Below are 144,179 nucleotides of genomic sequence, written 5' to 3' on the forward strand. Positions count from 1 at the left end.
AGGGTGAGGGGTGAGGGGGTGGGGTGAGGGTGAGAGGGTTGAGGGTGAGGGGTGAGGGTGAGGGGTTGAGGGTGAGGGTGAGGGTGAGGGTTGAGGGTGAGGGTGAGGTGGGTGAGTGAGGGTGAGTGAGGGTGAGGGGTTGAGGGTGAGTGAGGGGTTGAGGGTGAGTGAGGGTGAGGGGTTGAGGGTGAGTGTGAGGGTGAGGGGTGAGGGGTTGAGGGTGAGTGAGGGGGTGAGGGTGAGTGAGGGGTTGAGGGTGAGGGTGTGAGGGTGAGGGTGAGGGGGTGAGGGCGAGTGAGGGGTTGAGGGTGAGGGGTTGAGGGGGTGAGGGTGAGGGGGTGAGGGTGTGAGGGGGTGAGGGTGTGAGGGTGAGGGTGTGAGGGTGAGGGGTTGAGGGTGAGGGGTTGAGGGTGAGGGGTTGAGGGTGAGGGGTTGAGGGTGAGGGGTTGAGGGTGAGGGGTTGAGGGTGAGGGGTTGAGGGTGAGGGGGTGAGGGTGAGGGTGAGGGGTGAGGGTGAGGGTGTGAGGGTGAGGGTGTGAGGGTGAGGGGTTGAGGGTGAGGGGTTGAGGGTGAGGGGTTGAGGGTGAGGGGTTGAGGGTGAGGGGTTGAGGGTGAGGGGTTGAGGGTGAGGGGGTGAGGGTGTGAGGGTGAGGGGGTGAGGGTGAGGGGGTGAGGGCGAGTGAGGGGTTGAGGGTGAGGGGTTGAGGGTGAGGGGGTGAGGGGGTGAGGGTGTGAGGGTGAGGGTGTGAGGGTGAGGGTGTGAGGGTGAGGGGGTGAGGGTGAGGGGGTGAGGGTGAGGGGTTGAGGGTGAGGGGTTGAGGGTGAGGGGTTGAGGGTGAGGGGTTGAGGGTGAGGGGTTGAGGGTGAGGGGTTGAGGGTGAGGGGTTGAGGGTGAGGGGTTGAGGGTGAGGGGTTGAGGGTGAGGGGTTGAAGGTGAGGGGTTGAGGGTGAGGGGTTGAGGGTGAGGGGTTGAGGGTGAGGGGTTGAGGGTGAGGGGTTGAGGGTGAGGGGTTGAGGGTGCGGGGTTGAGGGTGCGGGGGTGAGGGGTTGAGGGTGACGGGTTGAGGGTGAGGGGTTGAGGGTGAGGGGGTGAGGGGTTGAGGGTGAGGGGTTGAGGGTGGGTGAGTGAGGGTGAGTGAGGGTGAGGGGTTGAGGGTGAGGGGTTGAGGGTGAGTGAGGGTGAGGGGTTGAGGGTGGGTGAGGGGTTGAGGGTGAGTGAGGGTGAGTGAGGGTGAGCGGTTGAGGGTGAGTGAGGGTGAGGGTGAGTGAGGGTGAGTGAGGGTGAGTGAGGATGAGTGAGGGTGAGTGAGGGTGAGGGGGTGAGGGGTGAGGGTGAGGGGTTGAGGGTGAGGGGTTGGGGGGTGAGGGGTTGGGGGTGAGGGTGAGTGAGGGTTGAGGGTGAGGGGGGTGAGGGTGAGGGGTTGAGGGTGAGTGAGGGTGAGGGTGAGTGAGGGTGAGGGGTTGAGGGTGAGGGGTTGAGGGTGAGGGGTTGAGGGTGAGGGGTTGAGGGTGAGGGGTTGAGGGTGAGTGAGGGTGAGGGTGAGTGAGGGGTTGAGGGTGAGTGAGGGTGAGGGAGGGTGAGTGAGGGTGAGGGTGAGTGAGGGTGAGGGTGGGTGAGTGAGGGGTTGAGGGGGGTGAGGGTGAGTGAGGGTGAGTGAGGGTGAGGGTGAGTGAGGGTGAGGGTGGGTGAGGGTGAGGGTGGGTGAGGGGTTGAGGGTGAGGGGTTGAGGGTGAGGGGTTGAGGGTGAGGGGTTGAGGGTGAGGGTGAGGGTGAGGGGTTGAGGGTGAGGGGTTGAGGGTGAGGGGTTGAGGGTGAGGGGTTGAGGGTGAGGGGGTGAGGGGTTGAGGGTGAGGGGGTGAGGGTGAGGGGGTGAGGGGTTGAGGGTGAGGGGTTGAGGGTGAGGGGTTGGGGTGAGGGGTTGGGGGTGAGGGTGAGTGAGGGGTTGAGGGTGAGGGGTTGAGGGTGAGGGGTTGAGGGTGAGGGGTTGAGGGTGAGGGGTTGAGGGTGAGGGGTTGAGGGTGAGTGAGGGTGAGTGAGGGTGAGGGGTTGATGGTGAGTGAGGGTGAGTGGGGGTTGAGGGTGAGTGAGGGTGAGGGTGAGTGAGGGTGAGTGAGGGTGAGGGGTTGAGTGAGGGTGAGGGTGAGGGTGGGTGAGGGGTTGAGGGTGAGTGAGGGTGAGGGGTTGAGGGTGAGGGTGAGTGAGGGTGAGTGAGTGTGAGGGTGAGGGGTTGAGGGTGGGTGAGGGTGAGGGGTTGAGGGTGGGTGAGGGTGAGTGAGGGTGAGGGTGAGGGGTTGATGGTGAGTGAGGGGTTGAGGGTGAGTGAGGGGTTGAGGGTGAGTGAGGGGTTGAGGGTGAGGGGTGAGGGTGGGTGAGGGTGAGGGGTTGAGGGTGGGTGAGGGTGAGGGGTTGAGGGTGGGTGAGGGTGAGGGGTTGAGGGTGGGTGAGGGGTTGAGGGTGAGGGGTTGAGGGTGAGTGAGGGTGAGGGGTGAGTGTGAGGGTGAGGGGTTGAGGGTGAGTGAGTGTGAGGGGGTGAGGGTGAGTGAGGGGTTGAGGGTGAGGGTGTGAGGGTGCGGGTGAGGGGGGTTGGGGTTGGGTGGGGTTGAGGGGTGAGGGGTGAGGGGGTGAGGGGTTGAGGGTGAGGGGTTGAGGGTGAGGGGTTGAGGGTGAGGGGTTGAGGGTGAGGGGTTGAGGGTGAGTGTGAGTGAGGGTGAGGGGTTGAGGGTGAGAGGTTGAGGGTGAGTGTGAGGGGTTGAGGGTGAGTGAGTGTGAGGGTGAGGGGGTGAGGGGTTGAGGGTGAGGGGTTGAGGGTGAGGGTGAGGGGTTGAGGGTGAGGGGTTGAGGGTGAGGGGTTGAGGGTGAGGGGTTGAGGGTGAGGGGTTGAGGGTGAGGGGTTGAGGGTGAGGGGTTGAGGGTGAGGGGTTGAGGGGGTGAGGGGTTGAGGGGTTGAGGGGTTGAGGGTGAGGGGTTGATGGTGAGGGGTTGAGGGTGAGTGAGGGTGAGGGTGAGTGAGGGTGAGGGGTTGAGGGTGAGAGGGTGAGGTTGAGGGGTTGAGGGTGAGTGAGGGTGAGTGAGGGTGAGGGTGAGTGAGGGTGAGGGGTTGAGGGTGAGAGGGTGAGGGGTTGAGGGTGAGTGAGGGTGAGTGAGGGTGAGGGTGAGTGAGTGTGAGGGTGAGGGGTTGAGGGTGGGTGAGGGTGAGGGGTTGAGGGTGAGTGTGAGGGTGAGGGGTTGAGGGTGGGTGAGGGGTTGAGGGTGAGGGGTTGAGGGTGGGTGAGGGTGAGGGGTTGAGTGTGGGTGAGGGTGGGTGAGGGTGAGGGGTTGAGGGTGGGTGAGGGTGAGGGGTTGAGGGTGAGTGAGGGTGAGGGGTTGAGGGTGAGTGAGGGTGAGGGGTTGAGGGTGAGTGAGGGTGAGGGGTTGAGGGTGAGTGAGTGTGAGTGTGAGGGTGTGAGGGTGAGGGGTTGAGGGTGAGGGTGAGTGAGGGGTTGAGGGTGAGGGGATGAGGGTGAGTGAGGGGTTGAGGGTGAGGGGGTGAGGGTGAGGGTGAGTGAGGGGTTGAAGGTGAGGGTGAGTGAGGGGTTGAGGGTGAGGGTGAGTGAGGGGATGAGGGGGTGAGGGGTTGAGGGTGTGAGGGTGAGTGAGGGGTTGAGGGTGAGGGGGTGAGGGTGAGGGGGTGAGGGTGAGTGAGGGGTTGAGGGTGAGGGAGTGAGGGGTTGAGGGTGAGGGGTTGAGGGTGAGGGTGAGGGGTTGAGGGTGAGGGGTTGAGGGTGAGGGGTTGAGGGGTTGAGGGTGAGGGGTTGAGGGTGAGGGGTTGGGGGTGAGGGGTTGGGGGTGAGGGGTTGGGGGTGAGGGGTTGGGGGTGAGGGGTTGGGGGTGAGGGTGAGTGAGGGGTTGAGGGTGAGGGGTTGAGGGTGAGGGGTTGAGGGGTTGAGGGTGAGTGAGGGTGAGTGAGGGTGAGTGAGGGTGAGGGGTTGAGGGTGAGTGAGGGTGAGTGAGGGTGAGGGTGAGTGAGGGTGAGGGTGAGTGAGGGTGAGTGAGGGTGAGGGTGAGTGAGGGTGAGGGAGGGGTTGAGAGTGGGTGAGGGTGAGGGGTTGAGGGTGAGGGGGTGAGGGGTTGAGGGTGAGGGGTTGAGGGTGAGGGGTTGAGGGTGAGGGGTTGAGGGTGAGGGGTTGAGGGTGAGGGGTTGAGGGTGAGGGGTTGAGGGTGAGGGGGTGAGGGGTTGAGAGTGCGGGGTTGAGGGTGAGGGGTTGAGTGTGAGGGGGTGAGGGGTTGAGGGTGAGGGGGTGAGGGGGTGAGGGGTTGAGGGTGCGGGGTTGAGGGTGAGGGGTGAGGGGTTGAGGGTGAGGGGGTGAGGGGGTGAGGGGGTGAGGGGTTGAGGGTGAGTGAGGGTGAGGGGTTGAGGGTGAGTGTGAGGGTGAGGGGTTGAGGGTGAGTGAGGGTGAGGGGGGCACAAGTCCTAACAAGGAAGCAAAGCAAACAGCCGGAGAAGAGAGAAAACGGCAGGAATCGAAGTAAAGAGGAGGATGCAAGGAGAGGTACAGAGGGAGTTAGCATAAAAGGAGACACGGCCCGCGGCCGTGAAACTGAAAGTACGGCCGCGGGCCGTGAATAATTAGGGGATGAGCGCACGCTGAGAAGCTGCCTTTGATGTGGTAATGCGAGGCAGGCAGGCAGGCGGCTGGTGGCATTGTGCACGCGCTTTTTAGGGCTTGCGCTTGCGCAATGACCTAAAAAGCACATGCACTTCAAGAAATCGCCAGTGGAATCGTGCTTGGGTAAACGCTGTTTAAGCCCCTATAGAGCTTCGCCAGCTATGCGCATGCGCACAGCAGGCGAGCCCTAAAAACGTTATGAAATTAGGGGAATCAACACGGCTGTCAGTTTAAATAGGGGAACTCAACAGATCTTAGAGGCTCACAGCCATGCCATTGTTTCAGGATATCTCCACATAATACATTTTCATTCATTTATTCTGAATTTAAATCATTTTCAGGTTCAGCAGTTATCTGGGAAAACTAGCAAGGATCCAACCCTCCAGATTATCCGTGGTTCCTTCCAGAGGGTGGAATCCTGCGGGGAAGGCAGAGAGGCCGGTGAATGCAGACCTTCCTGGTCACACAAACTGGGGTCCTGGATAATTCACATCGATCCTGCAAAGTACAATGATTGAAGGCTGCATGTCATGTATATTGCATATTCTGCCACTAGATTTTAACTCCTTGGCCAATCTACTGACTCCAAATGAGGGATACATATCCTTGCACCAGGATCTGCTGGCCAAGAAGGTGCACTCCAAGTTTCCACACCCCAAACTCAAGAGTGACTACTGCCTCCTCGAGTAAGGCAAAGGGAAGTTTAATGGGTAATGGCAACTTATTTTACGTTGAATAGCAAGTGAAGAAATTGATGGCTGGGTTACAGTTGCGCTGGGTACCAGTGATAATAATAAAAAAGAACAAGTAAGGAAGCTCAAAGGATAAGGTTTAGGCCACCAATCTAAACACAACAGGCATGAACCGGTCAATGCCCTAATACACAACACAACATTTATCCTGAGCTAACACAAAAAGTCCACTTTGCAACCAATGAACAAATCACAAATCGCTGTTTGTTTTCTTCTTTTCTTTCTTTTATTTCATGCGTTGATTGTTCATAAAACCTCCTAGCCGACACGTGTTTCGTCTGATATGGTGTTAATCCACAGACTTCTTCAAGGCTAGAACAATGTAATTTTATAGTTTTAAAACCTTTACATATGATTATTTATTTCCAAAACCCCCTAAGTTCCAAGAACTCAGATTCTAAAGAGTCCCATTTTTAGAGAGTTGCAGGTTATCAACATCAAGGAACTGGTGCAATATCACCAGAAGACAACACAAGGTGCTCTAAGAAGAATTTTAGTGAATAGTAACCGCCAACAAAACAGAGTGTGTATTAGCAGTAATAGAGAAGAATCCCACCACCATAAGCTTTATTCTGTGTGCAATTCACACCAACACACTATTGAAAATTCAGTATTTAAAAATCCAGTGAGAAATATGTAAATATAAACTGGTTGCTATGGCTAGAGAGAGATGGCCCCACATCAAAATATCGTGCTCAACCAGAAATGTGAACAAGTCATGGGTACCTTAATCAATTAAGTTCGACCTCTAGTCTCTTGCTCAACACCCCTGCCACACCGTCATTGGGGTTCAATTGTCCTCTTAGCTATCAATAAAAAACCGCAATTTAGAACTGGGGTGGGTAGAGGCGGTGCATATTTGGGGCCCAGGTGGTGCTAAATGGCACTCCCATATTAATTATTATGGAAGGTATATAGACGACCTCATACTTATATGGACTGGAAGTGAGGTTGAACTCTTGGACTTTTTTGCCTACATGAACGATAATGTGTACAACATGACCTTTACCATTGAATACTCCAAAGAGCGAATCAATTTTTTGGACCTAACCCTATATGTAAAAGATAACAAACTGTGTAGTAAGCTTTTTAGAAAATCTACATCTTGCAATGCGGTTCTACACAATGATAGTGCACACCCAAGATCTACAGTCACCTCAATCCCCTATGGAGAACTATATAGGGCCCGACGTTATTGCAGCGAGGATGGCGAATTTCTAGAGTGTGTAACAGATATTGAAGGGAGATTCCTTAGGAGAGGTTACGGACCAGATGTCCTACGTAGAGCAAAGAATAGAGTTCTTAAACTAAATAGACAAGATACCCTGAGTGCCAAATCCAACGATAGCAACAGAAACAAAGATAAGGTGAGATTGATTACCAACTATAATCCCTGGTCATCTAAGGTTTACCAAATACTGAATAAGTACTGGTTCCTACTGAGTTCTGATCAAACCTTAAAGGATTACATTAATTCACGACCCTCTATATCCTATCGTCGTGGTATGACGATCAAAAATATGATTAGTCCCAGTTACCCCAAATTAGCAGAGAAGACTCCAAATTGGTTACACCTACTTGCAAAAGGTTCGTTCCGATGCGGTGACTGCAGTATGTGTAGGATGTCACGGCATGGAACATTACAATTTACATACAACGGATCCAAAATCTATCACATAAAATCACATATTGATTGTAACACCACCTATGTGGTATATGCGATAACTTGTAAATGTGACCGAGTATATATTGGCAGCACCATAAGGAGACTTAAGGACCGCATGGCAGAACACTTTAGGGCATTAAAGAATAAGGATATGAGACATCCCCTGACAGCACATGCTATGGAGTGCGGATCACAGAGTGAACATCTAGCTATGTCGTTTCATGGAATTGAAACAATGCCCCAAGATGTGAGGGGAGGGGATAGGGAGCTCAGACTTAGACAACTCGAGGCCAGATGGATAATGCAGGTTCATGCGGTAGAGAGGGGTCTTAACTTTGATGACGAGCTTCAATTCTTCTTGGGGAACTAACTGATGACACACTCCGGATGGAGGACTCTGAATGCCAATGTATGTACATTATTTGAATAGGACCTATTTGGAATCAATGATCCAAAGAACAGCTATTGTGTCTATATATTATATCTTAGAATGTACATGATCCTTTGACAAGCATGTTACTAATCATGTTTTACAATTCTCATCATGTTGTGATCGGGTAAAACTGTTTTAAGTACACCTATGGAAAATGACACTGTCCTTATATTATGTTGCTAATTTTGGTAAATAATCCAGTGAAATTAATATATAAGGTTGATAACCAAGGCGTCTGAAATATGAATGCGATGTATATTCATGACAGTAATTCGACTTGGTAAAATGTGAGCTCCGAGACAATATTGATTACCATATGCTGGGATCGCATGGAATGCTCTGTTTTTAAATTGTTTAGGTTGATATCCACAGTTTAAACTTTTTTGCTAGGAATGCCATATGTATTTATAACCAATTCTGTGAAAACATGTATTGTCAGGATGTCGACAATGGGAATTAAGGAAGTGACACCTGGTGATGGGAACCTTCGGTGGGTGCCTGTTTTTCTACTTCCTTACACGATGCGCGCATACATATTTACAAACTTCCAGAATTATAGTCGATAAATACTATAATCAGGAGTAGATATGACTAGTAGATATGACTCGTGGCAGGGTTAAGATATTGGCTTGCACACTCAAAGATGGCGCGCACTTCTAGTTGGGAACTACACCGTTTGCGGCTAGCCCCTTTTCTATGTCGGATACCGGATGCGGGTATTTGAAGAAACTCCGACATGGCGCGGGTGCTGAACGCCAGGAACTGCTTCATAGGAGACGAGATATCGTCACAGGTGAGACTTCTCACACATACGGATCCCTCTCGTGGCGGTGTTAACTTGCCGAGTACGAGTTGCGCTTTATTAATGGGTAAGGGTCGTGTAGCGCGTAACCATGGTGATAAGAAACTGTCGTTAGCCTAGTGGGTTAACTCTTACATTTTAATATGCATCAAGTATGGGTCATATAAAGATTGATCCCAGTTCTTAAATGTGTATGTCTCCAATGATAACGGAGATAACTATTTCCTAACCAGCAGGATTCCATCTGCTTTAATCTAACTATAGGAGGAAAATACCCGAATTACACAGTATGGAGAGAGACTGATTTTAAACGCTATCTACGGGCCAAAATAACGTGAAAAATAGAGTGAGTACTCCATACAACCAGATTAAGGTTGGCTTTTATACGTGCATACAGATAGATGGTATCTAAGTTCTAAATTGCGGTTTTTTATTGATAGCTAAGAGGACAATTGAACCCCAATGACGGTGTGGCAGGGGTGTTGAGCAAGAGACTAGAGGTCGAACTTAATTGATTAAGGTACCCATGACTTGTTCACATTTCTGGTTGAGCACGATATTTTGATGTGGGGCTATCTCTCTCTAGCCATAGCAACCAGTTTATATTTACATATTTCTCACTGGATTTTTAAATACTGAATTTTCAATAGTGTGTTGGTGTGAATTGCACACAGAATAAAGCTTATGGTGGTGGGATTCTTCTCTATTACTACTAATACACACTCTGTTTTGTTGGCGGTTACTATTCACTAAAATTCTTCTTAGAGCACCTTGTGTTGTCTTCTGGTGATATTGCACCAGTTCCTTGATGTTGATAACCTGCAACTCTCTAAAAATGGGACTCTTTAGAATCTGAGTTCTTGGAACTTAGGGGGTTTTGGAAATAAATAATCATATGTAAAGGTTTTAAAACTATAAAATTACATTGTTCTAGCCTTGAAGAAGTCCGTGGATTAACACCATATCAGACGAAACACGTGTCGGCTAGGAGGTTTTATGAACAATCAACGCATGAAATAAAAGAAAGAAAAGAAGAAAACAAACAGCGATTTGTGATTTGTTCATTGGTTGCAAAGTGGACTTTTTGTGTTAGCTCAGAATAAATGTTGTATTTTACGTTGAAGGCCGCAGGCCTTTTTAACTACGGAGGGTAAAAGACAGATTGGCCTTCCCTGGGGAAAGCCTTTCAGTCCCACATTATTTCAATCCTTGCTGCTCTCTTGCCCAATAATTGTCTGCTGCATGGGTGTGACGTGTTGCACCAGAGGGGGGGGGGGGGGGGGGGGACTGCAGCTTCCTGACAGGCCCCATGATTTTTGTGTAGTGAACTAGATACTGACCACCATAGTCCGTATGTTATGTTAATTGTACTTGTAAAGCGTGCATCTCACCTGGGACGGTATCCTAGCGCTTATGAGAAGGGGGATTGCTTACCATTCGACTGCGTTCTAAGTGAAGAGCCAAGTTTTCAGTTCCTTCCTGAAGTCGAAGACTGAACTGACAGCCCTACCGTGAAGCGGGAGTCCGCTTCAGGCTTTTGGAGGTAGGTACGAGAAGGCGGAGCCACCAGCTCTGGCTCCTCGGATGCGCATGACACTGGTGAGTAGGTTTACACAGTAGCGGTGTGGAAGCAAAAAATGGAAAGATAAGCTCTGCCCCTGTACCAAAATGTAAGCCGAAGCAGGATCCAGTGGTGAGCCAGATTTGACCAAACTAAATAGTATGGATAGATCTTCTGTACTGATAGGGAGAAGGGTCGAAAGACCCTCGGGACTTACAGGTTGCCAAGGGGAAGTCGTATGTTCTTGAGTCCTGGTCCTATCAGAAAATGTTCGGTGAGTGATTTACCTATTTGAAAGATTTCTCTGGCTGAATTAGAAGCCTTACCCATCTTGGACACACAATAGAAGGCTTGGACATTTCTAATCTTGGAACAGTAGTTTTTTATTGTTTATACTCTCTCTTACTCATTGAGTCATTAGACTTTATATTTTACTTCTCTAAACATTCTTTTATTTTTAGCAACAGTAGGTGTGAATCAAACCATGCAGGCTTCCTGTCCTGTTGTGCACTTTTGTATATTTAAAATGGAATGGTCTGCCCCAAAGGGTTTTTATCCAATCAATACATTTTTGAATTGCAGAGGAGATGCTATCACCTAATTTGGTTCTGGAGTTTCTGAGGATAATTTTCCACTCCTCAGGATTTAATTGAGTCCAGCCATGATAGGTCCTTGTAGTCTGTATTGGCAAGTTACTCATTGTGTGACCTACAGGAATTGGTAACAGATAATGATCTGACTATATAACTGGCACGGGTTTTAGGACATGCAAATTCAGGGAATTACTAAAGGCTGGGTCAGAGAGATGTCCTTTCTCATGGGTGGGACCATCAACTCTTTGTGTCACCTGTAGAGATGCTAGGTCATGTAATAGGTTCCTAACTGCGTGGTTATTAAATCGTCAAAATGGACATTAAAACCTCCCAAAAGGGTAAAGTTAGCTTTATTCACTCCTAAACTGGAATCTGCATCAGGAAGTGCATGAAGAAATTGAGCTGGTAGACCTGGTGGACTGTAAATTAGGGCACCAGAGAAGGTAGGGGTAAGATTTATTGAAAAGGAAATACTTTGTCAGTCAGAGGAGCTTGAGTTCATTTAAATGAGACTCTGTAAATAATGGCAATTCCCTGCTCCCTTATCCATTTGATCATTCCTACAGACGAGATTACCTGAATTACAACTGGAGCTGTGATCCAGTGAGGAATACCACATCAGGTCCTTCTTCCCGGATAAGCGAAAGCAAATTAAGTTTATGCGGTGCCAGGGGTCTACAAATAATAAGAACCAAAGCCATTCTTCCAATTCTTTGGGCAAGATCTTGCACGAGGGGTGGGTACTGCTAGGAGCAAAACACCACGCTTCACACTGAGGTTTATTCGTACTGAGATCAACTGAATGTAAGCAAGGATCCTTTAAACTCACTTGCAGTGCTCACAATTCTTCAGCCGAGTAGGACATCCTGGTATGGTGAAAACAACCACGGTCCCTGGTCACTGGTCGCAGACAGGCGCAGCCTTTGGGGCACCCATTGCGTGCGCAAGTGCCACGACTTTCATTTATGGAGGACTGAGAAAGCAACTAGAGTGCCTACCAAAATAGCATCTCTAGTTTAACAAGGGAAGTGATAAAGTGCCGTGCAAATACAAGGAGCCCCTTTTACACAGTGTAGCCTCCCCCTTCATAAAATCACAACAGTAAAATGCCCCAGTAAAAACACCAAATTCAGCTACCATAGCGCAAATCACATGCTTATTTTACGTGCTTATATTTTTTTTCGCAATCCCTTGAAAACTACAATATGTTATTTCCAAGCCCTCTACGGCCCCTACCTCAATCCTCTCCATCTCTGCCCTTAGTCAAGTGGACAAAGGAAGGACATTTTCTATCATTCTGGAGTCCATTAGCATCCAGGGATAGAAACACCAGTAGCAACCATGAGTACCCATCATGGATATGGTCCAGTACCCACTACCTGCCAAACTCTGAGACTTCAGAAAATGCCTCGGCAGAGTAAGCAACTGAACTGCAATCTTAGGCCGAGGAGCCAAAGGAATTATCTACAGAATGGCAAAGCATGGTCACAACTGCGACAGAATCGAAGGCTCTAAACACCAGTCTCGGTGCACTAGAAAGCAGTGCCTTTTCAGCTAAAGATCAACAACACGTTACGTAAAGATGTGAACTTTAGGGAAAATAACACTGAAGAAGGAACTGACCCATTTTTATTCAAAATAGAATGTTTTAATTGAATGGAATGCGGTATAAACTTTAATCATGATTTTAAGATAGTACACATTAAAACAAAGTATAACACCATCATTTTTGTTTTTTATAAAAGATCCTTAAGAAAAAAAACATTTTATTAAAGAAATGTAATTTTAGTGTACATTAAAACATTTATATCAAAGAGAGCAGCAAAAGAAAGGGACAGGTTAGGATTATTCATATTTAAGCCCACATGGGACAATGAAACAGAAGAACACTTAGAGGAGGAATTTGCGAAAGGAAAGAATTGAAGTGGGGTTACTAAATAAGAGCATCTCTCAATCCCCTTGCACACTGGAAATGTATAGTATTAGGGGAAACTGTGTCAACATATACTTGAAAAACCCTTAAACTCTGGACTTGAAACACAATTAGTAGAATTACATTTAGTTTGAAATTTAAACTTTGGCCCATACCAAATTTCTTCATGAACTCGACTTTGATTTAGCACCTAAAATAGCCGATTGAAATTCGAAAAGTGACTGTGCCTACTTGAGGTCATGGCAAGGTTGAAAGTGCAGCTAAACCGAAACTGTTACAGAAAAGTATCATTAATATATTATAAAAGGATTTCAAACTAAATGTAAAATACACTGATGGCTAGAAACCTTCAGATAATACTTTCTCACTAAACGTTTCAAACTACAAGTATTTCCAGCTAAGTATTTTGAAGTTTTAACCTAGATTCAGAAGGTGCACAGCACTGAATCTAAGTCTGGTCCAACGTACAGGTAACAACCCAGGAATTTGAATCTTCAAACAACTGCAAAGAGTTACTTATTGTTCCACCATCTTCTGAAATCTTAAGTTTTGGAATCCGCCCCCACCCACTGTGCAGGGGCTGGTCATTATGTACTCCAGTGAGAAGTGGTACATAGTGTGTAAAGGTGCAGTGAGTGCAGTTTTTGAGACACAGGTGTTTCAAGTACAATTCACAGACTTTCATGAATTTACATACACACAGTTGACCAGGGTAAAGGCTGTGCAAGGTCATTATGAGAGTTCAGTATGTTGTGGGTGCCACAAAAGTACCAATGGCAGTAATATTGCTGCTGTGTTTGGCATGAACCGTTCATCTTAGTACACCTCCTCCCCCCTCGCACCTCCAATGGCAGCCATCTTTACTTCCTTTTCTTTTTTTCCTCCTGCGTGTATTTCGGGTTGTAAAGCATGGTGTTCAGCAGCAGCAGTGGAATCAGCAAGTATGGGGCGTAAAATGACACAAGAGTCAAGCGCTCATTTTGTGTCACAGGCTTCTGTGAGGACAGAGGTAAATCAGCGAACAAAACATGTGCAATGATGGGCAGGACAGTCGTCGCAACGTGGACGGAGTAAATAATGGCTGGGATGCGGATCCATTTGCACCCACCTATGAAGAATTGAGAGGAAAAAAAAGAAACACAATTACTCATCCTGAATTATGAAAATACTTGTTGTAGCTCTTCATACCAGCAGGGAGACGTCTGAACCACAGTGGTCATCTCCCCCCCCCCCCCCCACTTCAAGCAGAACCTTTTGGACAAGCGCGTGCATATGGACTAATACTTTGAACGGCGCCCTCGGCGCTACTACCAAGGTTGAACTAGTACCATAACTCTAATCAAATCATTCATCCAGAGGACCCAGGTTTAAATGTAAGCACAACCTACTATGGGGCTCAAATGATCCTTTAGTGACATGGTGCAGTTCTATAAACACAAGTTCATATCCATGGTTTGTGTTATTCTTTGTGTGATGGAAAAAAACATTTGCGTGCGTGGCAAGGGAAAATAGGGAACCACAGATATAAAAAACTTCAAATAATAGAAAGCCAATATCCACAGAAAATAATAGATGTGACAGAAATAGAAAAAAATGTGTTCTTTTGGACGTACCAATTTATATCTACTAGTTCAACTACTCAATGCAATATTCAGACTGAGCTAAAAAGAGCCACAGCATTTGCAGCACAGTTGGCTAATAAGAGAAATCATGGTCACCTGTCTTTGCATTCGTGTAGATGCTGATGCAATTTTACATTACCGGCTCCAGACTGAAACATACATGAGATTTGCGGCTTATCGGTAAATTCTATGCCATGGCAGAAGATGGTGGATAGGGTGGAGACATGGATGATACAGAAAAAGTGCAAAACACACCTTCCCTTAAAAAACATGATGGAAACACACATTACAGAACAAACGTTACAGTTAAATAACTTCCTTCCACAGCATAGGTTCTTGTCTATATTGATTTGTAGACTAGGAGACTAAAATCGGTATAATCTATACACAGATTTCAATGTATAGGTTGCAACTTAAACAGACTTTTATCTGCACTAGAAATAAGGCCTTGAGCATATACTTAGCAACTCTCAGCTCCAGGTTACCAGCGAGTAATATCTTTGATGCCATAGAGCCGTCGGCCTGTGTAGTTTCCACACAACCACAGGGGCTACTCTGGGAGGTTACAGTGAGGTTAAGTTCACAGGGCCCTGAGGTAGCATAAACACATCCAATATGGCTCAGCCGTGAAATAATTGAACTTTGCCAATGCTAGATGGCCACATTGACAGTTCAAACATCCATGGTAGCCATCTTTGAATGGGATTGGTAAAAGCAAAAACTAAAATGCATTCAAATGCCAGGGCCGACATCTTGGAATGATCAAAAACCCATTTAGAAAGATGCCAGCTGACAGGGCAGGGAATAGCAAAAAAGTAACAATAAATATATAAACCAGGGGTCTGGAGGCTAGAGGATGCTGGGTGGTGGGGTAATGAAGCGTGGGGAAAAGGGAGAGAAAATAGTCCATCCTTTCCACTGCAAGCAAGGTCTGTCTTCAGCAATGGAAGGATACAACATTTTCACACAAAAGACAAACTGAAATACTCCTGGGAGGGAGAAACACCAGAATAGTGAGCTATTGAAGCAGGGAAAGGGAAGTGCGACATACAACAAAGCTATTTAATCAGGAGCAAGGTGTTGACCCAGAGTCAACTCTAAGTACATGTGATGTACTTAAAATAGTAGGTCTACCTACAGATTTTTGATATGCAATACAGCATAGGGCTATAATCTGTCACACTTTGGTGCCGGTCTTGTCTTTCTCCATTTCTCTTGGTGTATTGAATTTGTCCTCTTCGCTTTAGACAGGAGCGGTTAAGTTACACATTGGACCAAGCCAATGAAAACCTGTTTGAAATAAATGTGAAACGCATAGGAAGACAGTGAATTTAGATCACTCAGATGTGAAAGACTTTGGGTGAAGAACAATTGATCACACCCTGCAGGTATTCTTTTGGTCCTATATTGCTCTTATTTTAATCACAGATTTGGTGTTTCTGTGGTCTACAGTGCGTGGATTCAAACAGAGGCTCCTACGTTACTCAGTAGTGTTTGTAAGAGTAGGATCTACCAACTATGATCTTACAAGTGCTGCAGAGCTTGGGATTGCGGACAATGACACCGTTCCTGGGGCTCAATAATGCAATATCAAGTGCTGCGTTGGGAGCGCCGTGAGTGCGAGTGTTCGTTTAAGTGGCAAGTGCTGCGTTGGGAGCGCCGTGAGTGCGAGTGTTCGTTTAAGCTGAGAGACTGTTGCTGTTTGCTGCCGAGGTCTGAGGGCACTTCTGGATCCCTATTTTCTACATACAACTTGCGGAACCCGCTTCGCGGGTCCCGCTGCGCTCCAGTGTGACCAGGGAGCAGGATTGTGAAGGCGTGGACCGGACCAGGGCTGCGAGCGCGCGGAGCAGGACTTCAAGGACCAGAAGCCTCTGCACACCGCGCCCGCCCAGCAACACCTGCCCGCTCTCCCTGTCCACCACGCCCCGCCTGCATTTCTACTTAAGGGCAGAGTAAAGAAGCCGCCGTGGGACGCTTTTCACCAGGGACTGTTGCTGTTTGCTGCCGAGGTCTGAGGGCACTTCTGGATCCCTATTTTCTACATACAACTTGCGGAACCCGCTTCGCGGGTCCCGCTGCGCTCCAGTGTGACCAGGGAGCAGGATTGTGAAGGCGTGGACCGGACCAGGGCTGCGAGCGCGCGGAGCAGGACTTCAAGGACCAGAAGCCTCTGCACACCGCGCCCGCCCACCAACACCTGGCCGCTCTCCCTGTCCACCACGCCCCGCCTGCATTTCTACTTAAGGGCAGAGTAAAGAAGTCGCCGTGGGACGCTTTTCACCAGGGACTGTTGCTGTTTGCTGCCGAGGTCTGAGGGCACTTCTGGATCCCTATTTTCTACATACAACTTGCGGAACCCGCTTCGCGGGTCCCGCTGCGCTCCAGTGTGACCAGGGAGCAGGATTGTGAAGGCGTGGACCGTACCAGGGCTGCGAGCGCGCGGAGCAGGACTTCAAGGACCAGAAGCCTCTGCACACCGCGCCCGTCCACCACGCCCCGCCTGCATTTCTACTTAAGGGCAGAGTAAAGAAGCCGCTGTGGGACGCTTTTCACCAGGGACTGTTGCTGTTTGCTGCCGAGGTCTTAGGGCACTTCTGGATCCCTATTTTCTACATACAACTTGCGGAACCCGCTTCGCGGGTCCCGCTGCGCTCCAGTGTGACCAGGGAGCAGGATTGTGAAGGCGTGGACCGGACCAGGGCTGCGAGCGCGCGGAGCAGGACTTCAAGGACCAGAAGCCTCTGCACACCGCGCCCGCCCAGCAACACCTGCCCGCTCTCCCTGTCCACCACGCCCCGCCTGCATTTCTACTTAAGGGCAGAGTAAAGAAGCCGCCGTGGGACGCTTTTCACCAGGGACTGTTGCTGTTTGCTGCCGAGGTCTGAGGGCACTTCTGGATCCCTATTTTCTACATACAACTTGCGGAACCCGCTTCGCGGGTCCCGCTGCGCTCCAGTGTGACCAGGGAGCAGGATTGTGAAGGCGTGGACCGGACCAGGGCTGCGAGCGCGCGGAGCAGGACTTCAAGGACCAGAAGCCTCTGCACACCGCGCCCGCCCACCAACACCTGGCCGCTCTCCCTGTCCACCACGCCCCGCCTGCATTTCTACTTAAGGGCAGAGTAAAGAAGTCGCCGTGGGACGCTTTTCACCAGGGACTGTTGCTGTTTGCTGCCGAGGTCTGAGGGCACTTCTGGATCCCTATTTTCTACATACAACTTGCGGAACCCGCTTCGCGGGTCCCGCTGCGCTCCAGTGTGACCAGGGAGCAGGATTGTGAAGGCGTGGACCGTACCAGGGCTGCGAGCGCGCGGAGCAGGACTTCAAGGACCAGAAGCCTCTGCACACCGCGCCCGTCCACCACGCCCCGCCTGCATTTCTACTTAAGGGCAGAGTAAAGAAGCCGCTGTGGGACGCTTTTCACCAGGGACTGTTGCTGTTTGCTGCCGAGGTCTTAGGGCACTTCTGGATCCCTATTTTCTACATACAACTTGCGGAACCCGCTTCGCGGGTCCCGCTGCGCTCCAGTGTGACCAGGGAGCAGGATTGTGAAGGCGTGGACCGGACCAGGGCTGCGAGCGCGCGGAGCAGGACTTCAAGGACCAGAAGCCTCTGCACACCGCGCCCGCCCAGCAACACCTGGCCGCTCTCCCTGTCCACCACGCCCCGCCTGCATTTCTACTTAAGGGCAGAGTAAAGAAGCCGCCGTGGGACGCTTTTCACCAGGGACTGTTGCTGTTTGCTGCCGAGGTCTGAGGGCACTTCTGGATCCCTATTTTCTACATACAACTTGCGGAACCTGCTTCGCGGGTCCCGCTGCGCTCCAGTGTGACCAGGGAGCAGGATTGTGAAGGCGTGGACCGGACCAGGGCTGCGAGCGTGCGGAGCAGGACTTCAAGGACCAGAAGCCTCTGCACACCGCGCCCGCCCACCAACACCTGGCCGCTCTCCCTGTCCACCACGCCCCGCCTGCATTTCTACTTAAGGGCAGAGTAAAGAAGCCGCCGTGGGACGCTTTTCACCAGGGACTGTTGCTGTTTGCTGCCGAGGTCTGAGGGCACTTCTGGATCCCTATTTTCTACATACAACTTGCGGAACCCGCTTCGCGGGTCCCGCTGCGCTTCAGTGTGACCAGGGAGCAGGATTGTGAAGGCGTGGACCGTACCAGGGCTGCGAGCGCGCGGAGCAGGACTTCAAGGACCAGAAGCCTCTGCACACCGCGCCCGCCCACCAACACCTGGCCGCTCTCCCTGTCCACCACGCCCCGCCTGCATTTCTACTTAAGGGCAGAGTAAAGAAGCCGCCGTGGGACGCTTTTCACCAGGGACTGTTGCTGTTTGCTGCCGAGGTCTGAGGGCACTTCTGGATCCCTATTTTCTACATACAACTTGCGGAACCCGCTTCGCGGGTCCCGCTGCGCTCCAGTGTGACCAGGGAGCAGGATTGTGAAGGCGTGGACCGGACCAGGGCTGCGAGCGCGCGGAGCAGGACTTCAAGGACCAGAAGCCTCTGCACACCGCGCCCGCCCACCAACACCTGGCCGCTCTCCCTGTCCACCACGCCCCGCCTGCATTTCTACTTAAGGGCAGAGTAAAGAAGCCGCCGTGGGACGCTTTTCACCAGGGACTGTTGCTGTTTGCTGCCGAGGTCTGAGGGCACTTCTGGATCCCTATTTTCTACATACAACTTGCGGAACCCGCTTCGCGGGTCCCGCTGCGCTCCAGTGTGACCAGGGAGCAGGATTGTGAAGGCGTGGACCGGACCAGGGCTGCGAGCGCGCGGAGCAGGACTTCAAGGACCAGAAGCCTCTGCACACCGCGCCCGCCCACCAACACCTGGCCGCTCTCCCTGTCCACCACGCCCCGCCTGCAAACCTACGGCCTATTTACATAAGGGAAGGCCAGTACCCGCTAGCGGGAGCGTGCGGGAGCGTCCCGGGAGAAGCCCGGGACAAGGTCGGGACCGTCTGTGGCCGTCCGGGGCCGCAGGAGGCCGGGCTGGGCCACCCTCCTAACGTTTTCTCCCTATTTGTAAGCTTATTATTTTTTCCCGTGTCTTGTATTTTTAAAAATGACTTTAAGGTCAGGCAAAGAAAGGCAAGTTCAGGTCTCCACCTCCAATGGTACTTTTACTGGGACTATTGATCAATTTTTTAAACGTTCTACTGCTATATTGGAGAAAGAGATCGCCTTAGCTGAAAAACGCCTCTCGCTTGACATTATCACAGGCAAGCGCTCTTCCCTTGGCAAAATTAATGAGGCTGTTTCCCCTGTCCCACTCTCCTTGTTGACCACAGATAGCCATGATGTTAATGCAGAGTCAGAGTTGGCATCAGTTCCCGAGATTTACACTGCGGAGCTAGTGGGGACAAACCAAGACAGTGCATATAATACTGTACACGATAACTTGCCAATTGGTGGGATTATTCATCTAGACCAGTCTAGTGAGAAATCTGGTCTTTCAGACTCGCCTAATCTTAATATTAGTACTGAACAAATGGATTCCCTTTCCCATTCACAATACACACCTACTCATAATCCTGGGAAACGCAAAAGGATAGCAACACCGGAAACAGAGGAACAAACCGAGGGTCTGGGAAACCCTTTTTTATCCCCCTCACAGCTATTTAACACTAATGCGGTTGTTCAATCAGAGGAACATAACGCCACACTTAGCACTTCAGAAGGAATATTTTTGGCTAAGATAGAGTTGCTAATCAAATCACTACTTTTACCGCTATTCGAAAGGACAAGATTATTAAACACTAAAATGGATTCCTTAGATAAGCTGGTGAAAGACAATATAGCGACTTCCAATAAAATCCTTGCCAGCTTAGCACCCAAAAGATTGACCCCCTCTATCCCAACCATCCCAAAGCCTACTACCATGGTAAACAAGGTAGGGGGTAATAACTCTAAAGCGGGACCCCCTATCTCAAAGATCCCGGAGCAAAATACTGTCTCTGCTCCCAAGAAAGCAACTATCACGGAGAGTTCCTCAAGGCCTAAACCTATAAAAAATCCCCAGACTCAGAAAAACCCCACTTCCATTAAGGGTCATGATCTTAGCTATCAGCCCAACACCAAACCTATCCCTAAGAAACAATGTGTGAACCTCCCCTCGGAGTCAGTGCCTTATACCATCATTTTAACTGGCGTGGCTCCCCTTAGCGATAGTAAGAGGGAATCACACAAGGATCTTTATAATAAGGTCATATTTTGGCTTAACAAACATCGCCCGCTCCCTCCCAATCTAAATCCTGAAATCCTTAATGTAAGGAGGGTGGACTGGGTAGGCTTTGGTAAGAAAGATCTTGAGGGGGATTGCGTGGTAATTAGCTTTAGAGAACCATGGGTGGCTGAACTTATTAGTAGGGAACCAAGATTCGGAAGAGTTGGGGACGTGCAAACGCTATCGTTGCATTATTTTTATCCAGCTTTATATGTCAATAGACCCCAAACCCCGCTTCATCATTCTAGAAGGGACAGGCCTAGAGGAAGATTTCATTTTGATACCCCGATCTACCCAATGTTTTTTCCCCACCTTGCGAACCGGTTTGCCCCGCTATCCGGTCTGGAAGGTGTGGATTGACTTGACAAAGAACCCTTAGCCACTGGGCTGTCTGGAGCTGTAGTGATCTACTCCCCAGACAAGCTTAGAGCCCCTAGGGAAGAGACTGTTTCATGGTCTAGTGAATCAACACACGGGGTGTTAGCAAGGGAAACACACTTAAATTGTACACCTAGACCTTTGATCCCTGAAGAGACTGTGAAATCAACTGTTAACATGGAAGAGAAATCAACTCACACCCTCACAGTATTGTCGTGGAATATAGCGGGTTTAAAGGGGAAAATGTCAGAGGATGATTGGGGTTCCTTTATGGATTTACATGATGTAATTATTTTACAGGAAAGCTGGTCAACTGACGCTATTTACCGGGTTGGCTATCTTAATTACTATAAACCTGCCTGTAAAGGTCCGAAAGGACGTCCTTCGGGAGGTCTGGTTATTTGGATAAGACAATCCTTAGCCTTTACAATAACAGACTTTCCCACCTTAAGCAATGACATTTTAGCCTTGAAACTATCTGGTAAAAACAATCAGGACTTTTTCCTGATTAATATTTACGCAAGAGGGCAACCAGGTGGGAAGCCCGCAAAAGCGGCAGATGAACTAGATTCCCTATTGAACAACATTAGCAGAGACAAATGTGTTATGGTGGCAGGAGATTTCAATTGTTCTTTTGAACCGTTTCCCAACCTTGAAAATGGGGGTTATGGGGATATTGATCAGATTTGGAATATTCCCCACTTATCTATCCCTCCAGTTAAAAAAGTCACTGAGGCTGTTATGCAGTGGTTAGGTCTTTGCCTTGAATGGGATTTGCGTGCAGCGAATGGTAGGACCAAATCAGATTCGATGGGAAAGGTCACATTTGACAATTCCCAGCACTCGAGCCGCATCGACTACTTTTTGATAAGATTAGAGTACTGGAATATATTGGAGGATATGGAAGTAGTCACGAGACCAGAAAGTGATCATAATCCTCTGGTAATAAAATTACTAATGCAAGAGGGTTTTCTTATGGATTCTGCAACCAATATCGTTACAGCAGATGCTGGTCTTACGAATGATTGCAGAAGGGTAAGATGGGCTAGGCTTTTAGACAACCCTACTATTATTAATAAGGTTGCTACCGAGGTCTCAGCTGTTACAAACTTGATAGCACCCATATTGGATGAAGGAATCTCACTTGATCAAATTGGGGCGATTCATGAGTCTCTTTTTAATAAAATCAAATCTTTTTTTATTGAACCTGTTAAAGGATGGAAAAATGGCCCAGCACAAACTAAGACCAAATGGTATGACAAAACTTGTCGCAGTGCCCATAGCTTCCTGTTAACTGCTATCAAATCCAAATCAACTGTGGAAATAAGGTTAGCAAGGGTTAATTACAGGAAAGTACTAACAGAGGCAAAAACTAAATGGGATGAACAGCGTTGGTTAGACTTATACCAGGCAAGTACCTCATCTAACCAACAAAAATTCTGGGAGGTTGTAAAATGGGGAGGAACAGGTGATCTGCATGTACCAGTTAATTATGTCCCAGTTGAGCAATGGGTCAAGCATTATGAGGCGCAGTTCAGTGACACGGAACGGATCTCCCTTATTATTAGGGAAGATGCCAGTGTACAGTCTGCTGTGCCCTCTCTTGATCACATTGTCTTTACTGAAACGGAAGCTATTTCTGCTCTTAAACAAGTGCAGAATGGTAAAGCCCCAGGCATGGACTGTATCCCTGCGGACCTCTTTAAGTATGACCAAGCGCATTGGGTCCCGTACATAACAATTTTAGCGAATGCGATAGCCAGAGGGACTAAGATCCCCAACTCGTGGAAAGGGGCTGAGATCTTGCCCGTGTATAAAAAAGGGGACAGAACTGATGCGGGAAACTACCGACCCATCAGTCTTATTGATGCCTTACAAAAGGTAATAGCTAGAATGTTGCTAGGGAAAATCCACTCATGGATGACAGAAGCTGATATTCTGTCTCCACTGCAGGCGGGTTTTAGGGCATATATAAGCACAGTTGATCAGACATTAAGATTCGTCATGATCTTTTGGAAAACTGTGTTCCTGAGAGGTGGCACGATATTCGCTGCATTTGTGGATCTCAAATCAGCGTTTGATTTGGTCCCTAGAGGGAAGATGTGGGCAGCCCTGAGGAGGATGGGTGTTCCAACTGCACTCCTAGATCTTACCATCAGGATGCATGAGGGGAATTTCGCTAGAGTTAGATGGGGTCGGCAGGGCCAGGTCACAGATTCCTTTCCCGTGACCCGTGGAGTGAGACAGGGCTGTGTCCTGGCCCCCACCCTATTCATACTCTTCATTAACCAAGTGGTTAAGTTCCTCTCAGATACCCCCACTGATGCTCCTTCACTGGGTGGGACTAAATTTCCCCTTTTAATATTCGCAGATGATACTCTTATACTGGCTAAAACACAGAAGGGCTTACAGGTAGCTATAAACAAATTCGTAGACTTCTGTAATGAGAATGATCTAGAAATTAACATCAATAAAACTAAGTTCATGGTCCTGACAAAAAGTAAACCACTGCGGGGCCATGTATCAATGAATGGGTCTAGTCTGGAGCAGGTTGAAGCAATGACATATCTTGGTGTCACAATAGATTATAGGTTAAGATGGAAAGAGCAAATCGCGGCGCTTAGTTTGAAATTCGCTCGCCTGTCCGGTTGTCTAGTGAAAGAGCAGCGGTGTTCTTTGACCAAAAGAGTATTGCCCGCTCTTAAAATTTATAGTGCTAAAATTAGCTCAGCCATATTATACGGGGCTGATATTTGGGGTTGTGTGGACTTGGCTGTCCTAGATCGGATTCAAAACAAATTCTTTCGAAATCTAGTCAGTCTCCCTCCCTCAGCACCAGTCCTACCACTCTTGATGGATATGGGCTTTTACTCCATCAAACATCAAGCCCTTTATAGGATGGTGGCGTTATGGAGACGCATATGGTCCACCCCGGAACTTTCCATGTTTGCGCAAGAACTACAGGATGTGAAAACGCAACAGGGGGCAGGTGACATACCATGGTTTAAGCAAATTAGGAACACTCTGATTGAAATGGGTCTTCCCTTACTTTGGTCGGAGCCGGGCTCTCATACCTTTCCCACAAAGAAAGATTTTAAACTTCTCTTTTGGTCTACGGTAAAAAAAGAACACGTCGCTCTTTCGGAGAAACCGAACTTGACAGGCCAGTTCTTGCTCCACAAAGCAGTCCCCCATACAGAGACCTATTGGGATGTTATCCTTAAAACATTAGATAGGAAACTATACCACCAGTTTCGCGTAGGTACACTGCCACTAAGGGTTTTCACTAGTGGCTGGCAGAAGTCGGAGTCATCCAACTGTCCCTTTTGTACCGATTGCAAAGAAACATTAGGTCATTTTCTATTTGTATGTACTGCTTATCGTGAACCACGATACAAATGGCTACAACCGATATGTACTAGACTAAACACCCGAGTGAGTAGTAATGCATTGCATATTTTGAGAACTAATACTGCTGAATGGTTAGCCATCGGAATGGCCAAATTCCTTGGGTGGGCCTGGTTAATAAGGGCTAAGTCAGTCCGTAGCTCCATGACTAGAAAAACCTAAATAGTATGTTAGACTAGAATAACCTAAATAGCTTGTTAGCCCATTATATTATGATCTGACGAGCATCGATGATCTGCTTTTTGCTTTTTCTTATATAAATATATATTCTAATGTTTTAAATTTTCCTTTGACGTCTTTATACGTATGTTCAATTTGAGATTTTTAACTATTTCTTGTTAGTCTTTGGTTCAGTCTGTTTATAAATATTTATGACTCTGTTTAACTAATTACATTTTATTTTATGTATTTTTGTTCACATGTTTGTCTTTTATGAAGAATAATTCGAAATAAAGACGTTAAAAAACTGAAACTGAAACTGCAATATCAATCTCTTACGTACTCAGTTTGGGCTTTGGAACAAGCGCTGCCCTGATGCACTGAAGCGCTGCCCTGGTGCACTGAAGATTCAAAATGGAAAGGCTGTGAACCATTTGTCAGTAGGCCTTTAGACCCCCTTCTACTGTGTCATTTCTCTGACAGTGTATTTGTTCGAATAGTGTGCTGGATTTGATTTGAGAGCTAGCAGGACCTGACATTCAACATTAAAAACCAGAAAAGAAAAGAAACACAACCATAAAGACAATGAGAACAGCCACGATTTTGAGTGCTTCCGAAAGAGAACAAGATTGGACTGACTTTAAAGACCCATGGGCAATCTGTTCCAAAGTTGGCAGGTGCAGCAGACAAAACTACGGCCGCCCCACAAAGCCTTCTTAATAGTTTCACGAATGACTGAACCTGAAGCAGCAGATCACAGCAGTCCTTTTGGAAAGTACCACCTGATTTAACTTTTAAGATACTCTGCTCCAGTTCCACGCAAAGCTTTACGTACCAAACATAATGCCCTAAAGGCAACTCTTATCCTGACTGGAAGCAATTGAAGCTGAGCCAAGGCACCAGAGATAGACTTGAACTTTGGTATTTTCTTTCGAAGGCGGCTAGTTGCATTCTGCAGCATCAGAAGCGGATTTAATGACACCTGTTTAATGTCCAAATAAAGGGCATTACAGTAATCAAGCCTAGATAAAACTAGAGCAAAGACCACTGACTTCTGCAATTCAAAAGGAATAAAGGGCAATACCGTCTTCAACATTCTCAACATGAAAAAGTATCACCGGGTCAGTTTACTGATCTGGACCGCAAACGAAAGATCGGCATCAAAAACTATCCAAGGTTCCTTACTTTAGAAGCTGGTAAAAGAGGAGTGCGGAGGGCCTGCGGTCACCAAGTATGATACCAGAAAGAGGTATCTTTCCCGAAAAGGAGAACCTCAGTTTTTTCTGAATTTAACTTTAGGCAATTGCCACTCATCCAACTGACGATAGCACCCACACCGATATCGACACAACAACTTGGGTGTCGTCTGCATAGGCTACTGTGGCAAATCCAAAAAAGGGAATCAACTTGGCTAGAGGAGCCACGTAGATATTAAAAAGCATAGGGCTAAGTGATGACCCCCGGGAGACCCCACACAGTAGAGAGAAGATTTTTTAATTAAACTCCCCAAGGGTCACTGACTGCTCCCTATTTGTTAAAAATTAAGAAATAAGATCACGACAGAGCCGGCGATACCAATTGTTGCCGGACACTGGAGAAGGACCACATGGCTTACTGTGTCAAAGGCTGTGGATAGACCCAAAAGGATCACCGCGTGCTTTCCACCCTTGCCCATGATAAGTCTGATCTCTTTAGAAACCACAACCAGAGCAGCCTCTGCACTGTGGCTTGACCTAAAGCCAAACATTAACTCGTTCAAAAATTCATTTTTCTCCAAATATTCTTAGAATATTTTGTAAAGACGTTTTTCAAAAACATTTACTGGATATGGTAACCATGACATAGGTCGGCAGTTTTTCTCTACCATAGGATCAAGAGAAGACTTTTTCAGCAGAGGAAGAAGGGAGGCTTTTTTTTCATTCCCTAGGAAAAACACCCGCCTTGGTGATAGAGTTAAAAGAGATAGTAAGAACTGGAGCTATCTTTTCAGCCATGTCATGCTTCCTGACCTGGTGTGACCAATTAACTCAACCACTTAGTCTGTTGTCAGAACGGGAAACTACTGAAGCTCAGCATTATTAGAGGTCCAAGAAAAAATCATTTATTTGATGCGGATCGGGTAAAATCAAATTCGCTGTAGACTTTCTCAACTTTGTTTTTGGAGAATTCCGCCAGCATGTCTCAGAAAATCTGGCTAGGGGGGGAAACCATTCAAGGGATTAGGGCTAACAAGTGCCTGAAAGGAAACAGCCTTTACAATGCTGGGTGAGCCACGCGTGCTGTTTCCCCGCAGGCTGTATCACACTTTCCTTAACCACGAATGTGCCTTAAGAACGTAGATGACTAAGGGTGGGGGGAAAAGGGACAATTTATAGGGCAGGGAGCAGGGTCGGGTTAGTTTAGGGATTCAGAGGATAGTTTTTAGGGCTCAGGGCAGGGGGGCTGGGGTCGGGTTAGATTTTGGGGCATGGACTTCATTTTTAGGGCTCAGGACAGGGGGAGAAAGGACAGTTTACAGGGCAGGTTCGGGTAGATTAGGGATTATGGGGACAGTTTTAGGCCTCAGGGTGGGTGAGGGGCTGGGTCGGGGTACTTCATGGCGGCAGGGAACAGTTTTTTAGGGTTTAGGGCGGGGGGCCTGGGGTCAGGCTAGTTTACAGGGCAGGGTCAGGGTAGTTTAGGGATGTAGGGGGTAGTTTTTGGGATGTGGGTTTTCTTTTTTGGGGGGTAGGGCTATGGGAAAAGGGACAGGTTACAGGGCAGGGGTATAATCTTTAGCTCGCATGCCCCCTTACCCATCATGTCTTTACCATGAATTCGCAAGGTAAAGGCATGAGTGGTAAGGTAAGCGTGCTTAAGACGCAGTCGTGGTAGAGACCGTGTGGTACAAGCATGCGTTGTTCAGGCATGTAAATGTAAATTGATACTTGTATAGTGCACTACTCACCCGCAAGGGTCTCAAGGCGCTTGTACGAATACCGCTGTGGAACCCATCCTGGCTTTCCCTGTGATGTGTCCACTCCTGGGCACCCCCAAGGTGGAGGCCAGGCATCCTTAGCGTTGTGGGGGCCGTTGTGGAGATTAAGCAAGCTATTGCCTAGAGTTGCAGAGTGGGACTCCATGATAGGAATAGGCACCGAGGCGAGAATGATCAGGTCCGTGGAATTTTTTAGCCCAAGACCCGCCGAGGCGGGGAATTGAACCCTGGACGAGTTTTAAAGAGCTCCTTCGAAGAGTTTGCGGACAAGTTAATTTTTTTTCCATTATAAAACTTGCCTTACTCATAGATAATAAGGTTTTTGTACTCCAGGATTGGTTCACTGTATATACCTTTTTCAATTTCACTATAATCCGTTATCCAGGCTCTCTCTTGCCTGCTGCATTTTTGTTTTATGGCCCTTAATTTAGGAGAAAGCCATGGAGCAGTTGGACTTTTTCTATATGTTTTTAGAACGTAATGGTACCAATTTAGAAACTGCCTAATTAATCCACTCAGTATAACTTGCTGCAGCTTCATTTGGGAAAGTATCAGTAGCCTGGCTTCAAGGCTTTCAGCTAAGTCTTTGTTATTAATCGGGCCCGGCTCTTTTTGTCTCTCCTTACAGAGTTTACTACTTTTTTCAAAGTCAATGAAGCAAAACTGAAGGGTGTTGCTTTAAGGCCAGAACAGATGATAGGTAGTAATGCTTCCATTTTAAGATTACAATATTGGAAAATATACCATCTAAAATATGGCCTTTTTTATGTATAGCCGTCTTGACTTACTGGTTCAAATTAGACCAGCTCAAATTCTCAATTAAATATGCGGAGATCTTCTGAATGAAAATTAAAATCCCCTAATAGTATAATTAGGGTATTGGATACTTATCTAGATAAAATTGCTTAACGCACATGAAAACTTAGCGTTGGGGCCAGGAGGCCTATATACCAAAAGGCCGTAAACATGCCCTTCTCTGTTAATTTGCATTTAAAAGAAAGGGCCTCACTATCCGCTAGGTTAGCAGGTTCACACAGTAATTCTATCAGATTGTGGTAAGCTATCGCTATTCTGCCTCTTGAGCCCGCCTGGTCAAATATTCCACTGCCTCTTGTGCCCGCCTGGTCCAATATTCCACTGCCTATTGTGCCTGCCTGGTCCAATATTCCACTGCCTCTTGAGCCTGCCTGGTCCAATATTCCACTGCCTCTTGAGCCCACCAGGTCCAATATTCCACTGCCTCTTGTGCACGCCTGGTCCAATATTCCACTGCCTATTGTGCCTGCCTGGTCCAATATTCCACTGCCTCGTGAGCCTGCCTGGTCCAATATTCCACTGCCTCTTGAGCCCACCAGGTCCAATATTCCACTGCCTCTTTTGACTGACTGGACCTTTATTCCACTGCCTCTTTTCTTTACTGGTCCAATATTCCACTTCCTGTTTGGCCTGCCTGGTCCAATATTCAACTGACTCTTTTGCCCGCCTGGTTCAATATTCCCCGACCTCTTTTGCCCGCCTGGTCCAATATTCCACTGTCTCTTGTGCCTGCCTGTTCCAATATTTTACTGCCTCTTGAGCCCGCCTGGTCCAATATTCCACTACCTCTTGAGTCCGCCTAGTCCAATATTCCACTGCCTCTTGAGCCCGCCAGAACCAATATGCCACTGCCTCTTGAGCCTGCCTGGTCCAATATTCCACTGCCTCTTTTGTCTGCCTGGTCCAATATTTCACTGCCTCCGGAGCCCGCCTGGTCAAATATTCCACTGCCTCTTGAGCCCGCCAGGTCCAATATTCCACTGCCTCTTGAGCCCACCAAGTCCAATATTCCAATACCACTTTTGCCCACCAAGTCCAATATTCCACTACCGCTTTTGCCCATCAAGTCTAATATTCCACTGCCGCTTTTGCCCACCAAGTCCAATATTTCACTGCCCCGCCAGGTCCAATATTCCACTGCCCACCTGAAGAATTTGCTTGTAGTAGTGCTTCCCTGGTCTTCTGTGAGGGCAAACGACGAGGGGTCCTGGCGCATGTGGGCACCGCGCGCCCGCATCAAGTGTTTGTGCAGCGTGTTTCTGAAAGTGCTCACACATGTAGGACCAACACCGCTATAAAGTGTTCAACGCACACTTTTTTAGTGACCGCTTTGAGGTGCTCCTCTTTAGGGTTTTCCATTGATAAAATACATATAGTGCATCGATTTAAAAAATAGCTCAAGTCTTTACTTTTACCCACCAAGTCCTTCCAAGAAAGAATTACTGAAAAAACGAAAAATAAATTCGAAGCACGTGCACAACAGACGATACAGATGCTGGAAAAAAATCTGAAATCTTAATAGGAAAGAAAGGACTGAAAGATCATTTGAAATCTTAGTAATGCCAGAGTAAATGCGAGGACGTCGCTATTGCAATTTGCAGAAGAGGCGATAAAAGCTTAAAGCACTACCCCTCCTTCCACTAACCCTGAAGCTGAAATTTTAACACCCTTAGGTTGTTGGTTGGCCACGCTCAAGGCTTAGCTACAAAAGGAAGAAGTGCTGGTGGGGTTAGAAGTAACAACACATTGCAAAATAATTGAGATATAATAAACTTTAAGTCCAGGCAAAAGCTTTTCGAGTTTGATAGGCTCATTATTTGTGTTAAGTACGGTAATCCTCCCCCATATGGGGTTAGATACTATATGAAACTTAATTACAGGGGTAATAAAACAAAGTGTACGGTGGTAGAATGATGCTCTGGAAACATTTATTAAACAGAAATTAACTTCTACACAAGAAATGTAGCAGCGGACCTTACGGTGCCGCACCTAAAACCCAGTTCCAATAAGTTTTTTGTAAGTTTGTGTGCAGCCACCCTCGACGTCAGCTGCTAATTGACGTCGCTGTGTTATCCAGATCACAGGTACTTTGTTAGGCTTGCATGAGGGCGCACAGGAAAGAATTCCAAGAAAAACTGTCAATATTGAATATATGAAAAGTTTCTTTATTTAGTAATGTTCATTCTTTTAAAAGCATTCACAATGCAAATTGCAAGAGAATCAGCCAACGCGTTTCACTCCCTACCAAGGAGTTTCTTCAGGGCAATTCCTACTTATCCTGTCGAGTGGGTACCACTATGTATAGATACTTGTTTTCACCTTAAATTATTCGTGGACCTCAGTGGAACATCTCAGTATAATTGTATCAGTTCCCCTTTTCCCCGTGGCGTGTCAAGCTCCGATAATTAGTATCTCGGTGAAGGAAGTCATATCTATTCCTTCTCACACAGTCACGTGTTAGTTCAAAAGTAGTGAACCTAATAGAGTTTCCTTGTCCGCATCAATGTAACGGCATGGATGGTCCCAAGGTCACCTTGGGACCATCCATGACGTTAGTGGTACACACTAGACAGGATAAGTAGGAATTCAAGGAGGCAAGGAACTTTTTCTACGCCTCTTGAGGATTTGATTAAACGTTACCGTTTTATAAAACTCGCCCTGAAGAAACTCCTTGGTAGGGAGTGAAACACGTTGGCTGATTCTCTTGCTATTTGCATTGTGAATGCTTTTAAAAGAATGAACATTACTAAATAAAGAAACTTTTCATATATTCAATATTGACAGTTTTTCTTGGACTTCTTTCCTGTGCGCCCCCATGCAAGCCTAACAAAGAAATTAACTTCTAATACATAATGGCTAGTTTGAAACGGGGGAGCGAATACCAGCTAAGTCAGGAAACTGAATACGAGGCAACGTTCGAATTGTACATAGGCGATTAAAATGCATTTAGGGAACAGAACCACAACCAAGTACTTTGACCACACAGAACGTTCCACGACATAAATGTTTAAACAAGCATTTACAATGCAATGGTTTCGCCTTAAATTATTCGTGGACCTCAGTGGAACATCTCAGTATAATTGTATCAGTTCCCCTTTTCCCCGTGGCGTGTCAAGCTCCGATAATTAGTATCTCGGTGAAGGAAGTCATATCTATTCCTTCTCACACAGTCACGTGTTAGTTCAAAAGTAGTGAACCTAATAGAGTTTCCTTGTCCGCATCAATGTAACGGCATGGATGGTCCCAAGGTCACCTTGGGACCATCCATGACGTTAGTGGTACACACTAGACAGGATAAGTAGGAATTCAAGGAGGCAAGGAACTTTTTCTACGCCTCTTGAGGATTTGATTAAACGTTACCGTTTTATAAAACTCGCCCTGAAGAAACTCCTTGGTAGGGAGTGAAACACGTTGGCTGATTCTCTTGCTATTTGCATTGTGAATGCTTTTAAAAGAATGAACATTACTAAATAAAGAAACTTTTCATATATTCAATATTGACAGTTTTTCTTGGACTTCTTTCCTGTGCGCCCCCATGCAAGCCTAACAAAGAAATTAACTTCTAATACATAATGGCTAGTTTGAAACGGGGGAGCGAATACCAGCTAAGTCAGGAAACTGAATACGAGGCAACGTTCGAATTGTACATAGGCGATTAAAATGCATTTAGAGAACAGAACCACAACCAAGTACTTTGACCACACAGAACGTTCCACGACATAAATGTTTAAACAAGCATTTACAATGCAATGGTTTCGCCTTTGGAAAAGTTAGAGCTATTGGCATTGTAAATGACAAAATTCGTATTTATGTGTTGGTTTTGAAAACAGATAAATAAATGGCATTGTCATTTACATTGCCATTAGCTTAATCTCTGCAGTCACTCTGCAGTCACTCTGCACTCCCTAGTCACTCTGCACTCCCTAGCAGTCACTCTGCAGTCACTCTGCACTCCCTAGCAGTCACTCTGCAGTCACTCTGCACTCCCTAGCAGTCACTCTGCAGTCACTCTGCACTCCCTAGCAGTCACTCTGCACTCCCTAGCAGTCACTCTGCAGTCACTCTGCAGTCCCTAGCAGTCCACAGTCACTCTGCACTCCCTAGCACTCTGCACTCTATAGCACTCCCTAGCACTCTGCAGTCACTCTGCACTCCCTAGCACTCTGCAGTCACTCTGCACTCCCTAGTCACTCTGCACTCCCTAGTCACTCTGCACTCCCTAGTCACTCTGCACTCCCTAGTCACTCTGCACTCCCTAGTCACTCTGCACTCCCTAGTCACTCTGCACTCCCTAGTCACTCTGCACTCCCTAGTCACTCTGCACTCCCTAGTCACTCTGCACTCCCTAGTCACTCTGCACTCCCTAGTCACTCTGCACTCCCTAGTCACTCTGCACGCCCTAGTCACTCCCTAGCTCTCCCTAGCACTCCCTAGCTCTCCCTAGCACTCCCTAGCTCTCCCTAGCACTCTGCAGTCACTCTGCACTCCCTAGCACTCTGCAGTCACTCTGCACTCCCTAGCACTCTGCAGTCACTCTGCACTCCCTAGCACTCCCTAGCACTCTGCAGTCACTCTGCACTCCCTAGCACTCCCTAGTCACTCTGCACTCCCTAGCACTCCCTAGCTCTCCCTAGCACTCCCTAGCTCTCCCTAGCACTCTGCAGTCACTCTGCACTCCCTGGCACTCCCTAGCACTCTGCAGTCACTCTGCACTCCCTAGCACTCCCTAGTCACTCTGCACTCCCTAGCACTCCCTAGTCACTCTGCACGCCCTAGCACTCCGCAGTCACTCTGCACTCCCTAGCACTCCCTAGTCACTCTGCACTCCCTAGCACTCCGCAGTCACTCTGCACTCCCTAGCACTCCCTAGTCACTCTGCACTCCCTAGCACTCCCTAGTCACTCTGCACTCCCTAGCACTCCCTAGTCACTCTGCACTCCCTAGCTCTCCCTAGCACTCTGCACTCCCTAGCACTCCCTAGCACTCTGCAGTCACTCTGCACTCCCTGGCACTCTGCACTCCCTAGCACTCCCTAGCACTCTGCAGTCACTCTGCACTCCCTGGCACTCCCTAGCACTCTGCAGTCACTCTGCACTCCGTAGCACTCCCTAGTCACTCTGCACTCCCTAGCACTCCCTAGCTCTCCCTAGCTCTCCCTAGCACTCCCTAGCTCTCCCTAGCACTCCCTAGCTCTCCCTAGCACTCCCTAGCACTCTGCAGTCACTCTGCACTCCCTAGCACTCTGCACTCCCTAGCACTCCCTAGCACTCTGCAGTCACTCTGCACTCCCTGGCACTCCCTAGCACTCTGCAGTCACTCTGCACTCCCTAGCACTCCCTAGTCACTCTGCACTCCCTAGCACTCCCTAGTCACTCTGCACGCCCTAGCACTCCGCAGTCACTCTGCACTCCCTAGCACTCCCTAGTCACTCTGCACTCCCTAGCACTCCGCAGTCACTCTGCACTCCCTAGCACTCCCTAGTCACTCTGCACTCCCTAGCACTCCCTAGTCACTCTGCACTCCCTAGCACTCCCTAGTCACTCTGCACTCCCTAGCTCTCCCTAGCACTCTGCACTCCCTAGCACTCCCTAGCACTCTGCAGTCACTCTGCACTCCCTAGCACTCTGCACTCCCTAGCACTCCCTAGCACTCTGCAGTCACTCTGCACTCCCTGGCACTCCCTAGCACTCTGCAGTCACTCTGCACTCCCTAGCACTCTGCAGTCACTCTGCACTCCCTAGCACTCTGCACTCCCTAGCACTCCCTAGCACTCTGCAGTCACTCTGCACTCCCTGGCACTCCCTAGCACTCTGCAGTCACTCTGCACTCCCTAGCACTCCCTAGTCACTCTGCACGCCCTAGCACTCCGCAGTCACTCTGCACTCCCTAGCACTCCCTAGTCACTCTGCACTCCCTAGCACTCCGCAGTCACTCTGCACTCCCTAGCACTCTCTAGTCACTCTGCACTCCCTAGCACTCCCTAGTCACTCTGCACTCCCTAGCACTCCCTAGTCACTCTGCACTCCCTAGCACTCCCTAGTCACTCTGCACTCCCTAGCACTCCCTAGCTCTCCCTAGTACTCTGCACTCCCTAGCACTCCCTAGCACTCTGCAGTCACTCTGCACTCCCTAGCACTCTGCACTCCCTAGCACTCCCTAGCACTCTGCAGTCACTCTGCACTCCCTGGCACTCCCTAGCACTCTGCAGTCACTCTGCACTCCCTAGCACTCCGCAGTCACTCCGCAGTCACTCTGCACTCCCTAGCACTCCGCAGTCACTCTGCACTCCCTAGCACTCCGCAGTCACTCTGCACTCCGCAGTCACTCTGCACTCCCTAGCACTCCCTAGCACTCTGCAGTCACTCTGCACTCCCTAGCACTCCCTAGTCACTCTGCACTCCCTAGCACTCCCTAGTCACTCTGCACTCCCTAGTCACTCTGCACTCCCTAGCACTCCCTAGTCACTCTGCACTCCCTAGTCACTCTGCACTCCCTAGCACTCCCTAGTCACTCTGCACTCCCTAGCACTCCCTAGCTCTCCCTAGCACTCTGCAGTCACTCTGCACTCCCTGGCACTCCCTAGCACTCTGCAGTCACTCTGCACTCCCTAGCACTCCCTAGTCACTCTGCACTCCCTAGCACTCCCTAGTCACTCTGCACTCCCTAGCACTCTCTAGTCACTCTGCACTCCCTAGCACTCCCTAGCTCTCCCTAGCACTCTGCACTCCCTAGCACTCCCTAGCACTCTGCAGTCACTCTGCACTCCCTAGCACTCTGCACTCCCTAGCACTCCCTAGCACTCTGCAGTCACTCTGCACTCCCTGGCACTCCCTAGCACTCTGCAGTCACTCTGCACTCCCTAGTCACTCTGCACTCCCTAGCACTCCCTAGTCACTCTGCACTCCCTAGCACTCCCTAGTCACTCTGCACTCCCTAGCACTCCCTAGTCACTCTGCACTCCCTAGCACTCCCTAGTCACTCTGCACTCCCTAGCACTCCCTAGCTCTCCCTAGCACTCTGCACTCCCTAGCACTCCCTAGCACTCTGCAGTCACTCTGCAGTCCCTAGCACTCTGCACTCCCTAGCACTCCCTAGCACTCTGCAGTCACTCTGCACTCCCTGGCACTCCCTAGCACTCTGCAGTCACTCTGCACTCCCTAGCACTCCCTAGTCACTCTGCACTCCCTAGCACTCCCTAGTCACTCTGCACTCCCTAGCACTCCCTAGTCACTCTGCACTCCCTAGCACTCCCTAGTCACTCTGCACTCCCTAGCACTCCCTAGCTCTCCCTAGCACTCTGCACTCCCTAGCACTCCCTAGCACTCTGCAGTCACTCTGCAGTCCCTAGCACTCTGCACTCCCTAGCACTCCCTAGCACTCTGCAGTCACTCTGCACTCCCTGGCACTCCCTAGCACTCTGCAGTCACTCTGCACTCCCTAGCACTCCGCAGTCACTCTGCACTCCCTAGCACTCCGCAGTCACTCTGCACTCCCTGGCACTCCCTAGCACTCCCTAGTCACTCTGCACTCCCTAGCACTCCCTAGTCACTCTGCACTCCCTAGTCACTCTGCACTCCCTAGCACTCCCTAGTCACTCTGCACTCCCTAGTCACTCTGCACTCCCTAGCACTCCCTAGTCACTCTGCATTCCCTAGCACTCCCTAGTCACTCTGCACTCCCTAGTCACTCTGCACTCCCTAGCACTCCCTAGTCACTCTGCACTCCCTAGCACTCCCTAGTCACTCTGCACTCCCTAGTCACTCTGCACTCCCTAGCACTCCCTAGTCACTCTGCATTCCCTAGCACTCCCTAGTCACTCTGCACTCCCTAGTCACTCTGCACTCCCTAGTCACTCCCTAGCACTCCCTAGCACTCCCTAGTCACTCTGCACTCCCTAGCACTCCCTAGTCACTCTGCACTCCCTAGTCACTCTGCACTCCCTAGCACTCCCTAGTCACTCTGCACTCCCTAGTCACTCTGCACTCCCTAGCACTCCCTAGTCACTCTGCATTCCCTAGCACTCCCTAGTCACTCTGCACTCCCTAGCACTCCCTAGTCACTCTGCACTCCCTAGTCACTCTGCACTCCCTAGCACTCCCTAGTCACTCTGCATTCCCTAGCACTCCCTAGTCACTCTGCACTCCCTAGTCACTCTGCACTCCCTAGCACTCCCTAGCACTCCCTAGCACTCCCTAGTCACTCTGCACTCCCTAGCACTCCCTAGTCACTCTGCACTCCCTAGTCACTCTGCACTCCCTAGTCACTCTGCACTCCCTAGCACTCCCTAGCACTCCCTAGTCACTCTGCACTCCCTAGCCACTCTGCACTCCCTAGTCACTCTGCACTCCCTAGCACTCCCTAGTCACTCTGCACTCCCTAGTCACTCTGCACTCCCTAGCACTCCCTAGTCACTCTGCATTCCCTAGCACTCCCTAGTCACTCTGCACTCCCTAGTCACTCTGCATTCCCTAGCACTCCCTAGTCACTCTGCACTCCCTAGCACTCCCTAGTCACTCTGCACTCCCTAGTCACTCTGCACTCCCTAGCACTCCCTAGTCACTCTGCACTCCCTAGTCACTCTGCACTCCCTAGCACTCCCTAGTCACTCTGCATTCCCTAGCACTCCCTAGTCACTCTGCACTCCCTAGCACTCCCTAGTCACTCTGCACTCCCTAGTCACTCTGCACTCCCTAGCACTCCCTAGTCACTCTGCATTCCCTAGCACTCCCTAGTCACTCTGCACTCCCTAGTCACTCTGCACTCCCTAGCACTCCCTAGTCACTCTGCACTCCCTAGCACTCCCTAGTCACTCTGCACTCCCTAGTCACTCTGCACTCCCTAGTCACTCTGCACTCCCTAGCACTCCCTAGTCACTCTGCACTCCCTAGCACTCCCTAGCACTCCCTAGTCACTCTGCACTCCCTAGCCACTCTGCACTCCCTAGTCACTCTGCACTCCCTAGCACTCCCTAGTCACTCTGCACTCCCTAGTCACTCTGCACTCCCTAGCACTCCCTAGTCACTCTGCACTCCCTAGTCACTCTGCACTCCCTAGCACTCCCTAGTCACTCTGCACTCCCTAGTCACTCTGCACTCCCTAGCACTCCCTAGTCACTCTGCATTCCCTAGCACTCCCTAGTCACTCTGCACTCCCTAGTCACTCTGCACTCCCTAGTCACTCTGCACTCCCTAGCACTCCCTAGTCACTCTGCATTCCCTAGCACTCCCTAGTCACTCTGCATTCCCTAGCACTCCCTAGTCACTCTGCACTCCCTAGTCACTCTGCACTCCCTAGCACTCCCTAGTCACTCTGCACTCCCTAGTCACTCTGCACTCCCTAGTCACTCTGCACTCCCTAGCACTCCCTAGTCACTCTGCACTCCCTAGTCACTCTGCACTCCCTAGTCACTCTGCACTCCCTGGTCACTCTGCACTCCCTGGTCACTCTGCACTCCCTGGTCACTACTCTGCACTCTCTACTCTGCACTCTCTACTCTGCACTCTCTACTCTGCACTCTCTACTCTGCACTCTCTACTCTGCACTCTCTACTCTGCACTCTCTACTCTGCACTCTCTACTCTGCACTCTCTACTCTGCACTCTCTACTCTGCACTCTCTACTCTGCACTCTCTACTCTGCACTCTCTACTCTGCACTCTCTACTCTGCACTCTCTACTCTGCACTCTCTACTCTGCACACTCACTAGTCTGCACACTCACTAGTCTGCACACTCACTAGTCTGCACACTCACTAGTCTGCACACTCACTAGTCTGCACACTCACTACTCTGCACACTCACTACTCTGCACTCACTACTCTGCACTCACTACTCTGCACTCACTACTCTGCACTCACTACTCTGCACTCACTACTCTGCACTCACTACTCTGCACTCACTACTCTGCACTCACTACTCTGCACTCACTACTCTGCACTCACTACTCTGCACTCACTACTCTGCACTCACTACTCTGCACTCACTACTCTGCACTCACTACTCTGCACAAAGATCTGTTACAATTAAAATAAAATAAAACGGTGTAAAAAATTATATGAAGTAATCTTCCTCGAGTTTTTCTAGCACCAATTCTCTCCCTTCCTTCCCCCTTCTAGCTCCCCACCTCACCTTCTGCCCACACTTTTTCAGATTATGCTGTGAATGGGTGCAAGTATTTTTTTTACTTAATGCAGTTTTATATAGCGTAAACTTTTCTAGCACCCGATTCTCTCCCTTCCTTCCCCCTTCTAGCTCCCCACCTCACCTTCTGCCCACACTTTTTCAGATTATGCTGTGAATGGGTGCAAGTATTTATTTTACTTAATGCAGTTTTATATAGCGTAAACTTTACCCAAAGTTGTCAGACCGCTTTACAATAGAACCAAGTAAATTACATAATTTCATTTTACAGTGTTTTAAGAAGACGCAAACACACTGCAGACTGGGTCTAATAACGTGGCTGCTGTGTGGCGTCTTAATTACAAGCTCCCTCGCGCCGCCCCAACGTCACTTTTGTCCATGTTTAAAAGTGACGCACTGGCGGTGGAAGGGGCTTGTAAGTAAGCCCCTCAGCGTTATTCTCCCCAAAGCAGGTGACAACTTCAGGCACCGACACAATGGATTACCGGACGGTACAACCACAGGTATGTATCATAGATTATATACTCGCAGAGGTATGTGACAGCATTACAATTACACAATAAGATATCGCCGCACAGGGCGAGCTGTGAGGGGATCTGGGTGGAGGGACAAAGGGAATGAGGTATGGCGGGCAAAAAGAGATGGGGTGAAGGAGGGACGAGGGGGTCGTAGGGAGGGGGGTGGGGCGCCAAGGACGGATGGTGGACGTGGTATACAAGGACGAGGGAGGGATAGAGTTATTGGGTGTAGGGATAGGGAGGGTTGTAGGAAGTGGGTACGAAGGGAAGGGGCGGAATTGAAGGGGGGAGACGAGGGAGGAGATGAAGAGAAGAAACGGCAGGAGAGCTGAAGGAAGGGGGCCGGACAAGCTTGCTGCAGAGGGAAGAATGGCGGAGTGAAACCGGGTAGTGGAGAGAAGGAGGGACGAAGTGAAGGAGATGTGAGAAGGATAGGATGAGAGGGTTGGAAGGGAGCCTGGCTGAGGCTCGGCAGGGGCTGGAGCTGAATAACAGACGGGATGCAGCGGGGGTCTGTGTGGAGTGATGGAGGGGTAGGTGAGGCGAAGGGTTGTGAACTGATGGTGGGAAGAAGGGGCACCAGAGGAGAAGACGGACTCAGGAGAGACAGGCAGGGAGGAGGAAATGAAGGGGAGGTGGACTGAGAGATTGGGGTAACTGGAAGGCGTCTTGGAATGAAGGTTTGGCAAGTATAGAGCCGAGACAAGAGTGAAGGGATGGGTGAAAGGGGCTTAGGGGGTCGTGGTAGATGACACTGGGGAGGGGTGGTGTTCGAGGTGATGTAGAAATGACCACACATCATTGATAGGCTGGTGCAGACGAAAGAGGCATATCTATGTGTGAGCAAAATGCAGACATAGAAAACCTGCCGGACATGTCATCATGGACATCCACAAAAGCGGTGAGCAGGGTTGTACTATGCACACGAGTACACATTGTGATTAGCGGGAGGGGGGGGCGGGAACGGGCGCACGGACAGGGGGAGGGGGGCGAAAACTGGATAAAAAAAAATATTTAAAAATGCCGCTTACCTGCAAGGAAAGAAATCGCGCAGCCCACCGCATCCTGGCAACTTCAATCTCGCAGCCCACTCCTGCAAAGGACACTTTGAAACTGACCAAAACAGGACGAGAAAAAAAAAAATCCGCCCACCGCCGCATGACGTGAGCAGAAAGCCTAAAATTCTCGGGAACGCCCCCGAATCTGCTACGCAATTGACGGACAGATCTCTGTTCCAATGGCTAGCCTCCATTTATGGAGCTAGCCAATGGAACAGAAGGCGGATTCCCAAGCCACATACTGTAGACATAAGATTTCGGCCAGTCGAAACCTAAAAAGGATTAGAAGTATATGCTCGGATGATCATAACTGGAACAAACCAGTCCAGAAAAGTCGATTTAAAGCACGCTACAAGGCCAACCAAGTACTTTGACCACACAGAACGTTCCACGACATAAATGTTTAAAAAAGGATTAGAAGTATATGCTCGGATGATCATAACTGGAACAAACCAGTCCAGAAAAGTCGATTTAAAGCACGCTACAAGGCCAGCGCTGAGAAGTATTTCTCCTCAGAGCAGCCATTATTTCCACTTCCTGTATTCGAAGGCAAGAGCCGTTAGGCACTGAGCGTAATATATGTGCGACACACTTCACAGCGTTGCTGCAGCTCACAGAGGATTTATGAGCCAACATTTTAGTAATGGTTTTAAAACGTGTTAATACGAATTCTGAGCAGGAATCTTACTAATTTATGTCCATGAACATTTCTTTTCTATACGGTCACTCCCTCAGTGTCTGCTCTAGGTGGCGCCCTTCCTCCACGGATCTCCCTTTACAGACTTGTTCCTTTTATGTTTATTTGAATGTCATGTTAGGGAGGCGTAACAGTAATACTACTAGTGTGAAGTGCATTTATTAACTTTGCCACTGCAAGCTGACTTGTTCGAGTTACCACGAAATATGAAATAATTACGAAACGGGAGTCCGTGTACAGAGAATGTCCCTGCAGTTTCCAATGGTCCTAAACTGATTTACACGTCTGTTTGTACAGTGACAGAGCTGTTCTTGCACGCCCTTCACTGCAACGCCGTCTAACGTTTTCGTGACACGCAGAGGGCACCTCTGTGCCCACCATGCGGGTTTCGGTGATGTAAAGAGTCATTTGGAGAGCATACCCGAAGTACATTCCTGTAGCCAATCTGATAGTGTATCCAGGGTGGGAAGAGTTTGCGAAAAGCACTCGACTCCTAAATTAGTGGTGGTAAACCCACCCAGTCACTACCTACAACACCCCTTCCACCCACCCCACCACTGCACTCCCCCCCCACCCCCCGACTGCTTACAACCTACCCTAATAGCGGGTCTGCTCGCAGCCACTGGGGTAAAATGTATTCTATTACCTGTGAGCCAAGGGGGCAACCAAACCCAACTTACAGGGAGGCTACTACTGCCAGTAATTGGGGCGGCAAGCGCATTTCAAGCAGTGGGGGATTAGTAACCCCGATAGCCAAGGTGAGAAAAAAGTGACAAAGTGCAATTTAAACATCCTGGGCAAACTCGACCAATCAGAAAGACCGGGCGTGTTTTTGTGGACTTGATATTGTCCGTGGGCTACTGACCGTGATCTCTGTTGAGTACATGGAGTGTACTGACAACTTAAAAGCAGGTTCGGATTTTAATCCAAAACACATTGGATGAGCTTGTGTAAAGTTACTTCAAGACAACATCCCTTTTTGTCGATTCGCCAGTTCCTTCTGTCGCAGGACAATTTACTTGTGAAAAACTTAAAAAGTAGCAGGAACCCTCCTGACCCGTTGTTGACTGAAGGTACGATTTTAATTTACCCCTAGACATTGCATAATATTCATGTTTGATGCTACCTTATGTGCAGGTCTCAAAATGTCAGGCTTAGTGGTTACCACACGACCAGCTGGAGGGGTGACTAGCAAGACAAAGGTTCAATCCCTGAAATACCTTTCCTGTCTGCGGACCTTTTAGGAATGTAGGGAGTGGCATAAGAGAGCAAGACCTCTCTTATGACGAGATCTGTACAGAATACATAAGGCTTTAAATTGGACCTGCTGATCAACTGGGAGCCGGTGGAGATCCCTCATGGTCTTTTTTGCAGATTGGTGGTGGGGAGATTCATCAAAAGTCTGGCCGCAGCATTCTGTGTAGTCTGAAGTCTCTTTGTGACATACCGTCAAGAACCCAGGTATAGAACATTACCATAGTCCAGGCGAGAGATGAGAGCTTGGACAATCAGTCTCCTCGTTATAAGAAGGAAGAAGATAGAAAACCTTTCTTAGCAGTCTCAGTTGACCAAAACAGTTGGCTGTAAGTTTTTTTTCTTTGTGCTCCATAGTGAGACTGGAGTCTCGCCACATTCCAGCGCTTGTATCACAGTTTTGGGACTGGGAAGTCTATCGAGGCCATTGGGCACAGAAGAGGGGATTATTTTATTGAAGTTGTTGCCCAATATCATGATCTCAATCTTGTCTTCCTTGAGCTACAATTTACAATAGGCCATCCACTTGGCCACTTCAGTAAGACAGGGGATTAGACTGAGATGATAACTGGGATGGGGATGTAAAGAACAGAAAATCAGGTAGCCGATGTTTGTATGTTGAATAATGGTATTTATTTCAAGTTTAAGTAATCAAATGGAGAACCCCACCAGGAGCAGTATGATCTCTGCTCAGCCCGTACTGTAACTGACATTCATCCAACATTCGAACATTCCACATTCTTTACCCACACGCACAGGCTGAGCAGTACTCTACAGGGGAGAAATAGAAATCACCAACTGGGTGTCATCAGCATAGGAGACCAATGACAACACGAATGAACAAACAATTTTGGTCAAAGAGTACATACAAAGGTTTAAAAGGGTGGGGTGGAGGGAGGATCCCTGGGGTACCCCAGAATACAACAGAAGACTATGTGAGTACTAGGACTGGAACTGCACCTGGAATGTTCTGTCCGTCAAAAAAGAGGAAAACCAGTTCAAAGCACAGCCAACAACGCCCACTTTGGATATCCTATACATAAGTGTTGAAAGATCTACCGCGTCTAAGGTCTAATAAAATGATGACTGCCGAACCTCCTTTATCCAACAGAGATCTAAGCACCTCTAGAACAGCGAGCACAGCAGTTTTGGTGCTATGCTGGGGTCTGAACTCCATTTGAGGTAATACTTGTAGTATGCGCCTTGTTAATGTATTATGCTACTATGTATTGTGTATGTGTATTTCCCTTTAAGCAAGATGTACTCTTTTGAATTGCTATGTTCTATGTTCCATTGTGTACTCGTTGTATTCATATTCACTGTTAGTGAGTTTCCTGCTGACATCTGATGTATATGGACGTGCTCATTTATTCGGAATAAATCTACAACTTAACCCAATTGAATTACTTATTTATTGAATTAATATACTACAAAAAACTGGCGACGATCGGGATTGTTAAAGAACCAGGAATTTTCTATTGCATTTTTTTTTCCCTCTTCTTCTTCGTTAATTTATTCTAATTTTAACTTTGGAATCGTGTATTTGTGCTTCAAGTCAACGTTGTCCACGGTTGTAAAGAAGATTTCAAGGAATTATACTGAAATTTCTATTTTTCAAGTTTATTGCTGCTCCAGAAAAAGTACAATTGCTGGGTACATTTCTTCTGTGTTGAAAATTATCTACAAACCGTGAGTAGATCGAGTGGTTTCTTTTTAACCTGCCTCTCACTCACTTTACGTTATTTTTCACTTTGTTATGTAAACGCTATAGTTGTGTTTACCTTTGAAATTTCTTCTCCGTTGCGCGCATCTTCGAACCTTCGCAACGCTTGGCAACGTGTGTTGTGCTCCGAGCGGGCGCTCACATTTCCACATTTGACGTTGCTTGGTAACCTGTGAAAAGAAGCTAGCGCAAGGATAGTCACGTTGGAGGTCATGTCGCGTAACCCGCGTTTTTACGTGCCTCCATCTTGGATTCTCTTGAAGAGTTGTATTAGCGGTTTTAAGCATTTGGGCACGTCGAGGTTTCGTTTTTCTTCAATTCTTCTACGGATTTATGCAGCGTTTTCTACAATTTCAGCCAGCATTGTCAGTTTATTCTGTTTTATTTCTTTTATTTGCAAATTTTGTTTTATTTTAAATATCTTCGAACAAACAACATGAGTAATGACAATACAAGTGGCAATTCTGCTTCTACTAGTGCTTCTTCGAACAGTTCAATGTCTTCTTCTTGCAATAATATTAATATTAGTACTCCTAAAGAATTCTTGACTTCCCCTGGTGAACCAATTATTAAGTGGTCTGAGTGGAAGGATTATTTTCTTAATTATATAGCCACGTTAGAGGATAATGTTGGAACTTTAACACCAGAACGTAAAAGGAGGATGCTTTTGCACAGTCTTGGACAAGAAGGATTAGGGGTTTATAACCAGATATAGAAACCGGAAAGATCAGGTGATATTGACATTTTTAAAACGGCTATTTCTGATTTGACTCAGCATTATTCACCTACTGTGTGTATTGGTGTCACCAGACGGGCGTTCTTCAAAAGAAAACAGTTGGAGAATGAGTCTGTAGAGAAGTATGTTTCCCAATTAAAATTGTTAGCTATGCATTGCAAATTTGGAGTTTTGCACGATGAACTCATTCGAGATCAAGTTGTTGTGTGTTCAAGAAATAAAAGTATCCAGGATAGGCTTTGGATCGAAGGAGAATTTAGTCTGAAGGATGTAATTACTTTATTGAAAAAAGCTGCACTTTCAGACAGAAGTTCAAAAGCTTTGTCAGAACAGTCGGAATCTTCTACTACTACTACTCCCACTGTTAACAAAGTTTCTGTCAACAAAAGCAGTAAAGAAGTGTCTAAAAAAAAGAACAGAAGTTTTCAAGCTAATAAGAACTTCCAAAAGAGATCTTTCAATCAGAAACCGTTCTATAAGCAAACTTATAGTAAGAATGAGTCTTCATCTTTTGCTTGTTATCGTTGTGGAGACAAGAATCACAACGCTGGGTTTGATAAGTGCCCAGCCAGATCTGTGAAATGTTCTAATTGTGAAGTTTTGGGACATTATGCTAAAGTGTGCAACAGAAGTTCATCACAACGACCTAAAGTGTCTTGTGTCAATGAAACTGAGTCTTCCGACTATGACTATGACTCTGACTTCAATAATTCTTCGTCAAGTATTGCAGGGAACTTTCAGTGCAATATTGTGTTGAATGTTGATGAGTGTTAAAAGTAAACCTTTATGCATTGTTAAATTTGTTGGAATTCCTTCGCAGGTCGCGGCGGATTCAGGTTCTCCGTTTACAATCATTAACAAGGATGTATGGGAAAAAGAATTAGCTAATGACTTAGGTCCTCACCTGGAACCTACTGATGTTTCACCTGAGAGTTTTACTGGTAACAAAATTGAAATGTTGGGATATCGCTCTTTAATGTTTGAATTTAAGAATCGTACTGCCTTTTGTAAATTGTATGTTGCTATTGATGGTCCTTCCGTTTTGGGTTGGAGGGATCAGAGATCGTTACATATTATTCTTGATCCCAACAGCCCTGAACGAGTCCTGGTTACTGGTGAGAGTGAAGACACAAAAAATCGGGTCCTAAAAGAGTTTCCTAACGTGTTTTCAGGTAAGATCAGTAAATTCAAAGGATTTTCACATCTCATTAGGTTAAAAAGTGATGCAATTCCAAAAATCCATAAAGTTCGCAATATTCCTATGATTGTTAAAGATGAAGTCAAAAGTGAGTTATTGAAATCACAAGAGAATGGTATTATTCAGCCTATCGAAGCAGCTGAGTGGATTTCTCCACTGGTCGTCGCGAGACGTGACAATGGGAACATTCGCTTATGTGTTGATCTTCGTAATTTGAAAAACAATATAATCGTTGATCAGTGTCCTTTGCCCAGGATCGACGAAATGTTGTCGTTAACTCGTGGAGCGAAGTATTTCTCCACGCTTGATTTATCCTCAGCGTACCACCAAATTTCTTTGCACCATTTTTGAAGAGACTTGACAGCATTTTGCACCCCTTTTGGTTGTTTCCGTTTTCACCGCATGCCTTTTGGGTTGGCTACCGCTGCTGCAGTGTTCCAAAGACTTATGACACAGTTTTTTGGGGATTTGCGTGGCGTCATCTTTTTTCAAGATGATATACTCATCATGGGGAAAAATGCTGCTCAACATGATTCTAGATTGAGGAAAGTTCTGCGTATTCTTGATGAAAGGTGTCTTACTGCTGAGGTATCGAAATGCAAATTTTCAGAGAACAAGGCATGAAATTGGGGAGCAGGGCATTAGACCGAAAACTAAGTTATTTGGGCTATTTTGGATGCACCTTCTCCTGGGTCCAAGGATGATTTAAGGTCATTCTCGGGTTTGGCTGAATTCTATTCTAAGTTTGTTGCTAACTTTTTTTTAAAAACATACCCTATGAGATGTTTACTGAAGAATAAGGTTCCTTTTGTATGGTTGCAAGAATGTCAACAGGCTTTTGATCTTATTAAAAAAGCTGTTTGTGGCGCTCCATATCTTCAAGGATTTGATCCAGCTGCTACCACATTTGTTACCACGGATGATAGCTGTAAAGGGTTAGGAGTGGTTTTGAGCCAAATTTCTGAATGCAATCAAGAAGTGGTTATTGCATTCGCTTCGAGATCTTTGACACCCACGGAAGAAAAGTATTCCGTAATTGAAAGGGAAACATTGGCTGTAGTGTGGGGACTGGAACATTTTAGGAAGTTTGTGTGGGGAAAATTCTTTTATGTAAGAACTGATCACGAACCACTTACAAAGTTACTGACCACTGATGGTCTTTTTAAAGCTACTGCTAGGATAGCGAGGTTATCTATGCGCTTACAAGATTTCTTGTTTGAGGTTAAGTATGTTCCAGGGGCTAAAAATGTTATTGCAGATTTTCTGAGTAGCTTTTCCTTACCAATTGTTGAGGCTGATAGAAACTCTTGGAACGATTTTTCTGTTGCAAATGTTATTGCCAATGACAACGTTTTTGACTCTATTTCGTTGGAGCAATGGCTTAAAGCTGATTATGATGACAACAATTTAGGTGTTGTCAAGTCTAAAGTTGTAACTGGATGGAATGATTTTTCTAAGAAGAACTTGGATGATATGTTGAGAGGTTTTTGGGAGGTCAGGGACGAACTCTCTGTGTCTAACCATTTTCTTATTAGAGGAGATAAAATAATTCCTCCAGAGTCTTTAAAGGATAGGATAATACAATTATCTCATGAAGGGCATCCAGGGATTTCTCGTACGAAGTCTAGAGTAAGGGATCAGTACTGGTGGCCTGGAATGGATAGTAAAATTGAGAAATTTGTCAGGGAATGTGTTAGTTGTGAGACCTCTGATAAATCTAAAAAGACTTTTAATCCACCATTGGGGGAAGTTACTTCTCCAAGTCTTCCTTGGGAGGATTTGGCAATGGACATTATGGGTGCTATCAACTGGTTTGATCAAACAGTAAAATATATCATTGTTTTGGTGGATTTTTTTCGAGGTGGTTTGAATTGAAGGTGGTTGACAAAGTTAATTCTGTTAGTGTAATTGAATTTTTAGAGAAAATTTTTGTACAAGAAGGTTGTCCTTCATCTATTCTTACGGATAATGGTGCACAGTTCAAATCTAAGGAAATGCACTTGTTCTTTGTCTCTAATGGAATCAAGCATAAGCTGTCTCCATTGTATCATCCTTCCTGCAAAGGTGTTGTGGAGAGACTTAACAGAGTTATTAAAATACTTTGCAGTTGTGCATTAAATCTAAACTTGGGTGGGATAGTGAATTGTTGAAAATGTTATGGGCTTATCGTGTGACGCCCCATCCATCTTTGGGTATGAGTCCATTTTCTCTTATGAGATGTAGGAAACCGTTGTCTAAAACTAATCCTAGTTGGATGAAGAAGAATGAAATGTGTTTTTATGATATAAATGAAGTCAAATCTAACCTTGTTTTGTCACAAACTAAGAATAAGGTTTACCATGATACCAAGCATGGATCTAAACCTGTTAAATTGCATGTTGGGCAATGGGTTTCTATTAAAAATCCTAGGAAGGTTTCTAAAGGTCAGAGTAAATTTGGTTGTCCAAGGAAAAATTGCAAAGGTTCATCAGAATTCAGTTACTTTGGATAATGGTGAGAAATGGCATCTTAGTCGTTTAGCCTTGTCACAGCCTTTGGTTGTTGGAAATCCTTGTGATTCTAGTCAAGTTTCTTTGGACAAATCTAGGGGACATTTTTGGTGTCTTGACAAAGGTGAGAGTGATAAAGAGGATCACTTTACTCTAGATTTACCATCTGGTTCTTTAGAAGGTAATGTAATTGTAGAGGATGGTTGTATCAACAATGACAAAGACGAAAATGTGGTTATTAATCAAAAATCCTCATTTGGCAGATCAGTGAGGAAACCTATGAAATTTAAGGAATTTATAGTTTATAAGTAATGTTTTTTTTTGTTTTTTTTTTAAAGGGGAGGATATGTAGTATGTGCCTTGTTAATGTATTACGCTACTATGTATTGTGTATGTGTATTTCCCTTTAAGCAAGATGTACTTTTTTTAATTGCTATGTTCTATGTTCCATTGTGTACTCGTTGTATTCATATTCACTGTTAGTGAGTTTCCTGCTGACATCTGATGTATATGGACGTGCTAATTTATTCGGAATAAATCTACAACTTAACCCAATTGAATTACTTATTTATTGAATTAATATACTACAATACTCAGATTTCAATGGAAGTCAGGGACACAATTGGTGCAGCTAGGTACTTCTGCAAGATTATTGGCACTAAAAGCAATAAATACTTGCTTAGTAGTATCGTGATTAGCCTTTCTTTTTTATTAAAAGAACCATCGTTAACGGAGGTGTTTGAAAACTTCTGAGATTTACAGATTTGCTTTTAGGTCGGGTCATCGCTCATTTTTCGCTAGACCATATGTGAGCAACAAAAAAAGAGTTTTAGAAACAAACCTGAGAGAGGAGCTTTGGCTCCACCCACGTTGGTTACATTAAGTACAGCATTTGATTGAGCAGACATTGTGTGCTGCCACCAAGAAACAGTGCTTATTGCACTTCTGGTGACTCCTGAGGGGCGTTATCCCACCTATCAAAAATGATGCACAATTTGCAAGGGGGAAAACCCCTCCACCGTGCATTATTGCATAGACTGACTATTGCGCCATGAGCCAACAGCAGCAAGATCGGCAGAAGCATCAGGACATGCTTACTGTGCAAATTACTTAGGGTGCAGATTATGTTTTGATTGTTAGGCTAATCCTATTGGCTAACAGAACTTCCCCATAAGGGTGTTTCGCTCATTCAAAATGACTACTGCATCCACCATGATGATAACGAGGCATTTGTGTCTATATTTTTAATCCCCGTTTACACTTGCGACAGGCGAAAATAGGCCCATTGTTATGGCTATCCATCCCCGCACTCCACCATATGCTCCAGTCACTGGAGACCCAACAGCCTCATGCCGATCCTTCCTCCCGCACAAACTCACTCCCTCAGTTTGCTCTATCTAATTGTAGTGGCCAATGAGGAGCCAGATTCCCTCTTCCGAACTAGACCGCAGAGCCATGGGAGCCAGATACATAAAGTTATTGGTAGAGACCAGATCACATGACATAATTTGAATATAAAGTGGAAAGACTTACAGATGAGAATAAGTGTGACGGGCTTTGTCGCTTTTGAAATGTAAGCAATTGTATCCATTTTAAGATTAGGCAATGCAACTATTTCTTTGCTCCTGACCTCTTGGCACACATAGTGCCCACTGTCCTCTCACACTACGCGTATGCACCGTGCCAGTTCAGCTCATCAGTGGCTAAAGATCTTTGAAAGTGGTGGGGTGTAACACTCCCCCTGAATATCGGCGTTCAAAGTTGGTAAACATTCTTTTAGGTGGTTTGAGGGAGGGTAGGAGCTCGCCCCTTAAGATTTTGTATGGAATCATGGGATTTGGTCACTGACTCCAAGATGACCATTCTTCATATAAACTTGAACAAGTGTCACTCATGGTTCGGTCTTCTTGTTGCCAAGGTTATTGCTCGACAGTGGAAGAACACAGGGGAAAGAAACGTGGTCAAATTTCTCAAGACCTAAAACAAAGCACGCTGCTGCATGTAGTGTTGCTCTCAGTGGTCCTAGGTGAACTTTGGGAATGCCTTAGAGAAGGCAAATCCATAATCCAGTCTGGAGAGAACAAGGGACTGCACCACTGTTTTGAGGGCTTGTCCTGGAATCAATAGTCTAATGCCCCAAAGCTGCCTAAGTTGGTATTGTGCACTATTTGCCAAGGCTGCCTTGTTGCTGTGAAGATGGAGATGATTATCAAGGGTGATACCAGGTGATCCTGCACTCTGGACAATAGCAGGGCAGCCAGCCAGCCAGCGTAAGAAATGTAGCCATCTATTTCTGTACTGGAGTTATTGCTTTCAGAGGTGAAATCAAAAGAAATTCAGTTTTAGTTGGGTTGAGTTTTAAATGGTGGACAGACATCCAGATTTGAGTCTTTAGGGGCTTGATTGAAAGGAGGACAACGTTTTCAAGGAATGAGATTTGCCTATATATTTGAGTTATATTGGCATAGAGGTGGAAGAGAATACCAGAGTTTCTGGGAATCACACATAGCGGTTAAAGAAGGTTGTGGAGAGGATCAAACCTTAAGGTCTTCACGACAGAATCTTTCAATGGACCTGGAGACACAGGTGAGTGTGCGAAGCAAATACAACTGAACAACAACCTTATTATGCTGTTCTGTACTTCAACAAGAACATGCCTCTAAGGCTAAACAGACCGGCAGATTTGATTACTGCATCTGAATAAACTACCTGAATAACTTGATGGTAAACAAGCAGCAGCCAACACAGATGCATATCCTGCTCCAGTCATAGCTGTAGGCAATGAGCGCAATTTGAAATGCTCAGCACAACATAGTCTATTAAAACCAGCCAGGTGGTCAGGGGGCGTGGCTAGCGGCAAACCATGGCGGCTGCTTAAAAGAGGAGCTCCGTGGTCGGAACGGCCCCTGAATAAATCCGTGTCATAATCCGAGCTACTCCACTCCTCAAAACTGGAGGGACTGATGCCCGGAACCAAGCGGAGCAGACTGCGGTGACTCCGATCCTTCTCCGAGGCCGGGAGGCAGAGTACGAGATCTGAGGTAGAGCGGCCGGTGCCGGAGCGATAAGCCGGGAGGTCGCATGCCAGCGCGACCCGACAGGAAGTGAAGTCGGCCCGGGTAAGAATTACCGGAAGTACCCGACCGCGACTTGCAGTGGCGCATAGAACCCCAGAACCCCACACCGAGGAGCACAGGGGACCAGATCACGCCTCTACGACTCTGCGTATGTTAATAGAAATTGGGCAGCAGGCTCCGTGGACGCGGGGGGGGCCTCCCTCACAGACACGCGTCCGCCATCTTGACATACACTCTCCGGCACCGGCCCCGAGAAGGGACAGAAAGGCATCGCAGCGCAGAACCAACGCACAGTCCAAGGCAGCAAAGAACTATCCCCCGGCCAGGAGCTGCTTGTGAGTGGGGGCCGCAAATACCAGTCAGGGCCCAGCACATCGGCCCCGAGAGTGAGACCCACTAGGTGAGCCCCGCAAGCACCCTAACCATCGCGCGACGGCCGGACGGGGGGCAGGGTGAAACGAGCCCCCCCCATCTCTTTGAAGCCCTGTAGACAGACGGGAACACTGAGCCTAACGTAGTCCCACAATAAACAGCAGGTAGCGACCTCGAGCTGAGGGCTTGAACAAGACAGTGTAAATGCCGACTGATCAGTGGGGACCACATGTTATGCCTGAGGCCAGCCGGTGACGCCTTGAGAACTCTGACATATTTGGTGGCCGGCAGGTCGCCAAGCAAGACGGCGACGTCGGACGACATCTTCCGAAGACTCTGCACCACCACAGCTGACCCCGACCACCCCGTGACCCCTGGACCGCGCCCCCCCCCCCCCCGCACTACGAACTGCTGTGGGCGCAATTGTGAGGTGGGGCCAGTCGAGTGTGGGGCACGGACACTGACCCTGAAGAAGGAAAGAACATCTACGTCACGCCAGCATGGATGTCGGGGAGTGAAGCGAGGTCAACTACGTCCATACCCCTGTCGATAGCCGGCCACGGGGGTGACAGGAAGAGCACGATAAAGCTGCGACCTGCTCACTGGCTCAGAGACGGACGGATGACAAAAGGGCGGAGAGACACCTAAAAGACCTGTAAGAGGACGACGGGGCTCACCCTCAGAGATACCCTTGAATATATTGCTGGGCACGACACGGCAACAATACTCAAGATGGCGGGTAGAAGCACCAAAGGGGGCAATACTCAATCTCGCCTTGACAAGTTCGCATATGATAAAGGAAACACCTCCCCGGGGGCAGGCAAAGGGACAGCCGAAAAACCTGCGGAGAACAATGGGGGGAAGAAGGCGACGCTTGACGATGTCATGAAAGCGCTGGCGCAGGTACAGACCACGGTTGGAACGATCTCTACCGAAATAACTCTGATCAGGGCTGACTTCCATAAGATGTCGGAGAGAGTCAACTCAATGGAGGTGGTCACAAAGTCATTAGTGGAAGACGTGTCAGAGCTGCAAACGGCCATGGTAAAGTTATCGACAGAGAACAAGATCCTGAGGGAAAGGCTGGACGACCAGGAAGGATGCCCGAGACGGAACAACGTCCGCATAATTGGAATTCCAGAATCGGAAGGCACTAGGGCGATGGACCTATATATCGAAGAACTCATTAAGCAAGAACTCAAACCTAAAGGACTGTCCTCATTTTTCTCAGTGGAGAGAGCACATCGTGTCCCGGGAGGCCGACCACAAACGGGCGCTGCCCCAAGGCCTATCATAGCTCGCCTCTTTAACTTCCGTGACAGGGATGCGATACTACAAGCAGCACGAGTCTCCCCTCCGGTCAAGATCTTGAACTCAACGGTGTCCTTCTTTCCGGACTACACGGCGCGCACGCAAGTCGCGCGCAGGAGGAGGACGTTTATAGACGTAAAAAAAGAACTCCGAAAAAGAGAGATTTCTTACTCGATGCTCTTCCCAGCCAAGTTACGTGTTGTAGCGGACAGCAAAACCTGGTTTTTTGACACCCCGGAGCTCGCCCAGGACTGGCTGGAGGGATGGAGACCGGCCAATAGACATCGTGGATCGAACGGGAATCGGAGACCACAGAATAATGGTCGGCAACAGAACTCGCAACAGTGAAGGAGCGGCAGTGAAGAAAGGGCACTAGATGGATCGAACGTAGGCGAACATATACTTGAAGACCAATGACCTCCCGGCGACTACAAAGATAAATGAAAAGTATGCCCGCATGAAAAGACTGCCGATGGACACTGGGCAAAAGCCCTCCAGAGAGGAGGAAAGGGGCCGAAGACTCCGGAGATTCTTCCACCCCGACGAGCAAGTAAATTGTATTGGGGATGGGTCAAGCACTCTGCTAAGTTGGGGGGTCGGGCGGTTGGGAGCCCGTACAGCAGGGGGGCAGGGAGGGGGGGAGTTGGGGACGGGATTGTTTATCTTTTTCTTACATTGTTGACTCAGATAGGGGGGAGGTGGGAAATAGACACACTACAACCAAGAGAGATTCACGCACGAAGCAATTATACTGGCTATCATGTTGCTCGGGACACACATGGCCCAACGGCGTCGACTCCTGGAGAGCATGAAGCCGGAGGGCTGGAGGGGCGGGAAGGAGTAGGCTTACAAGCAACACTGGTACAGGAAGGATTGGCAGGCACACATCACCTAACTCAGAGGGACCATGGCACAAGACTCACAGGTTAGTGATCGAAATGGTGACCATCACGTGGGACCGATAACGCCATTGACCCTGATGTCGTGGAATGTTAGAGGACTGGGGGATAAGATAAAAAGGGGATTGGTCCTGCAAAACATCCGAAGGAGTAACCCAGCCCTAGTCTTACTACAAGAGACACACTTGCAGGGTACAGCTACGCAGGCGCTGAACCGGAGAGGCTATCGGATGATAGTACACTCAGCCTTTACCTCCGGGTCGCGTGGGACTGGGGTCCTGATGCGGAGGTCATCACCCTTCATTGTCCAATCCACGAAGACGGACGACCAAGGCCGCTTTGCGGCAGTGTATGGAAATTGGGAAGGTAGGCCAGTTAATATAGTCTCGGTGTATCTCCCTCCGGCACTCCACGCACTTGCTTTTCCGGACCTAGGGAAATTCCTACTTGAACTGCCAGACGGGGACCTTATTATAGGGGGCGATTTCAATGCAGTGGCACACGACACACAAGATAGATTCCCGAATCGGGTGAAATCGGTGAGACCTTCTAAACTACATGCCTTTTTAGAAGCGCAGGGGCTGGTGGACATTTGGAGAACATTACACCCAGAGGAAAAGCAGTACATATACTACTCTACAGTACATAATAGCCTGTCACGAATTGATTACTTCCTCACGTTGGGAGGGGGCTCGCTCACCATTGACAACGTTCACATTCAACCTAGGGGCGTCTCGGACCACTCGCCACTTATAATGACACTGATCTGCCCAGAAAAAATTCGTAAGCGGATCTACCCGATTTACCCGGGATATTTGCAGGTACGGCCCATACGAAGGTGACTCAACAATACTTTGCAGAAAACACAAATTCAGTCGAATCACCTACGATAGTGTGGGAGGCCTATAAAACGGTATTGAGGGGTCAGGCCATAGCAACTATCACGGGACACAAGCGGGAACAGAAAAAAGAATTACTGGCCCTAGAGACACGATTACACAGTGCAAACCTAGCGCACATGAACAACCCGACGGTAGACACATTACACACGTTGCAACTAAGTCAACGGCTCCACGCTGACCATCTGCAGCGCAGAGTAGTGGGAAATATAGAAGAAACGGCGCACAGAGTCTACAATATAGGAGACAAGGCAAGCAAACTTCTGGCATGGTTAGACAAAAAGCAGGCAGAAGGCAGGCATATCATGCAGCTACGTAGCACTGATGGTGCACTACATACGCGACCGTCGGACATAGTTGAAATTCTAGCGGACTACTACCTGAAGGTATATACGCCTGAAACCAGGGTAACACCTGAGATGGCGGAGATGGCTCTTAGCAATGTACCAACGCAGTCCCTACACCAAGAAGCAGTAGAGGAGTTGGAGGCAGATTTAACGCAGGAGGAGGTACAGCTGGCAATTAGTGCGCTCCATACCGGGAAGGCGGCAGGCCCCAATGGTATCCCCATTGAATGGTACAAGGCCGTATCCGAGGTCATAAGTGAGCCTCTGATGGCTATGTACAATGACAGTTTAGAACAAAAAGTCCTACCCTACGACCAGAGAATGGCTACGATCGTGGCAATCCCGAAGCCGGGTAAGCCGCGGGACGAGTGCACATCTTACCGGCCAATATCTTTGATGAACGCAGACGCCAAAATACTAGCGAAGCTCTTATCAAACAGACTGATGCCCCACCTGGAACAACTGATTCACCCGGATCAGTCAGGGTTCATGCCGCATAGAAGTACGGCTCTAAACCTTAGGAGAGTGCACGGGGCACTGGCTAGGGCCCCCCTACTGACCGGGCCAGCAGCCATTCTGTCATTGGACGCCAGGATGGCGTTCGACATGGTGGAATGGCAATATCTCTTCGCGGTGTTGACACACATGGGGTTTGGCCCCAGATTTATCTCATGGATAAAACTTCTGTACTCGAGCCCAGTGGCACATGTAACAGAAAATGGACATATCTCACGCGAGATACCATTGGCTAGAGGAACAAGACAAGGATGTCCACTATCTCCTCTGTTATTTGCATTGGTCTTAGAACCACTGGCAGCCGTGATCAGGACCTCCCCGCTCCTGAAGGGAATATCATGGGGAGATAACTGGGAGGACAGAATCTCCCTCTATGCGGATGACATGTTAGTCTACCTGTCGGAACCAGAGAGGAGCATACCGGCACTGCTAGCACTCTGCGACACACATGGCCGAGCGTCTGGATATACAATTAACTGGACGAAATCTATCCTCTATGTACTAAAGGGCCCTTTCCCACCCATGTCCGCGAACTGCCCACTGGCGGTGGCGGACTCTTCCTTTAAATATCTTGGGATACATATTACAAAGGACGGAGGACTTTTCCACGACCTAAACTTACTACCGCCACTGACTCGACTGAAGGCGGACGTGCAACACTGGAAGGCACTTCCGCTAACTCTGCTTGGAAGGGCAGCGCTGTTCAAAATGAAGGCGCTACCGCGCTTTCTCTATGTCCTAGAAAATACCCCTATTCTGGTACCGCCTGAATACTTCAGAAAGGTAACGGCTGCGATATCAGGACTACTATGGGGCAATCGACCCGCCCGCATTGCGAATGTAAAGCTGGTCAGAGATTGGTACGACGGGGGGATAGCATTGCCGGATGTGCAACTATACTATTGGGCGACGCATCTAAAGGTCATAAATCAATGGATTCACGCCCCACAGGGAGACCCAGCATACCTGGCAGACAGAGCGCAGCTGGGCACCCACAGCTTATTGGCCCCACTTTACAACAAGGGCATCGCTGCAAAACTGATAGGACCCACGAACCATACGGTGGCACTGTGGCACAAAGCACAGACGAGACTCAAATGGGGAGGCACCATAACCAAAATGACTCCCTTATGGGATATCAAAGCACTGGGTCAGCTGCGACACAGTAAGGGTTTCACGCAGTGGGACACCATCGGGATCTCCACAGTAGGGGATCTGTGGACAAACGAGGGAGTTGCTCCGTTTGAACAACTCCAGCGGCAATATCAGTTAGGCCCAAATGAAACGTACCGATACATACAAATCAGGCATGCACTAATGACAGCCATCGAGATAGGTACAAAGGTGCCGGACTCGTCTCCGCTGGAGGACCGCCTATTGACTGAATATATGGAAGCCAGTGCAACTTCCCTGACTTATCGTAAAATAATGAATAATTTGCAGGACCCACTAGTAAAACTGAAAGCAAAATGGGAGGATGAGCTAGGTGAGATGGACAACGCAGAATGGAACGCAGCGATGGCTTCACCAAAAGAAGCGGGTATCTCATCGAGATATCGGCTGGTGCAGCTTAAAATATTACATAGAGTCTATTATACGAGAACTACTCTACACAAAATGCACAGAGCTGACCATCCCACCTGCCTTAGAGGTTGCGGAGAACCAGGCACACTCTTTCACACACTCTGGGAGTGCCCAATTAACACCATCTACTGGCGACAGGTTCTACGCACCATCTCACAAACACTGGAGGTATCCCTAACACCAAACCCTCGTGTATGTCTACTGAATGTATGGAAACAGAACGATTTGACTTGTCAGGGGCAGCAATGGGCCATCGTAGGGATAATGGTGGCCAAGCGGGATATAGCGCAAAAGTGGGGGGCAGTAGAGGCACCGACACTGGCACAATGGTGTAGAAATATGGACTTACTATTAGTGATTGAAAGAGCGGTCTATAAGATGAGAGCTAACCCCAGGAAATGGAACAAGCTGTGGATGCCGTGGAACACCTACAGAGGGGATATATGTGAGCCCTTATCAGAAGAAGATATAGACAGCTCTGAGGAGGAGGGGGATGTTGATTGAGACGCACTTAGATTGCTTTATCGCATACAAATAGAGTTGATATGGCGCTGGTGGGTTGGTTGCACGTCCCGTAAAAGGAATGTTAAGACCTGGGAATCTCGAGATGTGAATATTTACTACCTGCATCACGTACTGCACTGAGCAGTAATGAGTGTCAAAAAAGACAAACATCTGTACCAATATCTGAGTCACACGTTTAGTTGTAGTTATAAAATATAAAAATAAGACTGTTATAAATCTATTTGGAAAAATGTCCATATATTTTCTGCTAACTGGAACTGTGCAATGAAGACCGAGGAAGCTGCAGAACGAATAATGTTTGAGATGTATAACGAAGTGTCCCATTATAGCAGCCGGCCTCCGGGTTGTAGGTAAATGCTGTGTAACCGAAGCAGATTGAAATAAAAGTCTTTAACCAAAAAAAACAACAACAAAAAAAAACAGCCAGGTGACATGGCTGCCTTGCATATAGAATCTGTGAACAGATCCCCTCTAAACGATCATTTCTTTTCACTGAGATCCTAGGGTATGCAAACGGATAAAGAAGAGCTTGCTAAATGGAGGCCATATAATGGCCCAAAACAGCAAAGAAAAGTGGCTAGCCCACTGCTGGAACAGCTCAGAACATGTTATGTAATGTGTTTTCTACATTTATGCATGACAGAAGACAACGCAGGTGTCAGTGTACTCCCTCTAATCAACATAGGCTATAAAGTTGTATGTATATTTGTACAGCACACTAATACCAGGGTGGGTATCCTGTGCTGAGCAGATGTGTGTGTGGGTTGTTTAATTGAAACGCCAGCTCTCCTGCTTCTTGCAGAATTCAAGAGAAGAGGAGGCTCTGACATGGAGTGGGAGGCTATTCCACACTTTTACAGCGATGTAAAAGACCACCCATTCCGCTGATATGGTTCTGTGTATGCATAGGATGTGTGCAACTAGGAGTTTTGTAGATCAGAGGTGTCTGGGTGGTTTGTGGAAGGAGATACAACTGTTCAGGTAGGTGGGGCTTGAGATGTGTAGTGCCTTGAATATGTGTTTGAGGAGTTTGAACTGGACGCACCTGTTCAACAGGACCAGTGGATATGAGTGACACATTGGCCATCTGGCAGGGGGCACTAATTAGTTTCATGTCCATGTGTGGTTGGAAAGCTATTGTACAATCAGCATGAAAGCTGCTTTGGTTGTGTTGTGCACAATGGCTGACTGTCAACTGTTGTGAGTGATTTTCTAGGATGAGCGGCCAGCTTGCTCAACTTCTATATACCTATCTAGGGTTTGTCCTCCATTTTAGGCTATTAGCTGCCCTGTAGCTTTGATCCTGCTTAGATAACCACCCCTTCTTCTATCTGGGGATGGTGCAGGAAGTGAGCAGTGACTGCTGGTCCTGCTCACGTGAAGACCAATTACCCTCTCTATTATTAGGAATGCACATTGGCAGTGGGAGAGGCGGGTATCATCTTATGAGCCTTGTGAACTAGACCCATGTCCAGAAAAAAACGCATGCTCTAAAGGACACACTGAACCTGGGTCTACCCGGTTGTTGAGCTATAAAATATAACATGTTTAATAAAAATTTAAAAAAGACAATTGAAGGCTACAAGTATCCGTGGCCAACTGTTTCTCAGGTAAATACAGTTTAAGCAGCTGTCTTGTCCCCATCAGTTTCACGAGACAAGGGAGAAACCCAGGAAACCCATAACCTGTCTAACCATCTTTGCTGAAGCTTTTCCTACAAAATGCACAGGATAGTAAAGGTACTGATGATCAAGACCCGGTCTACATATCCCTCAGAGGCCACACTTATGGAAGTGTTTACATCTGCACGTAATGGGCTCAGTCTGTCCAACTGTGAAGTTGTCAACAATGCACTGTCAGCTTCCTACCTTTCTTGCAGTATGAATTGTGGCTGCCTTAGTAAACTCCAAAAACGAATAGAGGTCAATAATTTCAAGATTAAAGTCCGAGGGTGCAGCAGGACCAAACGGGCTGCCGAATGCGATCTTCAAGTACGACCCGGACCTGTGGGCAGAGACCCTAACGCCCCTGTTCAACCAAAATTTACAACCAAGCAGAATTACCAGCCTCCTGGAAAGGAAGCATTATACACCCAATTTTTAAGCATGGCGATCACAGCAACCCCTCAAATTTTAGACTGATATCACTAATAAACGTAGAGGCCAAACTCTACGGCTCCTGCATCCTATCCAATTTACAAGCCTGGATATCAGAAATAAAGATTATGCCAAAATTCCAAACAGGATTCAGGCAAGGAATGGGAACCAACCTAACTTGCCTGTCTATCCTAACGGACCAAGCAATAGCAAAAGGGCACCCGTTTGTATGCATGTTTCATAGACATCAAGTCTGCATTCGATTGGGTGAACAGAGAGCGCTTGTGGAGCAAATTAGAGAGCTGGGGGATGCCATACCAACTTTTACGAGCAGTCAAAGCCCTACACCACTGTACTTGGGTAAGAGTGAAGCTGGGAAATGGTGGCAGTACAACCAGCAGCATCCAAACGCACCAAGGCCTAAAGCAAGGCTGCGTATTAGCCCCCACCCTTTTTAACCTTTTTCTCTCCGACCTAACAAATGCGATCGAATCTGCAGATAGCCATCCACCATCATTGGCAAATAATCCAATAAATTACCTACAATATGCGGATGATATTGTATTATTGAGCAAGACTCCAATCGGCTTACAAAGACCCATTAATAAATTAACCTTGTATTTAGAACGGGAAAGCTTAGAACTCAACAAGGAGAAAACCAAAGTGGTCCGCCTAGTTGACCGGCAAAATCTAAAGTACAAATGGATGGCCCAAGGGGCACAAGTGAAAGAACAAGAGCACTATAAGTACTTGGGAATTACAATAACAAGAGGAGCAAACAACAAGGACCACAAAACAGCACTAAAAGCAAAAGCACAATCTTTCATCTTTGCGTATCGCTCCCTAAAAGAAAATATGGATTGCCCTAACCATAACCATCTTTTAAAAGCGATGGCAGTGCAGATTATGCCTACTTTATCTTACGGCCTAGTCACGTGGTGTGGCAAGGAGGTGGAACTTTTAAATGATTTACAGATCAAAATTTACAACGCGGTTTTCAATCTGCCAAAATCCGCCTCAGCCTCACAAGTTAGGCTAGAATTTGGTTTGCAAAACCAGAAGTTCCGGAGCATGAGCGGTTTCGTGAAATTCTGTTGCAAATTTAGATCGGCCGATCCAGATACATTGGACTGGCTAAACTGGGAGGAAATTTAAAAACGGGGGGAATCTGAATCTGTGAACAATTTGGGAAAGTATCTGATACTCTGCGTGGAAAAGTTAGAACTGGAAGCCGTCTGGAAATCTGGGACCGATAAGGCAAGTCTAAAAAAATTTGTTAACTCGGCAGCAAAATGGAAATCCTTTTTGGAAGACAAAGAGTTATTGTCAAAACGTCGGCATGCTTGGACCATCATGAACTCTTTTACAACCCCAAAAATAAACTCATATTTAACATCCCACTTCAGTGGTCATCTAAAAAAGGCTTTTATAGATTATCGGATGGGGATGCATGTTACAAAGGATTTACTACAGGCGTGGAAAGCAACACACCAGACGACCCAATGTCGCCTTTGCGGGTATAAAAACGAAACCCTTGTCCACCTTTTCTGTATATGTCCGGCCCTGACAAGCCAGAGACGACGGTTATTGAAATCCATCTTCAATGTGTTAAACATTCGATCTTGCAGACACGCAGTCACAAGCTGGCTCGGAGGTACCTCCATAATTCTAGCATGCCGTGGAGTTAAATTCTTGGCAGAAGCAAGAAAACTCTTAGAACTAACAGAACAGGAGGACTCCCAGTTGGCGGGCAAAAAGGGTAATTCCAACCCTCGGATTTCATGAACGCTCCCACAAACAAAACAGAGGCCGAGAGTCAATAATTTTAGCATTTTAATAATAAAATTGTACTGTTATTTATTATGTGAATTTTGTAACAATTTTAACAAATTATGCAAATAAAACCTTTTGACTTTGACTTAGTAAACTCCATGCCACTGAAATGTCTAACATCTCGTGCGATAGCTTTATTTACTTAAATGATGCTCCTTTATACTGAGCTACTGGGAAAAGTACAGTATGTCCACAGCCCACTCTAGATAATTTCCAGATGTTTCATCTCTCAGATGCTCACTGCCAGAGCACTGGGAACAAATCACCAAGGCAGATGTGACTACATCCAGGCTACTGATGCCTCGGACCTTAGAACCAGGCAGTAGACACTGCAATCATGAGGCACTGGAAGAGCAGAGAGATACTGTGGTTTCACACCAGGGATCTAGGGATGTCCCAGGAGCATGACAGGCCAGACACCGGTCTCCAAATCTTTTCCTCATCTGAGAACTGGAAGGAGTTTAGCACAGTGGAAATGAGTCCTTAGCATGCCTGACCTGCAAATGGCTGCCACAAAGCCCCTGGGTTCATACTGAATCCCAAAGGAAGGATGCTGTGTTATTTGTCCTACAGCTCCTAGATATCATGCTCCCAGGATAGTTCTCCTTGTGCAGTGAGATACTAAAAACGTAAGATCCAGTCTACTTGTTATGATGTATAGATTTAGTAGCGAGGCTTCACATGGGTTATTTCCATTACACCGTCCGAGTCCCTTGAGTTTGAAACTCTGGGACACAGTTCGGTTTATTCTCTTGTGAGCTATTTATGCAGTAAAACACAGGATGGGAAGTTTTCTGATGAGAGAAGAACCAATCACTTTTTAATGTGTTGAATATCGATGTGAACACAAACGTACTCCTTTTTATTTTCACCATATGGTGTGGTGACTGCCTCTCTCACTCACTTATAAAGATAAAAAACCTTTTTCTGTGCTATTAAGGAGTAAAGTGACCATGTCACTCTCTACAGCTATCATCCCTTGACCTGGGCTCTTTCCCCGAGTATCAATCTTGAGGATTCAACCTTTAGACCGCTGGGCCGGACAGGCCTTTTATTCCACTGGGCATTTCCCCGGCGGGCTGTAGCAATTGGAGCCGGTTTTGAAAGCCCAAGACAGCTGCTGGTGCTGGTCACTTGCCCCACGGTTTTACAAATGTAACTGCAGCAGGCAGGCAGGGGTAGGTTTCAAAACAGAGAGGGAGGAAAGAAGGAGAAGGTGAGAGCAGGATAGAGAAAGAGAGTGAGTGATCAGAGAGGCAGCAAGAACATAGGCATGGTAAGAGAAAGAGAAAGCGAGGAGAGGAAGGGAGCAGGGCTGCTTGCGGCACTTGGCCAGGGCTATTTTAATTTCCACAGTCCGGGCCTGATCTACTGCCCTGGGAGCTGTCTCAATCTATGCCTTGTCTTTCTCTCGTCTCTAAGAACTGCCTTCTCGGCCTGGCTGTACTGCTCTTTTCTGTGTCAGTCGGCTCCTTACGCTGTTGCCAACAGCTGCTCTGTTTCTAAATGCACTTTGATCTGTATTGCAGAGGCTGGTTCAGTAATTGATAGGAAGACGATTCAACCAAATCATGTCTTAGAACAACTCAATGCCGAAATCAGACACTGGATATTAAGTTTTGGAGACAGAGTCGAGAAGGCCTGGCTTCGCCAGCAAAAAGACGGTTTGTTCCTTGTGTTATAACGTACTTCCAAAGAAATTGTACATCTATCAGTCATCTAGGCAAGGATACGTTTTCCTTTAAGAAAGGTTGCAGAAAGATGTATCTGGTTCGGAATAACCTACAGAGTTCTACAGAGTGATCTGAGATACAAGGCTGAGTGATCTACCATGTTCCAGATACTTGGTCAGGAGTATTTTATTTTTTATATCACCCTACCTACAACAGTGTCAAGCTACTCCACGCTCTTTCAAGCATGAACTGGGAGGTGAAGCGTGGCTATGATGAAGATGGCCGCCCTCAGCTAAAGTTCTGAGCTAACTTGCCAAATGGATCAGATTCGGCCAAAAAAGAATCTACTGCCTGACTCTAGATACATGTTTAGTTTCCACTGTGGCAATGACTGTGGGGCCGGGAATTAACTGCCGCTGTCTCCACATCGAGAAAACAAGTAACAAAGTCTGGTTGCAGCCTATATCACAGAAGCATGAAATACGGATGAGTGAGCCACAAGAATACAATACTCCCTTACCTAGCACTCTGAGACACACATTGCCACCGGAAGGTGCAAGTGCTGCCAGTATCGATGGTGGGGATAGCGGCAAGCCACCTCCTGGCAACACATTCCCACCGCTTCCCGCTTGTCACCTCTCTGCCCAGGATGCAGGCCTTTGGACTGAAAGGGCACATCTCACTATATATCCTTCTCTTTGTATACCATTGGAACACACCTGCAACTCCTATTGTGATTAACAAAAAGCTTCTACAAAACGGCAGCCATCTTGTAGCGGGCTGCATCACCATTGGCATAATAGTACTTCCATAGTTTGAAGGCTTGCATTAAGATTGAACTTTATTGCCTTCCTATTAATTTACGCCTTCAAAATTGAGATCACGTATGCCCTGTGGGCAGGGGGGGGGAAAGAACGATGGACGGGCAACCCTAAAACTTTGTGACTGACAACTGCTGTTTTTAGAAAAAAGGAGGCCTCTCTCATATGGCCATATGTCAAAAGCAAAACCTGGTCACCAGATTCTATTCTTTAGACTTAAATTAAAACGAGGGTAACAGAAAATAACCCTGCCTTGACTTCAATCACTTTAGACATTCTGCTGACTGAATTAAAAGACATTACATCCACAATAGCAGCCACTGAAAAATCAATGGCAGACACCAATAAAGACATTACATTTACGCAGGCTGAACTGATCAGCATGAACCTTAAATTGAAACAAGCAAAGCCATGCATGAATGATTTAGAAAGCAGTTGACAAGAGTTGCCTGACTGCAGTATTGATATATGGTATCTGCAACATAGAGTGACTGAACCCAAGGATCGCAATACTTGGAATAACATAAGGGCCCTTGGCTTTACTGTAAAAGAAGGAGACAATACAATATAATCACTGGTATCCTTCCTCCCAACTTTACCAAGCACTGACTTTCAACCAACGTTGGAACTCAATCGTGCTCTTAGAAGGTCTTTCCTCCAGTCCAGTGCTCTGAGGCCTGTGATTAATGGTCTAGTAAGACACCGACATGTTTGCCAAATTTTACAACTCGCAAAAAGGGACAGTCCCTTTCAATACAAAAACTGTAAGATACAAATTGCAGATAATTTTTGCAAATAACCTAATCTGATCCATAAAACATGCCTTACCCATAGACCCATTGTTAGAACCGGGGTCTCTAGTTGGCAGGGGTATGCACCTTAGTCCAAGTAGAGTCCACTGCTTCTGACCTGGTAGCTTGGCGCAGAGCAGCAAAGGCGTAACTTCAGAGGCAATGTGTAAAGTATTTGTGCAACACGCAGCAGCAGTGACACAGTGAAAGCACTCACAAAAGGGACACCACACCAGTTTGTATATAAAAATATAAATATCTTTATCTAAGAATTATGGAAGATCAATCATCAGGTGAATACAGTTGCAGGCAAGATCAATAATTAGACAGATCTAGCTTCCAGTCTAAATCAATGGTATAAATGAATCCAGTTGCCAGGCAAGATCAGTAGTACAATGAGTCCGGTTTCCAGACAAGATCCACAATCAGGCAAATCCAGTGACATAAAAAGAGAATAAAGTTATCCTCATCTAGGAATTGCGCAGTGTTCAAAATTAATAAGATTCCACTTGTAGACCCCAGGTGTCAGTCAGGTATCTTGGGGGCGGCTGTCCCTCAGGTGTAAAACATTAGGGCAAGAACAAGTCCCCCAGCACTAATGAGAGCTTGTCCAGTGAAAACCAGCCACCCGGGCTGTCACTACCTAAATGCCCCACAAGTCTATGGCAGCCCGCTCCTTTACAGACACTGACCCGGCTTCTAGAAGTGCCCCTAAACCCAACAAGCACAATCCGGAGCCGGGCGAGTTCAGGTGAATCAGACCGCACCTCAGGTAAGTGAAGGCAGTCCCCGCGGTTCTCTATTTATTGGGGCAGTCCCCGTCCGTCCCAGGGTGCAGCAGCGGGGGCTCTGGCTTAACTGTGGAGATCTCTGGCCCCAGGCTTCACTCGCGGCCCACACCCCGGCGAACCTGCAGCCTGCCCCCTTTATCTGAGGCTTTACTGGGGAGGCGGTCGCGGGGCAGGAGTCTTTTTCGGGGCGATCCTCTGCCCAGCGTCTCCCCTTCGTGTTGGTGACACGTCGGGGGAGTCAGAACAACTTCCAGGGGTCCGGCGAGGCAGGCTCCTTCTCCCGGACCCTCCCTGGCCTCCGGCGCGATCTTCCAGTCCTGGCCACAGTGTGGAGAAAGCCCTCATAGGCAGGGCCAATCACAGCGCGGTACGCCGGTGACGCGGCGGAACTCCTGGGAAGCTTCAGCCAATCCCAGCGCGCGGCCCTGCCCTGACGTCAGCGGCGCAGGCAGCGGCTTCCAGAGGCTCCCGGGCTGCCAGCGGGGATCTTAAAAAGTGATTGTGGCGCCCTTTCGCTCGGGTCCCGGGGCAGTGAAGTTGGGTGGCGATTCTTAGGGCACTTTCCCCCACAGATCAGTGCTGCTGCTGGCCGGAGGCAGTTCAACTCGTGGGTCACTCGTGCCAGCAGTCGCGGGGGAGGGGGGGTCCTGAAGTCCACACAGCGCTTCCTTTGCCACAGCTCCTCAGTCACGGCACAACGCTTCCCAGCGCATTCCTGTCCCGGGCGGCGACGGTGATCTCACGCCCCTACAGCACGATCGGGTCCCAGAGCAGTGGCAGGGATGGCAGGAGTATAGCGCTTCAGTTCCACCAGGCAGATGAAGCACTTTTCCCCACTGACAGTGCGTAAAGTAAAGACCTCGCAGGGGCAACTTCATATAAGAACGTTGGGAGATTTATTACTTCTGCAGAGGTAGTCTTTAAAAGGGTTGTAGTTCCCAGGCAGTTCTTCTGAATGTTGTTCAGGGAGAAGTAGTTCCTTTGGGATGTTGAGGAGACACTCTGGTGGTGGTATTTCCAGTCTCCCTCGTAGGGCAGGATCAGCAGACAGTAGGGCAGCTCAGCAGGTTGTGGGGCAGCAGTTCCTTGGAGCAGTCAGCCTCCTTCCCTGTGGCAATCCTCTTGCGCAGCAGTCCTCACTCCAGCAGGGATTCTTCCAGGTCCAGCAGTGTAACAAGCATGTGAGGCCAGGACCCTCCCTTATATATTCTACAGTCCAGGGGCTAGAAAGTGGTGGAAGTCTCTGGAAGGGTCTGGGGGCAGGGGCTTCTGGAAGAGTCCAGGGAGTGCTGGTATGTTCCCTGCCTTCCCTGACCTAGCTGTCACAGTGACGAGAGACAGGCCGTTAAGGCTACAGTGGGCAGCCCATCACAGCTCATCCCAGGGAAGAAGGTGTGAATCACCACTCCAACCTCCCAACCCAGGCAGGCTATCAGTATGCAGAGGGGAGGGGGGAGTCTGCAGAGCCTAATCTAAGTGTAGGCAGGAAAAGGTCCACTTTATAAAAGTGGGATCCCTAGCGTAGTAATGCCCAAACCCTATATATCATTGGAAAGGGTTCTCCGCCCGAGTCCAACAAGACCAAACATGACAGACTTATTAGGTCCCTGTCAGAAGTTATCCCATAAGGGGAGGTTCCCAATGTTAGCCTATTGAGGATTAGCCTTACTGCGGTAGCAGTGGCTTGTGGCAGATATGCCAGCCACACAAGGTTTTAGGGGAGAGCACCCGCACCTCAGCACTGTTTAGCAGTGGTGAGGCGCCCAGAGTCCTAAGTCCAACAAAATGTAAGGTAAAAATGGGAGGCAAAAAGGGCAAAAATGTAGGGGAGACCACCCTAAGGCTGACAGGTCTAACACCCATCCTCAAAGAACAGTTCATCAAGTTAGGATTCCTTGAACCAGCTACAATAACTATCGCCATAGATGGAAGCACCTGAGAACGTGACGACCTGGGGGTGTTGGAGGGCTTCTTGTCTACTTTGGAGGTGTCATCAATGAATAAAAGACCTAAAAGACCTGAACCATCTACATCAGTAGCAAATGACCGGACTGTTAAAGTAGAATCTTTACTTCAAGAAAAGCATTGCTTAAATACTCAGACTTCCAATAGCCCCACCACATACACCCATGTGCACCGCATAACGGATGACCAAGAAATCTGACAAACAGCTCATTATGAATCTCGATCCCCCTTCAAAGAGCGCTAAATGCTTCTGCAACAAAGGTGGAGCACCTTATAATCTCAAAATGGATACAAGAGCGTTTGCCAATCACAACAACGACGCATCCTACATCACCTTCAAGTATACATTATCATGGACTCAACGGCTGAAGGTTCATCTTTCTGGTTTGAAGTTTTGGGCTCCAACTGGAGCAGATAAAGACCCATACTTCTATTAATTTCTATATTGATGCTCATTGAGAAGGTCTAGTTGCCACCTGCTACCAGGTCTACAATCACGACTCATTTGTGAACCTTCTCATTAAATCTGAATGGCATAACCAATTATGTCAAAAGGAAGAACGACCTTGTATCTTGGCTGCAAAAAAGCGCTACACACTGTACTATTGACCCCCCACCCCATCTGTAACAGGCTGCCAAACTTCAAAGAGACTCAGTGCGCAAAATGATTACGGCATCTGGATCCACCTACAGAAAAGAAGGGGAAGCCCTACCTATACATAAAATGTACCTGTGCAGGTTCTGAAGACCTAGTATGGCAAAACCAGCCACTTTTTATTTGTCAAAGTGTCCATACATAGCTCTCACTTTGTGATCAGATCAGTAGATGCCCCCCAGCGTCGGAAAATCCTGATTCTTCTCCACATTAAGCAGTTAGGGGTGTGGAAATTCTATAGCCCGTTCGGGGTCAAGGACAACACGTTTTCATGTGTATTTTGTCCTTGGTACAAGTATCCCCAAACCCCCTGTAGCACAGCATCCCCAACACCTCTGTAGCACCGCACAGCACAGCTTCCAAAGCATCCTTACTTCTCCAGCGGGGTAAAACATGTTCCAGTCCATGGTCCTCCCAGTGCCTTACTCTGGCATACAGGGTGACCGCAACTCGCAGTCCACAAGCTTAGCCCGATCAGTCCAGTGATACTCTCCAGGGCAGACCCTCCTGGCATACAGGATCACTGCTTCACTACCACACAGGACTATGGCCCCTTTCTGCAATGCAGACCTTCTCTGGCAGCTGCATCTGGTATACAGGATCGTCACTCTGCTACCTCACAGGGCTACACTCCCTTTCTCCATGGCATTCTTTCTCCGATGGCCCAATTTGGCACACGTGGTTGCTGCACCACTACCACGCACGGGCTCCGCCCTAATCATGAAGCACAACATACGGCTAAGTTCAAGATGGTCCTCTCCTGGTATACAAGAGGGTGATTGACTGTCTTGCACAGCCCAACTCTTTATAATTCTCTAACCAGCCCCATCTTCTTCCTAAGATGTGCCCAAGCCCCTTCCTCGTGACCCTTCACTGAATCAAAGAGCACCCTCTGAAGTGTACAAGGGAGGCCTGGTCCTCCCCTCCCAGTATGTGTCCCACCCAGCTTACAGGAATACACAAATCTGTTGGGGGTCTGTAGGAAGGTAGATCCCTGACTAGGGTTGCCCCCAACTTTTTGCCTGGTGTTTTGCTGGTTTTCTGACTTAGTTAACCTGGGACCCTGCTATTCAGGGCCCCAGGCCTACTGCTCTCTCTGTAAAATGGATTCCATGTACCTTAGGTACATATCTAATTGGATACTGAGTCACCTTATCAGTCCCTGTACAGTGTACCTTAGGTACCCAGGGCATAGGTATACCCAGGGCCTACCAGGGCTGCAGCATGTATTATGCCACCCCTGGCTGGCCATCCAAATCTGACACAACTGGCTGCACGACAGCTGGGGCAAGGTGGTGTAATCACCCTTTGCTTTAGATATAGTATACCTATATCTAACCCTAAAATGGGCACACAGATCTCCTATCAGTCACTCCTATGGCAGGCCTTGACAATCCTGAAGGCAGAGTGCTTGGAATCGTGTGAGATAGTGCTCTGGCATGAGCTGAGCCTGTCTGCGGCTTTCGGGATCTATCCCTTAGCCGTTTCCATGATAACGCATACCATATACTCTTAAGTGCATTATAATCCACGCGGTTATATGCCAACTCTGGTATCGCTTTATCAAAACATGTCGAGTAAGGTGTCATACGAATTGGAATACTAATAGTAACCAATTCTGGCGACGGGGTTAGCATTCCACCCTTCTAAAGGGACACGACATGTATGTAACCTATAACACCGGTTAAAGTCAGACAGAGCCTTAGCTCCACAAAATGGATGCTGCCACCGAGACACAAGTCTGCCCTCCTGCTGCTGGGAGTCCTCCCAGAGCAGGAGGCAAGGACAAAGGGTTTCCTGCCAGGGGCGGTGCCAGCACCGTCCCAGACAGGGTTTTGTGTATTCTAGGTAGGCAGGGCTTTAGAGGAAGGTGACTGCAAGTGGCACCCCGGTGCTCACTGTGCATAGGCCGGCTTGAACCAGTTCCAGGGGCACACCAGACCCTGAGCTGGGGAAAGCCCGCCAAAGGAGAGGGGTGTAACCACCCCCCTCCTAGTACCACCCATAGGGCAGGACTTAGTCGCGTGCCAGCCCCCTTTTTCAGGATAAAGGTAGGAGCAGGCCCCCTTCCAAATTAGATCATCTTTGAATCCTGAAACTACTTTCCACGAAAGGAACTCAAGACTTCTTCCCAAGATTCTCCCTTGTGACTAAGGAGAAGTCACCCTGCAGCAGCAGGCACCAACCAAGCATCGTGGTTTGTTGCCAGTCTCTCCTTCGGATCAAGACTGCTCCAGCACGACGAGAACCGGCTTCCCTGGCACCTCTGACCTCAACCTACATCATCAGCCCAGCTGTGATCCGTGGATGTGACGAGACCTCGAGGGACCGGCCATCTTCAGAACTGCACGACGCTTGTCCAGCACGACGCCTGAGTGACCCTCGACTGAGTGCCTTGGGGTAAGAGAAGCCCCGACCCTGAGCAGCTCCAGCACCGAAGTCCAGCCCCCCTGCATCCACGAGATCGGCGTGGGGCCCTTCTGCTTTTTGCTGCTCACCGCGTTGTCCAGGTCGCTTGCCCGTTGGCTAGTGGCCCCCTCACGACGCTCCACGACAACTAACACTGCTGGTCTGGTTGCTCCAGACTAGCCCTTGCTCCCCTCCAAAAGAGGAGCACCCTGGACCCTCCTGGTCCACTCAAGACGCCATTTTAGGTCCACCGCGTGGGCCTTGCATTTGCCAAGACTTGTTGCCCAATCCTGGGTCCAGCGACGTCGACAGCAAGAACCTTCGTGGGACAGCTCGCACCTCCATCCTGGTCGCCGACAACGCCTCCTGGTCCGAGAGACTGCAGCGCCCAGCAGCGCCCACTCACCTGACTGCGGTGACTTCGCCCGGTGCCATCCTGGTGCCCACTTAATTACTGACTAGTGATTCAGAACTTGGTCCCCTCTGCTTTCAGGTTTTCTTCTTCCCTGATCCAGGCTTGGATCTCTTCGAACTTTTCTTCACTGGCCGCCTGCCAGCAACTTCTACTTCAGGCTCCTGGTCCGTCAACGTGGGTTCCCGACGCAACTTGAACTCTATGCAGCCGCAGCCCCTGGGCTAGGTAAATCCAGCACTCCGGTGCCCCAGCATAGTCCAACACTCCAAGTGTTCGGATCCACTCCCGTTTTCGTCCCAGCTAGTCGGGTTCGCCCGAGAACAGTAACTTTGTGAATTCTAGCTTCCATAGACTTTTTCCCGCCTTACGCGTGAGAGTTCCCACTCTGCACGTGGCGTCCCTAGGCCTCCTGCTCCTAACCGGAGTGTTCAGTATTGTAGGCCTAGCGTTTCTAAAGCCTCTGAGAATCGTTACTTACCTGCTAGTAATTCGCATTCCACTTTTGTAGTATATGGTTTTTCGTGCCCCTCGGGCATTTGTGTAAATTGTGCGACTTAAAGTATTTTCGTAAGAGTTTTGTTGTGTGCTTAGCTCCCGGTCTCATAAAGAGCCAGGGTAGTCTTGTTATAAATAAATATACTGTTTATTTTCATAACAACTTGTGTGGTGTCCTTTCACTTGGTGTTCAAGGGGTAATGTGATGGTAAAACAGCTGGCTTAACACGCCCTCTAGAGTCTTAGCCTTAGACTGCTCGTATCCATGCTACTAGGATAGCTGGTCTATAAGGTTGACTTACAACCAATCATCAATAAGGGTTGTTTGGACTGATATATAGTGATCACTAGAATAGTGAGCACTGCACATCAGGCCAACTTCTCACATTGGTGAGCAGCGGTTGGGATTTGAGCTTGCTGTTGTTTTACCACACATATCCTAAGAATATCTTGTGAAAGATCACATAAGTACTAAAGGTACATATAACTTAGCTTAGAATACTCTGAGTTCTACTGAACCAGCGGTTGTAGCTCCTAGGGCCTAGCACACCCTAAACTACAACTCTAGCAAGGGATCAGTAGGCAAACATATAGTGTAGGTAAGTGCACCACTTACACCTCACTAGAAAAGCATGTCTGCCCAAGGAGAATCTACTGAGACTCCCCTTGTGGATATTGACCCTCCACAGGTCAAATCAAGATATGCAGCTCTCAGTTTCCAGGAGATGAGACAAGTGTGTACCTCCAGGAAACTGAAACAGGGGTCTAACCCCACCATTCCCTTTTTAATAGGTCTCTTAGAGACTTATGATGCGAGAAAAATTTCTCAGCTAGATGGGAATATGCCAGCCTTAGAGGGTACACCTCTGGGGATCCAGACCTCCCCAACACTGCCAATGCAGTTGAGGAGGAGGATCAAGAGGAACTCTCTGGGGACGAGGTAGACAAAGGTCTTGAGGTAGTCAGAAGGCTAACTAGGGCCAACTTAGACTTGCTTGGGCTAGGATCTGGGGGACCCCCAGTACTGACCCTAAGTAGGCCTAACCTTGGAGTTAGGAGAGATAGATCTCTTTCTAGGGACTCCAATAGATCTCTGCACTCTAATGCCTCTTCTCAGAGGAGAAGGAACTCTCCCCAGAGGAGATTGACTTCCCCTCAGAGAATGGAGCATGAAGCTAGGATGAGACAGGCTACTCTGAGGATTGAAAGGGAAGAACTTGCCCTGGCCAAAGAGAAGCTTGCCTTTGCTAGAGAGCAGCAGATGAGTGGGTTAGCTCCCACTGGTGGCAGCAATCTCCCAAGAGAAAAAGAGAAGGGTTTAGATACTAAACACCTGACAAAGATAGTGCCCCCCTTTAAACAAGGGGATGACATCCAGAAATGGATGGCTGCTTTGGAGAGGGCCTGCACTGTGCAGTGCATTCCCCAAAGTCAGTGGGCAGCTATACTGTGGCTCTCCTTTGATGGCAAAGGTAGAGATAAGCTCCTCACTACTAGAGTTGAGGATGCTAACAATTACCAGGTCCTGAAAAATGCACTGGTTGATGGGTTTGGCTTAACCACTGAGCAGTACAGGTTGCTGTTCAGAGACACCCAGAAAACTCAGTCTCAGGACTGGTCTGACTTTGTTGATTGTGCCACTAAGGCTTTGGAAGGCTGGCTACTGGGTAGCAAGGTTACTGACTTCACAGGATTATATAATCTTATTATGAGAGAGCAAGTCTTAAATAATTGTCAGAACCAGTTATTACACCAGCACCTGGTAGACTCTGATCTGACCTCTCCACAAGAATTGGGTAAGAGGGCAGACAAATGGGTCAGAACCAGGATTAGGCCCAAGAACCAAGGTGGTGACCAGAAAAAGGAATCAACCAAGCCTCAAGAGAAGGGTGGGAATAAATCTCCAGATCAAACCACATCAGGGCCCCAAAAATCCTCTGAGGGGGGTGGGTCCCAGAATCCTTCTAATAACCAGAAGAAACCTTATTGTTATCCCTGTAAACAGGTGGGTCATTTGAAAACTGACAGCAGTTGCCCAAAGAATAACAATAAGGAGAACATACCCCCAAGTAACATTCCCAAACCTCCTGTTACTACTAGTAGTAATCCCCCAGGTGGTGGGAGTGCCCCCAAGAATTTGGGTGCATTTACTTTGGGAGTTCCTGGGGACTCTGGCCTAACCAGGTCCCCAAACTTAGATACTCTTGTCTGTGAGACTGGCATGGGGTTTGCCAACTTCACAACTTGTCCCAACACTTTGGGCAAGTACAGACAGGAACCCCTCATCAATGGTATAAAAGTTGAGGCCTGTAGAGATACAGGGGCTAGCATCACCATGGTGACTGAGAGTCTAGTCCCCTCAAGGCAACTTTTACCTGGTGCCACATACCAGGTGACCAATATTGATGGAGTACAGAGAGATCATCCCATGGCAGTGGTTAATCTCAGCTTAATGTCACTGGCCACAAGAGAGTGGCAGTGTCACCAAACTTGCCAGTAGATTGCCTACTGGGGAATGATTTAGAGCTCTCAGCCTGGGCTGAAGTAGAGCAAGAAACCCATTCTAAAATGGTAAACCTCCATGGTAAGGTTAGTGGGGCAGTGATAGCCACAGCCCCAGTGCAAGATGTCCTCCCTGAACAGGTCAGGAGGGTTGTGCCAGTCACAACCCAATCTCAGACAACTTCCTTCCCAGAACAGGTTGTCAAGGCTGTAATGGTAACAGCCCACACCCAAACTGAGCCCCCTCCTGAAAAGGTTGGGAGAGTTGTGATGGCCACAGCTCAAACTCAGACAGATAATAGTGTTGTGAAGCCTGAAACTATGGATCACTCCACTCAGACAGAGAGCATTGAGGAGGAAGAGAAATCTCCCTCCCACCAGACTTTAGGAAAGGATCAGCCTCCTCAGGGAACTGATCTGACCCCTTGTGAAGAAACTGCCACAGAGGTAGTCAGGCCTAGCCTGGCAGAACCCCTGATGTCAGTGGACCCTTCCAAGGTGGGACCCAGTCTGGAGCAGGTAACCTGCCCCTCTCTCCCCTGCCTCAGTCAGCCCAGGGCTGTAGAGGTCAGGGAGGCCAGTGTTGGACCCCAAAGGGCCCCCTGTCCAAAAGAATTCCCCAATCAGCAGATTAAGGGCACTGAAGCTAGTAGTCCTAGCCAAGTGAAAATAAAACAAACTCCTGAGGGATCCCCCTTAAAATTAGTTCGGGACCTCCCCCAGATCGACACTGCTGGGCACAGCCAAACTTGGGACCTGAGGGCCCCAGACCTGACTTGTCCCTCCAGTAAGCCAAACAGAGGGACCCAACCTCCAGCTGTAGGTAGCCAGAGGTTGACCCTGAGAGCCCAAAACAACTCAGTCTTGGAAAGAAAGGCCTCTATGGTGGATAATGATTGGAGGAAGCTGAGCCCAAAATTAGTGGAGCCTCACTTCAGTACTCCATTTCAGCACCAGCCTTTTACTTTGCCAAAACACACCACAGGTAGAGATTCTCTATGGTGGAGACCCTCAGACACCCTTAGGGTGAGGGATTGCTTAGTGGACCATGAGATAGGGGGTAACCATGCCAGTGCTGGTACTTCCTTATATGGCCACTCAGGCAATATAGGCTTACCTGGCAAGGATAGCCTTATCTCCTTTCGTTTGGGGGGGGTTATGTAGGAAGGTAGATCCCTGACTATGGTTGCCCCCAACTTTTTGCCTGGTGTTTTGCTGGTTTTCTGACTTAGTTGACCTGGGACCCTGCTATTCAGGGCCCCAGGCCTACTGCTCTCTCTGTAAAATGGATTCCATGTACCTTAGGTACATATCTAATTGGATACTGAGTCACCTTATCAGTCCCTGTACAGTGTACCTTAGGTACCCAGGGCATAGGTGTACCCAGGGCCTACCAGGGGCTGCAGCATGTATTATGCCACCCCTGGCTGGCCATCCAAATCTGACACAACTGGCTGCACGACAGCTGGGGCAAGGTGGTGTAATCACCCTTTGCTTTAGATATAGTATACCTATATCTAACCCTAAAATGGGCACACAGATCTCCTATCAGTCACTCCTATGGCAGGCCTTGACAATCCTGAAGGCAGAGTGCTTGGAATCGTGTGAGATAGTGCTCTGGCATGAGCTGGGCCTGTCTGCGGCTTTCGGGATCTATCCCTTAGCCGTTTCCATGATAACGCATACCATATACTCTTAAGTGCATTATAATCCTCGCGGTTATATGCCAACTCTGGTATCGCTTTATCAAAACATGTCGAGTAAGGTGTCATACGAATTGAAATACTAACCCCTCGCCAATTCTGGCGACGGGGTTAGCATTCCACCCAACTCTGCTGGTTCTGATAAAAGGAGCTATAGCAGACAGGAATTATTAGCCCTAAAGTCGGATTGCGGATGTGACCTACATAATCTCAATCCCTCAGATTGGACAGGCCCGGTGAGTTGTCAGAACTGTTACTACAATTTCACGTGGTCCCAGGTCTCTTCCTTTTTAACATACAATCATACCTTAAAGGCTGGCTTAATTAACGCTAGATCTCTGCCAAAGCATGCCCAGCATATCCAGGACCTTCTAACAGATGACAACTTAGACTGTCTGTTTATTACAGAGACCTGGCTCAAACCTTGGTGCACTCCCGATCTGGTACATGCCCTTCCTATCGGATATGGTATCCAAAGGGTCGACAGAGGAAATGAACAACGAGGGGGGGGAGTGGCCATTATACATAGAGACACACTTGACTGTTCAGTGATAGAACTACATGAACTAAAGGATGCGGAAGGAATGGGCTTCTGTATTAAAATTCACGACAATTTCTCCTTCGCAGGGGCATTGATCTATCGTCCTCCGGGATCATGCACAGGTTTTCTGGGGAGCATTGGAGAGGTACTAAGTCCACTGATTCTTAAATACTCCAATTTTACTATGTTGGGAGACGTAAACATTCATCTTGAGTCCAAAACGGATGCATCCACTATCTCCTTTAGAGAAACCTTGGATGTATTGGGCCTTATTATTCGTGACACCCAAGCCACCCATGAGGCTGGGCATACGATAGACTGTATTGCCTCCAATTTAGATATTTTAAAAACAGACCATCTTAAACCCCAGACGTGGACGGACCATGTACTAATACCTTTTGGGTTCCAATTAGAGACTAATAGGAAAAACAAACAGGCAGAAGAACGTAACTTGGTCAGGCAGGATGACTGGAAAGCTATTATGAATCACCCAGAATTAAACACTATGGCTAGAGAATGTAGACCCATGACAGCAGATCCTCCAAATTTAAATACCTTTAGAGCCTGGATGAACGAACTGAAAGGCATGGCTGGACAAGGAATAAATAAAGCCAGACCCAGGAATAAGAAGAAATCCGCCCCTTGGTTCGATCAAGAACTTAAAAACAAACAGGGGGAGGTGCGCAGAGCTGAACGTAGCTGGCGAAAAAACTACCACAGTACAGAACGCGGTAAGTATAAAAAGGTTAAAAGTGCTTACCACGCACTAATCAAACATGCCAAAACGAAGTACTTTTCGTCAACGATCGAAACAGCTAACAATAAACATAAAGTGATTTTTAAAATTGTGAAAGATTTTAATAAACCTAAATGTTTAATGCAGGACATTCCGCCCTCACAAATACTCTGTGACTCTATCGCAGACTTCTTTGAAGGAAAGGTCCAGGGTCTGACGAAAGACTTTGAGGTCCCCACTCAGGATTCAATGAAGGAGGATGACAACATAAGGCAGGATAAAGCCCAGCTTACAGTCTTTACTACAATCAGTCTGGAGGAGACTAAGCAAGCCATCCTAGCAACTAAATCGGGATCACCTTTCGACCCGTGCCCCATTAGACTCTTACATCTCATTGCCGAAACTGTCAATCCAGACATAAATGACATCGTCAATAATTCACTGGCTACTGCCAACGTCCCCTCAGAGTGGAAATTGGCAGCAGTGAAACCTCTGCAAAAAAAACAGCTCCCTGACCCAACCACATTATCAAATTTACGTCCCATCTCACTCCTCCCGGCACTGTGTAAAATTACAGAGTCGATAGTTAATAAACAACTTACCAGCTTCCTGGAAAACAGTGAAGCTTGGCACCCCAATCAAGCAGGTTTTAGGACTCAACATTCCACGGAATCAGCTCTCCTGTTCACTACTGAGTCTATCCGATCTGCCCTAGACCAAGGAAAGAAGGCCGTCCTGATACTTTTAGACCTGTCGGCGGCCTTCGACACGGTCTCACATGTCATCTTAATAGACCGGCTAATAACATCTGGCATCTCAGGCATAGCCCTGGAGTGGATAAGAAACTTCCTTAGTGACAGGAGACAAGTGGTGACCTTGGGGGACTTCCGTTCCAGCGAGAAATCGCTTTCGACGGGAGTACCTCAGAGTTCTAGCTTGAGCCCGACATTATTTAATGTTTACACCGCGCCTCTGATAAAGTTGGTATCGTCCTTTGGCATAGATGTAATAGCATATGCCGACGATACCCAACTTATCCTGGTAATGGATAAAGACAACCAGATTTGGGAGGAAAAACTCAAATGTTGCCTTACGGCCACCTTTGACTGGATGCGGAGAAACCACCTTAAATGTAATCCAGGCAAAACTGAGATCATGCCTATAGGCCCAAAGAATGAATTTATTCCCAGATTATGGTGGCCTGAAAAGGCAGAAATACCGCCTCACACCACCTCTTCAGCTCGTAATCTTGGGGTACACTTTGACTCCGACTTATCCTTTAAAAAGCAGGCGTCAAAAGTGGCAGGCACCTGTTTTGGGGTGATAGAGTCTCAGGAAATTCTTTGACTTGCTGCCCTTTGTAGCGAGGAAAACCGTCACTGTTGCATTAGTTACTTCACGCATAGATTACTGCAACAGCCTGTATGCTGGAACCAATAAGGCGGTTACTCACAAACTTCAGATGGTCCAGCATGCGGCAGCAAGGCTGGTCCTAAAATGGCCGAGAAAATCCTCAGCATCCAAGCACTCAATGCTCTACACTGGTTGCCCATAACAAAGAGGGTCCTGTACAAACTATTGATAATTACTTTTCGAGCTGTCCATGACCTTGGCCCTTTATACCTAAGGAAAAACTTTGTTAGATACTGTCCGACCCGAGCATTGCGCTCCTCCAACGCCAACCTACTGATCGTCCCAGGGTTTAGACTTAAATCCCGTGGGGGCAAATCCTTGGCGGTACTGGCGCATAAGCCTGGAACGCCCTTCCCCCACCTCTCAGAGCACTGGCCAAGGAATCAGAATTCCGTAAACAACTAAAAACCTGGATTTACAACCTTCCAGATATAGTTGCCAGAGCACTAGTGTGAGTCCGGCCCCGATCAATTCAAGCAGTAATGGCAACTTTGACATCAGGTTGACCTCTCATTGGCGCCGAGATGCTCCCTGGAGCGATTGTTGCGCGGTATAAATGGGCTATCATATCATATCATAGAGGGACACGACATGTATGTAACCTATAACCCCGGTTAAAGTCAGACAGAGCCTTAGCTCCACAAAATGGATGCTGCCACCGAGACACAAGTCTGCCCTCCTGCTGCTGGGAGTCCTCCCAGAGCAGGAGGCAAGGACAAAGGGTTTCCTGCCAGGGGCGGTGCCAGCACCGTCCCAGACAGGGTTTTGTGTATTCTAGGTAGGCAGGGCTTTAGAGGAAGGTGACTGCAAGTGGCACCCCGGTGCTCACTGTGCATAGGCCGGCTTGAACCAGTTCCAGGGGCACACCAGACCCTGAGCTGGGGAAAGCCCGCCAAAGGAGAGGGGTGTAACCACCCCCCTCCTAGTACCACCCATAGGGCAGGACTTAGTCGCGTGCCAGCCCCCTTTTTCAGGATAAAGGTAGGAGCAGGCCCCCTTCCAAATTAGATCATCTTTGAATCCTGAAACTACTTTCAAAGTATTTAGATAACATTCTGAGACCATATGTACAACTGTCTCCATCGTACATTAAAGACACTGGAGCAATTATCAGTAAGATAGAGCATCTTCCCTTCAACACTAATAGTGACCTTTTAGTCACTCTTGATGTTGAGGCTCTATATAGCAACATCCCCCAGACAGAGGCTGTGGAGGCCACTATGTGGTTTATCGATCTCTATAATATCCCATGTAACAAACAGTTTATGTGTGACTGTCTCAACCTTGTATTGAGAGAAAATGTTTTCCAGTTTGGTGACCATATGTACCAGCAAACCAAGGGCGTGAGCATGGGGGCAGCCATGGCTCCGTCCATAGCAAATATATATATGGCCCTTTTTGAGGCTCACCATATATTCAATGAAATGGCCCCCTTCTACGAGTCTGTTTCCCATTGGTACCGGTTTATAGATGATATCTTTTTCATCTGGACCGATGGGGAACAGACTCTACGAGAATTCCTCCATTGGATCAACATGGCTGATAGCAACCTTCGGTTCACTTCACATGTACACGGATCCCAGGTGGAATTTCTGGACATATACATTAAAAATCAGTCCAATAAATTGGAGGTGGATCTATTTACGAAACCCACCGCGCGGAATACCCTCCTTCACTTTTCCAGCTATCATCCTAGGTGTCAGAAAGATGGAATCCCTTTTTCCCAATTCCTGCGTGTAAGGAGAAATTGCACAAATATTAAAGATTACGACCAACAATCCGTAAAAATGAAACAGAAGTTCATAGATAGGGGCTATCCACGTCGTCTGGTGCGTGAAGCATACAAGAGAGCCCGGTTCTATAACCGGGAGAGTCTTCTCAAGCAGGATAAACCAACTCAAGAACCTAAGCTGGTGTGCATCACTAAGCACTCCACACTGAATGCTACTATCAGACAAACCATCAATGCTAATTGGCACCTGTTAAATACAGACCCAACTAAACCTAAACTTGCCAAACCGATGTATGCCCATCGGCGAAACAAGAATCTGAAAGATCTGATAGTCAGATCACGTTTTGATAGCCCAACGGCAAGACTTCCCTTCATACAGAAGTCCATATCAGGGTCTGATGCCTTTAAAGGCACGTCTCGATGTGGCTCGTGTCTGTCATGCGATGGAATCATTCCAGGAGAAACCTTAATACATAATGACTACAAAATTACAGCAAAGGAACTTTGGACCTGCAAGACAAGTAATGTTGTCTATTTGATCTTATGCCCGTGCAACAAGGGGTATGTTGGTGAAACTGCCCGCATGATCAGAACACGCCTGACGGAACATAGATCTGCAATTAAGACAAAGAAATTAACATCCCCCTTAGTGAGTCACTATATAGAATATCACCATGCCCCATCGGACATCAGATGGCGCATTCTTGAGAAAATACATCTATCCGAGGATGCAGGTGGTGAGAAAATAAGAAAGAAGAAAGAAGTCTTCTGGATTTTTTCACTTAAAACATTTTCGCAAGGCCTGAACAATGACTTGCCCTGGTCGAATGCCATTCTTTAATAGTATAAGCATTCCAACCATGTGTGAATGAGGTGTCCATAAGCCTCAATACTATTTCAGATACACGCGTTGGGACACCCATGAGATACTGTTGTCTCAATCCATGCTGGATTTATAGATGAAGTGTGTTCCTCTCTGGGATAACCGCCCCAAAAATACCCCATGAGATACTGTTGTCTCAATCCATGTTGGATTTATAGATGAAGTGTGTTCCTCTCTGGGATAACCGCCCCTAAACCTCCCCCCCCCCCCCACTTCTTTGGGGGCAAAGGGGATAGAAATCATGGAACGGCTAGATAAAGATCGTTAGACCTGCCCCAATAGGAGATGAATGACAAACACACATTTGTGTTGCATCGCCTTGCCAGGAGTCTAGGGCAGAAGATAGAGGTAGCTGCTAAAAAGCACCATATCTCTTTAAATATAATGGGCTGCATCGCCTTGCCAGGAGTCTAGGGCGGAAGATAAAGGTAGCCGCATATAAAGCGCAATATCGCTTTAAATATAATGGGCTGCATCAACCAATAGCCAGTCCGTTTACATAAAAGGCCCATGGAGTCACGTATTCGAATTCTGACCGACCGAAGCAAGACCACTTCCGTGACATACAGCCCGGGGACAACGGTAAGAGTAAATAAGCGTTAGGGACACTCGTAACCATGGTGTGCACACGGGCTGTGAACTCCCTTTGGGTAACGCCCGCTTTCTTTTGCCTTTTAGTGTAGACCTGCGGCAACACGAATTACAGAAATTCCGTACCTCTCCATTCAATCAAGCGCATCTCTGTGTGCACATTGGTAAGATTTATCGGCGTTGTTTTGTTGCCCGGCTACTTTAGAGAGATAGTCTATAGAGACACAAAAATGTTTTTTTAATTCAGGACTCCGTTCTTACAGCTGACGGTTTCCCGTTGGAGCAGCCTTCACCTGACTCGCCGCCTAACGGACAATTTGCATTCTGTCAAGTTTGGTCGTCTATTTGTTTATCCAGACGCCATACTTAACCTTTTGAGTAGGAGATGTGTCGTGGGGCCCAATCGGTAAGAACCGCTTTGTTTTTCGATTAGAGAGAACCAATAGATGTACAGACCATTTATCTAAAATTAGGACTCTGCTTTTTCAGCTGCTGGGGTCCGCATAGAGCTTTGTTTATTGAATACGCTACCGAACGGAGGAACTGTATCCTGTGAGGTCGAGCTGTCCCCCCGCTGTTCCACGCGTCCAACCTAATTCTTTCAGTAAGTGTGACTCCATGTAGTTAGGTCGGCAAAACCGCTAGGTCCCCAAACCTGACTAAAAAGGAAAAGTAATCACACCTATAACATCCAAACATTGCTTTCTATTCTAGGGTCGGCAATACTAGCGTTTTACAACGTCCCCAGTCTCTTGGTGTCATACAGTGGAGAAAAAATATATTTTAATATCATCATACGAACAGATACTACCATTTACGAGGTAACATACATGAGTGTTAAAGATGTTATATAAATATAAGGACCTAACTAAATTTATCAATCTATATAATACCACTTGTTTTTCAAAAATATTCCAGATACTAAGTGCCGTTTCACCGGCAGATTGGGGGAACGTCGGTGTGTAATTCGCCCTTAGAAAATCCCATTCAAAAAAATCAACGCCATTTTTTGAAACACACTAAAAGGTGAGACAGATTTAGTAAATAATTGCCTAGGATAGGGAAGGGATAGACTATTACAATGTATGTCTATAATTGAAACATCTGTCCCTCGGATAGGAACCAGTTAAAGCCAACAGGTGTGAACTAATTGATAAATGTAGAAACTGGCATACAGGTAAAAGCCAGTTCTTATGTTTTAAACTTCCTTATAACACACAACCCCTAAAGAAGTAGTAGCTATTCACTGTAGGGCCTCGTTGGATAACCTTTCCTGCGGGGGAGTGAAATGAATGCACGGTTGTGTAATACGATGGCATGCTCTGCATAGTATTAAATCTACTACTGTGCAGACCTACACGGGATTGGGCTTTACCGATATCTAGTTTTATGTATATATGTACAGCACAGTATATACTTATGCCAACCTGACAAGACAAAGAATATGTCTTTAAATTATTATTGTTCGATTGCAGTTTGTCTTTAAGTCATCAATGAACCATCAAGGCCACTAGGCATTTTTTGAATGTAGATGCAAAATGTCAATAATGTGGGAAAAAAGGTGAAGACAAGTTTGTGCTCTATTGTTATTATGTCGAACAATTGATATGGACACTATATAAGCATTTAAAATAGGTAATGCCTTATCTTGGAGATGCTTATACATAGTCGCGTGGGTTTCACATTGATATGTTGAGGCATAATGCGGTATATCAATAGATTTGAAAGTTTGACTAGCGGTACAAGGAACATGATATAAACAAGTGTAAACTGCTTTTCCAGGGAAGAAAATTGTATAGTAAAAATATATTTACAATTATTATTTTTACAGAACATCGATGGTACAGTCCTGAGGAAGACACAACTTACGTGTCGAAACGCGTCGACAGGAAACCATCATTTTTTATAATGTTTAATCAAATTTTATCACTATTAGATCATGTATAATTACAATGAAGTTTGCATTGACTCTGAACATTGTAATGCATTTTTATCATAGGAATTTTTTATGCATATTTGAATAATTAAAACTAATTGTATTGGAAAAAGCAGTTTTGTCTAATGTCATTGTAGTTAATTCTATCTACAAGTGTACCTGCTAGTTACGTTTGTGCTTGCCTGGGAACTTTTGCTTACATACATAGGCCGGCTTGAACCAGTTCCAGGGGCACACCAGACCCTGAGCTGGGGAAAGCCCGCCAAAGGAGAGGGGTGTAACCACCCCCCTCCTAGTCCCACCCATAGGGCAGGACTTAGTCGCGTGCCAGCCCCCTTTTTCAGGATAAAGGTAGGAGCAGGCCCCCTTCCAAATTAGATCATCTTTGAATCCTGAAACTACTTTCCACGAAAGGAACTCAAGACTTCTTCCCAAGATTCTCCCTTGTGACTAAGGAGTAGTCACCCTGCAGCAGCAGGCACCAACCAAGCATCGCGGTTTGTTGCCAGTCTCTCCTTCGGATCAAGACTGCTCCAGCACGACGAGAACCGGCTTCCCTGGCACCTCTGACCTCAACCTACATCATCAGCCCAGCTGTGATCCGTGGGTGTGACGAGACCTCGAGGGACCGGCCATCTTCAGAACTGCACGACGCTTGTCCAGCACGACGCCTGAGTGACCCTCGACTGAGTGCCTTGGGGTAAGAGAAGCCCCGACCCTGAGCAGCTCCAGCACCGAAGTCCAGCCCCCCTGCATCCACGAGATCGGCGTGGGGCCCTTCTGCTTTTTGCTGCTCACCGCGTTGTCCAGGTCGCTTGCCCGTTGGCTAGTGGCCCCCTCACGACGCTCCACGACAACTAACACTGCTGGTCTGGTTGCTCCAGACTAGCCCTTGCTCCCCTCCAAAAGAGGAGCACCCTGGACCCTCCTGGTCCACTCAAGACGCCATTTTAGGTCCACCGCGTGGGCCTTGCATTTGCCAAGACTTGTTGCCCAATCCTGGGTCCAGCGACGTCGACAGCAAGAACCTTCGTGGGACAGCTCGCACCTCCATCCTGGTCGCCGACAACGCCTCCTGGTCCGAGAGACTGCAGAGCCCAGCAGCGCCCACTCACCTGACTGCGGTGACTTCGCCCGGTGCCATCCTGGTGCCTACTTAATCACTGGCTAGTGATTCAGAACTTGGTCCCCTCTGCTTTCAGGTTTTCTTCTTCCCTGATCCAGGCTTGGATCTCTTCGAACTTTTCTTCACTGGCCGCCTGCCAGCAACTTCTTCTTCAGGCTCCTGGTCCGTCAACGTGGGTTCCCGACGCAACTTGAACCCTATACAGCCGCAGCCTCTGGGCTAGGTAAATCCAGCACTCCGGTGCCCCAGCATAGTCCAACACTCCAAGTGTTCGGATCCACTCCCGTTTTCGTCCCAGCTAGTCGGGTTCGCCCGAGAACAGTAACTTTGTGAATTCTAGCTTCCATAGACTTTTTCCCGCCTTACGCGTGAGAGTTCCCACTCTGCACGTGGCGTCCCTAGGCCTCCTGCTCCTAACCTGAGTGTTCAGTATTGTAGGCCTAGCGTTTCTAAAGCCTCTGAGAATCGTTACTTACCTGCTAGTAATTCGCATTCCATTTTTGTAGTATATGGTTTTTCGTGCCCCTCGGGCATTTGTGTAAATTGTGCGACTTAAAGTATTTTCGTAAGAGTTTTGTTGTGTGCTTAGCTCCCTGTCTCATAAAGAGCCAGGGTAGTCTTGTTATAAATAAATATACTGTTTATTTTCATAACAACTTGTGTGGTGTCCTTTCACTTGGTGTTCAAGGGGTAATGTGATGGTAAAACAGCTGGCTTAACACGCCCTCTAGAGTCTTAGCCTTAGACTGCTCGTATCCATGCTACTAGGATAGCTGGTCTATAAGGTTGACTTACAACCAATCATCAATAAGGGTTGTTTGGACTGATATATAGTGATCACTAGAATAGTGAGCACTGCACATCAGGCCAACTTCTCACAGGGTCTCTCTACCAACTCTGCATGCACTCACCATGGAGGCCTGGGTCTTCCAAATGGATCCCATGGCCCTCCATGTAATGTGCCATTCAAAGACACACTTACACAAAGTGCATAGATACCGTATACATGCACTGCACAGTACCTTATCTCCATGTACTGTACCTCTCACAGGCACACGTACACCCAACATATGCATTTAACATGCATGCACTGCCCAGCACTGTATGCTTTATGTATTGTACCACTTACAGGTACACATACATCCAGCACATGCATTTTTATGCAGGCACCGCACAGCACTATATCTTTCAGGTACAGTACCACTCACAGGCACGTGCACATCCAGCAAATGCAAACACCATGCACACATTGTTCAGTACTGCATTATCCCTGTACTGCAATCCTCAAAGGTACAAACACAACTGTGCCAGTACAGTACTTCTGCGCTGCAAAGCACTTCACACTAATCTGATTTAGCCCAAGCGTGAGTTAAGAGCACAGCAGCAGAACTTTAGAGGAGAGCAAGTCTCTAGACCTCACTCCTATGACACCGGTTAAAAAGGAGATGTTCACACCTACTGATCACTACACGTATGCTGCCACCAATGCACTTGTGCTGCTTAACTCCTGGTGAGTAGCCTTCCACCACTATGAGAGTAGGGCTTTGGGCACCCTTCCCAGCCCAACAAGAACACAATCCGTAAGACAGGACAATGTCCTGGTGCACACATATGACCAGTTTTTGCCTATGACGACAAAAATCAGCATTAGGGATCCAGACAGAAATACAGTTGGGCACTCAAAGTAGGGGGGCACGTCTATTACCATACAGACGACTTTTGCGTCCTAACAGTGTTATAACCCGTCACGGTAAAAGAAAAGTTAAAAGTTTGCACTCACCTTTATAGAATGCATATGTTGCCACAGGGAAAAAGGGCAGCTGAAGGAGAGCTTCACAGTACACAAACGTCAGGAACCACACTGGGGGGTCTTGCATTAAGGGATCTTTGAAGTTCACTGTGTACCATTTCAGCAGATCTGTCAACTGAAGTAAAAAACAAATGAAAGAAGCTATGAAACCATCATGAACGGGATAAACAAAAATGAAAAAGAAGGACAAAAACTAGAATGTTTAAACTTTTATTTGAGTGGTATATCTAATGCTGGCAACAGATAGATATATGCGGTCAACAATATAATACAAGAGTTAGCAAACCCACTAGGTCCCGCCTTTCCAACTTCGGCCTAAGAAAAAACACAGCGCAAAGGCGTGCATGTGTGATGACGCGTGTGTATGTGTATATATATATATATATATATATATATATATATATATATGCAACACCACGCATGCTGCAGATATGGCATAACACAGCTGCCTTTTTTTACTATTACAATTATCATTTTACGATGCTGTACGTCAAATGGTGCAGAAGCAAAAACCTTCATATATGTGCAAAATGGAGTGGCATTCACAGCAAATATCAGCTGATTTCTCGCAAAAAAAGAAATGAAAGCAAATAAAAGAAAATGTTTTTTATAGAACTGCAATGGGGGTAACAACTGAGCTGGTGGAGGGGACAACAGCGGAGCAGGTCAGGGGCAACCATAGGCAGTGGGCGGGGAGCAACAGACAGGCTTGAGGCCAGAAGTTTGAGGGACGGGAGTGGTAGGAAATTAAACAAAAATAAATAAAAAAAGTCAGGATGGGGCGAAGCAATGGTCAAGCTCTGGCTGAGGTGGAAGAGAGGGAAGCACAGGGAAGTACAGGTCTATGAGTGCAGTGTACAAGGGGCAGGAAAAGAAAACAAGTACATGCTCATGGAGTGCTGAAAGAAAAATAAGCATTAGTAAAGCCAATCGATTTCGCCTATGCGATATGTATTTGCTAATTTCTTTTTACATGTTGCACAATTGAGCTGCTATGAAACATGGCTTAAACAAAAAAATAAGCGCTGTGACTCTTTTTCTTTTTACTTTAAGCCATTTTGCAACACATAAAACAAACATTTGCAATGCAATCGGTCTCGCGTTTGGGAAACTTAGAGCTATTGGCAATGTAAATGACAATTTGTTCTACTTCTGTTTTTTCTTTGTTTGTAGTTGAGTGATCATTTTTGTACAGCGCTATTGCTATTTGTAGCTAGCCGAAGCTCTACCACTGGGTTCATTTTTGTTATCAACCGGCTCTTAATACTTACGTGCTAAGAGGGAATGGTTTTTTGAGAGCTTGGCAGGTGGAGAGGATAATCTGTGCAGTTGCAAATCCGTCTTTTTTGTGAAGTAGCACAACAGAGTTTAGATGGAGCCAACATGGCAACAGGAAAGTAACACGATTGGCACGGGGTGGGAGAGTGGTCTCGAGACATAGTATCTTCCCTTTATTGGCTCGCAATGAAACTACTCTGCTATCAACTTATTAAAGGATTTTGGCAGACAGGCATGTTAACAGTACGTTCTAAATACTAAAATGTAAACTATTGATGACTTACACAGTAAACCCTGAAGAATGTGAGCGACTAGGTGTGGGACAGGGGAGTGAAGAGAGCTGCAACAACATCAGAGTTTCTGAAGTGGGAGGAGGATTGGCACCCGGGCTGTTTACTCAGCAGCGCCACACGGTGCAAGCTTGCCACCTGCTCTGAGCACCCTTGGGCTGAGCTATAAAGAGTTCCCATCCATCGAGCAGAACACAATAATGGTGTGGTGGAGGGAAGGAAAGATAGCTGCAATGAAACAGACAACAGCTTCTGAAGTAGGAGGAGGGTTGGCAGCCGGGCTGTCTGCTCGGAAGAGGTGCTGTGTACGGTGCCCCCTCGCCTCGCATGCCGCCAGCTTGCAGCGCCACCGGGCTGAGCTCTCAAGAGCTCCCGTCCAGGGGGCGGAACAAAACAATTTGAACACGTCTGCAGGTAATTTAAAAAATGTTTGGGTGCAGAGTGCAGAACAAAAGAAATGCGGCAGCTGACATGTTAAAGATGAAGCGCAGTGTGGCGCGTTCTAAAAAAATATGTATATTAAAATGCTTTAACGCAGACACTCTTACGGAGCAGTGCATGTTAAGCAATTGAAATATAATTTTAAAAAGCAACTCAAATTACAGGAACAAAGTGTCAGGGAAGTGCGTAGCGGTCGCGCCTGTAACACCAGCTACAACAAAGAACAAAGAAGTCATTAAAAAAAAAAAAAAAAAGAGTGCTCCGAAACTGTAAATAAAACGTACTGAGTATGGTCACATGTAACAGGGGCATTCCTTATGGTAGGTTACAACAGTAGAAAAGGAGGGTCTACTAAAGAAATTAACCAAAGAAAAAAAATGCATTTCCAAAAGACAGTCACAGGAACCAATTAAAAACATGGACGGAGCTTAAAGCCTATATTCTGAATACAACATGTCTTGAAGAGATCGCGCAAGAGCTGCCTAGGCAAGACCTAAAAACATCGACAAAGCCAACAGATTTTACATAGGCGTAACTTATTGGCTTTGCCAATGCTTGTTGTGCTGGGGAGGAACAGGCGATAAAGGAAGAGTGGGGGAGATAAACCGGAAAGCAGCAGGGAAGAAATGAGGGGAAAGTAAAAGAGATAACAACGTTATGTTCTAAACATGTAGTTGGACTGCATCTGTGTGGTGCTACCTGCATCCTTTGTCTTCGTAAACTCCAACAATGGCCACTGTACTCAGCACAAAGCAAAATAAAATACAATAACAAGCACAAAATCTGTGCCTCAGTCCTCATTACGTCACTTGAATGTGCCCAGCATGGGAGTTGACAAATTTCAGACCCTGCTGGTACTGCGCATCCTGCAAGAACTTAAGCCAAAGCTGCTGCCATGATGGAGTGACTAGGGCCCCAGTATGCTGCAGCTGTCACTGCGGATAGAGGGATACAAGAAAGTGTATTCCAGAAGCTGTATATTGAAAACATTTTTACTGCAGCCAGTGAACAAAGTCAGCAGTTCAATTTCCTCTCTCTCTGGTAAGATGCCATCATTGGGCCAAGAGAGGTGCAGCACAGACCACAGACTAGCTTGTTAGTGTGAAAAAGGCTGCTTAATTGGAAACAGGTGCACCTGACATCAAACATTCCTTGGCCTGTGCCGTACAAAACTAAACCTCACTAAATATTGTCCTTCTACCTTACCCCCCACCCCCTCCCCTAAAATTGTTTCCCCCTACAAACAATTATAAACCCCCAAAACTTGCAAATTCCTAACCTTTCTTCACCTATCTAACTATGTAAACTTCCTATGCTCCTTCCCCGTTCTGCGTGCTCCCGGAGTGACCTTCCCAACCAATAAACTGTAACTGTACACCGCTGTACCAAAAATGACCCAGGGAAAACGCCCCCATAGTTCCATTGTGAGCCACACCAGCACCTGCTCTCAGCGACAACCCAAATACAAGCTTCATCCCCAAGCACCTGTTCCCAACCGAACTGTCCAAAATAAAAGGGGTATAGACTCAAAAAACAGGCTGCCCCCCCCCCTTCCCCCCCCCCTGGCTTCTGGAAAAACAACCCCTACTCTTCCTTGGGGAGGGAGAGAGGGACAAAAGCTACCACCGCAAAAACCCACTCAGTCGGCTGTCGTGTCACAAACCACCAAACGGTAGCCAGTGACCTAAGATGGCCGGCTATATACCAACCAAGCCCAAAATAGCCCAGCCCTAGCCCAACGAGCCCAAAAGTAGCCCAGGGCAGCCCAACAAGCCCACTGGCTCTGGCTGCCAAAAGGCCCAAAATCACCCGGGAGGGGCAGGCCTCCTGATGGTCGGCTGCCCCTCCCAAAGCCCTAGTGCCAAGCACGCCATGCGATGATTGAGGAATTACTGTGCAGTGATGATAGTGCACTTACTGCGCGGCCACAAGACGTGATCTGTGAACAGCATGTAACTCCTAGAATCAGTGTGCTGGCCGTACTGTGCTAGGAATGTGGAAGATAGATAGATAGATATCCTCCCTAGGCCTGACTCGTTAAGGTTCAAGAGATGTTCCTTATTATTTTTTAATGTTTTTACAGAAATATTATCTGTACGGATATCATTTACTGTTTTGTGGTTCTCGGTTCATATTCTTTATTCGTTCAACTGTATTATTGACATCTACCATGATTCACGGGTTCGCGAATCATTCTGAATAGCAAATGGACAAAACTGTTTACTGAACCATGTGTCCGATTAATTTTGCTGGATATGAGGTATTTGGCAGATTACACTGACTGAAAGCATATGCGCACCAAGCGATAACGATTTTCATGTACGATACTCAGTATGCCTCAATATCGGACGATAAAATCGCTGTTCTTGCCTAATTTCCCTTTTATGTACAGACATGTATGCAAAATCAATTATAATCATGAACAGTGATTCAAACTTTCATTTGTATTTCTAGTGTTTTACACTATTTGCTAAATCACTCACAATGTCCGTACAGTCTTTTTTCCATTGTTATGTGTACGCTGGGTCGTGCATGATGCTGCCACTATATTACTTCTTGAACTTTGCACCTGGTCATGTGACCAAGAGCCAGAGAGAGGTCGAAACGCGTCTTTTGTGCCATTACAGTTCGCAATGGTGCATCTCAAAACCGGAGTGGCTCTTTTTTCTCACTGTTTTTGTGTGAGGAATTTCTTTTGCACATATATATATATATATATATTTATTTATTTATTATATCCATGTGGGAAGAGCGTCGGGAGGAGATGGCCTGTAGAAGTAATCGTATGGAGTGTTAGATAGCAAATAAAAAAATGTTTTAAGTACCTTCAGACTGCGTAGCCAAGGGAAGAATACTGGCCAGTGACTGGGAGCTGTATTTGGGCCTTGCTCCACGGCACAGACAAGCAGTGCAGTGCAGGAAGGCGTGCAAAGTGAAAGCAGACAACGTGCTGACCAACCAGAAGCAATCAAATTAGAGCAATACTGGAATCAGCAAATGGTAAGTAAAGGTATGCAATGGGCGGTTTCTAAGCCAATTTAAAGATTTTATTTTTATACAAGAAATTTCGCAAGCACTGTGCAGGCGAAATCTAAAAAGTAGTTTCCTGAATATGCCCAGAGGAAGACTATAAGCCATCCAGGACGTACTTCAAAACCTTGATGTTCAACCAATAAGAACGGACAGCGGAATCCCGCAGCAGGACCCCACAGCGCCTCGAGACACTCGCGGGTGAAGCAGCCACGCTATACAAATCCTGATTGGATCAATCCACCTAAAGGAAGCTAAAAAAGAACTATGTTCCATGGGAGGAACAAACACAAGAGTCAGAGGAACAGCCATTAAATAAGAAACACGCAAACTAGAGTGACAAGAAAGCCAATCAATGTGGTACACCTCAAAGGAGGTCTTTCCACAACAGACAATTAAAGGCTGTTTGTAGAAACGACCTAAAAATGGAATAAATGCTGAATTATTACATTATAAATCGATGCTTATTCTTGATAAAGTTCACAATCCAAGGAGTTCAGCTATCAACTCTGAGAAATAAGGAGATACCTTCTATTGTCTGGTCTTGGGAGAAAAGTGTACACAATATTACAACCTGTAGAAGAACACACTGCATAAGTGTATTTATTTAAATTTGTGCGGCACACGATGACAGACCCCCATCAACTGCTAACAGTATCAACTGAATAACTTATCAGAGGCAGATTATGAAAGTGCGCATTATTTCATAACTAAATTGGCTTAGATGCAACAAGCAGATACATCTTATCACAGCAGAACAGACTGTATTGTGCAAAGCATACTTGTAGTATAGCAGACTTCACGCCATCATTTGACTTCAAGTTTCTAGCCCTGCTACCAAATACAGAGCATTATACTAATCATTTTGTAACAAATGTGTTAACACCTTTAAAAAGCAATTCGCCTAAAACAAACTATATATAAAATGACGTCTTCCGCTCATGGACACACACTATTACCCTCCACCCCTAACTATTTCACGGTCTCCTGTCCTAAAAATAGACCATTCCTAAAGTCAATCAACCAATATTATTTTATTTCGGTCAGGCATAATCAGTTTGATCAAAAGAAAATAAAAAAAAATAGAATGATCAATAAGAAAAAACTGTGAACTGTACAGGATGTGCAAAATCAGCAGACATTTCAAAGCTTCTATATAATTACATCCATCTTAAAGTGGCATCTAATTTAAAAACAGACTAAAATGTACAGCAAAATTAATGTGCATATCTTCGTCTAATATACAAGGCACTTCTAAAACAATTTACAACATAATAAGTATTTGTAGAGCGCACGTTCACCCCCAGCGGGATATCTTGGCGCTGAATAACAGATGTGTATTGTTACCCAACTCAATGGTACTCATTTAATAGACCTCAGAAAGGATGAGAGGCTGGGTGGACCCCCCGGATTTGAACCGGTGACCAGGAGGTCGTACACAAAGGCACCTGGAGTGGCTGCATTAGTCCACTAAGCCACCAGACCGGGCTGTACATGTCTGTACAAAGCACAATTGTTGTAAAAAAAAAAAATCAAAGTACTTCTGTGTGGTACTTTTTGACAGTTTTAAAACCGGTATTTAAAACCTCTTCCGAGGAACTGCGTACAAAGAACCAAAAAAAATGTATAATGCTTTGTGGAGTGCAGTTATCGCAGGGCCAGTTGGGTAAAAATGTAAACAAGTGCTCTGGGTAGGAAAGGCACAACAGAAATGGATACAGTATTCAACCCCAGTCTAGTTAAATAAAATCCAAATTGGGTGTTGTAGAAGAAGGCAAGATATGGTTTCAAGGCATTGGTTGGTCCCAAGTCTTGGTCTGCTCTTACTGTAGGCACATTATAACCTTTTGAAAGCCTTCTTGTGGAACTGAAAATAAGATACAGAGAGTTAACTAATTCCTTGCTATGGGAATTTATCATTGTGAGTTTAACATCGAGTTCTTTAAGACCCAATTTCTCCAAAGACTGATTCACATAAAACAGCTAGAGAATTCTATCCGCCCCATCCAGAGCCAGGCAGTCCTGCTGAATCATCCTCGAAAAGGCAATTTCAGGAGAAAACCATATCTCAACCCACCTAAGTAAAGGGGACAGATGGACCACATCTTCAAGATAGTTTAGGCCCAGCTCATGATGGCCAATGAGTGAGGCTAAAGAGGTGGGGTTGAAAGCATACGATTTACAAATCTATTTTCTAGGGTCCGAAGAATTTCAACATCAAAATGACCCCACACTCCCGCACCACAGAGCCGCACTGGAATACTTCTATACAAAAGAAGCATACCCGCTGCCATTTTGGTACCCAACCTTGAGGAGAATCAAAATTAACTTTTAATTCTAAATTGCTCATTAATGCCATAAAAATTCCAAGAGCCGCTGTAACCCATTTGCTGTTTGCACTATATGCATTGAGTCACCTGCATAGAGGAGACACGAAACGATTTTGTGTATCCATGTTAATAGGACCCAAGTGGCCTCCAGACCTCACCCCATTAAGAACTAGGGGCCTAGGAACTGTTCTCAATGATTTATAAAAGAATCGCGGGGAATGGGCCTGGATACCATTGGTACTTGTGTTTGTAAGGGTGAGGCGATTTAAAAGTATCGCCACAAGCTTTGGTACCTTAAAATGTACCACTACCCAATCTGTTTGGGGGTTACTCGGAGTATACCCAATGTTCAGAATTCTTTTTACAAAAACAAATACATCATGCAGGTGCTCTCGCCACCCTGAGTTTTGCATGAGCCAATGTACCACTTTCAACTTTAAGTCAAACACATTTTCAGACTTCCCAGGGCCCAGAGGCAGAGAGTTACTTAAAATTACCACAATAAGTGCGCAAGCCGGAGCCAAATGCAAATAAGGGTTAGAATGAAACGGTATGTCTCTCGACTCTGCATATCACTGTATAAATATTTGTTTTTTTTGTTGGGACAGATCTAAATTTACTCTTGGTTGAATAGGTCCGACTTGCTCCTCAGTAGGTTGGAGTCTTTCCAAATTAGCAATTTGCGGGGCTCCTCACATATTGCCCATCTGGCCCCCTACTGGGTGGGTGTTTGTTAGGAACAACTTTTCCTCAATAGATTTCAGGCGATCACATATCACAATAAAAAATTCAGCCAATTTGATGCCCCAATATTTAAAAAAAGTTGTGCAGAGTTTATTAAGGTTGGCGCGTGCCAGGTGCTCTCCCTGCGACGCACACTCGTCTTCCCCGTGTGTATCAATGCTCCTAAGGGGCCGGCAGACCTCTTCCTCTACAGGGGGCCGATCATCAAGTGGGCCCCCTTCTCTTTTTATTTTTTTGTTGTTGCTGTTTTATATAGCGGGAACTCGACCTGAAGGTATTGCGCTTTACATGAGCAATAAGTTATATTACACAAGGACACATTCATTTTTTGGTATGCTCCGGGAGAATAAGTGATTTGCACTGAATCACAGGTTGTTGAGCCCACGTCGAGACTCGAACCTGGTTGCCCAGCACTACAATCGGCAGCTCTGACCGTTAAGCCTCTTACTACTAACAACTTCTCTCTTTTCATTTTAGTCGGAGGGGGATTTGTAGACCCTGGCTATACAACAATTACTTCCAGCTGCGGATTAGTGCTACTACAAGGGTTTTGTTCTGCGCACTATTTGCCATTTAAACCCATCAAGGCCGTAGCAACTTTTTTTTATGAATGCCCCCCAGGGTTTAATTTCATGGCCTGTATTTACCACTCGTGCGGGGGGTGGGGCTTATGACTGACGTTGAACGTTGGTCTGTGCGTTCTTCAACCAGATCTAATTCCATGTCAATTGCCCGCATTAGGTATGATGTAGTAGACGGTGTTGCTTGGAGGGCATTTGAAGGGACACCTTTCACAGAATCAGCCTTCCTTTATAGTATAATAAAGTTTATACCATTATCGCTCGTTGCTGACAGGGGTATTGCAGGGTCGGACTATCGAGGCCAAGAGGGGTGGGTTTAAAGAATGGGCTCTCCCGGAATAGAAGGAACGGAGAACAGAATCAGAGACAATAGGACTGGGGGAATGGGATAACTTTCTACCTTTATATCAAAGGATCCAACCAGGATTTAGCAGAAACCAGGTCAGATCCAGGCCAGAATGTGCGAGGGTTCTAGCCTTTATAGGAAGAGTGCTTGTAAAAGCATGGTAACACTTCAGGGGGTCACCTATAGGGATGGCAGAGCGGCCTGACCACACTAAACACAATCTTACTGATTCAAACCAACAGCTTGGAAAAACCCTGGTGGAGATATTAAAAAATAGAAAACCCCTTCTTTGGGAAATTGGGTCTCTTGTGCAGCAAGTCACTACTTGGAGTGGTCTGAATGGCCGGGTTTCCAAACTGTTTTAAAAAAGTTCAAGTTAAACATTAATAAGCTGGAACTTTACTATCAATGCCAAGTAAATAAACCTCTGAAAGGCACCGTCATCCAGTGTGACCCACAATCTGAACTCACACGAAGGACCTTGTACTCTTCGGGTACAACCCAAGTGTGCCTAAGTGCAGATAACCTACCTGTAAGTACCAAGGTTCTTGCAACGTGCTGCTCGAAGGTTGGGCATAGTGTTAAGTCACCAGACAGCCTAGGCTGCCCTGCCTGCACAAGGCCTCTCTGTATCTTATCACACACTGCAATACTCTGCATCAAAGAGAAAGCGGCATCTTGCACTTACTCTGGGGGTGGAGGGATCTGCAGGCCTGCAAAAGAGCTTACTTTGGGTTTAAAGGTGTACATTTGCACTTCGAGTCTGTGAGCTTAGTCGTGCGGTCTACAACTCGTCATCTCATTTTAGCTCAGTTAATGAGCAGCACATACATTTAGGGCCATATGTATCAAGCAAATACGCGTTTGCGAATGCGAATTTGCTAAATGGTATGTATTAAGGAAAATCTGCTGCAAAACAAGGAATCGTAAAATTTGCGATTCCTTATTTTGCAATTAAGGAATCGCAAATTTAGCGATTCCTTAAATGCAATGTATGAAGCAAAAAAAAATACAAATTGTCCTTAAGGAATCGCAAATTACCACCAACTTCAAGTTGGTGGTAATTTACGAATTCCTTGAAAAATGCAAATTTTTGCGTTTTTCTAAGTGCCATATGACGCACATACATGCCCAAAGGGCATGTATGTGCCCTAAGGGCATGTACGCGATTCTCAAATTGCGAATCGCAAATTGAGAATAACTTCCCATTCATTCCTATGGGCCTCCTGGCCCATAGAAATGAATGGGAAAGTATTCCTTAATTGCGATTCGCAATTTGCTAATCGCAATTAAGGAATACTAAGAATTCGCAAAAAAATTGCAAATTTGTACATACATCCCTATTTGCGATTCTGAAATAGCGATTTCTAAAAAAAAAAAAACGCTATTTCAGAATCGCAAATCAGGTTGATGATACATATGGTCATTAGTTACTCACAGTCACTCATATAGCAGGAATCATGGGTTCCTTAATTATTTATAAATTTATAAAGCGCCTGGTGACCCGTAGGCATCCCCGCGCTATAGAGTTGTAAGAACCAGGAGGAGGAAGGGCCGGAGAACTATTTGGGGAATAAAAAGGTTTTTAGTTTTTTCCGGAATAGGGCGTGACAGGGTTCCAGACGCAGATTGCGGGGGAGTGCGTTCCAGCCTGCAGAGGCTTTGACCGAGAAGCGACGTCCACCGGTCCGAGCTTTCTTAAATTTTGGGACGATGGCCAGATGTTCACCGTCAGAACGCAGTGTTCTTGGGGCTTTGTATGGGGCGACTAGGTCTTTCAGGGCGGCTGGGCCGGCACCATTGATGAGTTTATGGCTGGTGCACATGGCTTTAAACTCCACTCGCTGGCGAACCGGAAGCCAGTGCAGAGCCTTGAGGGCCGGTTTGGCAGAGGCTCTGGGAGGAAGGTTCATGATGAGCCTTGCCGCAGCATTTTGTGCACGTTGGAGTTTGGCCAGGGTGAAATCCGGGGCGCCGAGGTAGACGGCGTTGCTGTAGTCAATCCGGGCTAAGATAAGCCCTTGAACCAGGAGTTTCCTGGAGGGGGGGGAAGGAGGGGGAGAATTTTGCGGATTGACCGCAGAAGGCCAAAACATGTTCCAGCGGTCTTGGTAGCCTGGGTTTTCATGGTGAGGGTCGGTTCCAGCCAGACACCTAGCGTTTTGATTTCTGTCTTTGGTGTGGGTATCTCACCAAAGGCGTCCGGCCAAACCGAAGGAGGGATGGAGGACCATTTGTTGCCCAGAAGCATAACCTCGGTTTTTGCACCGTTTAGCTTCAGGGAGGATTCGCACATCCAGGTGTAAATGTCCTGGAGACAGTTCAGCAGGTTGTCTGGGTGTTTATCTAGCTGGGAGAGAGAGACGACAAGTTGGGTGTCGTCAGCGTAGTTTACTATTTTTATCCCGTAGGGGGTCACGACATCTTCCAGGGGGGCCATATAGACATTAAACAGGGTGGGACTAAGCGAAGACCCCTGGGGAACTCCACAAATGAGTGGTAGGGGGTCTGAGCGAGAGTTGCCGTCCCACACCTGAAATGAACGGCCAGATAGAAAGGAGTCAATCCAAGCATGTGCAGTTCCCACAATTCCTGCCCTGGCCAGGCGATGTAAAAGGACGCGGTGATCAACCGTATCAAAGGCGGCACTGAGGTCCAGGAGGATCACTGCCACTGATCCTCCTGAATCCAGAATGCACCTTGACTCCTCGATGACGGAGAGGAGGGCTGTATCCGTGCCCTGGCCAGGCCGAAAGCCTGTTTGGGATGGACGCAGGATTTTGTTGGTCTCAAGGAATTGGGAGAGTTGCGAATTAACAAGTTTCTCAGCCAACTTGCTGATACAGGGAAGGAGTGATATAGGTCTGTAGTTGGTCATGTCGCCCGGGTTCAAGTGGGGCTTTTTAAGCAAGGCCTTGACGACCGCGTTTTTCCAGTTGGGAGGCACTGCGCCTTGGAGGAGGGAGATGTTAATGAGATCCCTGATGGTAGGGGATATGCTGGGAGACACAGATTTTAAAAGTCTGGTCGGGGCCGGATCAAGAGGTGAGCCACTTTTCATTTTGGCTAACGTGGAGATGACCTCACTGAGGGAGACTGCTCTAAAGGAGGACAGCCGTGGGCTGTGAGTGCAGACCTCTGTATCAACATAATTATGGGAGGTGATGGTGGGGAGAGAGTCCAGTATCCGCGAAATTTTTGAGTCGAAAAAGGAGGCAAGGTCGTTGCTTCTGTCCGGAGGGGCGTGGGAATCAGCGGGTGCCGAGGGAATATTGAGGAGTTCCTTGACAATCAAGTAGGATTCTTTCGCCGAATTAGTGGCATTTTGTATTCTTTTGTCATAGTATCCTGCCTTGGCTAGTTTGAGAGCCGATTTATAGCGTCTTACCGTACTGTTGTAAATATCTTTGTTACTGTGGAGCCAGTCCTTTCTCCACTGTCTCTCAGCCTTTTTGCAATTTTTGCGGAGGTCACGGAGGTCAGAGGTGTACCAGGGGGCCTGGCCCTTTATCCTGTTTTTAATCTCCCGATTTTTTATGGGGATGATACTGTCGAGAGAGGAAGAAATCCAATCTCTGACTTGTGAGTCGGCAGTGGAGGAGTCCTCCGTGAGGATAGGGGTCGAAGCGTCCAGGGCTATGGACCAGTCCTCCACCGAGAGTCTGGCCCACGCTCGGTCTCTGGTGAAAGTAGGGGGATTTTGAGGCTTCTTGAATGCTCCAGGGAGGTGGGTCGTGACCAGAAAATGGTCCGTCCACGGGAGAGGTTGAGAATTAATAAAAAGGAGGGAGGGGATGTTGGAAAACACCGGGTCGAGAAGATGCCCTTTCGTGTGTGTTGGGCCAGAGTTGGCAAGGAGCAGACCAAAGGCCGCTAGTTCGCCGATTAGGTCGGCTGCTCCTGCGTAAAGAGGATCCTCGAAATGGATGTTTAAGTCGCCTGTTATAAGGAAGTTGGATGTCAGGTGTGCCGAGGAGGAAACAGTTTCCAAAAGGGCGGCCGTGAAGGGGCCAGAGGGGCCAGGCGGCCGATATACCAAGAGGCCTGACAAGGAGTTAGTCGAGGAAAGGTGAATCGTGAAGAGACAGCTCTCTGAGTCCTGAATCGCACAGTCTTTGATTCGACAGGTGAAATGGACTCTGTGGATTATGGCTGATCCACCTCCTCTACCTAGAGGGCGTGGTTGAGACAAGATAAGGAAGCCCGGGGGTAGGGCAAGAACTATATCTGCGTTGGAATGCTCTGTAATCCACGTTTCTGTGAGGAGAAGTATGTCCAGATTGAGGTCGACAATGAGATGATTAATGAGCAGGGCATGTTTAGGAAGCGATCTGCAGTTGAGGGTCGAGATTTTAAGTACTGGGGGTGAAACCGGAAATTTCGGTAATAATAAATTTCCTGATTTGCAATTGTTGCAGCTGGTAAAAGGGACAGTAGGGTCATGAAGTGCAAGACAGGTATTGTTTTTAGTGGGTCTTAGGCTGAGTAGCTCTTTACGCGAGTAGCTTACCTTTGTGGCGGTGGGGACAGGCATAGCGTTTGGCCCTGGGCCCGGCTGGTCGCGGACGGGCGCAGACGGGCTTGCCTTAAGCGCGCCTTCGGCGCGCAAACGGCGCTCCCGCTGCGCTCGTCCGCTGCGCTTGTGTGGCCGACACATTTATGGCAATGTTAGGGGCGTGGCCTCGCAGGGGGCGTGGCTCGCCTTCGAACCGCGATGGCGGTGTGTTTGTCGATCCTGTCTCAGCGCTGGTTGCCGCTGTCTCAGGAGTGCCTCAGAGGGTCTGCTTGGCGCGTGAGGGCAGCGCTTTTCAGTGCAGGTGAGGTTAAAAAGTGGCCAGAACACAAGCATACAAGTGATTATAAAAAGAGCAAGAGTGGCGTCCTCCGGCTTTCCGCCTCAGAGGAAATTACAAAGTAATGTTTGTTGCGCTGCTATCAGCGTTTATATAAGAATCCTGGGTGGGCGTGGCCTCGCAGGGGGCGTGGCTCGCCTTCGAACCGCGATGGCAGTGTGTTTGTCGATCCTGTCTCAGCGCTGGTTGCCGCTGTCTCAGGAGTGCCTCAGAGGGTCTGCTTGGCGCGTGAGGGCAGCGCTTTTCAGTGCAGGTGAGGTTAAAAAGTGGCCAGAACACAAGCATACAAGTGATTATAAAAAGAGCAAGAGTGGCGTCCTCCGGCTTTCCGCCTCAGAGGAAATTACAAAGTAATGTTTGTTGCGCTGCTATCAGCGTTTATATAAGAATCCTGGGTGGGCGTGGCCTCGCAGGGGGCGTGGCTCGCCTTCGAACCGCGATGGCGGTGTGTTTGTCGATCCTGTCTCAGCGCTGGTTGCCGCTGTCTCAGGAGTGCCTCAGAGGGTCTGCTTGGCGCGTGAGGGCAGCGCTTTTCAGTGCAGGTGAGGTTAAAAAGTGGCCAGAACACAAGCATACAAGTGATTATAAAAAGAGCAAGAGTGGCGTCCTCCGGCTTTCCGCCTCAGAGGAAATTACAAAAGAGGAAAAACAAAAAAAAAAGAAAAAAAGAGGAAAAACAAAACTAATAAAGTGCAATGAAATATCCTAGTTCACTACGAGGCAAAAGGTCTCTTGAGAAGATACCCGAGTTCTACAATTCAGTCAGTTTCCCTAATCTATTTGATATTTTCGCATACACATCTTTCGGCCTATGCTCATCTTCTGGGCAAAACCAAAGGGGATGATGGACAGTGTTGAACAATGCAAGCACTCATCCCCAGTCAACTGATCTGAGTTTAATCCATCACTTTGCCACTGGATTCAAGCTAGCCTTGTTGATGACGGCTGGTTAGCCAGAAACCGGTCCCAGGATGCTCGTTTCCAGTCCAGGGAAGGCATGGCTTGGCAGTTCGGGCTGGACTGTTCCCATGAGACACAGATTTGCATATGGCCATGTCTGAACTGGGGTGGCGGAGTGAGCTAAAGAATAATGATGGATTAAACCCAGATCAGTTGACTGGGAGTGAGTGCTTGCAATGTTCAACACTCCGTCCATCATCCCTTTTGGTTTTGCTATGCTCGTCTTCTGCCACATGCCCAGCCACTTAGCCATAAGCACAGTTACACAATGCGCAAAGTACGTTTGAAGTACTTGAGACATTGACAAAGAGTGAAGACACTTCCAACCAGAGCACCAGGTCAATGAAACCTTACTGTAGAAGTCTTGTGTCATGTTACACTCTACCAATGAGTGCATAATATTAAAATGCTAGTTGGGAACATATGCCATGCCATATCATAAAGGTAAAGCAATCACATAACAGTTTCTGCCACAAACTAGCAACCTTGTGTTACTCTATACAAAAGTCGCTCGTGATGACCACAAATATTACTTATTGTATCAAGCCGTGCAGAATGAAAAGTCTACTAGGGGCATTAAGAAAAAAGCCCACGACTACCTCATTTCCTGCACATAGACCGCTGCAGGAAGTGCTAACCCACTGTGTTGTTTTACACAATTCCACTTGAATTAGAGTCACTAAGAGGTAAAAGGAAAAGTGCCCCTCAAATGTTAGTGCGGTCGAGACCCCCAATCTTAAGCAGACCCTACTAGAACATGGGCCATCGAACATCTTTATTTCTATTCGGTCCTCTCCTGGTAGACAAAGCTAATCTGCAGGGGGAAGGAGGTGAACTCACGAGGTCAATAGTACTAAGCAGGTTGAAGCCAAGTACTCTCTGCCAGTGAAATCAACAACCTTGACGCAAGCAGCAGAAAAATTGTTCTCGAGATGTTCAGACCAGCCACACTGCATACAATGTCCAGCATGGAAGCACAGCAAGGAAGGGGTCATGTGTGGGGATGAGGCGCGAATTACATTGGCTCCTTGATTTAAGCACAATATATTTCAAGATTGTCTGCCTGCACATGAAGATGTACATGGTTCTGGAATCATGCCTTATATTACTAGTTAAAAATAAAGACAAGTATAGCTGTTCTACTCAATTGCAAAGGGCACGTAAGGGCCTAAATCAAATCAATGTTGTTTATTTAGTGGCTTAACATCTTGAAGGGCAATTTATATCAAAATCAACCTCATAGATTAGTATCTGTTTAGCTGAACCGGATCTTGAATAATTTGCTGCCCAAACCAAGCTACCAAAGGTAAGCTAAGTACACCTATAGTGAACCCTACTCACCTTTGTTTGTCCTTGTGTTTGGGTGGTCACAGCGGACCTCAGACTGTGCTGTCTGTGCCAATGGATGCCCACTGGCCACCTGTCAGACTAGCTGCCTCCAATACCAGTCAGGCCTCCAATACTAACCCGAAAGTGTCAGACAAAAGCCACCTGATCGGGGTCCGAGGATGGAGGTGGTACTGATAAGGCAGGCGCACAACTGTCATTCTTTTCTTGCCTGGTGTTGGTATTTGAGTTACAGTTGTCTCTCTTTTGTTTCAGTTACTTTACTACAATGGAGCTACAATGGTTCTAGGAGGTTTATCAAATCACCATGGAGCGTTCAGTTTCTCTCTTCTGAAAAATCCCTCTGCCAGAAAGACTACCTCTGTTTATAGTTGGTGGCCCTCAGCTCCTTATCTAGTACTCTCCAACATCGCCTCCTGTTGGAGAGTGTTGTCATAGAGTATCTGAAAATGATATGTCCCATCTTGGGCAAGTGTACAACAAGAGTCAGAGGTGTACAACTTCTGACAGACATTTTAGAATTTACTGGTTTCACCCCTGCCCTACCAGAGCAGAGCCCACGTCTGCCGTGGTTTAGCTTTAGATTGGGTTAGTCAGTCTGTATATTTCTGCTCCAGGTCTTTAGAGGTAGCTGGTCCCTTCCAGTGATGTTTGCTCGCCTTGTTAGGCTAGCGTATGTCCTTCCAACAGAGAAGTGCTTTCAATTCATCCTAATGTGCAGCTATTAAAGACCCCACTCCTTAAGTTGCGTATTGCAGGGCTGCCCCAGACCCACGAAGGGGTCCCTCCTAAGAGGGCGGCCCACCCTTAGTGCCACAGGATGGCACTCAAGTCAGCCTCCCAGTGATTGGTGGACCCTCGAAGGTCCACCATGCCCGCGCCCTCTTTTCATGCTATCCCCAGGGAGGTCCTCACTTTGGGCCCTGGACGAGTGACGGCGCCCCGTTAGTCATACGGGCGGTTGTGGACCTGAGCAACCGGGGGTTGCCTGCAACGCTCCGCCCCCCTTAGCTGGGGGGGGCGTGAGTAAGGGGGTGGACTGGTGGTCCACCGTTGGGAGGGGCTATCCCCTCCCCCAAATCTAACAAACACCGGTTGGCTAGGGCCACGGTGTATTTTGGCTCATCAGGCGGGCAGGCGGCAAAGGGCCTGGAATCACCCGTAAGATAACCCACCATGTTGGCATATTTGTTATGCAAATAAACCTGCAGCAATTTTCTCCATTAAGAATGCGTCTTGTCTGATTATTTCTCCAAATTATTGCTATGGGTGGGATGGGGAGTGTTGTCGATATTGGCACTACGACCTATGTGCTCCTCTGTGATCCCCTAACTCCTTACATTTACGCAAGTGACATTGACCCTCCGTTGGAATGAGTCCAGCACCATAGGGGTCACCTCACCAGATGTTTCTTTCGCTTTGTAGGTGGGGTACCCACAACTTCCCTACAGTTCAGCCCATATTAAGCAACCCGCACAGGCATCTAGGGAAATTACGTCAAGTACAACCTGTTTCCCTTCAAATTTGGAACGGATCGTTATTAACACGTTTTTAGACTGCAACACTGCCGTGGGTGATCTTTCAACTTGTTCTGTCAAATAAGTGCCTGTAAGAATTAACTCAACAGTGCCGTGTTAGATACACAAAGACGAATGTGCGCTCGATTTTTTTTTCTCCTGCCTGCTACAGCCTCTTCATGGGTTAGAGACAGCACACCGACTAATTTTCAGATATCTGAAGGTTTGAAATAAGGGCTCGTATTGCACATTTTGCCTGTGTGCTCTTAAGAAGGCATACCTAATCAGCCTGTGTGTACAGGCGGGGGGGGGGGGGGAGGTTGTTGCAGGGGCTGGAAGCCCCGTGCAGCCCCGAGGGCTCTCTCTGTGCAAGCATCGGGTAGCACCCTGTTATGCATGTTTGTGTCTGGTGCTGCCTCGTTTACTGCTCTTCGGGAACAAGCACGGGCGCCTGTGCTAACCAGGCTGTGTATTGGGATTTAAGGGGCTCCTGCTCGGTCTGTGGAGGGGTGGGCTCCTCCGCCTGGAGGAGCCCTGCTGTCAGTTCTATAACTAGTGCAGGGGTGGCCTTAGGCATGTGCAAGCTGTGCACCTGCACAGGGCCACCAAACCCCAGGGGCCGCCACGCCAATATATATCCTTAATACAATAATCCTCTGAGGATGGATACATATTTGCGTGGCGGCCCCTCGCAGGGATTTGGCAGCCTCTGGCTCTGTTCCACTTCCAAACACCCTGACCCCCCCTCTTCACTGGCCTCCGCGGTCCGCCCTGGCCGGACCCCCTCTTCCGGGGCCCCCTACCTACGATCCCTGCCCAGGGCCGCCATGAGGCTAGAGCCGCCCCTGAGTAGAGGCATGTATCCGAGCTGGAGCAGACATGGCTTGTCTGCGTGTTCAGACGTAGCCTGTTCTGCCCTGTCTGTTTGTGCTGGGCAGGAGCTATACACCTGCGTGTGCAGCATGAGCTCTCAGCCCGGCTGTATGGACAGAACAGCAGTTACTGCAATGCCAGTCTGTGTGTGAGGTGTGTGTCTGCGCGCTTGTAGCCCTGCAGGTCTGTTTGTGCAGGTACACAACTGTTATATGTTCTATTTCAGCATTGATGGGCAGCCCTGTTGTGTTACGAGAGCGGCAGTTCTACACTACCTGTCTGTGTGTGTGCCACATGGGCAATGCTCTCTCTGTAAGCACGAGTGGGCAGCCCAGCTGTGTGTTAGAGAGCAGCAGTTCTGCAAACGCATGTTTGTGTGTACATAACATAACAGGTGTATTTGTGTGGAGCAGGTGCAATGCCCAGCTCTGTGTAAGTCCGGGTGGGTAACACTGTTGTGTGGAAGAGAGCAGCAGTTATGCAACGCCTGTTTGTGTGTACATAGCATAACAGGTGTAATGTATTTGTATGCAGCAGGTGCAATACCCCTCTCTGTTTAAGTACGAGTGGGTAACACTTATTTATTTATTTTATTTATGCATTTTTATATAGCGCGGACATAACCCGAAGGTGTCAGAGCGCTTCACAAAAGGAACAGAAATGGAACATAATGAGAAACATTACAAAAGCGTACGTTACGTTACATAAAGTAAAAGTGACATTTGTGATCAAACAATATACATGAGGTATTAAAAATTGTGAAACACTGTTGTGTGGAAGAGAGCAGCAGCTATGCAATGCCTGTTTGTGAGTATATGTGTGCACCAGGTACAATGCTGCTTTCTCTATGTAAGCGGGAGCTGTGTGTAAGAGAGCAACAGTTCTTAACGAGTGTGTTTCGCCTCCATGCTCTCTCTATCTCACCAGGGGTGCGCAGCCCTGCTGTGTAGAAGAGAGCAGCAGTTCTGCAAACGCCTGTTTGTGTGTGTATATGTGTGCATCAGGTGGTGCAATGCCCCTCTCTGTGTAAGTACACGTGGGTAAACCTGCTGTGTGGAAAAGAGTAGCAGCTATGTAATGCCTGTGTGTATATGTGTGCAACAGGTACAATGCTGCTTTCTCTATGTAAGCAGGAGCTGTGTGGAAGAGAGCAGCAGTTCTGCACGAGTGTGTTTCGCCTCCATGCTCTCTCTATCTCACCAGGGATGGGCAGCCCTGCTGTGCTGCAGCTCTGCACTGCCTGTTTGTGTGTGCCACAGGTGCAATGCTGCTCTCTCTTTGCAGCTCGGAACGGCAGCCCTGCTGTGTGTGGGCGCGGATTCACAGCCCTGACCTCGGTGCATGGCAAGAAAGCACCGGAGCGGTGTTACTGCCTCTCTCTCCAGGACCCCCCGCCCTGAGCCCAGCCCTGGTACTCACGCAGTCCGGGTAGAGCCAGGCAGGCAGGAGGATCTGCAGGTCCACGCAGAGGGTGATGGGGATGTGAGAGAAGAAGTAGAGGCAGAAGATCCACTCCAGCAAGCGGGTGAACGAGGCCATGGCTGCGGCTCCAACACACACTTCCCTACTATTGCCACAGGAGCCTGATCGAAAAACAAGCGCAACCTCCCCTAAACACACGCCGAAAAGAAGCCCAACCAGGGACTGACGACGACTGGTTAAAGCACACAGAGGATGACCTACCTAAAGGGGTTATTTATTTATTTTTATTTATTTATGCATTTTTATATAGCGCGGACTTTACCCGAAGGTGTCAGAGCGCTTCACAATAGGAACAGAACTGATACATGAGAAACATTACAAGGGAGCAAAATACAAAGGCAAACGTTACATTAAATGAAGCAAAAAATGACACCGTGCGCCAACAAAATACAAGAGGTAGCTAACGGTGCATTACAAAAGTGACAATCGTGATCCAACAAAACACAAGAGGTAGCAAACGGTGCATTACAAAAGTGACAATCGTGAGCCAACAAAATACAAGAGGTAGCAAACGGTGCATTACAAAAGTGACAATGGTGAGCCAATAAAGTATAAGAGGTAGCAAACGGTGCATTACAAAAGTGACAATCGTGAGCCAACAAAATACAAGAGGTAGCAAACGTTGTATTGCAGGAGGAAAAAGTGACGTGTGCAGGTTACAGAAAGCATACAAAATAAACATAGAGGTATAATACTGCAAAATATGGAGGACACTCCAGCACAAGAACAAACGTGGTAAAATACAAAACAAAACAAAAGAAACAAAAGGGTGAAATACAACTGGATATTTTTATGAACCACTGGCAAAGCACACCGGTTTGGCTTATTGTAATTGCATTTATATAGTGCTTACTACCCCTGACGAGGCGTCGAATCGCTTTTTCGGCGAGTAGCACGCTACACCGGGAACCATAGAGGATTAGTGTTGAATTAGTATAATGAAACATGCAAGTACATTTTAAGTGGTGGATAGTCAGTTATTTGGATTTGGAATGATAGTAGAAGGATATAGAGGACAAAGGTTTGTATTTATATAGCGCTTGTTGACGCACGCTATTCAGGAAGCCTACAAAGGATTAGTGCTAAATTATTATGGTGAAATATGAAGTAATTTCAGTGGTGGAAATCAGTCAGTTACTTGGAGTAAGAAGTATAGCGGAGGGATAAAAGGGGAAGAAAGATTTGCATTCATATAGCACTTGTTACCCCTGATGGGTGTTGAAGCGCTTTTCTGGCGAGTAGCACACCACTCCGGAACCCATAAAGGATTACTGTTAAAAATTAGTATAGTAAACAAAATATGAAGTAATTTGAGTAGTGGATATGTTATTCAGTTATTTGGGTAGTTTATTAGTATAGTTTAATATGGAATTTGAGAAGTGAAGATGTTAGTCTGTTAATTCTCGATTGAAAAGGATAGTGGAGGGATAAAAAAGTGAAAGATTTTTTTTTTAATATCTTAGCAATAGGAGGAGGCTTTTGGATGAGTAAAAAGCAGTTTTGGAGGGGAGGACTCAGAGGAAACAGTTTAGAAAGGTTTGTTTTAGGGGATCGGTATAGTAAAAGAGGTGTCAGATGATACAAGGAGGGGTAGAGTAGGAGAGAGTCTAGAAAGGGTTATTTTGACAATCATAGTAGTGGTATGGGGTTTGGGATAAATGAGAGAGTGGGTGTAGAGGATATATTGATAGATGTACAGGATGAGAGATAGGGTAGTGCATTGGAAAGGAGTAGTAGAAGAAGTTTGATATGAGTCAGAAGGTTGGGCTAGAAGATATATTGAGCGAAGTATATGCTGAGAAATAGGATAGTGCATTGGAAATGCTGAATTAGAAGAAAGTGATAAATATGTAGATCCATAATTACATTGAAAGTATATGTGTTGCAAGAGTTACACAGTGTGGTGGTGTGCAGTGTGTGTTGTGCGTTAGTGTTATTATGGTAGAAGGGAGAGGAGGGTGTTTTTTGGACAACTGATGGAAGGATGATTATACGTTTGTTAGTGATAAAAGGTGGTCTGTTAGGTGTAATTACAGCAGGGAGAGTGTGTCTGAATGGGATGTAGTTATGTATGGTGTTGATTGGTGTTGTGTTAGTGATGAGTGTATTGGTAAGTGGTATAGGATAGAGTTATGTACTGTTTGTAGGTGATGGCAGATATGTGTGGTAGTTGGGATAGTACGGTGTGTAGATGTGGTTTGGTTGGGTTTGTAGTGCAGGCTGGTACATTAATCTGTGCATAGTGTTGTGCGTGGTGTGCATTTGGTGTGAGTGTGTTGCTCTGTTTGTGGATGTGGAGGGTGTGGGCTGGGTATTTCTAAATGAGAAAACGTGCAGCATTTCTGGCCCTAGTCCCGACCAGTCTCGAACAGGCTCAAACAGGAAACTGCCCTTGTCCTCTCTGCCCTTAACAGGCTCAAGCAGGAAACTACCCTTGTCCTCTCTGCCCTTAGCCTCGACGCCCTAAGCCTGGCCTTTTTTATAGCCCTAGTAATCAGGTGACCCCTTCATCCAATGGGTACCCTGGTTTTCCCCCTTTAATATTGTGCGTTCAAATGACTTTCTTTGCTTTCATTACCATAGTTCTGCAAATGTGTGGCACTGTTTTAGTTCCACTGTCCGCACGCTTTCAGTAACGTTTAACTCTGCCACGAGTGTTTTCACCGCTTCTCAGTGCCGTCGACTGCAATGATTTTCATTCGCTTAAGGTTTTTTTGTGTTGTGTTGTGTTGTGGAACTGCTTGGCGGTAACATACTTTCCCTCCCTTTACTCCTCTAAACTGCACTCTTCCTCTGCTGGTTAGCTCATCCCCAGCTTACATGCTCTCTTTTCACAGAGCCACGCCCAACAATGGTTCCTTTTCCTTTAAGGGTTGGTTGTATTAACCCTTTCCTGTCACTTTAGTGATATTTATTTACTATTTGCTATTACTTGATTTTCTGAAGAGTTTCTTTTAATATGATATTTAATATTTATTAACCCTTTACTCTATTCACAATGGCCGAGGAAGAAAAAACTAAAGCTTTTAATCCTAATTTGAAATCCTTTATTACGAATTCTGTTCAGAAGGCGGTAGCTGTCTCTATGCTGGATGTATCAAAAATGTAGAGGCTTGAATTTAAAAAATGCTCCCCTCCTCTACTGAAATTCCCTCAAGAAAGGATAAGAAGCATGCAGCGACCCCTGGTGGGTTCATGAAAGGAAATGTATTAATAACTGGTCCTCCCAGAGGTTAAAGAAGTTTCTTTTATAGGGCTCTCATCTTCCCCTCTTCAGGTTACCCACTTAAAAGACACTGATGATGATGATATCTCGAGTTTTGACGGATCTTCAGATCCATTTAATTATGTGCTTCTGGAGAAAAGACATAAAATGTTACCTAATGATGGTAGTGATTCTCACCCAGTGTCTAATGAACTAATTGATCATCTTTGGGAACCCATGCTTGACCCCTCCCTTATTCATCACCCCAAATCCACAGACTGGGTCCCTTTCGAGCATGTGGCTGAATATATTTCATTTTATCTTCACCATGCTCTAGATCGCGGGTACCCAAAGTACGGCCCGCGGGCCGCCAGCGGCCAGGCAAGCCTTACTTGGCGGCCCGCGGACCTTACAGACATCGTACCTGTGTTGTTTTTTTTTTTAAGTGTCAGCTAACGCTGCCGGTATTGCTCTGTGGGGGCCGGGCGATTCCAGCCACAGTCAGAGTGGAGCTTCGGGGGCGCTAAGAAGAGGTGAACAAAGCCTCATTAACCTGCAAATGGTCTTTTAAAGACCAGTGTAGTACTGGGGTGCGGCTTTGTGTGTGCCCGGGAAGCTGTGTTCGGCTTACACACACCCACGCGGGGGAGGGGTGAGGGGAGAGGTAGGACAGCGGGTGTGGTGACAGAGGACAGCAGGGACTGAGAGCCCAGTTAGGTGTGAGGGCAGCAGGGAGTGAGAGCCCGGGTGAGGTGGGCGGGCAGCAGGGAGTGAGAGCCCGGGTGAGGTGGGAGGGCAGCAGGGAGTGAGAGCCCGGTGAGGTGGGAGGGCAGTAGGGACTGAGAGCCCGGTGAGGTGGGAGTGCAGCATGGACTGAGAGCCTGGTGAGGTGGGAGTGCAGCAGGGACTGAGAGCCTGGTGAGGTGGGAGGGCAGCAGGGAGTGAGAGCCCGGGTGAGGTGGGAGGGTAGCAGGGAGTGAGAGCCGGGTGAGGTGGGAGTGCAGAAGGGACTGAGAGCCTGGTGAGGTGGGAGGGCAGCAGGGAGTGAGAGCCCGGGTGAGGTGGGAGTGCAGCAGGGACTGAGAGCCTGGGTGAGGTGGGAGGGTAGCAGGGAGTGAGAGCCGGGTGAGGTGGGAGTGCAGAAGGGACTGAGAGCCTGGTGAGGTGGGAGGGCAGCAGGGAGTGAGAGCCCGGGTGAGGTGGGAGGGTAGCAGGAAGTGAGAGCCCGGTGAGGTGGGAGGGCAGTAGGGACTGAGAGCCCGGTGAGGTGGGAGTGCAGCAGGGACTGAGAGCCTGGTGAGGTGGGAGGGCAGCAGGGAGTGAGAGCCCGGGTGAGGTGGGAGGGTAGCAGGGAGTGAGAGCCGGGTGAGGTGGGAGTGCAGAAGGGACTGAGAGCCTGGTGAGGTGGGAGGGCAGCAGGGAGTGAGAGCCCGGGTGAGGTGGGAGTGCAGCAGGGATTGAGAGCCTGGGTGAGGTGGGAGGGTAGCAGGGAGTGAGAGCCCGGGTGAGGTGGGAGGGCAGCAGGGAGTGAGAGCCCTGTGAAGTGGGAGGGCAGCAGGAAGTGAGAGCCCGGGTGAGGTGGGAGTGCAGCAGGAACTGAGAGCTCGGGTGAGGTGGGAGGGTAGCAGGGAGTGAGAGCCCGGGTGAGGTGGGAGGGCAGCAGGGAGTGACAGCCGGGTGAGGTGACGGAGGGCAGCAGGGAGTGAGAGCCGGGTGAGGTGACAGAGGGCAGCAGGGAGTGAGAGTCGTATGAGGTGAGACAGATAGATATAGAGTCAGATAAATACATATAGAGACAGAGACAGATAGAGGCTGAGAGATAGAGACAGGGGCAGACAGAGCTAGATAGGGTCAGAGACAGGGACAGACAGAGACAGATATAGGTAGAGACAGGCAGCGATAGAGACAGAGAGAGAGAGAGAGACAGAGAGAGACAGAGATAGAGACTGAGATAGAGGCAGGGACAGATAGAGGCAGAGACAGACCGAGACAGGCAGAGACAGAGAGACGAAGAGGGAGACAGAGGGAGGAAGACAGAGACAGGGACAGACAGAGACAGATAGGAGGCAGGGGCAGGAACAGACAGAGGCAGAGTGACAGAGAGACAGAGAGGAGAAGGAGACGGAGAGGGAGACGGAGAGGGAGAGGGGGGGAGAGAGAGAGAGGGAGACAGACAGAGGGAGACAGAAGGAAGGAGAGAGAGAGAGAAACAGAGAGAGAGGGAGACAGAGAGAGAGAGGGAGACAGAGAGAGAGGGAGACAGAGGGAGGGAGACAGAGGGAGGGAGATAGAGGGAGGGAGACAGAGGGAGGGAGGAAGATAGAGGGAGGGAGGAAGATAGAGGGAGGGAGGAAGATAGAGGGAGATGGAGGGAGATGGAGGGAGGGAGGGAAATGGAGGGAGATGGAGGGAGGGAAGGAGATGGAGATAGAGGGAGGGAGACAGACATAGTGGGAGACGGAGAGAGGGAGACAGAGAGAGGGAGACAGAGGGTGACAGGCAGAGGAGACAGACAGAGTGAGACAGACAGAGGGAGACAGGCAGAGGGAGACAGGCAGAGGGAGACAGGGAGGGAGACAGAGGGTGACAGACAGAGGGTGACAGACAGAGGGAGATAGACAGAGGGAGACAGACAGAGGGAGACAGACAGACGGCGACAGACAGAGGGAGAGAGAGAGGGAGACAGGGAGGGAGACAGAGGGTGACATACATAGGGAGACAGACAGAGGGAGGGAGACAGTCAGAGGGAGGGAGACGGACAGAGGGAGGGAGACGGACAGAGGGAGGGAGACGGACAGAGGGAGACGGACAAAGGGAGACGGACAGAGGGAGACAGAGAGGGAAGGAAAGAGAGGGAGGGAGACAGAGAGAAAGAGAGGGAGACAGAGAGAGAGAGAGGGAGACAGTGAGTGAGACAGAGGGAGACAGAGTGAGACGGAGAGAGAGGGAAGGAGGGAGCGAGAGAGAGAGAGAGAGGGAGGGAGAGAGAGCGATATATATATATATATATATATATCCAAGATGCTGCTTGAAAAAAATCGGATGCCGCACGTTGTCCTCTAGCATACAACGAAGAAGCAGACACAAACCCAGAGTAAGTGCAAAGAGTAGCGTTTATTCTCTCGCTAGTCAGCCATAACGCGTTTCACCACAGAAGTGGCTTGATCACATGACAACGTTCAAACATTGAATGGACCATTAAGACAGCTAGCACCAAAGGCACGTGACTAAATTAGTGATAGACATAAAAGAAAAACAGTGAAATACTACTGAAAGTCTTCCTTCGAAGACATATAAGATATATATGCCAGGTCTGTTGGCTCAGTGGATGAAGGCGTCCGCTGCAGAGGCCTGTTTTCAACCTCATGGTCACAGGTTTTTTTTCTCTAGCCCCTCCCCGCCTCAACCAGTGCCGCCCTCGGCCACAAATCACACTGTAAATTCGGCCCCGAGAGAAAGTTTGTGAGTACCCATGCTCTAGATAAATCTTCTAGAAAAAAAAATTAAAGTCAGAATGTCCCTGCCCTTTCCTTCCAATAACATTATGGCTACTCCTGTCATTGATCCAAACATGTTTATATTGTTTTACAACATTTGGAAAGGACCCAAAGAAAGGGGTTGACAGGGCCTGGTCCAGCTGCCAAGAGAGGATTTTGAACTTGGTTGTTCCCCTGACCAGGATTTTGGATTTGACGGAAGAGGCAAGAATTGTGGGCACTCAAATCGATCCGGATACCCTCTCTAGTTGGGCCCAGTGAGTTAGATGTATTTTGGGCAATGCCAATGTTCACATTAAGCAAGAGAGGCAAAAATGTTTGTTATTAAAAATAGACCCGAAGCTTATCAGTCTCTCTACTAAGGAAGAGTGTCCACTTGCTAAGGCCTACTAGTTAGGGATTCTTTTATAAAAGAACTCAGAAAACATGTCTCAATGTTTGCCATGATAGACAAGGCCCAGCTCTCCCTAAAGACATTTTTTTCTTTTCTGGTTTTTGCCAGGGCCGGCAAAGGTAGGAGTCGCTTTGCCGGCCGTTACCGCACAAGAGGACAATCCCTTAAACAGAGGCTCCTTCGATCAAAGCCCCCAAGTCAGGAAAATGCAGGGGTGCGCCACATTCCTGTAAACATGGCACATCCCTGTGTTTTGAAACTGACATAGTGCAACGTCACCAATTTTAACGTAGCACTGCGCTCCGCCAGTTTCTAGTAAATATGCCCTTCGGTGTTTTTGTCTGCTCGCTGAGATTTTAAAGACAAACTAGTCCGCTGGCTCGGGTCTGGCTTGGCTCTTCAAGTTCTCAGGAGTTCTGTGACTTACTCACCTCTATTGCTTGGTATCGGAAGACCTCAGTTTCCATGCCATCCAAATGCTGCTGCCTTTGCAATAAACTTGTATGTATTTGTTTACTAACTTAACTGGTATAGAACACGTGAACCACTTGAGGGGAATTATGCATCTATTATATGTAGACATATAAATACATGCATCATGAGACTCCAGTGAACAATAAACATTGTAGGCCCTCTTTTGAAAAAAAAGAGAGTTATAAATAGCTATTAACAGTTTGTCTGAGCATTAATAGCTTTTCATAAATCTGTTTGGAAACACTATGCATGACATTTGTTTGGAAGCAGCACTGTAAAGCTGTGAAGCACAATGAACTTTGAATGTAAATAAAGATTTTGGAAGCACAGCCCTGCTGTGTGAAGCAGGGTTGCAGATGACAACTTAGACTTTCAACAATCTCAGCTGAGAGGCCAAGCAAAAAAAGGGAATGGCTTGTATTTACTTCTTGAACAGCGTTAAACACTGATGACAATATTGAAAAGAGTGAGCTGCTCTGAAGGATCAACTACTGTTCACTTAGCATCTTGAGACACAAGCAAAGCACAAGAGCCTAGCAGCAATTCAACTGTTCGCATGTGCTTTACAAAAATAATTCTCTCAGAGGTGGACTAGTTGTGATTTAGCAAGCATAATGGTACAGTATCTAGGTTAGTGTTTCTGTGATCAGGTACAATTAATGAAGGAAAAAGCTGAACATCTCAAAACGTGTCATGAGCATTCAGAACTTGAGTTACACAGAGAACAGGTGAGAAACAAGACAGCTGAAAGGAAAGTTTCTACATAAACTTTTTTTGCAGTTATATATAGCGCGAACTCGATCCGAAGGTATTGGGGCGCTTTACATGAGCACCAGTTACTTTACTAAAGGACCCATTTATTTTTGGTAGGCACGGAGAGATTTGGGGCCCGATGTAGGTAAATCTCATTTACCGACTCTAGAATACCGAATTTTACCGATTCGGTATTCTAGATTTGGTAAATGAGATTTAGGTAAAAATTCGGTAATTTTTACCGAATCAGTATGATTCGGTAATTGCCATTGATTCCTATGGGCCTTGAGGCATTGTCAAGGGGGACAGGGTGTCACTTTGACACCCTGTTGCACCCCTGATTCTGGCATGCCTAAGGGCATGTATGTGTGTCACATGGCACATGTGTACATGCACAGATTTGCATGTGTACAGGAATTCGTTATTTACCATGAAATAATATTTCATGGTAAATAACGAATTCTTAAGGGCCTGTGGCACTGTTTTCAGTGCCACCTACATCTAGATTTACCGATTCGGTAAATTTACTGATTCGGTATTTTACCGAATCGGTAAATTTAAGGCCCCCTACACTTCAAAAGCCAAATACCGGTCGGTAACGGCCGAAATCGGCGGTTACCGACCGGTATTTGATGTCCTACATCGGGCCCTAAGTGATTTGTCCAGAATCACAGGCTGTTGAGTTGATGCAGGGACCCGAACCTGATTTCCCAGTTCCAAAGTAGACAGCTCTGGCCGTTATGCCTCATTCTCTGCCCTGTTCATTCGGTGTCACTACAATCGTATTGTACATCAAACTACTTTTTGCATTAGCCTCTTGAGGAGCACGATGTAAACATATTTTTACTCGCTCTCTCATCAAAGAAACTGATAGACAATTTCACTGAGCGATATCAGTTTCTTCTCGCTATAATTTCTGATGTTAATAAAGCTGTGAGAAGGGAACAAAAGGGCATATGTATCAAATCCCGTTATTGCAATTCTCAAATAGCGATTTTTAGAGAATTGATATTTGAGAATCACAAATCGGGATGTAATAAAAAATTCGCAAATATTTTGCGAATCCTTGGAATTCCTTAATTGCGATTCGCAAATTGTGAATCGCAATTAAGGAATACCTTCCCATTCATTCCTATGGGGCTAGAGGCCTTGAGGCCCATAGGAATGAATGGAAAGACATTTACAATTTGCGAGTACCCATTATGTACTCGCAAATTGCGAATGCAATTTCAAGGGTGCAAGGGTGTCATAAGGACACCCTGTTGCACCCTGAAATGAGCATGTGTGCACATGTGGCGCACATACATGCCCTAATGGCATGTATTCGCGCCACATGGCACTTTGAAAAATGCCAAAAAGTGCATTTTTCAAAGAAATCGCAAATTACCACCAACTTGAAGTTGGTGTTAATTTGCGATTTCTTAATGAGAAATCACACAACTTGGATACTTTCCACATCGCATTTAAGGAATCGCAATTTGCGATTCCTTAAATGCATTAGCAAAATAGGGAATTGCTAATTTTGCGATTCCTTATTTTACGAGGGCATTTTTGGATGATACATCACAAAAGGCTTTTTCCCATTCGCAAACGGGCCGATTCTGAGAATCGGCCCGTTTGCGAATGGGAAATGGGCTTCATACATATGCCCCAAAGTTCTTTAAACATAATAGTGCTTCTCTAGAAAAGGAAGGATTAAAATAATGAAATATGAAAAATAAATATGATGAATTATGTATTGTTTCAAAGCAACTGATCTCTGTTTTTATCTTTCTTTTTGTCTCTTACAGACACCCAAACAAGCTTTCTACCAGTGTGCCTGCTGCCCAGAAAGAAACGTAAAGGTACACAACTAATCCATCTGCAATGGTAAAGGGTGTCTGGAAGCCAGTGTTGGTTTTAATTGATGGATATATTTGAAGCTTCCTGATACACGTTATTTCTTTTTGAGAGGCATTGTTTTAAGGTAGCTACCACCTACGATGTAAAGTGGGCTTTTTAAAGACTGTTACCAAAACAATTTCTTCCTAATGCAGTTCAGAAAACCTTTATTTCGGTCTAGGCGACCATAAAAGTATACTCACAATAAACAAGGTGCTTCCTAATGCACATTTATTCTTTTTGAGGGGTATTGTAACAGAGCTACCAGCTTAGCTCTGAAGTGTGTTCAGACAGCTATAAAAAAAAGAGCTGTACTATGTATAGCCTGAAAAAAATCAATAATTTGGAAATACTTTTGTATCTTAACCCTTTTTGTGATTTCTGTAGCAGCATATTTTATACTGTTCACTGTTATCACAAAGTCTGTTATGAAGTTCTGTGGTTATACTGAATAAGCAGCTACCTACGTTATCATATGAAATCACTTTAATGATGTCATAACTACACTTTCACAATTGCTTCATTAGTCTTCTTGCTTTCTCAAATTTGCTTGAAAATGCACCATTTGCCCCATCTTTTAAAAAAATGTTCTCATGAAAGAACCTCCGCCAAACCTCCCTTTTGCTAGTTGAACACGCTCGCTACCCCCGCAACTTTTACGCCCCACTTCTTTGAAATACCACCAGCCGCCACTGTGATCAGGCCTTCTCCTTCATCGCTCCTAAAGCGTGGAACAAACTCCCTCTTCACATTAGAGCCACCTCCTCACTTCTTGAACTCTGAAAGAAGCTCAAGATCTGGCTATTCGATTATCTACCCACCCCAGGCAGACTAAAGACTCACACCATCTCAGGACCAGGACACACTCGCGGGTGACAGCACGCCCTACAAATACTTCTAACATAACCTCCCTAACTTGGTTTTCTAACAACTGTATTGCAATAGCTTAGATGTCGCACCTAGTCTTACATTGTACTTAGATTTTTACTTGGGGGATATAAATATAGAATGATGATGTGACATTTCTAATGCAACTTGCCTTCGGAAATATCTGCGTTTCATGAGAAACAAGCTGCACCTCAGAGTCAAGGAGAAGCCATCACGTAAAAACAATTCATGTAAAACTTCAATTGCGCATTTATTGGTAGTCTTATTAACAATCTTCACTTCTACTAACGTAGGACTAATTACGAATTACAAAATACTGTGGTGTGTTTACCACACAGCAAATTTACCATTGTCGGGCAGTAAATCCAACCCAGTGCAGCGCAATTGCAAGTTAATCCACATGGAATGGGGAATTGCCATGTGAAACCGATTTTTGTGGTTGATACCACCACTTGGGATTCCGAATTCCCTGGGACCTATCGCATGTTGAGCAGTTGGTAAAAGTATGCAGGTACCACTGGCTGGGGTGAAAGGGAAGGAAGGGAGGCGACTACAGAAGGGACGTAGAAGGTTATTTCTGACAGGGAGTGAGCCCTGTATGATCGCCTCTGTCAATAAAAAATGCGAATGAGGCTTGACCTAATCCAATGGCATTGTGAGGAATTACTGCAAGATAAAATCGGGCTCATTCACCCGCACCTCGAGACCTTGGGTGTGGAACAACTCACCTACTTGGAATCGGGCAGAGCGGAATCTCATGAGGTAATTTCCCTCTGCCTGCTTCCTAGTCAGGGCCTAAGAGTAGTAAATCACTAAGATCACTCCAAGTCTGTTCACCTAGACTCAAGTCATTCATTGACTATTTAACGTCGACAGTAACCTTACCCAGAAAGCATTGGGATTCTCTACTCTTGCCCTATCAATAATGAATTTATTTGCACTGTTTTCAATCTACACATCTTCCTACCCAATAGTCAATCTTAACATAAGTAACAGGCAAACCAAAAGCCTACATTTTTCCTTTGCTAAATAACCTCCTTGGCAGTTCGGGCTGAACTGTTCCCATGAGGCACAGGGTCAGACTGATTTGCATTTGGCAATGTCTGAACTGGGGTGGCGGAGTGAGCTAATGAATGATGATGGATTAAACCCAGATCAGTTAACTGGGGGTGAGGGCTTGCAATATTTAACACTCCGTCTATCATCTCCTTTGGTTTTGTATAGATAACCCTGTCATGATTAGATCAAGGTCTTTTCTTGGAAGTTCCAGTAGCATCACACAGGAAGCGATGTAGTAGGGTAAGGACACTTTATTTCAAAAGATGTAGCCTATGGAGGTAGAACAGCTCATCCCTGGCCAGCTGTAAATCATCTCCCAGTTCTGGTACTTCGGACTCACGAGTGGAACGTGGAACATGGAACATGGAACGCACTAGGCACAGTGCTCCATACTCCGGACATGAGACCCAAGCTCATTACAACACATTTGGAGCTTATCTCCTTTGAAAGAGGCAAGGAAGAATCAAATGTGGTATCAGGTACGAAGCTGGAAGAAAGTTGTATGAACTACTTTGTTGCTATAGATTCCATTTACAGATTAGGATCCTTTTATTTATAGAGTCTTATATAGCGCGAATGTGACCCACAGGGGTATCAGAGCGCTTTACAGTAAAAGAATAACAATGGTAGAGGTAGTCAACAGAAACAAAATATCAATTTGTCATAATAGAAATATAAATGAAAAGTATATACGTAGAAAAAGTAAAGGACCAGCAATAGAATCTGCAGAACAACGTGCATTAGACAGTTACTGAATTTTAGGACATTGCGCTATCAGACAAACATATTCCTAGATCGATTAAAGGTACATATATAAAAGTAAAAATGATCAAACAGATCTACATCCTGCGAAACATTAATCTGCAAACAACTGTAGAGCAACAGGGGTTGTGATGAAAATACATACAATCAAATACAACCCATACTTAAACTTAGGACATGAGTTTGTTCATTAGTAGACCTGTTACTTCCTTTTTGAATACAGTAAAGGAGGTGATTCCACGCACTAGGGGTGGTAGAGAGTTCCATATATTTGGAGCATTACCTGAGAAAGCTCTACAGCCTGTTTTCTTCTCCCGGAAAGATTGAGGTTTCAGAAGTAGAGTGCTTGCACTTCGTAGTTGTCTGCAGCCTCCTGATTTTTCCAACTTTAGCGTCAAGTAACTGGGTGTATTGTTGTGAATTGCTTTGTGTGTCATGCACCCCACTTTAAGGTGTATTCTTGCTTCATGAGGCAACCAGTTCAGTGCTTTTCAAGGTTGGTGAGATGTGACTGTTTCTTTTGGTTCCTGATACCATTCTAGCTGCTTTTTTTGTAACAAGGTAACCCAACCAGTTAGCTGTGGACCGTGGGTAAATACTATTATTCAAGAACAGGGGTCCTTAGCATTTTAGATAAAACAAAAAAGATGAAATATAGGCCATAATTGGAGACTATATTTTGTCACTGTCCAGCCGGACAGGACGTTTTATTTTCAACAATGTAACTCTTGTGAAAAGGATAACAAGGCACAATCCTGTACCACAGAAAAGGAACACAAGAAACTGAAGAATTAAAGAAAATAGAATAAAAGAGAACAGGCAAAAGAAAGAGCAAATGTTGGCCACTTTTCAAATCAGTGTTACATTCAAGGTATGCCAACCACCTGCCAAAACACAACAAGATTTAACACAATGGTTTAGGTTGTGAAGGCAATCTACATAGTCGACGTTTCGATCCCTAGTGCTCAATTAATTGGGACCATCATCAGGACTGACAATTTTACAGTATTTGCCTGTCAGTATAAATTGTTTAACGCCTGTAGAGAAATAAAAGGAGGAAGAAGGCGAAAGAAAAAACTGTTTTAGAATTCAAACAATTTTCGCATGAAAAAAGTGTTCATTAGACCTGAATATTCTTGGATCACACATGGTAACATAACTCATGTACTCGGATTCGGCTTGTTCGTGCCTACATCTGTGATGCACTCATGGTGGGTTTGTTTAAATTAAACCGACGTGATAGTGACTTTGTGAGCAGCTCCTTGTGTCATAATAATTAAGTAAATAAAGAACATCATTTACGCGAGCATTTCCTTTGAAGCTGTTCTATGTGGCTAATACATGCAGTCGGCGTCCTTTGTGAGGTGACCAGAGGGGCGGGCAGTATGGACTTACCCTGGGTCGGCGGGGGTAGCGACCCTGTTCGTGGTGGTGAGGGAAGGAGTTGTGGGTCATCCACCTGAAATTAAGCGGGATTTTTAGGATGGAATGCTACTAGGGGCGGGGCTGTGCGGGGCTCAATCGCCGGGGCGCAAAATTACCTTAAGGACTCGTGTGGTCCAAACTCCGTCTGGGGTATCCAAGTGCTCATGGATTGAGCACGTTCCCTGTTGGGCAATGAATTAACATCAGGTAGTGGTCTAATAACAGCAAGGGCGCACAGATTTGGGTAAAGGGGAGCCGGGACCTCGTCGAGTCACTGGCTTAGTGCAGTCTTACCTGAGGGCGTGTGGTCTTCAGGCTATGTCTCGATCGACATAGTGGAGCAGCGGGCGGGCAGTCAATGTCCTGTACAGCGCTGTTTGTGCACTGGGGGCCATTACACTTAAGTAAGAGTGCAGGGCGTCCGTCAGGAGACAGCGTGCAGCGCGTCCGTCAGTAGACGTCAGCAATGGGCGCCATCTTGGAATGGGAGTAAATGGCACGAACTACGCGCCATATTGGGTTGGTCATAGCTACGGTTTTGGGCAGCTAGAGGGAGCACCATCTTGGAAGACGGACACAAGGGTTCAGTTAATGCGCCTTGTAACGGGGACACAGAAGAGGTGACATTTGTGAAATTATCAATGCATACAGTGGTGAAAAAGGTGTTTATTTACAGTGCAGGTGCTAGTCTATTTAGTGACATTTCTTCAGACCATTTCATTAAAACTTCTCATTTTGTTCGACCAATAAGTAACATCTATGAGTTTAGAAACGTTCTTGGTCTCTGTAGTTCAGACAGTACTTCCAGAAAAGGCTAGTCCAGTCCTCTAGGCGATTTAGGCCATTCCGAATGGTGTCAAATTGGATCATTGTTCTTAGTTCTTCCTTATTCAGTAGCTGAGCCAAATTACCACCTCTTGGGGGAAGTTTCACGACTTTGAGGATGGACCATTTGATGTCGTTCTCAGTGTGTCCTGCTGCATTATAGTGGTCCACCTGAGGGGCATTTGCAGTATTGCATCTGATCCGGCTTCTGTGTTGGCAGATTCTAGTCTTTACTTTCTGCGTCGTGTGTCCCACGTAGAGTTTGGGGCAGGGGCATTCGATAACATAAATCACATTTGATGTGTTACAATTTGAAAAAGATCGTCTTTCAAATGTGATGTGCTGGTGCGTGAATTTTGTGCCCTCCACCGTGAAGTCGCAAACAATACATTTTCCACATTTAGCATGACCTACAATGGGTGGCAAACCCCATGCTGCTTCAAGTGTATTCCCTTGTGTAGCAACTGGGAGAGCTGCCCTCACCAGATGGTCTTTCAGATTTTTATTTTTATTAAATGCGAAGAGGGGTTTGTCAATCTTGATACTCCCCACATTTAGAGTAGGCCAATGCTTAAGAATCGACTTACGGATTCTGTTAGATATTGGAGAGAAGGTGGTGACACATGCTACTCTCTCTTTTTGAGTTCTTTCTTTTGGGGTTAACAACACTTCCCGCGGGCAGTACCATGCACGTTTGGAAGCTTGCTTCACTATTCGTTTTGGGTAGCCTCTTTCCCTGAGTTTTGTGGACAGTACCTCTGCTTCTCTGAAGTAGTCTCTCTTATCAGAGCAGTTTCGCCTGATCCTCAGAAATTGTGAGTATGGCAATGAATCTCTGAGGGCCCTGGGGTGATTGCTTTTATAGTTCAGAAGCGTGTTACGCTCTGTGGGCTTGCGAAATAGCTTTGTGAGAAGCTCACCTTCTGCATGGTAAATGGTGAGGTCTAGGAATGCTATTGAAGACTTGTCGTGGGTAAGGGAAAAGGTAAGACCAAGGCAGTTATTATTGAGCCAATGGAGGAACTGTAGTAATGTCTCAGAGGGCTGAGTCCAGATCATAAAAATGTCGTCTATGTAGCGACGCCAGAGTTTTATGCCCGGATGGAATGGATTGCCTGGCACCAGGATTGAGCCTGTTTCTAGCTGGTCCATGAATAGTACGGCCAGGTTGGGGGCAAAAATAGCCCCCATAGATGTCCCCTTGATCTGTTGGTAGTAGGTGTTGTCAAAGAAGAAAAAATTCCTTGTCAAGCAGAGCTCGAGTAGTTGCAGAATGAATAGGGAGGGTACCCTGTGTGGACGTGGTCGTGTATCTAAGATTTTTTGAATAACTAGTAAGGCAGCAGTTTGGGGGATGTTTGTATACAGCGATTCTACATCTAGGGTGCACAGGAAAATACCAGGGATATTACGAATTACGAATTTGGAGGCCTAGGGGAATTACGTTTGCTTTTAAATAGTCAGTCAACATCAAAATCATCAACTGAAGTCGGACTTGCTTTTTGCGAAGTTTCTCCAATTGGTCTGGAATTGAGACCTTTAGACCACCATCTACTTTTTCGCCCACATCCTCGATGGTACCGGCGGAAATTGTGACTTTTGAAAAACTAGTTTTAAATGACTTGTCACAGATTCAAAATCAGAAACTATTCATTCCTTATAACATATCACTGTCTGAAAAAAATGCTATCAATACCCTGAAAGGCAACAATAACATAATCATCAAAAGTGCAGATAAAGGTGGGGGGATAGTGATTCAGGAAATTGAGGCCTATAAAGAAGAAATCTTGCGCCAACTGAACAATACTGAGCACTACCAAAGGCTCCCTGGCAATCCCACCAGTCAAATACAAGAGACCATTAAGGAGCTAACGTCCCAAGCTTGTGCAGAAGGATATTTAAGCAAGAAAGAATATAATTTCCTTAACACCAAGTCCCCACGTATCCCGGTAATATACACTTTGCCGAAGATACATAAAAACCTCACCAACCCTCCCGGACGCCCAATTGTATCCGCATGTGGTTCCGTGCTAGAACCACTAGGGGCTTATGTTGACTTTTTTATTAAAAGCTTCGTGCCCTCCACAACTTGCTATGTCAGAGACAGCATGTCTATGATTACTCTTGTTGAACATTTGGAATTTGACCCAAAGTATGAAACCCTGTGCACCCTAGATGTAGAATCGCTGTATACAAACATCCCCCAAACTGCTGCCTTACTAGTTATTCAAAAAATCTTAGATACACGACCACGTCCACACAGGGTACCCTCCCTATTCATTCTGCAACTACTCGAGCTCTGCTTGACAAGGAATTTTTTCTTCTTTGACAACACCTACTACCAACAGATCAAGGGGACATCTATGGGGGCTATTTTTGCCCCCAACCTGGCCGTACTATTCATGGACCAGCTAGAAACAGGCTCAATCCTGGTGCCAGGCAATCCATTCCATCCGGGCATAAAACTCTGGCGTCGCTACATAGACGACATTTTTATGATCTGGACTCAGCCCTCTGAGACATTACTACAGTTCCTCCATTGGCTCAATAATAACTGCCTTGGTCTTACCTTTTCCCTTACCCACGACAAGTCTTCAATAGCATTCCTAGACCTCACCATTTACCATGCAGAAGGTGAGCTTCTCACAAAGCTATTTCGCAAGCCCACAGAGCGTAACACGCTTCTGAACTATAAAAGCAATCACCCCAGGGCCCTCAGAGATTCATTGCCATACTCACAATTTCTGAGGATCAGGCGAAACTGCTCTGATAAGAGAGACTACTTCAGAGAAGCAGAGGTACTGTCCACAAAACTCAGGGAAAGAGGCTACCCAAAACGAATAGTGAAGCAAGCTTCCAAACGTGCATGGTACTGCCCGCGGGAAGTGTTGTTAACCCCAAAAGAAAGAACTCAAAAAGAGAGAGTAGCATGTGTCACCACCTTCTCTCCAATATCTAACAGAATCCGTAAGTCGATTCTTAAGCATTGGCCTACTCTAAATGTGGGGAGTATCAAGATTGACAAACCCCTCTTCGCATTTAAGAAAAATAAAAATCTGAAAGACCATCTGGTGAGGGCAGCTCTCCCAGTTGCTACACAAGGGAATACACTTGAAGCAGCATGGGGTTTGCCACCCATTGTAGGTCATGCTAAATGTGGAAAATGTATTGTTTGCGACTTCACGGTGGAGGGCACAAAATTCACGCACCAGCACATCACATTTGAAAGACGATCTTTTTCAAATTGTAACACATCAAATGTGATTTATGTTATCAAATGCCCCTGCCCCAAACTCTACGTGGGACACACGACGCAGAAAGTAAAGACTAGAATCTGCCAACACAGAAGCCGGATCAGATGCAATACTGCAAATGCCCCTCTGGTGGACCACTATAATGCAGCAGGACACACTGAGAACGACATCAAATGGTCCATCCTCAAAGTCGTGAAACTTCCCCCAAGAGGTGGTAATTTGGCTCAGCTACTGAATAAGGAAGAACTAAGAACAATGATCCAATTTGACACCATTCGGAATGGCCTAAATCGCCTAGAGGATTGGACTAGCCTTTTCTGGAAGTACTGTCTGAACTACAGAGACCAAGAACGTTTCTAAACTCATAGATGTTACTTATTGGTCGAACAAAATGAGAAGTTTTAATGAAATGGTCTGAAGAAATGTCACTAAATAGACTAGCACCTGCACTGTAAATAAACACCTTTTTCACCACTGTATGCATTGATAATTTCACAAATGTCACCTCTTCTGTGTCCCCGTTACAAGGCGCATTAACTGAACCCTTGTGTCCGTCTTCCAAGATGGTGCTCCCTCTAGCTGCCCAAAACCGTAGCTATGACCAACCCAATATGGCGCGTAGTTCGTGCCATTTACTCCCATTCCAAGATGGCGCCCATTGCTGACGTCTACTGACGGACGCGCTGCACGCTGTCTCCTGACGGACGCCCTGCACTCTTACTTAAGTGTAATGGCCCCCAGTGCACAAACAGCGCTGTACAGGACATTGACTGCCCGCCCGCTGCTCCACTATGTCGATCGAGACACAGCCTGAAGACCACACGCCCTCAGGTAAGACTGCACTAAGCCAGTGTCATGCCTCCAGCCCCCTCCCAGTGCGCTGTCCCTTTAACAGTGCACTATTTAGGATTCCTTGACCCATGGAGCGACGCTTCACGTTCTTGCGTCTAGCTCCGTCGGGTCCGTTTGCTGCCTGACTTCCTGTGCCTGACTTCCGTTTCTACGACCTGGCGTTTTTCCTGCTCGAGAGAGTCCTCGGCTCCGTTGGTTCTTTTCCGAGCCTCCGCAGTCTTTCTCTCTTGTTTACCAAGCGCCTTGCCACTGCGCTTGTGCATTTTGACATGCTCCGTGTCATTTTCCGTTTTTCATTGCCTCCTCATTGTTTTGGTATCCCGCCCGGCGGCCGGGTTTATCTCCGCCATCCGGTGGGATTCCTCTTCCTTCTGTTGGCCTCCTTTCTGCTCCGCTTGTCAGCCGGGCTTGTTCTCCGCTGACGGGCCGGGCAAAACTTCCCCCTTCATTTTCTCCTACACCGGGGTGCTCCGCTGTCAGCCGGGTTCTTCTCCGCTGGCGGCCGGGTTGTTCCCGGTGCTTTAATATTAGTCAGTTAGGATCTTTCTTTACCTTGATTTTTCCCTGCCCGTCCCACATCACTTCTTTGGGGTCATTCAGCTCTTGTGATATATCACTAATTTGGACTTGGTATCTTGCGTGGACCAGTGAGGATTGGGCTACAGCTACACGTTCCAGAATCACGGTAACAGCGCATTATTGCGCTGCACATTGTATTGGTATAAGGAAGATTGTATTGTAGTGTTTGATTTCCTGTTTTGTTTATTGTAGATGTTGTTCCCACTATCAAGGATATTGGCAACCGAGTTATTGTATTCAATCCAACATTTGGGGTGTGCTTCGTGGCAGTTAAGACAGAAACCAGAGTGAGCAGTATATTTTTAGTCGCTCATAACACTAGAATACATAGAGTCATTAGACTTATGAGTGTTTTGTCTTCTTCACTGCAGCTCCAGATATATCCATTACCAGAGGTTCTTCCATATCCATTCAGGGACATTAACACACATCCAGCTAGGTATGAAAGGTTATGTTGTATCATTGCGAATGTGATTGTCCTATTCAGACCCAAGAATATTACTCTTTTGCATTACAGTCTATCTTGTTGCCAAGCCCACAAGAAGGTTGAGACGACCAGTCCGAAGACCCTCAACACCCAAATTGTTACCCCCAACCTTTCCTTGTTTTGTCTCCCTGTTTTCCCCTGTTCCGCCTCTTGTGCTCTAGTGTTTGATAGAGTCGGAAGGCTGCAGGGGAAGGCTGTGGACTATACTTCGGATTCCTGACGCTCCTGCAGAATCATCGTGTATCCTTTACAGAACGTGAAGCCCAAGGGGTTAGTTCTGCCTGAGCGTCATGGATCTCGAAGCGGTCACCCTGGCTGATGTGGCAGGTATGTTGGGGAATCTGCAGGTTGAGACTCAGACATTGATGGCCAGAATGGACACCCTGCAGAGACAGCATACTTCTGGCGCTACAGGAGGAGGGACATCGGTTGTGCAAGTGACCACTCCGCCTTCGATACCTCTGGCACCCCCAGAGCGTTTTGCAGGAGAAGCAGCGCGATGCGCAGCTTTCCTTAGTCAATGCCAACTACACTTCTCCTGCAAGGCTCAATGTTTTCCCTCTGATCAGGCTAAGGTAGCCTTTGTAATTTCTTACCTCAGTGGTTCTGCAGCTGATTGGGCTATACCCTTAGTAGACAGAGATGACCCCCTGTTACATAATTATGCAGCATTTCGACGGGAATTTCGTAAACTCTTCGATCGACACATGTATACACATTCTGCCGATACAGAATTATTAGAACTGAAACAGGGAACTCAGGATCTGGTAGCCTATATTACTAAATTTCGCCGGTTGGTGATTGAGTCCGATTGGCCGGAGGAAAAACGCAGTACCATGTTCTACCGGGGGTTGCGGGAGGAACTGAAAGACGCCTTGTCCCAGATAGTTGATCTTCCTACCTCCTGTACCGCTCTCATTGACTTGGTAGTGAAGATAGACCATCGGTTGCATGAACGAAAGAAGGAGAAAGGGAAGCATGAGTATCGGTATGTTGCTCTGAAGGAGAAAAAGAGTGCCCCAGAAAAAGCCGCGGAAGACAGTGAACCCATGCAGATAGGCATAGTCCGAGGATCTCTGACTTCCGAGGAAAGACAGAGGAGAAGAACGCTTCGGCTATGTTTATATTGTGGGAAAGCGGGACATTTCCTAAGAGAATGCCCAGTTAAACCCGCTCAGTCCAAGTTGTCGGGAAACTAGTCAGCCTGAGTTCTTGTGAGACGAGGAACTCAGGTAGGTCTGGACTAACAGTCTCTTCTTCCGATTATACATACACTCCTACTAATCATTTATACATATCAGCATATCTCACACAAGGCACTCTTGGTTTACACGTTTTGATAATGGTGGACTCTGGGGCTTCTGGAAACTACATGGACAGAGAATGGGCTAGGGAGAACATGATAACCAGCACCGAAAAGGAGATTGCCAGTAATGTCACTACCATCGATGGCAGTCCCCTTCTTTCTGGTCCAGTTACACATCACACCAACCCGATGCACATGGTTATAGCACCTGACCACCATGAAGACTTAATGTTTGACTTAATCAGTTCCCCACAGTTCCCGGTGCTTCTGGGTATTCCATGGTTAAGAACGCAAAACCCTGACATCAATTGGGAAACATCCACTATATCCTTTCCTCCTGTAGTTCCGGGGCCTGTGGTAGGGGCTACTAAGGGAGAGACACACACAGCCACGGAGAGTACGGAGGCCTGTCCTGTTCCACCACCCTGCTACCACGAATTGCAGGCAGTCTTTGATGTACAGTACCACGAATTGCAGGCAGTCTTTGATGTACAGGAAGCAGATGTTCTTCCGCCACACCGAGTCTACGACTGCCGTATAGATCTCGAGGCAGGAGCCAGAATACCCTGTAGCAGAGTGTATGCACTCACTGAAAAAGAGAACGTATACTTACGTGAATATCTCGACTCTATGCTTGAGAAGGGATTCATCAGACCATCGCGATCCCCGGCCTCTTCTTCATTGTTCTTCATTCCTAAACGGGAAAGGGGCCTGCGATGTTGTATCGACTACAGGAAGCTCAATGAAGTGACCATCAAGAACCGTTATCCTCTTCCTCTTATAGCCTCCCTCCTTGACAGAATTCGCAATGCCCAGTACTTCACCAAGTTGGACTTGCGGGGCGCTTATCATCTGGTACGAGTCAAGGAGGGAGACGAGTGGAAAACGGCGTTCTGCACCAAATATGGTCTCTTCGAGTACCTTGTAATGCCCTTTGGGCTCTGTAATGCCCCGGCGGCATTTCAATTCTTCATAAATGAAGTTTTGAAAGACATTCTTGATGATTATGTAATTGCCTACATTGATGATCTGCTGATATTTTCCTCTACTTTGGAGACACACCAACAGCATGTACGCAACGTGTTGGAACGTTTACTAGACAATCGATTGTATTGTAAGTTGGAAAAATGTACTTTTCACACTCAAGAGGTCCCTTTTTTAGGATATATTGTTTCCCCCAGGGGCCTGCGCATGGATCCCTCCAAGGTGGAGGCTGTTCTGGCATGGCCGGCTCTGCGTACAATCAAAGAAGTCCAGAGTTTTGTAGGGCTGGCCAATTTCTATAGGAGATTCATTCGCAATTTCTCAGACTTGGTGTCACCCATTACATCGTTGTTGAAAAAGGGGGTTCCTTTCGTCTGGTCCTGTGAGGCAGAGCGATCGTTCCAGTTGCTAAAAGATGCTTTCACCAGTGCCCCGGTGCTACATCATCCCGACCCCGCTCTGCCCTTTGTGGTGGAGGTAGACGCTTCTCAAGTGGCAGTGGGAGGTGTTCTATCTCAGGCAGATGCCGTGTCCGGTGAGTGTCATCCGGTGGCCTATTATTCTCACAAACTCTCCCCTGCTGAATACAATTATGCGGTAGGGGATAAGGAACTCCTAGCTATCAAGAAGGCATTCGAAGAGTGGCGGCAGTATCTCCTAGGTGCTAGACATCCCGCAGTGGTATAAACCGACCATCGCAACCTCCAATATCTCAAGTCGGCAAAGGCACTTTCCATGAGACAACTGCGTTGGTCTCAGTTCTTTAGTGAGTTCGACTTCACTGTCCAGTATAGACCAGGCAGACGTAACGGGAAGGCAGATGCTCTATCACGTTTGGGATTCGAAACCCCTACAGATCCCATCGAGCCTACACTGATTATCCCCAGAATGAATATTGTAGGAGGAACAAGGTCAGAGGAGGAATTCCTGGCACAGGTTAGGTGTAGTCAAGCGTCAGCAGACTTGCAGACTATAGTGGGTTCACAGGACACGTCCAAGAAGGGAGACCTTGTGTGTGTACAAGGGGGAGTGGTTATACCGACAAAGAACCTACAGGAACAAGTCATGCAGTGGTATCATACACATCCAATAGCGGGTCATCCAGGGATTAAGAAAACCATTAGCACTGTGCGTGACCGTTACTGGTGGCCTACTATGTTGGCAGACATAGAACACTTTGTTAAGACATGCTACGTGTGTGCACAAACTAAGGTTTCTCGCCTCAACCCTGTAGGCCTTCTTCTGCCATTACCTTCCCCTCCCGGTCCCTGGCATACGGTGTCCCTTGATTTTATAGTGGAACTACCGATCACTAAGGCAAAGAACAATACGTTGCTGGTGGTGGTGGATATGTTCACCAAAATGGCTCATTTTGTACCGTTACAGCATTTACCCACAGCAGTCGAATTAGCCTCCATATACATGCAACACATAGTGCGACTTCATGGTTTTCCTTCTGCCTTGGTCTCCGACAGAGGAACCCAATTTGTGTCACGGTTCTGGAAGAGTTTGTGTTCTTTGCTCCAGATAGACGTTCGTCTGTCCTCAAGTCACCATCCCCAGTCAGATGGGCAGACGGAGAGAGTAAATCAGTGTTTTGAGCAATACATAAGGAATCAGGTGTTGCAGTCTCAAGTGGATTGGGATGAGTTGGTTTGGGTAGCAGAAATCTCATATAACAACAGCACACACTCCTCTATCAAAGTCTCACCATTCTTCTGCTTGTATGGTTATCACCCTAAATTGCTGCCCTCAGGTTGTTCCACAGATTGTTCAACCCCTGCTGCTGCAGATAGAGTAGAGATGTTACTTGAGATACAGAGGAAGGCATTAGAGAGTCTTGAGATGGCCAAGGTGAGATACACAGAAGGGGCAAATCTACACAGAAGGTTAGAACCCATATACACACCAGGGGACGAGGTTTGGCTCTCCACTAAATACCTTGCTCTTGGAGGTCCACGCAAGTTCAATCCCAAATACATAGGTCCCTATAAGGTGGAAAAAATAATCAATCCTGTTGCCATAAGATTGCAGCTTCCACCTTCATTCAAGATTCATCCGGTATTCCATGTTTCCCTACTAAAGCCGGTTGAACCAGGGACTAAACTGCCGAGAAAACCTACTCCGTTAACTCTGCAGGACTCGGAGGAATATGAGGTCGAGACTATCCTGGATTCCCGTAGAGTGAGGGGTACGGTCCAGTATCTGGTTCATTGGAAGGGATACGGTGTGGAAGAGCGTACATGGGAACCCTTTTCTAATGTCCATGCACCTCGACTGTTAAGGGCATTCCATAAACGATACCCTGACAAGCCAAAACCGGGTGGGGGTTGTTGTGGGGGGAGTGTACTGTCATGCCTCCAGCCCCCTCCCAGTGCGCGGTCCCTTTAACAGTGCACTATTTAGGATTCCTTGACCCATGGAGCGACGCTTCACGTTCTTGCGTCTAGCTCCGTCGGGTCCGTTTGCTGCCTGACTTCCTGTGCCTGACTTCCGTTTCTACGACCTGGCGTTTTTCCTGCTCGAGAGAGTCCTCGGCTCCGTTGGTTCTTTTCCGAGCCTCCGCAGTCTTTCTCTCTTGTTTACCAAGCGCCTTGCCACTGCGCTTGTGCATTTTGACACGCTCCGTGTCATTTTCCGTTTTTCATTGCCTCCTCATTGTTTTGGTATCCCGCCCGGCGGCCGGGTTTATCTCCGCCATCCGGTGGGATTCCTCTTCCTTCTGTTGGCCTCCTTTCTGCTCCGCTTGTCAGCCGGGCTTGTTCTCCGCTGACGGGCTGGGCAAACCTTCCCCCTTCATTTTCTCCTACACCGGGGTGCTCCGCTGTCAGCCGGGTTCTTCTCCGCTGGCGGCCGGGTTGTTCCCGGTGCTTTAATATTAGTCAGTTAGGATCTTTCTTTACCTTGATTTTTCCCTGCCCGTCCCACATCACTTCTTTGGGGTCATTCAGCTCTTGTGATATATCACTAATTTGGACTTGGTATCTTGCGTGGACCAGTGAGGATTGGGCTACAGCTACAAGTTCCAGAATCACGGTAACAGCGCATTATTGCGCTGCACATTGTATTGGTATAAGGAAGATTGTATTGTAGTGTTTGATTTCCTGTTTTGTTTATTGTAGATGTTGTTCCCACTATCAAGGATATTGGCAACCGAGTTATTGTATTCAATCCAACATTTGGGGTGTGCTTCGTGGCAGTTAAGACAGAAACCAGAGTGAGCAGTATATTTTTAGTCGCTCATAACACTAGAATACATAGAGTCATTAGACTTATGAGTGTTTTGTCTTCTTCACTGCAGCTCCAGATATATCCATTACCAGAGGTTCTTCCATATCCATTCAGGGACATTAACACACATCCAGCTAGGTATGAAAGGTTATGTTGTATCATTGCGAATGTGATTGTCCTATTCAGACCCAAGAATATTACTCTTTTGCATTACAGTCTATCTTGTTGCCAAGCCCACAAGAAGGTTGAGACGACCAGTCCGAAGACCCTCAACACCCAAATTGTTACCCCCAACCTTTCCTTGTTTTGTCTCCCTGTTTTCCCCTGTTCCGCCTCTTGTGCTCTAGTGTTTGATAGAGTCGGAAGGCTGCAGGGGAAGGCTGTGGACTATACTTCGGATTCCTGACGCTCCTGCAGAATCATCGTGTATCCTTTACAGCCAGTGACTCGACGAGGTCCCGGCTCCCCTTTACCCAAATCTGTGCGCCCTTGCTGTTATTAGACCACTACCTGATGTTAATTCATTGCCCAACAGGGAACGTGCTCAATCCATGAGCACTTGGATACCCCAGACGGAGTTTGGACCACACGAGTCCTTAAGGTAATTTTGCGCCCCGGCGATTGAGCCCCGCACAGCCCCGCCCCTAGTAGCATTCCATCCTAAAAATCCCGCTTAATTTCAGGTGGATGACCCACAACTCCTTCCCTCACCACCACGAACAGGGTCGCTACCCCCGCCGACCCAGGGTAAGTCCATACTGCCCGCCCCTCTGGTCACCTCACAAAGGACGCCGACTGCATGTATTAGCCACATAGAACAGCTTCAAAGGAAATGCTCGCGTAAATGATGTTCTTTATTTACTTAATTATTATGACACAAGGAGCTGCTCACAAAGTCACTATCACGTCGGTTTAATTTAAACAAACCCACCACGAGTGCATCACAGATGTAGGCACGAACAAGCCGAATCCGAGTACATGAGTTATGTTACCATGTGTGATCCAAGAATATTCAGGTCTAATGAACACTTTTTTCATGCGAAAATTGTTTGAATTCTAAAACAGTTTTTTCTTTCGCCTTCTTCCTCCTTTTATTTCTCTACAGGCGTTAAACAATTTATACTGACAGGCAAATACTGTAAAATTGTCAGTCCTGATGATGGTCCCAATTAATTGAGCACTAGGGATCGAAACGTCGACTATGTAGATTGCCTTCACAACCTAAACCATTGTGTTAAATCTTGTTGTGTTTTGGCAGGTGGTTGGCATACCATGAATGTAACACTGATTTGAAAAGTGGCCAACATTTGCTCTTTCTTTTGCCTGTTCTCTTTTATTCTATTTTCTTTAATTCTTCAGTTTCTTGTGTTCCTTTTCTGTGGTACAGGATTGTGCCTTGTTATCCTTTTCACAAGAGTTACATTGTTGAAAATAAAACGTCCTGTCCGGCTGGACAGTGACAAAATATAGTCTCCAATTATGGCCTATATTTCATCTTTTTTGTTTTATCTACCATTCTAGCTGCAGCATTCAAAGCTGCTCTCAGCGGTGCAAGCCTGTATTTAGGGAGACCAGAGAAGGTGGTGCTTCCGTAGTCTAGTCTTGGTAGTACTAGAGCTTGTACAGCAACTTTTAAGTCAGCCTGAGGGAGGAAGGGTTTAAGTTTCCTTAATATACTCATCTTGTGATGAGCTCCCTTGGTGGCAGTAGAGATGTGCGAATGCATATTCACATGTTTGTCAATGGTGCCACCTAGAGATTTTACAGAGTCTATGATGAAGGGGACACAATCAAAGGAGGTTAGGTGTTTTAACCAGAGGTCTTTCTTTGAAGTGTAGTTTGGAGCTGACATGAGAATGAATTCCGTTTTTTTTGGTTTCCAGCATCAGATGGTTGTTAGTGAGCCAGCTTTGCTTAGTATTAAGCGCAAGGAAGTCTTCTGGCGAGGTGATTTTAAGGTATAGCTGGGTGTCATCCGCATATAGGTGATATAGAATGTTCGCAGAATTCAAAGAATTAACAGATTGAAGAGAATGGGTGAGAGGGCAGATCCCTGAGGCACACCAAGAGTGACCATGGATGGTTGCGAAAGTGAATTCTTCATCTTGAATCTTTGAGATCTGTTATTCTCGAAGGAGCACCACTGTAGCACAGTGCCCGAGAGGCCCATCCTTCTTTCCAATAGTGACAGGAGGTTGTCGTGCTTGACTGTATCGAAGGCGGAAGACAGATCAAGAAGTATCAAAAGGCATGATTCATTTCAATCAAGCATGATTAGTATATCATCCATAATGTGCGTGTGTGCAGATTCTGTGCTGTGTCCACTTCGGAAGCCCGATTGGTGACTGTCTAAGATGGTGAAGTTCTCAATGTGATTACATAGTTGTATTTTAACAGATTTCTCCAATAATTTAGCCACGGTGGGGATATGGTTATAGGACGGTAGTTGTTAGGATCAGATTGAGAGGCGTCAGCCTTCTTTAGTATAGGAGTGACCTGTCCTATTTTAAGACAGTCCGGAATGACACCTTGAATCAGGGAAGCGTTTACAATTTTAGACCATAACGGTAGTATAGAGGTTTTTTAAATCTTGAAAAGGGCAGGTGGTAAGGGATCCGAGAAATGATTGGAAGGGTTAATTGCTTGGAGAGTGTTGTAGATAGTTTGTTGAGAGATTGGCGAGAAGGTGTGCCAAGAGGCATTGTTTTTTGTGACTTCCCTTCGGTTAATAAAATGAAAATTAAAATGAGCTTCAGATAAACCGCCCAATTTGGGATCCAGTGCCATAGGTTGGGGCGGGGGCAACTTTGATTGGATGTCTAGCTCAATAGTTCTAGTCTTTTCATGGAAGAAATTGGCAAACACGTCACATGTAGGAGTGGCCAGGTCGTTTAACTCATTGTATTAAGTTGTATTGCAAGATTGTTGCGTGATGATTTTAAAGAGTTTTTTTGGTCGGTTGCTTGCTTGGTTCAGCTGGGTTTGGAAAAAGTCTACCTTTGCACACAATTTTTACCACCTATGCTAAGACAAGGCTGTTTTTATGCGGACCAGCCTAGTCCCATGTATCAAGTATGGGAGGGTGGACTATTCAGATGTTAAGTCAACACAAGAACAAATTCTGAAATGCTTTTCAGCATCCTCTGTTTTTTATTGTGATTCCTGGAAGGTGAAGGGCAGAGGGTCAGAGCCAAGGACCAGAAGCTCATCTGGATGCAGTCTGAAGGTTTCCACACCTGGAAGAATCTTTGCTTAGTGAACGTTTCTAAGTATGAACATAACATTTTAACTGGGCCAACCATGTAGATGTTTTCCCATACACTGACATTTGACAACTTGCCCTTTTTGATTTCAGTGGGGTAGTTTTCCAGTCCTTTTAACGTCTGAATTTCTTACTGAAATTTGTAATTTCTATGAATTTTCTCCCATTAAAGTTGCATTTATTTAAAATTAGTTAAACCATTCAAGTTTTCATTTCTTTAACGAAATTTCATATTGGTTGGCTTGTAGAACACAACACTTCTAAACGAGGTGTCTGGGGATTGCATTGATGCGAAGGCCAGACAACCAAAAACAAGCTGCGAACATCCTTTGTAAAACCTCATTACTCTGTGTTCAGGCAGTAAAGGAGTTTAGTCATCATCATCATCATCATCATCATCAATTTATTGTGTGATTAATTAAAGTCATTACAATATTTATCAACAATAAGAACTGTGCAACAACAATTTTAAAATACAATTAGAAGTGAAATAGAGTCTAGTTATTGTGTAAAAAAAGAGAAAAAAAAGATTTCTGTTCTCGATTTACTTGTTAAAAATGCGACCAAGGACCGTTTGTTTCAATATTGCCTTTTGGATTCTCATTGTGTCTGTTTCTTTTCTAATATTTCCTTTGTTGCCTTAGCCATATATTTGATTCCCCGACATGAGAGGATGGGTGAGACTCCGCTTAGCCAGCATAAGACAGCCTGCCTGCAGGTACGGATTTTCAGTGTGTTGAAGATTGCCCGAAGATATCTTCTTCTTAAGACCTGCAACGCAGGACATACACATAGTATGTGTGCCACTGTTTCGTTCTTATAATCGCACAGTCCACAGTTAGCACTTTCTGATGGTTGTTTCCAGGAAGGCCTTAGAACTTTTGAAAAAGGCGTGCCCAGGCGGTATGCTATTAGCGTTTTTTTTAGTTGTTGGCAGTAGTGTTGAGCTAGGAAAACTTGTGGTTTTTGGGCGATGTAAGAGTTAACTACTGTCCAAGCGTGTCTTCGTTTAGTTAGAGTTCTTTTGTCTTCGAGCAAGGAAATCTTTTTTGCCGAGCCGTTTGTTATTTAGCAGAACTGCTTGTGATCTATGTTTTTTTCCATACTTCGTGGAGGCCCAGTGTAGTCAAACTCTGATTGAGGAATTCTCCCCATTGATTAGTCTTCGTCCTGGCTACCAAAACGTTTATTTCCTCCCAACATAAGTTGTCCAGTGACTCTCTTGGTGCGGTTCGGATCTTATGGCAGAATTTTACAAATGTGGACTTTGACCTAGTGTCTTGGTTTTGTAAGCCGAATTCTAATCGGACTTGGGCTGGCGATGCTGCGTTTGGCAACCCAAACACCGCTTTATATATTTTATTTTGTAGGTTTTTTAGGATTGTTGATTCGCTTCCGAGCCATCCGATTAGTCCATAAGACAGGGTTGGAATAATTTGAGCAGCCATGACTTTGAGTAGATGCGTGAAGTTTGGACCTCCCACTGTCTTTTGCAATTGCCTGTATGCGTATATTAGGGATTGCGCCTTCACTCTTAGAACCTGTTTGTGTCTTTTTTTTGTGTTGCCCCGTTCGATGGTCATCCCCAGGAATTTATACGAGTCCTGCTCTTCAAGGAGAGAATTGATGATTGACCATGTATATTTCAGTTTCTTACACTCTGAGATTCGGAGTACTTTGGTTTTGTTTTTGTTCAACTCCAGGTTTTCCTCTGCTAAATACGAAACTAACGTGTTCACTAAGCGTTGCAGTCCGACAGCTGTTTTGCTTAGTAAGACTATGTCGTCAGCGTACTGCATTATGGGCACGGGGACATTACCGAGTTTTGGAGCATGACTTTCTGTTACGTCTATTTTTCGTCCGATGTCGGCAAGATATAAGTTAAAAAGGCTGGGGGCAAGGACGCAACCTTGTTTTAGTCCATCCTGTGTCTCGATTTTGTGTGTAAGGCTGCTACCTTTCCCTTGCTTGACCTTCTCACTATATAGGCTGGAGATTGCGTTTATTAGATAGTCCGGCATCCCCCACTCTCTTAGATTGTTCCATAGCCTAGTCCTGCTTACATGGTCGAAGGCTGATTTAATGTCGACGAAGCAGGCATATAGTTGGTGTTTTCTTTTTTTGGCAATGTCAGTTAGCAAGCTCAGGGTGGCGAGGTTGGTGGTGGTCCCCATCCCCAGTCTGAAACCGGTTTGAAACCTGGGGATTATTTTTGTTGATATTTCCCAATCCTGCAGCCCTTTCAACAGGCACGAGGCGTACAGTTTGGCTTCAACGTCTATTAATGAAATTAATCGATAATTTCCTGGCTCTTTCTGGTTCCCTTTCTTAAAAATTGGATGGATGATGTTTCCTCTCCATGTTTCCGGAAGAGTTCCTTTTTTTAAGACGTAGTTGAAGAGTGTAGAAAAGAGATCAGCCCAGAAGTCCATGTTTGTTTTGTAGACTTCTGTTTGAATCCCGTTCGGCCCAGGGGCCCCTTCTGATTTTAATTTTCGAATTAGCCTTTTTATTTGGTCCTGTGTGATCGGTAATTCTTCATGTTTGAACTTGGGTTCTGCGATAACATTGTCATGTGAATTATTTAGTAAGCCTTGCTCTCCATTGGACTTCCTTGTTGTTTTTTTCCGTTTCTTTGGGGATCCTTTGTTAGGTACAGATTTTTCACATATGTCTCCCATTCAGTTTTGCTGATCCCGGGGTCCTGTTGCAATGTCTGACCCAGATTTAATTCGTTGATGATTGCCCAGAACTCTTTAGAGGATGCTTTTTTACTGGAAATCAGTAGCTTTGTCCATACCCTTTCTTTTTATTGGCCTTTTGCTTCCCATAGTTTTTTTCGGTATACATTTCTCTTATATCTGAGGTCTGTAATATTTGTACGTAGACCCTTTGCAGCCGCTTGTTGGGCTCAGACCAAGGCTCTCCTCAGAGAATGCCAGTTGGATTCCCTCCAAAAATGGAGGGAATCATCTAAAGTACGTCCGAATTCCTGAACTTCTTGATTACTTACTGTTCACGTTGGGGCGGATTATCCCAAACTCAGACTGGCCATATCTTTCAGGAAGAGAACAGAGACACAGTTTTTGGTAACATCGGTCTTTCCATTCCCAGAAAGAAGATACATGTTCGTAGATTCAGTAGCACAAACCATGATGTAAATAAGCCAGGTTGTCTGGCAGGGAGAACCTAGAGAGCATAAACAATACATTACCAGGGTAATCAAGAGACAATTAAACTTACAAACTCCTACTGGAGCAGACCTGTCATCCAGTCAGAGTGCATCTTGGCAAAGATGGTGGAACATAGAGGCCAGGCTCCCTTGTAAAGCCAAAGCCAGTGTCAACCTCCTGGAACGCATAATCTTGGTGATAGCGTAAATGCCCGATGCTATGGGGCTCAGGTGTCCTGAATATCTGTTTATCAGGTGCAGCAATAAATGGCTCAATGAAAGGGCTCATTGGCACCAAGTGTGAACTAAGTGATCACTTCTTCGAAGTCGAGCACTATCTCAAGAATATGCATCTTAATGATGAAGCTGCATTGGAATATCGAAACTGAGCATTTAAAAAAGTCATCTCACCAATGAAAAGAAGGTAGAAGAACCTGCTGGAGGTGTGTAAACACTAACTACCTGTTACTTACCTTTGGTAACAATATATCTGGTAGAGACACACACTGGCCGCAGATTCCTTAACTTAGAATATCTCCCCAGGCGTCAGACTGGATGAGGAAAATCTTTTTTTCCCCAGCAATACGTCTGCACGCCGGAAGGCTGCGTCACCCGGCTCCGTCCGGACGTCGTCCACAGACACAGAAGTGACGTCAATGGAGCCATATGAACCCTCCCAGCGTGCTGATGTCAGTTTTCTATAGGAAACTTTTCCGCGCCACAACTCGGAGCCATAACAAAAACTGCGATAGCATAGGAACAGTGTGTGATAAAAGATAAAAACAAAATCATTTAAACAACTACGATAAGTTACATAAAAATGAGAGTCAAATCATGTAGAATGATAAACAATAGTAAATTGCGAAACACCCGGTACCATGAAGGAACTGAAGGGAGCTCACAGAGCACTTGCTGCAAGCAAGGGCATACGTGCCATGCCGGGCACCATCTGGAAGGGGTACCGGCTGGGGCACGAAAGATATGACAAGCCACTCCCAGCCCGTCACCACAGTAGGTAGGGTAAAAGAAATACAACATTGAAGCAACAGGTTGCAAGACAGGTGAATAGAAGTGAACAACCCAAAGCAAGTACACTACACCCACACTTTTGGGATCAAGGGACTGTATTACTAAAGAGAACCCAACCAAAACAACTGCCATAGAAGAAGGAGGCACAGACGTGGGCAGTGGGAGGGAATGAAAAAAAAAAATAAGAACTCCACTCATGAGGAACACAGTTGGAGCAACTTGAGAAGGCAGCGAAAAGCAGAACGTGAACATAACATGAACCGCTTAAAAAATGTGGACGGAGTGGAGAGCCAGAGGCCCCAATAGATGGCCAACACACTCTGCACCAAGGAAGGTGCGAGAACACACCATCAACCAAACACTAAGATGGAGGGAAGGCCGAAGAGCCCCACACAGAACAACACAACCTACCCCGTAGGGAGGTGTGAGAACACACCTCCGGAAGACCAAGGCCACCGGAAAGGTGGGGGGCTAGGTAAAAAACACCACCTGAAAAGGTCTTCGCAGAGCGGAGAGGATGGGTGGGTATGAAGGAATCTGCGGCTAGACTGTGTCTCTACCAGATATATTGTTACCAAAGGAAAGTAACTCTTTCATCTGATAGAAACATCAAGCAGCAGATTCCTTAACTTAGAATAGATACCAAAGCCATACCCTATAGGAGTAGGGTCTGCGAGACAACCACCAAGTTCCAAGAGTACCGATTCGTCAAAAAACTGACAAAACACGTTGGGAACCGCAATGCCAGGGCAACAGATACAAGACCCAGAAACCTCCGGAAGGAACAACAAGGGACGGCAAAGACACCACAATCCCGCGATAGACTGGGTAAGACCTGTGTTGTGCCGATACAGCCGAAAGGTCAGTGCCAAAGTAAAAAACAATGGAGTGACCCCCCCCCCCCGAAGAAGGAGCCTTGCACGAGGCAGTAAGATCTATGAGAAGGAAGGCCCAAAGGGGCCAAACAACGTGACAACGGTAGAACCGGCCGACTAAAAGGAGAGCTCAGTGGACGTCATAGGAAACAGGGGACAGTGGGAAGACTGACCGGCCAAGAACAAAAGCCGCAATAGGAGGCCCGTGTGGGTATGAGAAAACACACATTAAATGTGTACCCCCTAGGACATGAGACAACAGTGGCAGGGGCAAACTCAGAGTATAGGGGCAACCAAGACAAAAGTGGTACCATCAAGCAAAAAACTCAGTCGGTAGGCATGCAGCCAATCATTCCAAAAGGGACCACTGTGCGGGGGATAAACGGAAAAACCAGGAACACATAGAAGACTCTAATCTGAAGGAGAGAGTGAGCAAGTAGTCCCAACACTAGGGCAGAAGGAACCTAGTATGGAACACCCTCGTGGTGTGTGGAACCTACGCCATACACAAAGGTGACAGGAATGTTGCCACATATAAGTGAAGTGACAAAACCCTAAACAGGGGAACCGCTCAATAAGTATACTGTATCGGTGAGCGGAATAACTGTCACAGAACACAGAACACAAGAGTACCCCGAGGGGGAACAATCTGACTTCCAATGATGCAGAGAAGGACAGAGACCACAATACTGGCAGTAAAGGATCGACAGAATGCCATGAAAAATGAACTCACAGAAATGCCACTGAAAGAAGCAACCCTGGCAGAAAAGGATTGAGACCTGTTATTAGAGAGCAGCTGGTGTGGAAACCATTACCAGTGCTACAAATGTGAAAAAGAGCCCACACCCCAGGAAATATAGGGGGTGGAGCACAGATACGGTTGCAAAAAGTTATAGACTAGAGCCACTCAGTGAAGATGTAAGAATATGAACAGGGCAGTAGTGAGTAAACAGGCAGTGTTTGAGCCTGAAGGAAAGACATGAGGCACAATCTGTGTGCACCAATGCAGCAAGTATTCACAGAATACAGAGGGACCTGGCCCCCCCAGGAACTCATGTCCATTTGGTAGACAGGCAAGACGGCCACAGCAATGCCGTAAGAACACTCCCGGGAAATACAGGCATGACAACCCCCTTTTGAAAAAGCGAGGAAGGGCACCCCTACAGAGGCAGGAAGGAACTACGTATGAACCGTAGACCACCAAAGGAACACCCTGAGAGAAACCAACCCTATGGATCTCGCCAGAGGAGACATCCTACAAGAGTAGGAATAGACAAATCGCGGCAAAACTGCCTGGTAAGGAAGTGTAGCAATTTTATTGTATTGTATTGTATTTATTATTTGTATCGCGCAACTGTCACCCTACGGGTATCCTGGCGCCCAAACAGGAAGTAGTCAGATGGAACAACAATACACTGGCTGTCATGACATATAGAAACAGCCGCCAATCTATCAGTTAGTCAGGGGAATTATACTTTGGCAAACAGCCATGTTTTCAAGCTCTTTCTGAATCCTAGCAGGGTGTCAGTTTGCCTGATGTTCTGGGGAAGCTCGTTCCACAGCCTAGATGCGGAAGTGCAGAAGGCTCTGCCTCCCATCCTCGATCTTCTGATCCTGGTGGTTGCTGCCAATCCCAGGCTAGAGGAACGTAAGGATCTGATGGGCTTATACCAGTTGAGCCTTTCCTGTAAGGGAATAGGTCCTGTGTTGTGCAGTGCTCTATACACAATACATAAGGACTTAAAAGCAACTCTACTCCCGATTGGCAGCCAGTGTAGATCTCTGAGCGCCAACGTAGTGGAGGAGCTGCGAGGTCTTTTAAGTGCCAACTTGGCCGCTATAGACTGGACCCTCTGGGGCCCCTGTAAGATGTATAAGGGGGCCCCTAGATATAGGGAGTTACAGTGGTCCAGTCTGGCCAGAATCACACTCCTAACAACTAGTGGTCTAGACTCATCAGGTAGAAGGGGCAGAATCTGTCTGAGCGCTTTGAGCAATCCAAAGCAGACACTGATGGTTTTATTGGTCTGAGAGGTCATTTGGAGATCCGCATCAAACATTACCCCAAGATTGCGCACGGTCTTGACAGGGATGCAAGGATCAGCTCCCGGCGCAAGCCTGATCTCATAAGAGGGTTGCTGACTCAATTTGGCTGATGAACAGTAGACTACCTCTGTCTTACCCTCATTAAATTGGAGGGAGTTTGTCTTCAGCCACCTGGAGACCCTGCTCATGCAATTCTGAAAGGTCTCCATAGTCACCGCCTGTCTTCCTTCTAAGGAGAACATCAGTTGGGTGTCATCGGCGTAGTTTATCAGATCTATTCCATAGGATTTGATCATGGGGATCAGGGGCTGCAGATAGAGATTGAAAAGAATAGGGCTGATCGAAGAGCCCTGGGGTACTCCATGATTGACTGGGGACTTGGGAGATGAAAAGGGTGCTAGTGTAACCACCTGTTGTCTGCCTGTCAGGTAGGATCGAATCCACCTCAGGGCCTTGCCCTTCACGCCCAGTTTTTCCAGCCTACTTAGCAGAACTGCATGGTTAACCGTATCGAATGCGGCCGACATGTCCAACAGCACCAAGACTGAGGAGTTGCCATTGTTGGCTCGCATTCGGAGGGTGTCCAACATGGTTGCCAATGCAGTTTCTGTTCCGTGGCCTGGGCGGAAGCCAAATTGGTCCTTGTCCAGTAGACAATTGTCTTCCAGATATCCTGACAGGGATCTACTGACCACCTTTTCCACCATTTTTATCGGGTAGGGTAGGAGGGATATGGGCCTGAAGTGCGCCGGAATAGTAGGGTCCAGCGAGGGCTTTTTAAGCAGGGGGGTAACCAGTGCCTGCTTCCATGCTTCTGGCACTATGCAGAATCTGATGCATCCAGGGGACCAGCTGTGGACCATATTCCTTCCAGATCCTATGCGGAAGGGGGTCTAGAGGCGACCCTGATGACACATTATGGGCCAGACTAAAAAAGAGCTCCTCTGTAAGAGGGGTGAAATTTTCCAATGATGACAATATTGGTGGGGGTTCCTCTTCTTCTGTCTGTGCCACTGCCTCTTTTCCACTAGCCCTTTCCTCCTTCAGTCCTCCCACAATTTTAGCAATCTTTTCCTCAAAATGGAATGCAATCTCATCACATAGTTCTTGAGTGGCAACCACCTTGTTACTCATACAGATGGGGTGTGAGAGATCCCTTATGATGTTAAATAGGGTTTTAGTACTGTTGGGGGACTGGAGAATAGTAGTGGCATAGAAGAGTGCCTTAGCTTTGGCAATAGCTCCTTTATATTTTACCTGTTCCATTTTCAGCAGTTTTTTATCTAGCTCTGAATAGCATCTGCGCCATTTCTTTTCTGCCTGTCGGCGTGCATTGCGAAGGGATTTCAGCTCCTCATTAAACCAGGGAGCAGAAGGTTTCCTCTTATTTTGTATATTTTTTTTCAGGAGGAGCACATGTATCCAGGGTATTTATGATGTGTTTGCAATATTTTTTATAGTTTAGGTCTACCGATTCCTCTGGATCGTAGGATGTGTTACTTATGAAGATAGGCTTTGTTTTGTCCTTTGGTAGTTTAGACCAGTTCCTTCCCTTCCTATAAGTCACCGGACACTCGCTTCCGTTCCCCACCGTGGGTATGGAGATCTGTAGCTGGATTAAGGAGTGGTC

General features: G+C 46.9%; 1 protein-coding gene across 1 annotated transcript; it reads right to left on the reverse strand.

The window, feature by feature from the left end:
- Window positions 1-12,080: 12,080 nt before the first annotated feature.
- On the reverse strand, window positions 12,081-106,417 carry TMEM97 (transmembrane protein 97). The gene is made up of 3 exons (XM_078679348.1): window positions 106,247-106,417; window positions 86,208-86,352; window positions 12,081-13,495 (listed from the first exon to the last, which is right to left on the reverse strand). Exons 1-3 carry the CDS (start codon window positions 106,364-106,366, stop codon window positions 13,248-13,250), a joined length of 513 nt encoding a protein of 170 aa, XP_078535474.1. The 5' UTR covers window positions 106,367-106,417; the 3' UTR covers window positions 12,081-13,247.
- Window positions 106,418-144,179: the final 37,762 nt, after the last annotated feature.

The sequence above is a fragment of the Lissotriton helveticus genome, chromosome 3_1 (assembly GCF_964261635.1).
Source record: "Lissotriton helveticus chromosome 3_1, aLisHel1.1, whole genome shotgun sequence".
In the NCBI taxonomy this organism is placed as follows: Eukaryota; Metazoa; Chordata; class Amphibia; order Caudata; family Salamandridae; genus Lissotriton; species Lissotriton helveticus.

What these genes read in the sequence shown, in the direction of transcription:
- TMEM97 (XM_078679348.1), bottom strand. Translation starts at nt 106,366, where the DNA reads ATGGCCTCGTTCACCCGCTTGCTGGAGTGGATCTTCTGCCTCTACTTC. An exon ending in CCTGGCTCTACCCGGACTGC is followed by an intron (nt 86,353 to 106,246) that starts GTGAGTACCAGG and finishes TTTTTACTTCAG; the next exon opens with TTGACAGATCTGCTGAAATG. An exon ending in AACATATGCATTCTATAAAG is followed by an intron (nt 13,496 to 86,207) that starts GTGAGTGCAAAC and finishes AATTCTTCATAG; the next exon opens with GTGGGTGCAAATGGATCCGC.